Here is a 102,884-nt window from a genome sequence, read left to right as displayed (position 1 = left end):
TTTTTTACGCAAGGGATCAATTTTATTACAAAATTATATATCTGGGTTAAGTTTTTAAAAAATTTAAAAATTATCAGAAAAGTCAAGTCGTGCTCATGAAACACGATTTTGTTAGGAAGAAATCTTCATATTTTGAGATGACTTTCGTCATATAAACTAAGTTGTGTGAGTAAAACAATATTTCAAATTGTGAGTGGGATGCGAGTTTTGCAATACCGAAGTTGTGTCTATGTATGATCACTTGAGTTGAATGTATATTAAAAATAAAACATTATAATATATTGTGACTTTCATATTAAATAAGTTTGCATTAAAGTTGTCATCGACAATTTTAGCTTATTTATGATTGTTATGAAATTGTGGTATTATTGCATATTGGATGTGAGAGTGTTTCTTTTTTTTATTTTTCTTCAAAAAAATTGGAAAATTTAATGGGTAGTTGTGAATTGTTGAAAAACAACAAACATAAAGTTGATTAAAGAAATTATAATAAGTAAAAAGTTAAAATTCACAGAGGCAATGTGTTACTGAATAAACTCTAAATTCTAAAAATAATTACAATGAAAACTATATATATATATATATATATATATATATATATATATATAAGGATAATTTCAACTTAAAATCAATTTAACTAAAGTTACTATTCCAATGAAGTTCAGTTCAACTTAGTTAGACAAAAGTTACTATACACATTTGCAATTTCAATTATTTTTCAAAGAATTTGTTGCAAGCGTTTTTAGTTATAATCATTTTTAGAAGTTCTCACATCCAATAATGATTTAAGTTATAATTATTTTTAACAGGGGATGGCTTCGCTCAATAAGAAATTAAGTACATGATTAATTGAAAGTAATGCTTTGGAAGTCATCTTTAACTCTTATGACTTTATTTTTCACAAAGAAAACGTGTTTTTTTTCACGATTTCATCTTCAAAGGTCATATCTCATCTCTTATCACAACTTTTTTGAAACTTTAAAACGAAATCATGCTTATGAAACACTACTTAACCATGTCTTTATCTTTTACTATTTTTTTTATTCAAAAACAAAATTATTTATTTATTTTCAAAATTTTAAATGAATAATCAAATGTTCTATAATTTTAATGGTTTGCTAATTCTTCTCAATGCAATATTTAGACTTAAAAAACCATTTTATTAGTGTAAAGTTGGTACAATTGTCAAAATTAAGTGCTTTTATTACTCGTTTTGTTAATTGATTTCCTTTCTCTTTTATTCGATTTCTTTTCCTCTTTTACATTGATCTTCTCTTGGCTAGCCTTTCTCTTAGATGTTAAAGTGATGGAAAATCTATATAACAATGGAGGAACACAAGACACACCACCACCAATTCTTCTCACACAGTAACAGAGGACCCTTGCAGATTATTATGCAGGAAATGGATCAATCTATTTCAAACTTTGTTTAGTACACACTCTTGGACGTAGAAACAGAGACCAAATCCCGCTTTGTTGGGATATCTGACACAACATCAATTCACGAGACTTGATCATGAAACCCTTATGTTCCTGTTGGAGATTTTCTAGGGATTTGTAACACAGTAAAAATGCATCAAGTGACAAATAGATAGTAAAACAACTACTGCATGACTCCAATATTTTCCACATTAGAGTCTTCACAATCTAAAATTACCATTTCCATATTTCATCAAGGAGCATCTTAATTCCTATATGATGCTTGAGAGATGTAAAAGGTTTTGCTTAAGAGACGTGAAGTTAATGAATTTACTCAAACAAGCCTGTTTTTAAAATGTGTGAAGCCATACAAACATACTTTTTAATGTCGCAGCTGGTGATTACATTATGAATCAAACTTCTGATGAAGTGGCTAACCTTATGCATATCACCATGAAAAGTTATTATAAAATGCAATATGTCATAACCTCAATGACTAGAGAAGGAAGTTTTTAAGCTAAATTCCCAATATGCAATGTTAGTTCAACAAAAGTTTCTCACCCAACAAACTAAAGATTTGGAGAAGCAAACAACTCAAGAGTTCCAATTACTACAAATCATTAGATATGTTAGAAAATTTGTTTACTCCAATAGCACATTTAAATTATATTCTAAATATAATAGTACATCACCCTTGAAATCGAAGGACGCACCAAGAAAAAAATGGGAGCAAAAGCGTTTGATGTGATCAATTGGGATCTCAGAGCTGGTCCATTCTAGAGATACGTGAATGAAGGTATAGATATATACTTTTTTTGTTAAAAGAAAAAGGCGCCATTTTATCCGCAGAAAGGTTAGGTTCATTGGTATCTGCTAGTAACCTAACCAAGAAGATGGTATATGCGGAAACCTGCTTTTGGCACATGCCAACATATCATAATAATCTGATTGGTTGAAGCAATCACGAAAATCAGTAAAAAGCTTCTCAAACACCCTCCACTGTACTTCTAATGATCTGGTATAAGGGAATGGAAGAAAAACCTGCTCAAAATAACAACTAAAACGATTCAAAGGAAATGACCATAACATTTGAACAAACTAATGACTGGTGAATTACATAACAAATAGCCAGCAAGAGAACATACACATTTGAAATTGCTACCTGTGATTTCAATTTAGATGATGACATGTACAATCACGCTATACATTTGAATGGTATAAGCATAAGATGGAAACAAGATGTAAGATAAGTTGAGAGGTGAACAAAGAGGTAACAGATGTGGAGAAGTGTAGAAACATGTGTTGCAGAAAACATTTGAAGGGGAAATGAACAAGAAGTTAATTACATTACATCAGTAAGGAATTCATAAGGAAAAAACAAGTTAGGTTTGAGTGAAAAGAAAAGAAAAGCATGTGTTGGTTGGTTGCATCTTCTGCCAATCAGATTTTTTTTTTATCAGAGCAACAGAAAGAAAGACAGAGACTTACATCCCCTTCATGGGCAAGGCGTTTAAGCATGGAAAATGTGTGGTGGTTGTCGTCCAAATTGTGGAGGACAGCAAGCCAAATCCGAGAAGCAAGTTGGTGGGCGATTTCTCGGGACTTGCCGCAGGCAATGAACTGATCTGATAAATAGAAGAGTTGAGATGTGACGAAAAGATAGAACAAGTATGAAGAAGAAGAGTGAAGTGTGATTAGCACATACCAATGATGGTTCCATGAAGAATTCCACTGTGGGGAGGCATAATGAAAAGTTGAAGTTGGTGTTTCAAGAAGAGATAAGTGTGGCCCACGATCTCGTGAAAGTGATGGTGTAGTTGCAAATTGTGAGGATGAGAAGCAAAGATGCGTTGAGCAATGTATAAAGCCGTGAATCTGGTCTTGGAGTTGTTGGGTAGAGGAATGGGGCCTGGCCATGGGAGAGGGAGAGGGAGAGAAGGGACTGCCATGAGTGGATAATGGTAGGAAAGTGCAGCTTGCCAGAAGCATTCACAATTAGAGCTGAGAAGACTGGCCCAGTGCTTATTAACGCATGCTATCTGCTCCCACTCTCCTATTCCCCCTCTCACCAATATCTCTATCAACACATCATCAGGAATCTTCCCAATCTCACCTACCTCTTCTTCTTCTTCATCCCTCTTATTCTGCTCCCTTCCCTCATCCCCTTCTTCCATCAGTTCAACTTTTCACACCGTCGCTCTTTCTTTCAATCAGTCAGACCCCAAACTGATAACACAACCACTCTACTATTCTATTATTTAATTCTCCACAAGTTCCAGCGAATGGACTGAATGGGTTCCCATATTCGTGCCCATCTCCATCTTCCCTATTCCATTGGCCGTCTGCAGGCTTAATCATACTCTACAAGGGTAATAGTTAGGAGGGCTAACTGGGGCCCATGGTGATGAAATCATTTCTCCGTCTGATTTATGTTTTGTTTACAATTTTTGTTTAAATGATGCTTTCATTGACTTGTTCAAATGCGTAATTGGAATTTGAAAAGCTATCAGCTACCAATCTGATTGATACACGTACACACTCAGTAGTCCCAACAACTGATACAATTTTTTTAATTTTCTGGTCCCCATGACATACCAACAATGATCTATAGATATTACTACCTAGAATTTACAAATAAACCTGATAAGATAATAACAGATAAAACTAACAAGATATAATACTATCCATCTTATGCAGCGTAAAATGATTACAAGACACAATAGTATATAGCAGGATAGGGCTCCTTATCTTCCCACAAATTGTACAACTTATATTAACATTTCCACTTTCTCACCATCTGACTTTGCCAATATAATACTATCCATCTCATGAAGCGTAAAATGATTACAAGACTCCTGCACAGTACATAGCAGGATCAGGCTCGTTATCCTCTTCCCAGAAGTCGTATAACGTATATTAACATCTCCAATTCTACAACTAACACTCACCTCTTACTTTGCCAATATATAACGAATTCAATAGAAACAGTGCAAATATACATAAAGAAAAAGAAATTCAAATAAAGTCAACACAACAACTGGATATAATAGCCTTCTTTAGTAGCCAGAACTCCTTCTGTACTATATGACTCTGGTCAATTTCTCGCTCTAAATGAGTCCACTCCCATCCACAAAAGGTCATTAAGTGTTATGGCCGGCAAACAGTATAAGTTTTGAGAACTTCCCAATGCTCATCAGTAGAGAGATTGCGCTCTGGTAAAAACAAATACCCCCCCTCCACCAACTGCACGACCCAAAAGCATATTATCATCCAAATAACTGAGGTAATATAGTCCTCCCACCGATTCCCTACAATTAAAAAAATCATCATATATGTTTTTATCAAAAAAAAAACAAAAAAAAACACAGTATCTCAATAAAGTAGCCCGTATGACATACCTTCCTGGATCTCTCACAGGGATTTGAGCTTTGAAAGTGCGGAGAAATTGCAAAATCTGCAGGAGAAAGACACAATTATGTGTAATCTATAAACATTGTCTGTCTCACTGTATAAACAAAATATGTTAGCAAACAATTTTGACTTATGCACTAGTTCTCATGCAGATCACAATCATATTGGATCATTCCCATAAAGTATGGCACCAAAGATTGGAGCAAAGAACAGGCTTTGTGACATAAGTTACCGGTGTCAATGATATCCACATCCTATGCCATGAATAGCCACATTAAAATTAACATCCAAATACAACCATAACCTAAGGTTGACTTACCTGAAGACTTATAAAAGATCGAGGTAGTATTGCTGGAGCTATTACAGCCTGCAGCTCTTCACTAATATTTATATCTTGAACTGTGATCTGCCAGGTATAAATTGCATATTTCGACCAATGTTATAACAGCATCAGACCAATTAAAGAAAAAACATTATATTCATACCCAAATACCAATAGTAAGTGGCCTTTCTTTATATTAGTTCAGAAATAGCCTGGCATTTCCATTGAACTCTTTACACTTTCTTTAGAAATAAATACTGACTCAAACCGCATGATAAAATTCAGAAATAGAACACGGAAAAAATGTTATAACATAAAATGAAAACCAAAACTAATGTGGATGATCATTCCATAAGTTTCAAACCAGTTACGTAGAAGAGAAATTACGTATATTCTAAAAAACCCAGCATCTATTTAGACAGATATTGCACCTCAACTGTAGTATAAAGAATGCTCAAGAAAGTGAAAATGATTACCTCTTGAAACTGCAGGTATATATCACGGACACATACAAAATTAAACTTGGCGGATACAAGCAGTGAAAATTATTACCTCTTGAAACTGAAGGTATATATTACGGACAGATACTACGTTAAACTTGGCGGATACAAGCAGTGTAGCACCTTCTTGTTCCTATATGAAGAAGAACAAGAACTTATTAATTTTGGGTTCATGGAGAGAGCACCAAAGCTCAAGCTCAAGTATTTCGTCTAATTTCATTTTTCCAACAAATTAGCAAGAGAGGTTCACATTTGAACAAACCCTTTAAAACAAACACTATTGAAGTTAGAGTTTTCAACCAAAACAGAGATCTTGAACTTATCCATTGGGCCTATTGTAACAAAGGTTAAAACCATAAAGTATAACTTATGTTCCAAGAGAACGAGAAAAAACAAAGGGGAAGTCCAAATGTTCTTATCCAATTTTAATTTTAATTTTTCTTTTTCACCTAGGATGTAAGTATACTCATCTCTCATTAAAAGCAATCCTTTATGCAATGCATCTTCAAGGAGTAGACAGTAAAAATTTCAATTAGATAAAAGAAAATATAAGTGACAGAAATACAAAAGACAGTTTGTATTTCCACCCAGAATTCCAACAGAACATATTCAATATCCAACTGAGTTTAATATAACCTCTTCATAATATTGTAGAAATAGAAAGGAAGTAAATAATTGACTAGCGAAGTGTGATGCTAGTAAAAATAAAAGTCACAATCCAGTACCGGAACACTGAACTTTAGGACTTTGTCATGTATTATGAAGTTGCAGCCTCCCTAGCAGAAAACATGACAGGAGAAAGTAAAAGAAGGCATAGTTTCACCTCTAACAAATTTGGAATACTCCAACGAACAACATTGCGGATAATACCTCCATTAGATTGATCACGACATTCAAATTTTTGAAAGATCTGTCCAACCTATCTCAACATGAAAGCAAATGAAGAAACAAAACGGTAAGCAGGGTGTTAGAGATTCATTTTTACCTCTAAACCTTGCATTAATTACAGAATGGTGAGTGCAAAGATAAGTTGAATAAAGAAAGCATAGACAATAGATTTGAGATGGTGAAATTGAAAGTGCATTGGTATGTACTTGAAAGAAAGGAAGTGTAGCAGCAGCTTGGAGAAGAATGAGAACATCGGGGGCAGAAGTGTACTGGAGGCGCCATGTTCCATCCAACTTAGCCAGATTGATGGGGTCGCCCATGTTACGGCTTTCCACATTCACCAGAGCCTCCTCAATAGAGGAGCGTTGATCAGGAGTTGTTAAGAGACCCCTTTGCGTGTCTTGGACAGAGGTCAGAAGTAGATGCTTTTTGCTCTCTAATTCAGAATCATATGCCTTAAAATAAACCCAAAAACAAAAACAAACAAACAAAAAAGTGGCTTGTAATGCCTTGCCATGCCATGGTAAACTTAACCGGTGGAAAGGAAGAGTGAGAAACACGAACCAGAGCAGAAGGCACGGAGAAGTTCCTAACAGTGAAAGGTTTGTTCAAAATCAAAAGCCGGGAATTGAAATTAGGTCTTCTGGTTGTGAAAGTGGAAGACAGAGACGGTGGGTACAAGGCTGAATGAAAAGCCAGCTCCATTGCAGCAGAAACAGGACAACCTATACTATGTTTCACACAACATGACACAACACAAAGAATCCATAGCCGAATGAAGAATGAATTAGATTCATTACCTTTCCCTTGTTTTTGTTAATTGAGTGGCTGCTTCTCCTTGGCTACCACATCCACTCTCATTTATGCATTAACTCAGAAATCAGAGAGATAAGATGGATGATACAATACAACCAACACAATAAATTTTTATTCAAATTACTCGTGATGTTTGATCTATTATTAGTATTTTCCTTTTCTTATAACGGTATAATTTGAGAGACTGATGATTAATTTTATGTTAACGTTCTACAATGATTAAATAGGTTGCTAAAATTCTGTAATTATTAATTTTAGCCATTTAAACTAACAAAAATGAAAATGTGACTCACGGTCCCAGAACCACACCATGCCAAAAAATAATCAAAATAATTAAAATATGTTTATTGAGAAAGGAAAATAAAAGAATTTCGTGAAAAATATTTGAGGGACATATAATTTGCTTACACCTAAAGTGATGGAAAAAATTTAGAATTATACAATATATATAGTGATAGAAAATAAAACAGTTATGATGTATTTACAAAAAAGAATCGATTTGTATTCTCCAATTTTCATATCTATAACATTTCTGAGAAAGAGTCCAAACCATACTTTTAGTGAATATAAATTTTGCCTTATAATATTATCATTGATTCTATATGTAATTTGGCCTTAAAACGTATTTAAGTTTCTTATGTTATAGAAAGAACTGTAGAGAAAATAACTAATTCTTAAAAATCACGTAAGTTGTTCTTTACATTCCAAAAATTAATTTAAAAATAATAATAAAAATTTACCAAACAATAAATCGTTATATTTTAAATAGACGAACACATTGAATATACGTAGTTTCCCATATAAAACAGTGATACCCTTATCTTCTTCAACCACTGTGCTCTTAACAACAAAATATAATCTTCCTCAAAATTAACAAATTAATCTTCAAAATCATTTTAATCAATTAGTAAAAATTTACAACTAAATTAATTTAAAATTTCCCAAATAATATGACATTTAAGTTTTATTAATTTGAATTTGATAAATTAATATTAATTTAAAAAATTATTAGAATTGCAAACCTGGAAGGAACCATAAAAATATATCGTTACTAATTATAACTTATTATATAACAAACTTATTAACTTTCATAATAATTATCTTAAAAAAATTATATTTAAATAATGGTATAAAACTTAATATCATATCATCTTCATTACCAAATTTATTAATATATCAGTTATTTTCACTGGTTTAGACTACATAGTGGTCTTTAATGAGAATTTTTGTAAAATACTCTATAAATGTTGTGTGCAGTACGAAGACACAGAATGAAGAAACTCAGCTGGAAAGAATCATTTGGTACATAACATGGTAAACTTAAATCAAAAGGAAAAAACCAATGCCACCGTAAATTGAAACCCTAAGGTGATTTTGTTGTCCGACTTCACAAGATAAGTGCACCAGAAACATAAAATAAAAATCACTTCCACAACTTCCGCAATGACATATTTTTTTCAGTCTCCTTTTTCATCACCTTGGCCACAGCCATCTCAAAATCCTCCTGAGTCACGTGTACCCTCCTCTCCCTCAAAGCAAACATACCGGCTTCAGTGCATACAGCCTGAATACGAGACATAATTTGAGTATTAGACAGGCTCAGATACTGAAATAATTCATTGATTTAAACACTGACAAACTAAATTGCTCTGCGCTTGCGTTATTATAAATACTTAAATTCATTATGATGTATGACCGATTTCGTTTCACATTCTGTAACAAAAACACTACATTCGGGCTTACTTGTTTTATTTCCTCATCAATTCTAGCAGCATTGCTGATTTTTTTGGATATTATAATGGGTTCTCTTGTCAAATCGTAATAAAATCTCACTATTATATACAAGGCTCAGCATCCTGTGTAATGCTAATCGATGTCAAATATCTCAACTTGTTACTAACCCATTATAAAATCTCCCAATCACAAAACAGTGGTTTATTCTTGCTACTGTTTCCCTGTATTCATACGCCCACTAAGCATACCATACTCATTCTGTATCGTCTGTCTTGGTGGCTCAATATTCTGCAATAAACACTCTCATGTGATAATGGACCACTATTTTTAATGTATTCCATTTGATCAAAGTCGTTTCTAACATTTTGACCATTTTCACGGTATCTAGGCACAAACGAACTCACATTTTATTTATTCTAACTCTTGAGCAATAAATATACGAGATCAGCAACACCATCACAAATTGCTTCAAGAAGGACATATAGCAGATGGGGAAAAATGCAAATGAACAAAATACCTTAAGTTCAGCACCAGATGCTCCATTCATCTTCTCAGCAATCTTCTTTAAATCAATGCCACGCATTAAATTCATTCTCCTTGAATGGATTTTCAAAATATCCAGCCGAGACTGCATAAACAAATACAGTTATTTTCAGGAATAATAGTTATGAATGCACCAGGTGCACCTTTTATCCCATTACAAATATATTAACAAGTAAGATGTAGGAAAAAAGGAACACCTCTTCATTAGGGTTAGGAAATTCAATCTTCCTATCAATCCGTCCAGGTCTAAGGAGAGCTTGATCCAAGATATCAATCCTATTTGTTGCCATCAAAACCTACAATTTGAAAAATTATCTTCAGAACCTCCACAAAGAATTGTGAAGTTATCTCAAATGCACTACATACAGTAAATAATATTTGAAATGTTCAACTGGTTCAAGTTTCTATTTATAACAGTGGACATCAGACTAGTTTTAAAATCCCCCATTTTCCCTTAATAGTACAGTATAACAGATACAACTCCCTTTACCTTGATCTTGTTTGAAGCTTCAAATCCATCCAACTGGTTGAGAAGTTCCAGCATAGTACGTTGTACCTCACTATCACCATTGCCACTTCCAGATTCCATCCGAGCAGATCCAATGCTGTCGATTTCGTCCATGAAGATAATTGATGGAGCATGTTCCCTGTCAAGAAGACAAGAGTTGCATAATAACAAAATTGAAAGTTTATGAATAAAATGTGTTAATCATAACTTCTTAAGGAGAATAAAAATGTCCTTACTTCCCTCTTTACAAATGCACTTATTAGTGGAAATTGTAAAAAAGACAATACTCACACCGAATCCCATCAGCACCTGATACATTGTATGCATCTAAGACCAAATTTGACAATCAAAACCTAAGAAACTATGCTTCAATCTTTGCTCTGGGTCAAGTTAACCCATCCCATCTTAAAACTATCCCCAACTAACAGTCATAAAGCCAATGAGACTTCATATTTAGAAGAATGCTAGAAACACACACTGCCGCATTAGTTAAAGTTTATTGAAAGCTACAAAACAAAGAGAGGCTCATCAAATGATTGGGAAACCCCACAATTATTTTTTTTTTTTGCGGTTTTCAATCAATTAGAACGAGAGAGTCTATTGCTAGCATTTCTCTTGTTTTTATCCTTTTTACTTTGGTATAAACAGATAAGAAGAACAAAGGAACCTAAACAATGAGTACAAACCTGGCCATAACGAAAAGTTCCCTGACCATTCTAGAACCTTCTCCAATGTACTTCTGAACCAATTCAGAACCAGACACCCTTATGAACGTACAGTCAGTATGATGCGCCACTGCCCTAGCCAACAACGTTTTACCTGTACCAGGTGGCCCATACAGCAGGACACCCTTTGATGTGTTCAAGAGATTCAGCAAATAGAAAATTAACATCCAAAGTTTGCTGATTGAATGGCATAGAATTTAAAATCAACTACAAATTGAGGGACTACCTTTGGTTGTGCAATTCCAAGACTCTCAAAGAGCTCAGGATGCTTAATTGGTAGCTCGATAACCTACATAGTTAACCACGTATATGAGGCCCAAAAAAATTACTGATCTTTTCTAATGTATAATGTATATATACGCAGAAAAATATGTCCATACAGAAAATAACACAAGTGATGCATGGACAAACACAGATGGATTGATAGAAACATCAGGTCCTACCCGTGAGAGATTTTGAACATTAAATGCTAATAAAATTGAAAAGCTCTATGCAGTGTACCTCCTTGATTTCTTTGATTTGCTGGTCTAAACCACCAATCATGTCATACGTAGAATCAGGAACTTTCTCAACTTTCATCAGATTGACCAACGGATCAACTTTACTGGGCAGAACTAAATGAAGAACATAGCTATCATTGCGAAGTGCAACTCTAGTGGATGGAGTGATCTTTGTAATGTCAATATTTTTGTCAATGTCGACAACATATTTTCCTTCTGGGTGGACCTGAGAAAAAGTAAAGGAAAATCAGCACTTTATCTTGGTTCTGATCCTGCATTTTACTAATTTCACAAATAAACATGCAGTACCAACCATCCGATGAAGTCAAACGTTTGTGACTAACAGATGAAAATAAATGATGCAGTGTCGTTTGGTAGATCTTTTCAGAACTAAACATTGCTTTAAATAATCCAACAACAGTCAGTGATACTTGAGGATGGAAAAAGTTTGCAACCAAGCAAACGCAAATGTTGTAGAGTTGAAAAGCAGGAGATCATAAATATAAACATAGATCTATAAAAGAATTAGCAAAATAGTATTTAAGTGTACACTCATACACCAAAAGGAGATTCATATTTATAAATATAATTGGAGAGTGCTAAAGAAAGATGACCAAAAATGAAAGAAAAGAGAGAAATGAGGATGTGACCTTGACAAGGACTTTGTTCTTGCCCATCACTTTGACAACTTCACCAACATAGGAGCCAGGCTCCTGAAGAAGCTGCAACTCTTCGCGTAGCATCCTCACTGCCGGAATTGAAATGAAAAAGAAAGATGAATAGAATTAGATAAGGGAAACCGAAAGAATAAAGTAGGGCTAGGGTTAGGGTTAGCGGACCCCTGGAATTGAGCTCGTTACGCTGAGCCTCAAGACGGTTGAGGTTATGCGTCTTTTGACGGAGAAGGAGCTGATGCTCGTGGATGTTGAGAGAATAGTAGTGGCGGAGACCCTCGCCCTGCTTGGTGGGCTTGGCGGAGCAATTCTCCTCCGGCACACCCTCCACATGCTTCACTTCAACTCCCGCAAGAGCCATAGATACAAAGATAGATCTCTCTCTGCCTTTCGGCGATGAAAATCAGAGCAAAACCCAAACCACCACCTTCCTGATCCTCTCTCTTCTTCTCTTCTCTTCTCTTCTCTCTTCCCGGCTTATGTCGGTCTGTACAAAGAAAATACCAAAAACAAACCGGATCAAGTACTGCTACTTGCCTTGCCGAACAATACAACCAATTTCACTCCCATTCTTCTATTGGGCCCTTCTGCTTTTCATGGGCTCTATAGCCCACCAATATTTCTTGGAGTGTTTCATCCTACACCTCTAACATCTCATCCTGCACCTCCAAAGATTCCATTTTTAACCTTCTGACATATGCACCTCCAACTTTTCAAAAAATTTTATTTTTTAATAAATATATTTTTAACTTTTTCTCTCTCTTATTAAAGACACTTTAATAAATACATTTTTATTTTTTTCTCTTTCTTATTAAAGTTCCTCTGTACCATTTTAATAATAATCTAATTTAATTTAAAATTTAAATATTATTTAATATAATTTTATATTTTAATAATTATTAAAATATGATTTATATCATAATAATAGTTATATTAAATATATAAAAATCAAATAACTAAAATAAAAGTAATAATGATAAAAATAAAAAATAAAATAATAATAAAAATAATATAAAATTTGCTTTAATATATTCAAATATATTAAATTATATTAAAATATATTAAAATATTACAATAAATTAAACAGTTATTAAATTTTGAATAAAAACAAAATTTTTAAAAACTTATTTATTGGATACCTAAAATATGTTAATAGTTTTTTTTTAAAATTTACTAAATATTTAATTTAATTAAAAATAATAATATTATTTATCATATTTTTCTAATTTAATATTATTAAAATATTATTTATATTTTATAATAATTTTATTAAAAAAGTAAAATAAAATAACTAAAATAAAGTTAATAATAATGAAAATAAAAATAGTATTGAAAATCAATAAAAGATATTTAAATATATTATATTATATTAAAATGTTAATTTAATTAAATAATTATTAAAGTTTAAATAGAAAATAAATTTAAAATTTGTTAATCGGATATAGAAATCCGATAACGTATGAATCGGATATGGGTATCCGATTAAGAAGTTTTCAAAATTTTGTTTTTTATTTAATTTTAATAATTATTTAATTTAATTTAATAATTTAATATAATTTAACATATTTATTTAAATATGATTTTAAATATTATTATTATTATTATTTTTATTATTATTTTTAGTAATTTTAATAAAACTATTATAAAAATATATATTATATTTTAAATAAAAAACTATCCAATAAATAAGTTTTTAAAATTTTTTATTTAAAATTTAATACCTCTTTAATTTATTATAATATTTTAATATAATTTGATATATTTGAATATATTAAAGCAAATATTATATTATTGTTATTATTATTTTATTTTTTATTTTTATCATTATTACTTTTATTTTAGTTATTTGATTTTTATATATTTAATATAACTATTATTATGATATAAATCATATTTTAATAATTATTAAAATATAAAATTATATTAAATAATATTTAAATTTTAAATTAAATTAGATTATTATTAAAATGGTGCAGAAGAACTTTAATAAGAAAGAGAAAAATATAAAAATGTATTTATTAAAGTGTCTTTAATAAGAGAGAGAAGAAAATAAAAATATATTTATTAAAAAATAAAATTTTTTGAAAAGTTGGAGGTGTATATGTCAGAAGGTTAAAAATGGAATTTTTGGAGGTGCAGGATGAGATGTTGGAGGTGTAGGATGAAACACTCTATTTCTTGTCACCAAAAAAGGCCCTTGTTAACCCAATATCCACTGTTTTGGGCCCATTCAGTTAATATAAACTAAGGACAAAAAGGTCAAATCCAATCTGGGAAAATAATTCATTATTTAGCATTTATTAATTAATTGATTGAAAAGAAAGAGAATGAGTGAAAAGTAATGTGCGGACAGGAGCGACGTGGGAGGAAGGAAAGAGCATACGTGGTGCGATAGTGTGTGCATCTCCGCAGCAGATCAAATAAAACAAACCACATACATACATCACTGTCATCTTCGTCATCTTCATCTTCATCACTCTCTCACATTCCCAATCTCACGCAGTTTCGTTCAGTTCTCCTTTCCAATCATTAGGGTTTTGATCGTTTCTCGCATCGGATCTTCAAACTCATCTCCGATCTCAAAATGCCCGCCGTTTATGGAGCTCGCTTGACCACCTTCGAAGACTCCGAGAAGGAGAGTGAATACGGTTACGTTCGCAAGGTTCGTTCCTTCTTTTCTCCACTTCTCAATTCCTAACCCTTTTTTTGTTATCTTCGTTCACTTCCCTTATTTTATCAATTCCTCGCTGCCATCTACGTTTCCACCATCCGATCCAAACCCAATCGCCTACTGTGTTCTCATTTTATTCGTTTTGCGTGTTGATCTCCGCCTTCACTCCATGCTCGATCGCGGTTCAGCGCACCACTTCAATTTCACACCTTCGCTCTGTTACTTATTTCTGATTATATCACCGTTTTCTTCTACCACCGTCCCTTTGCATCTTCAATCTCTTCAATTACTACCCGATCTAACTTTTTTTCTTCTTTTAGCTTCTTCCTTTCTTATTTTTTTTTTACCGTTTTACCTTACATTCTACAATTTTTCCGTCTTTCTATGCTGTTATCATAATTCCTTGATGTTAGGAGGATGTGATCCACTTATTTCCACTTGTTAATAACTCGTCATTCTCCTTAATATTTTTTTTATTTGGCCTCTGGAAGTTCAACACAGGGGTAATGGATGCTAAATTGTGTTTTCCCAATGGAAACAGGTATCGGGACCAGTCGTGGTTGCAGATGGCATGGCTGGGGCTGCTATGTATGAACTGGTGCGTGTTGGCCATGATAATCTCATTGGAGAAATCATTCGTCTCGAAGGGGATTCTGCTACCATCCAAGGTGCAATTATGAAACTGCATACTTCGTTGAGGATACCGCATTTTCTTCTTTTTATCGTTATGTTGCCTTTTGTTAGTGTTTAATGAAAACCTCTTTGGTTCTCTGCAATTTTAGTTTATGAGGAAACTGCTGGTTTGATGGTTAATGATCCAGTGTTACGGACACACAAGGTTAGATTCCGTATACCTTTTTCTTATGTTTAAATTCTTACTGCGAACTTCAGCTGATAAGCAGTATTTTTTATAACAGCCCTTGTCCGTGGAGTTGGGGCCTGGAATATTGGGGAATATTTTTGATGGAATTCAGGTGTGCTTTTTCCCCTAAGCAAAACATTTAAGGATTATCTCACTTCAATTGCTATATTTTGACCAATTGATGATTTACGTTTTCCTTTTTTTGCGTGTTCTTTCTAACTTAAATGTTTCTTTATTGTGACAGAGGCCTTTGAAAACTATTGCTAAAAGATCTGGCGATGTCTATATTCCTCGGGGTGTGTCTGTTCCAGCACTTGACAAAGATACACTTTGGGAATTTCAGCCTAAGAAAATAGGTACCAAAGAAATAAAATTATTTTTCTTTTTATTATTAATTTCTATACTGAACAGAACTATTACATGGACCATTTTTTTCTGATATTCTACCTGCTTCACTGATGACAGGTGAAGGTGACCTATTAACTGGTGGAGATTTATATGCGGTATGTTTCTGTTGCCTTTAGGTTGGCTTGCAAGTTGTTCCTGTTTTGTGCATCTGGTTTTTCTAAATCTTGTGAATTATTTACCGTTGCAGACTGTTTTTGAGAACACTCTAATGCAACACCATATTGCACTGCCTCCTGATGCCATGGGAAAGATTACCTACATTGCACCCCCTGGCCAATATTCTATAACGGTTAGTTTTTTTTTTTTTTTTTTAACTCCTTTCCTTTAATGTATTGTGCTATTTTTCTGTGAGATATTCACGGCCTCTCTTTCTCTTTTCTTCATATTTTCCTGATGATGGCAGAATTGCCAAACTTACATACTTATTCAAAATTTCTATTCTCGCATTCAGTTGCTTCTCATATTCTCTGCAATCTATGATTTTAATCCTTCCATTATTTTCAGGATACTGTATTGGAACTTGAGTTTCAAGGTGTTAAAAAGAAATTCACCATGCTTCAGGTTTTTAGTTATTTTTTTGTTGATTGTAGTAACTTAATTGAAGTGTTGCTCTTCCTTATCAATATCCTACATTACAACTTCCTTTTTTGTACTTTACCCATTTTCAGACCTGGCCTGTACGTACCCCAAGGCCTGTTGCATCAAAACTTGCAGCTGATACTCCTCTTCTTACTGGTCAGGTAAACTCAGTTGTTATCAATTGTCTTATCCATGATGTAATAATTGTGATATTTTCATGCCTAATGACTTCTGTTTTGTGCAGCGTGTTCTTGATGCCCTTTTCCCTTCAGTTCTTGGTGGGACTTGTGCCATACCTGGAGCTTTTGGCTGTGGGAAAACAGTCATCAGTCAGGCTCTTTCTAAGGTAAACTTAATACACCCTTTTTGGAGGAATTTTGGGAGGGTTGGGGGTGTATGCAGCCATATGCAAGAAGTTCGAATTGAGATTAAAACTCATGAACTAGTCACCGAGGTGAAACTGTATTGTTGTGCTTGGGTTAACTCTCGACCTAATACACCCCATTAAGACATTAAGGTTTTTTATTTATAAATATTATCTAATTTTTTCTTTCCCCTTTTTTGGCAGTATTCCAATTCTGATGCGGTTGTTTACGTTGGTTGTGGGGAACGTGGAAATGAAATGGCAGAGGTATGTGTTTTTTTTTCAGTTACCTGTATCAAATTACTGTGTTTCTTATTTTGCAGTTGGCAAACTAATTGAATAATTGTTCAGGTCCTCATGGATTTTCCCCAACTTACAATGACATTACCTGATGGTCGGGAAGAATCTGTCATGAAGCGTACAACACTGGTGGCTAACACTTCAAACATGCCTGTGGCTGCTCGTGAGGCTTCAATTTATACAGGTGACTTTGTAGCTCTTATACTCTGGAACATCCATTTATTGTTGAGAATTAATATATACTAATTCTCTCGAATTGCCAAGTATAATTTATTTGACTTGTGAAAGTCTTGTAGGATTTCAATTCAGTTGCATATCTCAGCCACTGCTCTGAAATAAACTTTGTTGTAGATCTGTGCTTGTCAAAAACATTCTGCATATTGGTTAATTTTCATTTGGCTTTATTGTTGTTATATTTTCCCTTATAATGGACTAGTTTGACATCTGTACTGCATTTTTTATTTAATTTCAGGAATCACATTAGCTGAGTACTTTAGAGATATGGGTTACAATGTCAGTATGATGGCTGATTCTACATCTAGATGGGCAGAAGCATTGCGTGAAATCTCTGGACGACTGGTATAAACTAGACCATTTATATACAATTATGATTGAAACATGAGGAATGGACCTTGGTCAGTGTATTTGATGATACTGTTGTCTTTCACAGGCAGAGATGCCTGCAGATAGTGGATATCCTGCTTATCTTGCTGCTCGTTTGGCCTCTTTCTATGAACGTGCTGGGAAAGTAAAATGTCTTGGAGGCCCTGAGCGTACCGGTAGTGTAACAATTGTTGGTGCTGTTTCACCACCTGGAGGTGACTTCTCAGATCCTGTGACATCTGCAACCCTCAGCATAGTTCAGGTAAAACTATACCTTCAAATATGGTTGAAAGGGGTAACTGTAAGTCAGCAATAAGCTTCAGGTTGTTTTGACTAATGTCTGCCAATATATTACTATGAATATCCATCTAGTTCGTTCCTCTTTTACCTATCCTTCAATTCAATGACTTCCAATTCATTGTATAAGTTTATATTTGCTGATTGACAGGTTTTCTGGGGTTTGGACAAAAAGCTTGCTCAGAGGAAGCACTTTCCTTCGGTGAACTGGCTTATTTCTTATTCAAAATACTCAACGGTATGTCCTGAAATTGGTTACTTAGTAACTCATTCTCCTGCTGTCTACACCTGTATGCATATATTTCGTGTCTTTGTTCCTTAATTTTTCAATTAATAATTAGTTTTTGGTATCTTTAGGCGCTCGAATCCTTTTACGATCAATTTGATCCAGATTTTATAAACATTAGGACTAAAGCTCGTGAAGTTCTGCAAAGAGAAGATGACCTGAATGAAATTGTCCAGGTATGTTTTTGTTGGTTCTATTATGTTTGATTGTTTGTTACATCCGTGCTTAGGATGTAATCAAAACTTGGGTATCAATGTGATGCATAATCTCATGAGTGGAGCACTAAATGCTACTAAATTATGGTGTTTGTAGTTCAGAAAATTTGTTAGGATGTATACCCCTTTTGTTCTATAACTGGATAATTTATTTCCTGCGTTTTACTCCAGCTTGTGGGCAAGGATGCTTTAGCTGAAGGAGATAAGATCACCTTGGAAACTGCAAAGCTTTTGAGAGAGGATTATCTTGCTCAAAATGCCTTTACACCGTAAGTTTCTTTGTAATTGGTTAACTTATTTAGTATGTATTATATTATCTTTTATTTGCTGTTCTTATATTGCGACCTTTTGTGTGGCTATGACAGATATGACAAATTCTGTCCCTTCTACAAGTCTGTTTGGATGATGCGTAACATTATCCATTTCTACAATTTGGCCAATCAGGTATGGATGGTCTAAGGAGTCCTCCGACAATGGTTTAGTTTTGTTTATATTATAAAAAAAATCCATGTAAACATAAAGATGGATTTTGTGTTTAGTTCGTTGCATTATTACTCTTGCCTGAAGAAATTTCAGTAAAGATGGGTAAATCGCGTTCAAAGTTTAGAAATTTAATCTAGGCTGGCTACATGTGCAGGCAGTAGAGAGGGGAGCTGGTTCAGATGGTCAGAGGATAACTTACTCCCTCATCAAACATCGTGTGGGAGATCTCTTCTACCGATTAGTGTGAGTAGTTGTACTGCTATACATGATGACTTATTTTGACATACTAAGTAGCTCTTATTCTATTGATCTGTTGCCATTGCAGGTCTCAGAAATTTGAGGATCCGGCAGAAGGTGAAGCTGCTTTGGTCGCCAAATTTCAGAAGTTACACGAGGACCTATCTACTGGTTTCCGCAACCTTGAGGATGAAACCCGATGAACGAAGATGATGTCGGTAGTTTGCGCAAATATTGTGTTAATCCTATTTAAGAGGCAATCTAGCGTACCAGGTTGCAACGTCCCCAGCGTTCTCGTATTTCACTGTTTGATTCATTCATATCACATTTATTTCCTTTCTTGGTGCTGGTTTGGCTTTTGATCTAGTTTCATGTCTAGCTGTAATCATGTGTTTTAAGTCAATCCCCAGTTTGTTTATTGAGAATAAGAAACGAAACGTTGCTCTTTCAATGTATTTAGGAGAATAAAGTTATTTTAGAACATTAAATGCCTGAGGGCATGTGGATTCTGGATTCACAGGGTTGGAATTTTTGGAGGATGTGGATCATGTTGAATCCTGTATTTCATAGATGAACTTTTTGTAGCAATGAGTATTTATTCGAATTATTTTGCTTCCCAAATTTAGAGATACTAATAATAATATTTAAAAGAACGTCTTTTCTTACTCCCTCACCCTTCCGAACATTAGCGCCACATTCTGGAACCATGATGATTACGTTTGGGCATGTTATTAGGAACTACAAATTATAAATTAACTAAGTATCATTCTTATACATCATGATATTGTAACAATTGTCAATGGTCATGATATGGAGTTTATTAATTAAACGATCTACTTATTATAACATTGGTTATCATCATACATTTATTTATGTTTTCGTTTATACTTTTAACGCCCATAAGCACGTATTCTCTTGTCACAATATTATTACTTTACTACTAAAACTCAATTAAACTTCGCTATATTTACAAGTAATTAACACGCTCTGAAAGCTCTTCATTCTCAACCTCGAAACCCACCTATGTGAGAAACCACTTCAACACAAAACAATGACGTATTATTGATGCTCAAGTGTGTAACAACCAGAAAGTATTGTTCTATCCGCTCCTTCTATTTCTTGTCACAAACAAAGATCCGATCCCCTTATTTATTTAACGTAGAATGATTATTCTGTACTTTTAATAAAGAAATGCTCCAATGTAATATGTACTAAAACTATTTGACATACTATGATTTAAACATTTCCAGCCTTATCAGCAGCTTATGTGCATCATGCATTTTCCCTTGCACAATAAATAAAAAAAGACAAATTTCGTTGAAGGCAACAACATAACTCTCCATGGACAGGAAGAGAAAAGAAATACACATATTATAGGAAATACAATTTGGTCCAAAACAAAGTATGAAGGTAAAGTGACAATAACCATTGTGAGTGCACACTGCCATTGAAATTAACCAACAAGTACAAGTGATAAGGATTTGGCTTCATACTCGCAAAGCGCACTGAACCAATCATCCAGGACCAACTTTAGGAATATCATAATGCTCGCTCATGTTTGCAAGATACTGGTTGAAATCTTGAATTCTATCACGGTGAGATTTATTAGAAATCTTGGCCAATCTGTGAACATCAAGTTGCTCCCTCTGCTCAATGTATCTCCTCTCTGCCGGGGTAAGATGATCATCATAATGGGCAACCTTCCCTTTCCCACTGCTCATTTCCCTCTCCGTATTTGTATCCTCCTCATTAGAATCTTTACCTTGTTCTGCGCTTCCACCTAAATCAAATACCATTACATATATATACACCATAATGTATGGTCAATTAAACACAGCCATCAAAGAAAATGGACGAAGACAGAACACTTGTCTACTTACTCAAAGATCAGATAAAAGTTTTGATATCTAAGTGTTATCGTTCATATTCAAAGTTTTCATTAAACATTGCCACTTATCATACTTAAGGGCAACAAAAAATATATATACGTTACCTCAAGGAAGTACACATAAATTGAAGGGTTTGACACGATTAAGATTATTGTTGCTATCGCTTACCTTGACCACAAAACACATACAAATTTTTTATGTTTTAGTAAGCCATAACCAAAAGAACAAAGATAATCAACCTGCTGAAATTTCATCTTCGGTAACTTGCAGAAGTTGATCTTGGTTTCTCTTGTTCTTCCTTTTCTTCTTCTTCACCCCACCCGCCACATCCAGCGCTTTCCCCTTCAGCTTCAATTTCCCACCAACAACGTTGTCATACGATGACATCTCTGTCCCAAAAATAAAACACGATTGAAGACAATCTTTTTCCAAAGAAAATCTCTACAAAGTAAGGAACGAAATGACCGGCGGTGAGGTAGATGAATATTTAGGGGTACTGACAAAAACCCTAATCTGTGGATTTGCACGGAAAGAGCTATAACAGTTAAAGAATGACATAATTTGAATTTGAACAAACATTGAAATCATTAAATCGAAAAGGTTGAGAAAGTGATAGGAATTAGAATCGCACCAATAACATAAACGCAGAAACCTGTGAAACTTTCCGATCTCTAGACTCAAATAGATTTCAAATTCTTAATCTTACACGCCTTTCTAAAGAGGTGAGCACCATTTATATTATCATGGTTTATATATACACACACCCTATTTAAAATTTACAAAATAAAACCGGATTATTAAAATAAAAGTTAAATTTTAATTAAAAAAAAATTCTACATAACTTTTGTTTATATAAAAAAAAAGTGTATGCTTCTCGGAAATACATTAGATCAAATTTATTTATTAGATAAATTAAATTTAAAATTCCAAAAAATCATTTTTTTTCAAAACTATTTTAAAGAAGAAAAACAACTGTGCAAAAATAGGTAGCTTAATGTTTATGTTTCTACCTTTGACCATCGCTCACCCTATTTTATAATCATTATTTGAAAGATATACCAACTATAATGTCTAATTACTTAACTTTTATCATTTTTAATTGTTTTTTTTTGCTGCTGTATTATTTTTTTAACATTGTAGTTTTTTGTTTTTTATTTTATTTCCAAAGTCACAGATGTTATAAGGACAAAAAATTGCAGCAAAACAACTTGAGAATGGGTGTTTTATAAGAGTAAACAACTTTTAAAATGAAAGATGAAATGAAACAAAAATTGTGTTCCTCCTCACCTAACCTTGATCACAAATGAAACAAACTTTGCAATGTATAAAGACACGATAATTAAAATTAAGTGCCAATTCAATATCTGTCCCTTCATATATATATATATATAATTTTCATTTTAAGTTCGGGAAGGGATAATACTTTCATGTGGTTTTAATGAATTTTCATTTTTTAAGGAATTGGATGCTTTTTGTATATTTTTGGAGTATCCAAAAGTATAAATTTTGATTGAAGAGGTTAAAAAAGTGAACAGACTAAATTGCAAGCTTCTAGCCTAAAGGTTGGTTTACCAATGTTGTGTTACTGTCTAGAATATTGTGCATTTTGGTCGTTGTGATTGGTTATTCTGATGATTTTAGATTATGTGAAGGAAGAAAACAGATATTGAAAGTATGGTAACCAACATAATAAAACATAAAATTGCACTAAGCATCCCTTATCATGCAACCTTTCTCACAAGTATTGCCAGCAAAGAACATGATAGATAAACAAATTAACACAGACCCCAAAATCAAGTTCCGGCATTAGATTAAAATTTGTTTTTCAATAATTAATATTCCTCAGAGAAAGTCTACTCTAACATGCGTCTCAAGGAGACACCAAAACAAAGGCTGTAAACAATATAAGGCAACAGATGGTTTCCTTAGTTTTCACAGTTTTCGCATGGCATAAAAGCCAACTGTGACCAGAGACAAGCTTTCATCAATAATCATTCTTCTTCAGTATATTCCTGGAATTATTCTGTAGGGTACCTTGTCGCAATATAGTTTCCAGTACTTGCCATACCTGCATGACATGAAAACAATGGTCATGATCCACAAGAACGACAGACTGTTCCAATTTCAGACAATCTAAATGATTTCATCATTAATAAAATAATGGTTTTGAAGAACCATTCATTTTATTCTTTATAATTGAGCTGCTTTCATGGAAAACAAATTGTTGGCAATATGGATAGAAACGATTTTATAAATTTGCTTATTTTGCCAGAACTACCACTTTATGTTGAGATGTGCTCAAGATTATTTTTCTTTTTAATACTGTTATTTGCATGCACACTTACGAAACAGTATAATTCCACAGGGCTACCGTCGTGTTGATTTCATAATGCTAAACAAATCATGCCTATGTATCCCAGCATTAAGTTGCAACTAAAAAACAACGTAGTTCAGGCTAAAGAGGGTTTGGGAAACAAAATCATACAAGAGGTATCATCAACAGATAGAATAATTGAACTGAACGCTTACTTGGATCTGCATCGATCATCATCTCGTTTTGCTCGATCAAAGAGAAGGATGGTAAGAAAGATCACGTAGAAGTAAGGCAAAAACTGCAATGGAAAAAAAACTGAGCTCAACATTCTCTCCAAACTTCGACTTGTACAAAGAAAAAAGATACCCTTACATGATTAAAAAGAGCTGGGACTGTCCAGAAGAAAGCTGCCAGTATTTCAGGGACATAATGAAAATGACGAGATAATCCCCACCTGCAGGTACCAACGTAAAAAGAGAATTGAGAATTGGCATTTCTTCCAAGACAAAGGTGTATTTATTTTTAAACACAGGCATTTTTTTATTCTGAAAAAAAAAGAGTACTCTACGCAAACAGCATTACGTCAGATATAAAAAACAAGAGTTACAGAAATTAAAAGCACCCAACGGTTAACAAATAAAATTCATTCTGAATGTAAACTATCAACATCCACCTTTTGTAGGAATTAGAACCTATTAAATCAATTGCCATCTCCTAAAAAAATCCTCAAAAATCAGAGAGAGGATGCAGGTATGGTCTCATTTCTTAGTAAGCAAATTTAAGTAAAAACTTACCATCCAGAGGTTAAAAGAAGACTTCTTTTAGTTTCCCCAGTAGTAGTGGTATACGAGGCCTCTATCTGCAAAAGTATTCATTATGTCTACCTTATATAAAAGACTATTGGCAAATATCTGTGTAAGCCTTCTCTGACATACATTCTAAAGAAAATAGAGCCCAAATGAAATTTAGACAGCAAATACAAGGTACTACACCTTTGACGGAGCTTTTCCCCAGACGGTGCTTTTTCCATTTGTCCTACGAAATTCTTGCCTTTGCCTGTCACAGTCATAGTTGATGAATATGCAAAGAATGCCAGCCAATAAAATTGAGATCGCTAGCTGGAAGACAAAAATGAAAATTTTCAGAAAAGTCAGAAATTAAAAAGAATAAAAATAAGAAAAACTTTGAAGGCAACTCCACTAACTTCACTTCTTGTTCCCCGTTGCCATTGGACTACAACAGATAAGCATCACAAACAGAATGCAGATGGTACCTGAATGCCGAGATTTAGGGGATGGTTGACAAGGTACATTCCAGGAGATGTATACACAGATGGAACCCACACCAAGCAACCCCAGCAAATATAAAATCCAGCTGCAAGATATAAGTGCTATGAGATTAAGCAACGCGCATAATGAATTTAGCAAAACAGCAATATAAGTTTAATAACCTATGACATCTAATAATAACAATTCTTTTCTAATCAGAAAAAGGCTTCAAATCGATACAGTTACAGCACCCTCCTCCCCCAAAAAACTGTTCTTTCTCCTTTAATAACCTTGCTTCAAAAGTACAAAAATAGTAACACAAAACAATAGAGCAGGTATGTCCAACAGAAACAAGAATAGGACACATGTAAACCTCGATCGTGTGCAATATCCATTGTGTTCCAATATCCAGCCTCCCACCAGAAAAACTTGGTAACATATACTAGCATTAATGCAGTATTTACAAGCATTGAGTCTGATACTTTTCCATTTTCTTCATACTGTCAATACAAGAATACAAAATTATACAATTAACGAAGGCAGGAAACATCTAAAGATATGTTTATGAAACAAATTCATGTTCTGGATTCATCTAGTACTGTATCCATCTCACATCCTACTCACGGTGGTGATAAGTTGGTGCCACCAGGGCAACTAAGGAAGTTCAACGGGATAGCACAATCAACAAACCAGCAGCTCATATAAGCAGCTGACACAGTTTGGTATTTAATTAACTTCAATATTTATGCAAAGAAGAAACATTATGAGACCCAACCTGTTTTATACAGTAGGTCAACGCAAGAACTGCCCATGACATCATTCCAAATCTGCAGTTGGTGAAAACTTTTATGTCAAAATATTTTCCAATGCGCGGATAGAGTTCCATCCCCTGCAAGAATGACAAGACATTAGAATGCTATTATTTACAAAAAGGGTGAACATGATTCTTAATGTAAAACAGCCCAAGTGAACCGATTTTTACTTAAGCAATTTATCCTTATGTAACAAAAGTGGGAATTACAATCACAAAAACATCAAGACATTCCTACAACAAGAGTTTCAAAAGATCAATTGTAGCGTCACGCACGAGTGCACTTTCAGTGAGACTAGAGGAAAAAGGTTGTGATTTTCTGTAAGAACTTAAGAATGCAAGATGCATTCTCAGGTAATTTCAAAGAAAGACTCCTTCAATCATACTCACATCTGATACCAACAAATCATATAAACCAGTTTACCCAGATTCATCATGCAACCAATCACTTTTCTTTTTGCAATCTTGGCTATTTTCAATCGAAATAAACAGACATCAAAGAAGATAATTGGTATAAAACTGTTTAGCCAAAGTAAAAAGGTTTACCCAGTAAAAATCAATGATTATGTTTCCAGATGAGCCAGAATCTGTTGAAGATGGTGCCAAATGACCCTAGCATACATAACAAAAACCAGAAAATTCATTTCAAATTAATAGGTAACAGATAGTTCGTAATTTCTGATATTTTTGCCTCACTTTTATGTACAACAAAATACAGAAGACCAAGCTCCCGAAGATGAGTGCTGAATATATTTCTCCCAAATGATCATAAACAACTGTTGGGTTGAATATCCCAAACCTGAAAAATGTATAAAAAAAAAAAAGACATGCGGTTCGTCACAAAAAAAGTAAGAGACAAAAACACTCTGCTCTAAATAAAAATCTTGTCAAGCAAGAAAGTAACAACAGCCATCTTATAGAAGAACAAAGGGAAATTCAACTTAATCTGTAATGGTCTGCATTACCCTACAACAGCTGAGAAACAAACCTTCCTTGACGAAGCTGATAAATTCAAAAGGAAAGTACCATTTTTTTTTATTAGTAATTCCAGGTCAAGACAAGTTCCATTCCTAGCGAATCTGAACAGCGTGACTTCAAATTTCTATTATCGGTTACTGACTACTAGTTTTTGTGCAAAAATTGAATGTGACTACAAATAAGATGCACTTGTGAAAGATAACAGAGAATATTGAAGATGGAGTGAATGACTGTTAGAAGAAAGAGAATGCGGAGGCGTAAAAGGCTCACCACCAAAGGGCCATATAAGTAATCAAGGTGACTAAATACGCCGCCACACCGTTTGCCTGAAGAATGGAAAACGGAGATTGGTCAGTGAAGTGAAGTAAGTAAGGATTTGACATGATTTCGAGAGAGGTGTGAGGTGTGTTGACCTTGTAGACAGGTTGATGTCCAGTTGGAGAAATAGGGCCGTAAACGGTTTTGGCGGGCAGAAGGAGCTGAAGCGCTGCTTCAAACACACCATAGACCACAATGATTTTGTAAGCCGTAGCAGTTGGTCTAGGCCATATATCTAGGAAGCCCTGCACCCCATTCTGCTTCAAATAATTCCACGTCTCAGAAACAGATCCGTCAGTAGCAGTCATGGTGTACCACCTGCATACATTCAGTTCCATATCCGAATTCATTCAGATCAGATTTGATCATAGCAGGTTGAAATCAACAATAATAACAACAATGGAAAAGGGAAAACGATTAGGGTTTAACTCACAGCAGAATGACAAATGGAGGACATAGCGTGAGAAGAGAAATCATGGAAGCATAAGTGACAAGCGGTGAATGCACGGTGTCACCGTCGCCGGACTTCGGCTGCGCCACCGTCTTCTTCTTCATCTTCTCCGATTAAGTCTTCTTCTTCTTCTTCTTCTCTCTCTCTCTCTCTCTCTCTCTGCAAACTCTCACAGATCACACGTTCGTTCGGACCGAGAGACGACCATGCCATATATCACTCAGAGTCCACTCTCATGCGGACTCCACTTTCCACTCTCAATCCATCCTATCCGTTCAATCCCATCTCCGCTCTAATCCCAACCGTTCATTTTTTGTTTTTTGCGCCAATTAAATCTCCTTCCAATTTTCCATTTTTAAGGTATAGTTCTTTCTTTCTCCATTTAATTTTTAAGTACAAAAATCATTAAAAATTAATGATTTTTTTTCTATAATTAATTTAATTCTTAAGTGTGAAGCTCACTTCTGAGAGAAATTCATGCATCGTATTTTGTAGTTTTCTGCTAAACTCACGTAAACAGCAGTGTCATAAATAACACGAAACAGTATATCATTAATAACACGACAGAGTGGTTACAAATATTTATAAGGTAACACAGAAAACAAACGAGATCAAGATCAAAGTTCTTCGTGTGTTTTGGTTTCAGCATCAGACTGAGAGAAGGAGTTTTTGACATTGACTACGGTTTCAGCTGCTGATTTTGCTGTTCCTTTCTCCTTTGTTCTAAAACTTTTTCAAACATTACAACATTAATAATCGATTCATGGTCACACAAATTAATGAAGAAAGAATCATCTGAGTGCAGTCTTACTCTATATCTGGAGGAAACAAACGGACATATGCGTGATTGAGAAGGTTTTTAAGCGTGTTGTACCAATCCGTAGGATAAAAAAGTCCCACATAGGAAGAATAAGCGCTTCTTAGTCTCTGCCACTCCACAAAAGATGGTTTCATCTTCTGTGTTTCATCATCTGCATTACCATTACCACTGCAGATACAGAACAACACCATAATCAACAACACCAACAGGAACACTCTCACCGACGTGTGCTCTTTATCCATGACTGCAAAATTCATTCTTGATCTTCTCCTTCATCCGCGGTAGCTTATGTACAAGTCTGTCACTCGGTTATTGCTGTGTTACTGTGTACGTGTCACACCATGATCTACCACCACTCAACACGTTGCTTCTTTTCTTTCTCACTCACCCTTTTCTGCACTACACGTTTCACTCACTTAAATATTTGTATTTGTTTCTGAATTTGAATTTATTCGTTTAATTTAAGAAATCTTTTCTACCGCTAAGTTCTTTATATGCATATATGATATTGAATTCTTTCGTTTTATATATGGCAACACATGCTTTATAAAAAGCATTTTCATGATTAGATTGGATGCCCATTACATTTAAAGATCAAAACAAACATTTTGGAGTCTCTAAACCGTGTGACAGACCAAATATACAATGAAAATTATCAATACCGTGCGAAAGATATATAAATCATAATAGGTACAAGGTACATTCTTCAATTACTTTTTCTGGTAAATTCATTTGGAATCAATGATAAAATTGAGATGGCAAACCATGAATGTCCCCTATAATTCCTTATGTTTTAACTCTCGTTATTCACATTCGAATGGAGGAAAATGAAAGAAAAATGTGATATGATATGCAGCAGGATAAGTCATATGATTCCAGCAAATTGGCTATGGCTATATTCAATATTTTATCCGTAGTTCAGCATCAGGTAATTCACAAATCGTGTGTGATAGATTCCCTTCACAGTTTCAAACAACAGAGTCTTTTCTGAATACACAACTTCTCACTATATGAAACCACGTCCATTAAAAAGTATAAAATCCTTCGGAAAAATAGACGAATAAGAATTTCCATTAGCTATACAACAAACTAGGAGTTGAGTGTGGAGGAAAAACGAAATCACCATATCAATGGCAGAATCATCACACTTACCAACATCGCGTATATGCTTACAAAATACAAACAACCACCACCACCACCATCATTTTGGACATGGGAAGACATATTTCATTAAAGAGGAATACCTACGAGGTTACCAGAGAGGATGACTACACTGGAATGACATCAATCTTTGACGTATCTTCACATCTCAAAACAATACCCTCAAGGCTAGCTGGAAATATACATTTGGCCCATTGGCATCCGGTAGTCAAAGGCTCAGGTGGAGGGACAATCATAAGCACATTGTCATTTCTTTGAACAACCCCCATTACACTAACCGTGCTACCTTCTTTGATGTACCTACAAAAAATATCAGTGACAATTACATAAGAACATATTTCCATCTTAAGTTTTCTGAACTTTATTTTCTAGAAGCATTTTTGCAATGTTACCCTTCTTTTAATTGCATTATACGATCATCGCTAGAAAGTTTTCTCTCCCCCAACCATCGAAGAAATTCAGGGGACATGTCTTTATTGGCTGGATTAACATCAATAACAATGGAATCATCAACATAAGGAGTCACCCTTGCACCATAGCCTGTTTTAACCAATGCTCTCAAGCCAGATTGGAAATCAGAGATGTAGAAGTCCACCACATGCCTCTGCATTGAATAAAATGCAAGGCAAGTGAATATAAAGTGTTTTTCACATGCTATCCTGCAAAATTCAAAAGACACGAAGAGCATCCTAGTGCAATCTAGGGGGGCTGCAAAGATAAAAGCTTTTCAAAAACATACTTGCATATATTTTTATTTCTGAAAAAGAACATACAGTTTTAAAGTTTGGTCTTCTCAAGAATATAATTAGTATTTGCCATCCAACATGAAATTTTAGTTACCCCAACATATGAAAACATTACAAATAAGGTGATAGTGGAAAGCTTAAATCAGCTAGATTAGACTCAAATCCACACAACACACACACAATGCGAGTATCACACGACCGTGAAGATATACCTATGATAATAAGAATATTCTTAGTAGTCAAAGAGCAGAATGTCATTATCAAAAGCCCACACCACCATATTCCTCGATTAGGAGCAAGAAGTACATTCAGTGTCAGAAGTGAAACTACCGGAGGAACTTCTTTTTATGCACTTACGGGTAATATTTACATTTTTCTGGCTTCAAAAGAAGGCCGGATAGAACTATAGAAAAATAATAAACATAACAAAGCCTTTTACTCTCAATAACTTCAAATAGATTGTGCAAGAAGCTCCTACAAACCAAAATTTTCAGTATCCTTTCAGTTAGAGCTCAATGGAAGAGCTGTGTATCTCATTGGATTCACCAATATTTGGTGACTATAATGGAACATTAATTTGTTAGCACTCTATGTTGATAATTTTATTACAATGTAAATAAGTTAGGGTCAAACCTCAGGTAATTTTCTTTAGGTGCTCGTTGTGTTGTTCCCTTGTTAGAATATAACATGTACACTATTTTCACTCATCAATGCTCATCTCCTCTTCCCTCTTCTTTCCCATTGCTTCCATTTCAACTCTTTTTGAAAGTGCTTTAGAGTTTGAGACCAAGCCCAACACCATAATCTTAAGGCTTAACCTGGTCCACCTGCTCTCAGGCACTTGAAAAACCTGGCTGATTCCCTTCCCAATAATTGAAGTCATAGGCTTTAATCATTCCTGTGTTGGAGAACTAGTCAAAGACTATCATTTGTGTTATTGACTTCATCAATCATTAGTTGCATCTCCATCCTTTTCTGGTTCCTAGTTAGAATGTACCATTGTCATTGTTGCTAGAATAAATGGCCATACTCATCATAGTCATCAATCCCAGATATTGGCAGGAAGTGGTCAACTCCAAAAATGCTATAGCAAAATGGTGGAAAGCAAGAGGGCCTCTATTTTAAATAGTATACTATGAAGTAAATAATATATACCACATATATAAATACTAAAAACCAAAAAAGAAATCCATGATAAATAAGTCATCGATTACACGCAATCATCATCAATCTAAGAGTAATAAATAAGAAGATAGGAATGAAGTCAAAAAGAAGAAAAAAGATGACAGTGAAATTAATAAAAAACACAAACAGAACACATTAAAAAAGTAAGAGACTATAAAGATTGGAATCTGAACGAAAAAGAAGCAGGATACCAACACAAAAAGGGAACACAGACCTGATAAGTGTGAATGACCAGATGTCAAAACAAAAGTGACTTTTGAGTGAATGAATGGAGAAGAACTAGGAAGGGTTTCGAACTCTATGATGTTTCTGAATCAAAAAACGCATTGGAAAATCTTAGGGGGAGAGGGTGAAGGTCACAATTTTACCCCAAAACAAAAGCCCTAAAATTTCTAAAGGGTAAAAAAAATGGTTTGAATTGAAGGCCATCTTAGTAACGTTGCCATAGTGCGAGAAAAGACACTATTTTGGCCACAATGATTATTGCAAGTGAAGTCCCTATGCCAATCGAATTCTATGGTCAGTCCCCATCACTACTTTGCTATAGCAATGCCATATCCCACTATCGACTACTATGCTCTGATCAATCTAAGAACTAACATTTTTCTTTATTGAGGGCATTACTCTCCGAATGATTTTATATTACATAACAGTTAATATAAAAGATTGGTCAAAAAGTGTTGGAGTGTCGATTGATTGCAGTAAATCCGAACCAGCATCGATTGCGAACTCTTTGGTCTGCTTTGATTGCAGCCTCACGAAGGTGTGTTTAGTCCCACATCTCCTAAAGATATGCCTTGGATAGTGTTTACAAAGCTTAGACAATTCTTATCTTATAAGCTGATTTTATGATATTAAATAGGGTTTAAATGATGGTATCCTGGATTCATTAGTGGGTCATTTGCACTGCCACACTCCAAACCCATAGCCCTGAGCATGAGGGGTCTCGGAAAGCTGACTTATCAAAGTTATCCCTAGTCCACCTTAATTGCAGCCACTGTGTGGCATTAATTGCAGTCTAGAAAAGGTATGTTTAGTTTCACATTGCTTTGAGACATGCAACTAGGGAAATTGTGATCCATGTATTACAATAATATACATTCACTATATTTTGCAAAACCTTCCTTATTAAAGTAATCCATTCAGTATTTTTGTTGTGATTCTACAATCAACAGAGTTCAGTAAATGACTCTGTTTCTCTCTCAACAGTTCCTGTATATTCAATTGGAAAACACACCATCTAACTCACTTCCATGGTAAATGTATATCAAGAAATCCTGAATATTTTATCAAATTTGAAATTTTGGCAATCTGAAGACTGAACAGATTAATGCAATTACCTCAGCTGATCGAAGTCCCCATGTAAAGCGACGATGTTTTGGGTTTGCTGCTTTGGAATCCCATCCTCTGTATTCATACAAGCTTGTGGATGTATAAACACATCTAGGAACTTTTTGAAAGGAGGACTCTAGAGGAACATTACCGCAGGTAACCACCTTCAAAAGGTAGAATTAATTACAAATCTATTTCTCTCATTCAGGCATATATAAACAATATAGACAAGATGACAGCTAACCATTCAATTCATCAATGTGAATCGCATAAAAGCAATATACACCAATCAACAGATGAATTAAATAATTAAAGCGTGGGTGCTTAGGTGTGCATGTGCGTGTTTGCAGGACTGTTTTTCTCGCGATCATTCACTTAATTAACTGTATTATACATGTATGTGTGGTTCAAAGTTACATACCCCAGAAACCTTCACAAATTGCCCATTCTTGGCAGTTCTAAGCTCTGCATCAGGATAACGGGAAATGAAACCAACAATGGCTTTCCTTCCAAAACAACTATTCCAAGTGAATAGTGCAGCAACCGCAGCAAAAAGAACTACGACAACAATGAGGAGAATGGCATTGCGAACAGCTCCAAGAATAAAACCACCAGCAATGAATCCCATTACAAAAATCAGAATCACGGACCACAATATTGGCTTTGGGAAGTTCCTCCTGAAGGAAAATTCGTCATCTAGACTGAGAGTGGTTACAGCAGGATTGTGTGCTGCAAAAGAAGTATGTGATTTCATTGATCCTGTAGAATCTAATGGACCAGACACTTTCCTCGGAGCCCCAGATGAATTTAATGGGCCAGATGTGATAAGACCAGTTGTAGGAAGAACTGGAGGAATTGGACCAGAGTTTTGGCGTGTAACTCCACCAGATTGGGGGCCAGAAGACTTCTTGACTGGTTCCCCATGTTTGTTCAATGGACCCGAGTTGGTCTTTTTCATTGAGGCTGAAGCAGACATCCCTCCAGCAGATACATTACCAGATGTAATATAAACAGAACGAGCTGCAGCGTTTTGCATTATAGGTCCAGAGTGTGAAGCACCTGCAAATGATCCTGTCCTCGAAGGAGCATTATTTATTGGACCAGACTTTCTAGATTTAGAACCATCCATGGGGATATCAAACATTTTCCCTAATTCTCCTGACTTCTTGATGTCACCACCAGTATAAGGCATTGCAACTGAGCTCATTGTCGGAGGCTTTTCTTTTGGCTGTTCAGGCCGGCCTGATACATACAGGCCATTACTGAGCTGATGAGATGGGAATCTTGAACCCATCAGACTTTTTCAAAGCAGCGCAAAAGAGGCGCTATTGAGAAACAGTACTAGTTCCTTGAAGCGGTACTCAAAGCAATACTGCAAAACAGTGGAATCGAAAAGAATACTGAAATGGAATTTTAGCCAGAATTCAACACTCATTATGGATAGATCATCCATATTTATCTAAGAGAAAGCAGCCAAAAAATATATATTGGGAAAGCTCAATGAAGTAATTGAGAACATTCATATTCAGTTAGAGAAACCATATTAAAAGTGCAAACAAAGGGAAAGGAAATGCAATGCTGTGTTTTCTGGAAAAGAATGATCGAATAAAAACAAAAAGAGTTAACAGGTGTTAATTCATTCCGAAAAAAGAAACATATTGAAGAGAAGGATATTAATGAAATTAGAAAATGCAAAAAGACAAGAGTGAGTGAAATGAGCATGTGGACAAATCAAAGCGAGTGAATCAAGGATGATGAGACGAAGTAAGTGTAGGTAGGCAACATAAGAAACGTGAATATTACATATATTTGCTTGATCCATTGGAAGCAAAAGCAAACTAAAAACATAGAGCTGGGCCAGTGAAAAGTGGGTACATCTGGTTCTTCATAATGGGAATTCCAACAAATTCCAGTGATGAGGTTAGTGGAAGTAAACAGGAGCAGTTACTTTATGAAGTAGGTTGCGTGAAGTAGAAATGGTGAAAAGGGAAAATTGAAGATGGGGTTAGTGGATCTAGAGGAAGGAGAAACAGAGGGTGATGGATCTCCCTCAGAATGCAAACATTGGGAGATCCATCCATACATAAGGACTGGAGTTGGAGAAGAAAAAGTAAGGTTTTTTACAAAAAGAAAGATGAAAAAGAGGCTCTGAGAAGCTGAGAGACGGAATGAAGAAGAAAAAGGGGAGATGGGTATTGAAGGCAAACCCCCATTGAAGAGTAGCTGTAATGCAATGGAAGAAGATCTGTGTAGAAAATGAGAAAAGTGTATACCTGAAAGATGGAAGATGGAAGATGAAGGATTGAAAAGATTGAAGATTTCGCAGAATCAAAGAGAGTGGTGATGAGGGTGAGGCTGAGATCCCATCTTCATAGCATTGCAGTATCCATCTCTCTCACTTCACACTTCAAAATCTTAACTTTCTCTCTCTTTCTTTCTCTGTTGTTACTGTTATTATTGAAAGTTAAAAACTCTCTCTTCAACCACTGGTAGGTTGTCTCGTCCCGCAAAAACCACCAAACAAAGCAACGTATAATTTATTTATTTCCAAAATATCATTGTTATTATTATTATTATTATTATTATTATTAACTCATCAAACACACACATGCCTACCCTACTCTTTTGTTATTCTAATATTATTAATTGATGTTTGTCACAAACCAAACCAAAGCTACACTTTTCTCTATTTTGTGTCACTCATCAATACCCTAAAACTATTTTTCCTTGCATTAATTTAAACCAAATTAGACAATGATTAAGGAACAATTAAGAAAATTTTACACTCCTACCCAGCTCCAGCTTTATTCTATAAAGGCTATGTGGAATAAACAATTCAATTTGGCAAATATTTGTTTGGAAATCCATTTTAACCTTTATTTGTTCTGACATTACAAAATAAAGTTCCAATTTTTATGATTACAATAGAGAATTTAAAGAATGAGATTTTCACTTTTTGATATTTTCGATTAAACATCAACATTTTCTGTATTTGGGTATGTATCTCTTACAATATATTGCAATCCATAAAAGGAAAATACATCTCAATCATTTAAAGCATCATTCTTTTAAATTTATATATGTGTTTTATCTTCTTTACCACTCGTTGCCTTCTTTTATGTCTGTTTGTAAATTGAAATTTTAAATAACCATAATTAAAAAAAAACAATATTGTTTCATAATATGAATTATTTTATTATAGATATAAAATATAACGTATATATTTAAAAATAATTTCATAAATAAGTATTGATATGTGAAATGTATCGATAAAACAATTACAATTTGTAATATAAACGAAATTAATAAATAAATTGGAAAGGCCAATAAGAAATTGTTACTCTTGTATTGAAGCAAGCAACCGTAGTAATGGTGCCAAGTGTATATGAGATTATGAGGCTTTGTCTGGTTATCGACAATCACAAATTTTTCTCATTTTTGCAATTCTCCAACATGCAAATAAATTAATATATATGGTCAGATGCATATCTTTTTTAATATATATTAACATATAAATGCAACTTTTGCTTAAACCGTAGGAAAAACATTTTCTCATGACGTGTGCATGTCTGTGTACGCATGAATAAAAATAATTTCAAAATATATCTTATAAAGAAAACTTCCTATTCTAAAACTTAACCGAAAATCTTATTTAGAATAATTTCAACAAAAAACATTTTTTAGGTTCAAAACAATTATTTAACACATAATCATACGAATATTTATTTAAAATTATATTAACTGTTGTTTTATGGTAATTTTAGATCATCCAACATGAATCCAAAATTTCATTTCAATTGCTCGCTATTTAGATATTAACGTACGAGGTTGTTTGTCATTTGTTCTTCATATCAGTTTAGTAAATGAAATTGCGAATTTCTGTCACTTATTCTTAAAATTATTATTCTTATTTATAAAATCCTTAGCTCTCTTCAAACTCGATAGATTTGATGTAACCCATTAATTTTGTAATAATGAAGAGCTTGAATTATTTGTGTAAGATCTTGATTTATAGAAACAATTATAAGAAAATTTGGCTTAGTTGGAATATATTATTAATTTAATATTATGTGCACTTCTTGGTAGTTCATACCAACTATAATATAATTATACAAATAGCTATTATCTGTATGGCATTACATGTGCACAAATTGTAAACATTAATGCCTATAACTTTACTTGGTTTAACACAAGGTCAGTAACTTCCAGAATCAAAATTCTCCTTTTCCCCTTTTACATTTCTTGTAATATAATGTAGGGTTTCCATAGTCCAAAGTAGTAGTAATAATAATGAGTTATGGTAGTTCAGTTGAGCCTAGAAATTAGTTGTTTGCTGAAACTGTTAGCACTAGATACAGGTTTGCGTATCTCCAAAGATACCAGTTCTTTTATTCTCAAGACATATCATTTGGTTTGCTGTAAACAGCAGCAGCCAATGCTTTTACTAGTTTAAATTAAATTTACTTGCTTGCAAGTTGCCACTGAAAAATTGAATTTTAATTACAAACATGGTTACAACATTGTCCCATCATTAAGCAAAATGAAGAAGCATTGCTTGTAGTATGGTTTTCTGAAATTTAAAGGTAGATGCCATTTCACACTCATTAAACAGACGATACTAATACTCAAACAAGTAAACAAAGTATCTTACGAAAAACATACTCATCACTGGTAGAGAAACATTCATTTATTTGAAAAGACTTCGAAGGAAACTAACGAAATATATTGGCATGCACCCAACAATTAATAAAGATTTTGAAATCTTGTTGGCTTGTCGCTTGTCATACGTAATTTCAAGAGTCATGAAATTTCAATACAAAGGCAGATTTAAATCTAAGTGGCCCCTGTAAAGAATTGGCTTCCGACAAAACGCAAGGACCTCATTTGATGTATAGCACAATCTTACCCAATGAGAAATCACTTCAGCTGTTGTCACTACTGCAATATCTAAATGTGTCACTATGGTGATATCCAAATATTATATGTTGAAAATTTATAAAAGAGATAATATCATAAATATCCCCGATTGAAGACTTACATATTTAAAAAAAAATCAATATACAGTAACGAAAAAAAAAAGAAAAAAAAAAAATATATATATATATATATATATATATATAATGATTTTTCAAAGGTTTACTTATTACCCTGACCTTTGCACAATTTACTTATAAACTGTCCTAGTCCCTAATTCCACTTTGATTTGACCTGTTATAAACATTCTAACTCCCATTAGGTAAAACCACAAATTTATCGCTAGAGTGATGATTTTAGTAATTTAACAACCATAAAAAAATTTGACACTTCTACACACAAATTAAATTTTGTGGCAGTTTTACTTTAATAGATTGAAGACACATTTAATCACTCATAAGCAGAGTATCAAAACAGAACTAAAAATACATCTGGAAGGAAACAAAATCATTCAGTTTCTACACAAATGGACCGAAATGTAAGATAATATGAAAAGGCACCTTATCTTGTTTGATATACAGAAAGAGGAATGAAGTTACCATAATCTTGAAGAGCATACTACACGAGGTGAGAGAAACTTTAGCAAGAATCAAAGTACACAAAAAATACATACAGAACAAGATGTGTCAAACTTTTTAAAATAACACAATTAATTCGTAATTGTATCTGCCTTACAAATGCATGTATCTGCTTATTCCCACGTCCAAAACAGCAAACACTGAAGCTACTCTGTATAGCTTCTGCTTGATCCAAACACAGTTAATAAAATTAAATTTTACGAATCCAAACATTTTGTAGGAAATTCAGATAAAATAGATAAGTTGTAATGATTTTTTAAAACTTTAATAAGATTAATGTAGTGATACTTTTCTGAAAAACTAATATGTTGGGTAACCGATCACCAAAATCAGGAAACTAAGCGCCTCGTTGCATTTGCAAACTAAAGAACCAAATTTCAGAACTATAGGAGAAAAGAAAATCAGAAGTTATTCTATTTTGTACTTTCAATCTGTACCCAAAGGAAAGAAATTGACAGTGTACCTGAAAGCTTTGACAAATAAAGCTATGAAATGATGAAGACGAAGTAGTTCGTGAAAGCATATCAGATAGTTGTTATCTGGTTAGTTAGAGAGTGTTATCGGATTAGTTGGGGCGTGCATAAATAAATAGGAATGATTGATGCAGGGTGAACAGGAAATTTTCCGCGAAGGCAATATTGAAATAATTTCAATAAAGGTAGAAGTCGGTAACTCAAAACAGAGTACATTTGAAAATGAAAAGCAACAACCTTAACCACATAAACGAAACAAAGTATAAACTGTAAGTAACCTAATAGCAATGGTTTGGTTCATATGAAGAAGATGCGCAGCGGAAGCGAAGCATGTCCTGTAAGACGAGACAGTGAGATTTGTATAGAAAGTAAAATACAGAAAATGAGGTGAGAGTGAGAATACCTGTGGTGAAGAGAAGGGACTGATTGTGAAGATCAGATGGCAGTTTGGAGAATAGAGCCGAGGGTGCCCAAAACGGCGAAAGCGAGAAGAGGACTAACGTCGAGGGTGTCAAAAACGGGGGGAATAATGTTACGGAAGAGGTTGAGGTAGGGATCGCAGAGGTCTCGGATTGCGGACAGAGGCTGCCGTTCCCACGGGATGTTCGGGAACCAACTCAGCAAAACCCTAACCATCAAAACCCCGCTGTATATGTCCAGCCACTTCCCAAGCCCAGCCGCAACCACCGTGAGCGGCGTGTTCAGCGCCCCGCTCGGCTGGTTCCGCACAGCGGCGAAGAACAGCGGTCCCATCGTGGAAACGGTGTTGGCACTTATAGCCGACCAATTCCCAAGCGGAACTGACTTGGCCAACAACACGGCCAATCCCATGAGCGTGGTGAGCGTGCGAGTGCATCCCCGGAGACAATCGGTGAGGGTTTCTCTGGGGGCGATAACAGGTGGCGGTGGTTGATTGCAATGGCACTTGACGCAGAGCGGTTGAGGTTGAGATCGGAGGTTGAAGGCAGTAGAAGAAGGTGTTGGGCTGCGCGAGAAGAAAGGGTGGAAACGAAAGGCGTGCGAATGCACAGCCACTGACGCCATGGCCATCTCCAGATAGAGCTCAGAGACACAGAAGTTAGGGATTTGGTTAACGAATTTATTCCCAATATACAATTTTTTTATATAAACTAATATTTCCAAAACTAACTCATTTCTCTTCATTCATATTATTCAAAATTTATATTTATATTTTATTTTTATCCTTCCTTTAGTTACTCGTAGACTTAAATAGGTTTATAAAAGAAAAATCTCATTCTTATAAAAAAAAATTAGTTTCTAATATTTATCTTCAAATTATTGGAGAAACAACATTTTATATTTCAAATGACACGTGTCAATATTATGTGACAACTTAGTAAAACAATAATTTAAGTAACACATAAATAGTTCAGTTAATTAGTCTCTTGTAATACTGGAATTGAAAGTGATCATTTCAATTTTAAAAAACCAAAAGGAAAATAATTAAGAAAGTAGAAAATGTAAAAATGTGTATTAATGATTGAGAAAGAAAACATGAAACCTGGAAACACCTTAATTAGTATTGGATTCTGCTTCTCTGATTGATAATTCCTCAGTGCAATCTCAATTTTAAATCCATTGAAACAAGTCATATGGAATAATCTTAAAAACTGTAACTTTTGTCCCACATTTGTTTTGCCAAATACACCAAATACGAATAATTCGTATATAAATAATAGCAATTAATTTTATAATTAATCATTATTATGTTTTATCCAAAATTATGTATTTTTCAGCTCCAAAATGTACTTCTTACATTAAAAGAGGTGAAACCCATAATTTTTTACAAAATATTCTGAGATATTAAGTTAATTTGTTTTACATTTTGAAATACTATGATTGAAATTTTGCTAATAATTTAAGATAAACCAAATGATAAACAATAAAAAATAGCGAGACAACTCGTCAACGTAGGTTTGTTAGAAGAAAAAACTTCATAAGAATCTTTATTAGACTCCATTCCGTATCCAAATAGAATCACAAACGTGATTGATTACTTAGTCTCTTAGATAAATCATCTGAAGTTTGAAATTTGCAAGAAACCTGATTTACATTTTTTTAAGAACAACATGTAAGTTAAAGAGAAATGGTTAGTTCTACGTTAGTGACGTAAAAATGAAAGTGAAGGTGCATAAACTCTACCCCATATATTATCCAAGTCAAATTTAAGTTAATATTTTATAAAAAAAGAAAAGAAAAAAGGGGAAAAGAAAGCTATGAATCAATGTGAGTAATGTAGATTAGCGACTTTTTTTGGCACATAAAAAAGAAAGAATTAAAGCCGCAGCAGAGTTACCCCGAATGGCATCGAGGGAATCCATTATAGAGAGGTTGAGTTCCTACGTCCAAGCTTAGCGAGGCAATCAGCAGTTATTTTCCTTCACAGAGAATGTAGAATTGTGATTTAATCTTCAAAGTCTCCAGCATTCTCCAATAAGTAGTTCGCTGCCAATTGCTCGTCACGGTCACATGCCAAAAATGCTTCTATCACCGAAGCTCTATCAAATCCCATTGCCTCAAGCTACCAATGGTAAGTAAATAATATCGATCAGCACAGAATAAGAACTTATCAGATAACAATGGAAATGACATGTATTAGACTACAAAAAGGAGAGGCATACCCTTCCAATTGCCTCCTGCTCAGCTGGAGTCACATTGATGGCATGAGGCATGTCTTGCTCAGGTTGGTCAAATATATCTCTGACAAAGAAAGATGGATTCGTTTCTACTTCAAAATCTACGTCAATATAAATTATGCAAGTAAACTCCTAATTCAAGTACAAACGTTCCTCTCATATTGTCAATATAAATTATGCAAGTAAACTCCTAATTCAAGTAGAAACGTTCCTCTCATATTGCATGTACGGGGAAAATTGACAACCAATAATTTGAACAGCATATGATGAATTCTAGTAAACCATAAATTTTATTGCCGAACTATTATTCTCTCTCCTAAATGGTTCCTAAAGTAAAACAAACTATGCAAGAGGTCCTAAAAGTAATTGAAATCAAATTAAGCAGTCCTCCAACTATTAAAAAAATCCTTCAATTTGATCCCTAAACTAATTAAATACATTAATGGGGGGCTAAAGTAACATATATTCAATACTTCAGAGATTACTCAAACAAATTAATTACTTTACCGACCAACTAGGAGAGAGTAGAGTAGTAGTTTGGGAATTGATGGAATTGAACCATTGTGTAATTGTTGTGAAATCTAAAACAGACTTAATATGCCACTTATAGCAAGAAATAAACTCACCCTTCAGAACCATCAACAGGTTCATTTATCAACTGGAGAAACTCCCCGTGATGCTCTTGAATCAGTCTTAAAAGACCAGGATTCTGCTTACCCAGTTCTTGAAGCACAGGCTGCAATGGAAAGTGATAAACATTACACATCAATAACTGTCAAGTAGTCAGGAAATTAATTGACAAAACGAAATACCTGGAGAATTTGTGGATTGGATTGCACCATTGAACGCAAAGCTTGAAACTGTAAGAGCAGACAGACAAATGGTCACTTAAAAACTAAAAAAATTAAGATTGAAGCTAGATACAACAATAACAAGAAGACTTATCCCAATAGCTAACGTTGGCTACAGGTAAAAGCTTGAAACCAGACTAGTCAATATCATGCATTTGAAGTGAGTCACAGGGTAACCCTAATCCTGGAGAAGTCATTGCAGCATGACTCAAGTCACAGCCATCATGTCACAAATCACACCCTCGCTCCAAGTGTGATGATGGCCATAGGACTTTTTCCCCCTACCCCCCTAGTGTCATTTTATGTTTCTTTTAGTGGGGGTAATGTTGGAAAACCCCTACTCCTTTATATTATGAACCTCTTCTTTTTGGTTCCACACTTTCTTCTTTCTTCTTTGATGCCCTAGCCAAAGCTTCCACACTTCCCATTGCACTCTGTCTGTGTTCCCATGGCTGTTGTAGCTCCAATCAGCACTGCCCACCACAGCCCAGTGCTGACAGAAATCTCTTCTGCCCAACCTCAGTCATCACTGTTGCAGCTCCAATCAGCACTGCCCACCACCTCAAACATCCACAACATGGTTTGTGATTTCCTAGACACCCATTTTTTCCGGGTGAGATTTCCAGCCAATAGCATTTATGACCCATCTTTTTCATATAGACCTATTAAGGATCTAAAATAGCAGTCATCGCGCTATCTGCCATAGCATTAGGTTGGGGGGCGAGAGCGATCATTCTGCACCCCTATTTGGTATTGACTACTATGCTTCAAACACAAAAAGAACAACAACCATTTTTCAGTCTACTGACTAGACACAGCTGTCAATTAAAGTGTATATGGAATCACAATGCGTTAGAGATACAAAGGTAGGACATGCTCCACAAAATCAACTTTACTTATGGAACATATGTAACATAAAGGATTGGAAGGAAGCTTCAGATTCACGGTCCTTTTATGCAGAGGAACAAAGTACATCATAAGTCAGTTAAAGAAGACCCACCTAGCCTTGGATGATAAAATTAGAGACCATCCATATCATGTCACAAGTTTAGGTATCTGTGACAAACTGAGTGGAAGTGGATGAATGTTTTAAGGTTATCTATGATAGAAAGGTTACATACTAGTTATGTTTTAAGGTGGCAATGAGAATGAGATGATAGAGGACATGAAGATCACAAGTGTTGTTGAGCATGAAACATTACATTGAACATGCGGTGAGGTCACACAAGAAAATAAAATATTAGCAATGTTTGAGTTAGGGAAGTAACTCCTCTTCAAGAAAAGATAGTTTGGACATGTGATTGAAGAGAGAAGCCTAACTTTGAACAGCAAATAAAATAGAGGATAACCCTATACTTAATTATGGAAGACAACCAAGAGAAGTGAGAAACCATTAGAAAAAATGGTCTCTCCGAAATATTGGCTTTTGACAAATACAATGATGCTATTCATTAATGTAGCCGATCCTACTACAGGAGAAACAGGTTTTGGTTACAAGACAAAAAGGGAAAAAGGGTTAATGTCAAACATAATACATGACGTTAAATTATTGATGGTTTATTCAATGTTATTCCTTATTCAGTCCTTTCCTAACATATTATATAAGAGAAATAAGATAACTTCCAAATTCACGTTTCATGCTCTTTCTTTGAATTGTTAATGTTATTTATAGCATAACACAATGTATATGATTTAAATAATCAAGGCACAAACATTGCCTATGTGTCTAGTTTCATAATACAAAAATTAAACATACTAAATCTAAAACTGTCTCTAGAGTTTTACTGAATTTTCAAATATGTTCCAATAGTTGAAATGTTTTCAAGGTCCCCTGTACAAAACAAACTTAAAAAGGCCTCTATAGTCTAAATAAGTTTCCAATTAGGAGTTAAGCCTATTAAATGTCAATTTTGCAAGTACTTGGTATTTCTAATGCCGACATGAATGGCAAGCAGAACACTGTTGAATTTAGACGGGGAAATTTAGAAAGAAAGAACAGAATCTTTCAAAAAGAATTTACATAAAATGGAAAGATTTTTGTTGAGGTATGATTATAGTACATAGGCTTTGCTCATCAATATACTTAATTTTTGTAAACCTAGTAGTGGGGACTAATTCTGAGTATTATAACATGTTATGCTATTATTTAGACACTAACCCAATGAACATTAAATGTATCTGCATGTGATACATGAACCACGTATACTTTTGACAGACTGCAAGCATACGTTTACAGTTGAAATCAGTAAGTCCATTAGGGACTTTATCAAAAATTTCAACATATATGAGAACTCTAACATTTTGCACTAAAAGTACCTATCTAATGGAATTTATTGTATTATAGGAACCTATAGACTAATTTAACCAAAATCCTTCTTACAACTTGGATAGTCAAGAATAAGTCTTCTGACTTAAAGAGAATAACAATTGATGGAGCAGCAAGCTCACCTGGGGATTATTTCTAAGGAAGTCCAGAGATCCAAGTCCGGCCCCAGTACTTGAAATTGTCTCCTGAGAGAATATCAGCTTGATGTAAAGCACAAAAATAACAGAAATAGATGCAAATATCAAGATGAAATTATTTTTGATCCATTTAGTACCATAAGCTTTACCTGAGGAAACATATTTAAGGGAGATGAATTAGGTCCTACAGGAACTGCTCCAGAAGGAATCCCAGCTGTTTCAGTTGTTTGACTACCTGGGTAGTTAGGAACTGGCACAGCAACTTCTGCTGGTTCAGGGATTCCCTTTTGAAATACAGGCACACAAAAGAACAAAGATTTCTCAATCCAGACATGTACGACAGAAAATTTAAGCTGACAAAAACTATAAGCAGTTAAGAGACATACAGAATACAAGTAATCAATCGCCCGCTCTGGGTTATTATAAGCTGCCCGAAGAGCACGACTAACAGTGTCTCTGTCCCAATTGCCACCGCCCATGTCCATGATTTGTTGAATAGTCTGCTCAAGATTATTACCAGCAACTAAATTCGATGCAGCCTGACCATAAGTGTCTGCAGAAACACTGAAAAAATGACGAAGAGACAATATTTAGAAGGCTTTTTGATGATAGGAAAGGGAACAATGTAAATAAAAAAAACAACTCATCCCAACAATGTTTACAGGCCAAAAGAAAAAGAAAGATAACACCATGGTTATGATAAAAGCAGCGACAAAACATCTTACATTACATAATAACTAGGATCAGCAAATATCAAATTTTACTTAAATGATTACTACAATAACCAAATGAACCCCCTAAAGATTCACTAAAATTATTTGAATAAAAAAATAGACTGCTTCAAGTATCATAATGTCCCGATCAAACCAATACCTTTGATTAAACAGTTGCAGCAATCGCAAAGCCCATGAGAAAAAGAAAAACCATAACACTAAATATTAAAATTCAAAGTATGACAAATTGTTCCTATTGAACTAAAGATCCAAACCATAATTCATTGTTATTCACTCATTAACTATTTTATGGGAGTACATTATGGCATCCGGAATTAAAAATTCAGTAGAATTTATTAACAGTATCTTAAGAAAAATGTAGAGACAAAAACCATACTTGGTAATTGGGGCATCCGTGCTAGATGTGCTGTTGTTCGCAGCCCTGCAAAACCGGATAAAATAAATAAAAAAAAATGTGGCTGGCTAGTATAGAAATCAACCTCCTCAAAGATAGACTCACTGAGTCTGCACTGGAGGATCAGGAGCTGGGTTGGAATTGGATGTTGATACAGTTGTAGCAGGACTGCTGGCAGGCTGACATAATTTCACCATATTTAATACAGATAAAGAAAACTAGAAAAGAAAGAAAACTTCCACAATTGAGCGATTAATTACATACCTGAACAGATGGAGCTGCAGAAGAGCCTGATGCTTTACTCTGAAAATAGAGAAGTAAAATGGCAAATTGTGGTAAAAAAAGGTAAACTGTGCTTCTTACCATATAAATGCTAAAGCTTATTGAAAGAAAAATGTCTTAATTGAGTTTATCGAATTGAAACAGCGTAAAAGATACTATATGACAAGATCTAATACCTCTCATAATGTCAAAACAAAAATATCAGAGAGTGAGAGAATCCAAGCAAAAGATTGCTATCAATTAAATTTGTTAAATCAATAAATCTCAGTATCTAAAAATTAAACAAATAAATTTCACTATCAACAATTAAAGTGCTACATCTTGTTTCTATTTTATATCGATAAATTGGAAACACTTAGTAGTTGATGATTGTGGATTTGAGGCCTTTGGATTAGATACAACAATGTATAATGACTAATACAGGGTAAAAATATGAGAGCTGAAATGACAGCCAGTAAGCAAGTACCTTGCCTATGCATTTGTTTGACAAAGCATTTTTAAGGAAGAAATATACCTTGCTAAGCATAACAACAAGAAAGCCATCTTCAGAGACTTTGTTCTCAACTAATGTAGTTTCATCTTTCAAAACCTTGCCATTGTGAATCAACAATTGCTGACCACACGGGTAATTATCTTTGCCCTGTACATCTTCAATATTCTTCTTGACAGCCATAACCTGATGTGAAGGAAGCAGGAAAACTTTATCTAAATAAATAACAACAATTTCAGCTGATAAACAACAGAATTGGAAAATACCACGACTAAAATTTACTGAATATCACATAAAGCCCAGTGACACATTCATATTATAACCATAAATTCACATTAAAACAAAATATAGAGCACAGAATCCGGATTATAATCAGTGTAATACATATTCAAGGGGGCAAAAAACATGAAACCAGTCAATACAGTACCAGCAGTCTTCAATAATACCCAAAATAACATCGGCATTTGGAGGCTAAGTATCACGCCAGGAACATACAAAATCCTTCAATACTAATGAAATAATAAAAGCAATACTAGCATCAACGAAACACTAAATGAATTTGTAAGATGTTGGTGGGAAATAAAATAAAAGTATGTGATACAAATACAAACAGAATCAATGGCGGGTAAGTTTGAACAATAACAAATAGGCAGTGACTGGAAAAACAATGGAGACAAAGTTGGCTTCCGAAATTTGAAAATGAACCACATCAATCGGCACAGTACAGATGTTTTACTCAGTGGAAATGAAATGATGGAGGATAACTATAGATACTTATACCGAAGAGGCAAGGAAAGGGGAGAGAGTGCGTGGAAAGGGGGAGAGGGGGAGAGAGCTGGATTGAGAAGGAGATTACTGACAGTGTCGGAGGGCTGAACCCTAATTTCGAAATGGCTGCCTTTCAAAGTCTTCACCGTGAGCTTCATGTCGCCGAATTATCGGAATGGCGCCGGAAACGGCAGCGATCCGATGAAGGTACAGTAGTAGAGGGAGAAACCCTAGACTAGAGAGAGAAACAATATAGTCTGTTGCAGTTGTATGTAGAGATGAACACGTCAACCACGCATGTAAAATATAATGTTGTTTTTTTACTAAATTAACTATTATATATTGGTTATAATTTATTAAAACCTTTATTTTATAATCACTTATGTTTTTATCTTATTTAAATTTAGGTTTAATAGGTTCGGAGGTCCCTATATTTGTGGGTTCGTTTCAATTGGGTCCTCCAATTTTGAAAGTGATCAATTTGGTCCCTAATTTAACAAAATTGAGTCAATAATACTCTTTCCGTTAAATGCAATGGACGACATTAACGTTTTAAACATGTGGTATGTTGAAGCATCCTTCAAATAAAACTGTGCAACCTGCAAATAAAAGGATGTCTCAACATGCTACATGTTTAAAAAGTTAACGTCGTCCATTGCATTTAACGGAAAGAGTATTATTGACTCAATTTTGTTAAATTAGGGACCAAATTGATCACTTTCAAAATTGGAGGACCCAATTGAAACGAACCCACAAATATAGGGACCTCCGAACGTATTAAATCTTAAATTTATAAGCAAATTCTACCGTAAATATTAACTTTATTTTATGTGTATAAATTTATAGTTTATTCTCTGATTTGTCTAATCATTTATTTATGATTACAAACTCTCTTTGTCTAATCTTTAAAATACCATGACACCTCCTTCTGTTTATATTTTTTCATTTAATTTACACAAAAACTTAATTTATTTGAAAACCTCATAATATTTAATAAAAAAATATTAGACACACGAACCTAGATTGTCAAAGAATGTGGTGAGAGAAAAGATATTGCAAATGAATTTAAAGCAAGGTGCGGAATTCAACTACCATTTTAATTATGGATAATGATAGAAAACATTTTTTTATAACATTTTAATATCATATATGTGTCAATTGGTTTGTATTAGCGTTTGTAATTATTATTATTGATTATGAAATAATTTTAGACCAATCACATAATGACACATAGATGTTAAAATGTTGTCAAAGTATCATTATCCTTTTATTATACGTAAGACATCTTGTTAAATATAAATTTAATTAGTTTTGCATTTACTACTTTGATATAATAGAGGCAAACAAACTCTTTATGTAAAATTGATGAGGCTAAATTGATTTCTATATGTAAAGCCTACAAATTTAATTGTTATTTTCATTAAAAGATTGGGAAAACTCTATGTAATGTTTGGTGTAATTAGTCATGTTTTGTAATTCTTGTAAAAGGATAATCATCTTTTCTACCGTTATTTAATCCAAATTTATTAACTTTATTTTATGCGTAATCTTCATAGTTATTGTAACTAATTTCAAATCAATAACATATTAAACCAGTTATTTGCAAACTTAATGACTAGATTGTAAAATGGTTGCCTCCAAATGAAGTGTTCCCATGTGGTTTCTTATAATTAATTACGTAGGACAATTATGATTATTAACTCTTTTGTCCATTCTTTAAAATACCAAGACACATCCTTGTGCTTTTATTTCTTTTTTCTAATTCAATTTGCATAATAATTTGTTTTATTTGAAAATCTCATAATATTCCATAAAATATAATAAATAAACATATGGTGGAGAGACGATCTTTCGAGCCTAGTTTTTCTAAAGGGGCCTTCTTTTTGCACAATTAATTTTTCTTTCTGCATCGTTAAACTGTCAAATAAACCCTGGATATATATAAAATGTTAAATTAATTAGGTAAACAATAATTACTTTATCAAGTGTATTTACTAAAAAAGGTGTTATATTGATTGATTTTCGTATTCGTAAGTCACTTTCACTTTTATATACAACTCTAATCTTCAATGTGTATATCTTTCTTCATTTTTGTTCATTCTTATTTAAAATTTTCTTTATCTTTGTTTATCTCCTGTTATTATTATTGCACAAGTGAGACATTTTATAGTTATGTTATATGGTAGGTGATTATGGTCTAAAATAAAATATTATCCTTTGAGTTTTATAGAATCACAAATAGTTTCATGTTAGTTTTTTTTATTATTTTAAAAATGAAATGTACAAGGAAGATTACATATATAACATTACAAGTGATCATACTTTTTCCTTACATGATGAGTTAATTTAGTGGGTTTGAATATTGCTTTTGATATTGGTTTTATTCTCATCGTTATAAGATCTGATAAAACTAATGATTAATATGGAAGAAATATGTATGCATTGTTAGGATGTGAAAAGGATGAAAAGTACCAGAAATACAAATATAATGTTCAATCTAGTGTATACGATACAAAAAATGTCCTTTTAAATTGAGAGACAAACAAATTTCTATTGAAAACGAGCATTGAAGGTAGTGTATAAATATCATAACCATGATTTGTTATAGACTTTAGTTGGTCATCATTTTATGGACAGTCATTGTTTGTTGATATGACCAAGAGTCAAGTGATGCCTGCAAAGATCATTATTATTCAGAAAGAAAATAATGATTGTAATATGACAACAATCAAACAAGCATACAATGTAAGGTAAGTTATAAATTGTCATTAAGAGGTTTGAGAACCAAATTGCAACAATTATTTTCTATCTCTCACCACAAGTGCCTATGAGCTGCATATATTTCAATAAATGAAGTATCCAAGTTCTTTCTTGTCTTTTGGCATGACTCAACATGCATTCTTTGTTTTCATTATCTTGTTTATTTCTTCCATTTTAACTTTGTGATGTAGAGATATAAAAGAATAATGGTGAGGAGGGGATGGGCTTTTTGCAACGAAAACCAAGATAGCCAACAAGGAGGGGAGGGCCACCTACTTATCGCTCATCTCGTGTAAGAATCCAATTTTTTTCTCCCTTTCCTTTTTTTTCCATGTTGTTTAAAGTCTTCCAATTTTTTCTATTTTCAATTTTGACACCTTCATTACTATATTTATTTCCTCTTTTTGTTTGTTTTTGTTTTACATTAAAAAACACCGGGTAGGGTTGATACAAAATTAAAAGATTGAAAAGTGGGCCAAAAGAAACTACAGAAAAAAAAGAGAGCAGGCCAACCTGCCCAATTGTAGGAAAAGTTTAATTTTTCAATATGTTTTCTCCATACGCTCAAACCGACCTAAATTTGGTGGGTCAGTAATGGGATGGGTCAAAACGAACCAAACTGACCCATTTAAAACTAGGTATTTGAGTCACATTATTTTGTGTTACAATTATGTTTACATTTATGTAATGAGTTATAAACCTACTCTGATACTATATGGTATTCCTCAAAGCTTTTGACCTCAGTCATGGAGGATTTCTCGGAAAATTGCTGAGAAGAGAATAATGATCAGACAAAAAGTTAAGGTAAGTTGATAATCATTATTAATATGCAAAATTTGATACAAAAACTTCTTCTAAAATAGAGAAATCCTATATTGAATAGGTATCACAAAACATAACTAACAAAACAGCAAAATTATTGATAAAACCTAAAATATTTTGCTTGTTTTTCTTTATGAATTTGCTGATCTTTTGTTATTATTATTATTGAACAATTGAGGTGTTTTTGGTTATGTCATGTTGCAAGTGAATAGAGTCTAAGATGGAATATTACCTTTAAGTTTTATAGAATCGCAAAAGTTCCATGTTTGATTTCTATTTTTTTAAAAATGAAATGTGCGAGAAAGATTACATTAATAACTAATCATATTTTTTCCTCACATTATGAGTTAATTTAGTGGGTTTGAATATTGCTTTTGATTTTAGCTTTGTTGTTATCATTATAAGATTTGATAAAACTAATGGTATATGAGATAATACCCACGTATTGTTAAGATGTAAAAATGATACAAAGTACGAGAAATACAGATATGATGTTCAACCCAGTATATCCAACACAAGAAAATGTGATTGTTCTTTTAAATTAAGAGACAAACAAAATTCTATTGTATATGGGTGGGTATTGAAGACAATGTGTGGATATAACAACCATGATTTGTTATAGACTTTAGTTGGTCATTATTTTACTGTAAGGTTTAAAACACATTGAACAATCATTGCTTGATGATATTGGTATTACTCTGAAAGAAAATAATGAGTATAATGTGACAACAATCAAGCAAGTACATAATGATGCGCTTATAAAATGTCATTTAGAGGTTTGAGAACTGAGAATTACAATAACTCTCTTTCCTCTTTCACCCAGAAGTATCTATGTGCTTTGAATATTCTTATCAGTGAAGTATCGAAGTTTTTTCTCATCTTTTGACATGATTTCACATGCATTTTTCATTCCGTTCTTTTGCTTATTTCTTCCGGTTTAACTTTGCAATGTAGAGGTATAAAAGAATAATGGCAAGGAGGGAAAAGACTTTTTGCAACGAAAACCATGACAACCAATAAGGTAAAAGACAAAAAGCGATCTATTTCTCGCTCATATTTGCATAAATCCATTTTTCTTCTCCTTTTCCTTCTATGTGTTTTAAAGTCTTCCACTTTTTCTATTTTCAATTTTGAAACCTTCATTGTTCTATTTATTTTCTCTTTGTTTGTTTTTGTTTTGCTTTAAAAAACAATGAATGAGTAGGAGACAAACTTAACTTTTAACTTAACTTTATTTCGTTCCTTAGGAGAGTTAACATTTTATTTATAGAAAAAACAATTATAAATTGCCCATGGTATGAAATACTAAAGAATATTTCAATTACAAAAAATCATAACAAAATACAAAAATATTAACAAAAATATAAATCCTTTATCTTTTACTAAAATATCTCTTAAATTATGGTAATTAAATCAAAACTTCTTTAGACCCAATTCCTAAACCTATAAACTTTAATTATATCGACCTTTAAGCATTCAATCCATATTAGAGTATCACATCAAGTACTAAACAACCAAAACGAAGTACCTATATATCTTTGTTATCACATTTTTAAGAATCACGAGTTGAAGGAAAATGCTAATGAAAGTTGATTTATTTTATTTCTATTTTCAAAACATTTATTGGCGAACATCATTCCAATTAAAAATATTATTTTTTTTGTGTGATAGTTAATTAATTAAATTTAAATTCAGTTTTGCAATCCGATTCATATTTATGTAAATATACATATATGCATGTAGTTTTTCTATTATCTTTCAAAGTCTATAAAAAGTTAGTTTTATCTTGTCTCGAATAACAATTTTTTTTACGTTGAAAACCGAGATTTATTATAACTGTGTGGAGAGAAGGAAATAAAACGAGGTATTTTTTAGAATAATATAAAGTAATTTATAACAAAAAATCATAAATCAGAATGCAACTATGATGATAGAAAATGTTTTTTTTTAACAACTTTTGATAACAACTCGTGTGATTCGTCTGTTTCAAATATTCAGATTAATGAATTAAATAAAATAGTAACACATAATTTAATGTAAAAGTTGTTAAAATATTGGGACCCTACTGTATATTAATCAGATACATACTCAGTAATTTACGGATGGAACGTATTTTCGTTAACGTAGCTTTATTATACCTGCTAAGTTTTTTGTTACTGTTAAAAATAAATAAGCGAATAAAATAATTAGTTGTAAATAATGTTTATTGTTTAATTAGATGTAAATAATGCTTATTGTTTAATTAAATATAAACAATGTCTATTGTTTAAGAACATAAAATAAAAGAAAATAAAAAGAGGGAGGGAGAGTTGGTTGCAGAAGAAAAATGGCGGGAGATATGAGTTGGTTTGGATTGGAAAGGCGAATACTGGCTTTCCGATAAGGCCGCGAGAAAACTGAAAAAAAATATATATATAAAAAGAGAGAGAGAAAAGAAAGCCCATTAGTTTCAATTTCACGAGAAAGCTGCGGAAGGAGACAGACCCAATTACGCTTACCCTTACCACAATTCATTCATTCATTCGTTCTCTTCCATCTTCACGTGATTTTTCTCTCTGCCTTTCTCATCTGAATCTAACGATTTCTCTGGAATTTCGTCGCCACAAAGATCGATCAGCATGAAGGAGAAGGGCAAAGAGAAGGAGACAGAGAAGAAGAAGTATCCGATCGGAGCTGAACATTACCTTCTCTACGAAGAGATTGGTCAGGGCGTCAGCGCTTCTGTTCACCGTGCGCTCTGCGTTCCCTTCAACGAGGTCGTCGCGATCAAAATCCTCGACTTCGAACGTGACAATTGCGATCTGGTAATTCTATCATTTATTCATCGCTTTCAGCAATTTATCTTTCAGTTCGATTAATTCGTTACAGATTACAAATAAAATTAAATAAAAACCAATGCAATGCACGCAGAACAACGTGTCTCGTGAGGCGCAGACAATGATCCTGGTGGACCACCCTAACGTGCTCAAATCACACTGCTCCTTCGTGAGCGAGCACAATCTGTGGGTGGTCATGCCGTATATGTCGGGCGGCTCGTGCCTCCACATACTCAAAGCCGCTCACCCCGACGGGTTTGAGGAGGTTGTGATTGCGACCGTTCTCAAAGAGGTGCTGAAGGGTTTGGAGTACCTTCACCATCACGGCCACATCCACCGCGACGTCAAGGCTGGCAACATTCTCATCGATTCACGCGGCGCCGTCAAGCTTGGCGACTTTGGTGTTTCCGCTTGCCTTTTTGATTCTGGTGACCGCCAACGCACCAGGAATACATTTGTTGGAACTCCTTGCTGGTATATTCATACGTTACTATTGCCGCATTGCAATAACTCTTCTGCATTACATTCGTTCTTCGTCTCATCAACCTTTTGTGGCTTCGTTACAGGATGGCACCCGAGGTCATGGAGCAACTCCACGGCTACAACTTCAAGTTTGTTCTCATCTCTCTCATAGTTAATTATTTAATACTATTACTGATAATAATATTAAAATAATAATAATAATTCAATCTACTTCCTATCCTGTGCATTCCATATCAAGTTAATATTATTCTTTTCCAGAGCTGACATCTGGTCATTTGGTATTACCGCCTTGGAGCTTGCTCATGGTCATGCTCCTTTCTCAAAGTATCCACCAATGAAGGTGGGTATACTGTTAACTAGCTAGTAATATAATTAGTAAAGACCAGAAACACATCATGCTTTTTATTTACCACCTGGTTTCATTACAGGTACTGCTCATGACTTTGCAAAACGCACCCCCTAGCCTTGACTACGAAAGGGATAAGAAGTTCTCTAAGGTTATTTTACCTAATTATCTCATCTCTCAATGATTTTAATTAAGTTTCAACGTTCACTCTTTTCTTCTTTCTTCTTTCTCTCCAGTCGTTTAAGCAGATGATTGCTAGCTGCTTGGTAAAAGATCCTTCAAAACGACCCTCTGCAAGCAAGTTGTTAAAGCATTCCTTCTTTAAGCAGGCTCGCTCCAATGATCATATTCGAAGGCTCTTGGAGGGGCTGCCTGCGTTAGGTGATCGAATGGAGGCCCTAAAGGTTCCTTATCATCACCATAACTCTCCTCCTTCCCTAGCCCATGTAATCATGTATAGTATTTTTATAAGCTGTTTTTCTTTCATAGAGAAAAGAAGAAGATATGCTCGCACAAAAGAAAATGCCTGATGGTAAGATGGAGGAATTATCACAGGTAACAACTATTGTGTCTAATTGCTTAGAGTAACTGCTGTCAGTTGAGTGCCAGAGTTATGCCATTTGCTTTCAAAATATCTTATTCTATTGTCTAATTATATTCTTTGATAGCAAGCCAATGACATAACTGTGTTAATCCTGTGTAGAATGAATACAAACGAGGAATTAGTGGCTGGAACTTCAATCTCGAAGATATGAAGGCTCAGGCTTCCTTGGTACACACATATGGTCCAATCTTTTTGCACTTACAACCAGCACGAGGCCCCAGCAGTTATAGAGTTCCTAATTAAAGTTTTTTTCCCCCTTGTAGATCCATGATTTCGACGATGCTATTACCGATATGAATCATGCAGCAAGTTCAAGTTCTTTAGCTACACTTGATTCACAAGAGAAACCATTACCGAGTGCATTTCACAACCCTTCTCGATCTGTTGATATGGTATTTATAAATTAATTTTATACTCGTTTGGATTACATGCAGTATACGTATATGTATTTGTGTGTGTATTTATATTGTTTTTCTTCTGTTTCTTGTTAGCAATTTCTTAAATGGTAATGCCTTTGGTTCACAGGAAGAAAATGATGAGATGCGAAATCAATCAGCTTCTGTTTCTGCAATTGATGCCAAGTATGGTTCTAATATATTATGCATCTGATGTCAGATCTAGTAGATTACACCTTTTTGTGATTTTCAAATTGTGAGAACTTATGAGATTATGAGTTTACAACATCACAGGCCAACGCTTCTGTTTGGCTTGGGATCTTATATTCTGAAATAAATTATATCTGTATGTACAGTTCGGAAAAAGGATCAATTAAGTTAATCCAATTATTATCATGTGTTGCCATTTCCAGAACTAGGCTTGAAAAATCCAACGATGACTCTTGCATCACCAGTTCGAGCCATGAACCACAAATTAATTCATCCTGTATCGATAATCACGTGGACAATAATTTGGGTGAGAAATCTGACATCGAAAACGGTGGAAGATTGGTGGACGGGATGTCCACCCATCTTCATCATAGAAGAGGATGTTCATCGAGCATCTTACCAGAAGTTGTCTTTCCACCAATTCGACCAGAAAGGTGAATATTACAATTATTCATTAAGTCAGTTTAATTTTGTGAAATCTTTTTCTGGTTTAGTGCATTGAGTTTACTTTTTAAAATTGCACTTGCATTTGTTTAGTTGCTAAATGCTACCTACCAACATAATCTTTATTACTAACCAAAATTTATTGAAATTCTGAAATTTTGTCGGTTCCATTTCTTATTTAATGAGTTTTTCTCGTGCATTTGTAGTTCAGTAAATTTTAATCAATTGTAAAGAGTGTGTTGTGTACTCCTCTCGCTTTGTTTGTCCTATTAATTAATTTTTCCTGGCTGAGCTTGCCATTTGTGCTGTGTTGTGAATCCTGCCCTGACTGATGTGGATGTCCCTTTTCAACACCTCAATCTGTCCGATGGGCCTTGGTAGGTTTGGTGATCCTAAATCCCAATATACGGGCTTTCTTCTGTATTCCATCATCTGGGATCTCAGGTCATTAAACATTCTTATCTCAAGAGGATAGCCCACTGCATCTCTTTTACACATTTACACGGACCATTTTACTCCGTGTCATGTATAGAACTACTTTATTGATCCATATTGAATATTTGTGACAGACATGCGTAAATCAACATTCATCAAACAATATACTCACTCGTTGCTGTATACTGTTCAAGTTTTAGGTGCCTTATCGACGGAGTGAATATAAACCAAACAGTAATGTATAAGTACATTTCCCCCCTGGTTTTTTTCCCTCTACAAGAATGTAGAATGTATAAGTACAGTTTTTTCTATTTTTCATCACCGAAGGTGGTAGTTACGGTGTTTTTTTTCCCCAACATCTTTCCTAAAGAACTTGATCAAATGTTTTTGAAATCTGATGTTAATAAGCTACTGTTTATTATTACAAAAAGGGAGTCAGTTATCGACTCATGACTGATACTCTGTATCCCGCAAGTTAAATTTCACATTCACAGCTAGAGTACAAATCCTAATTCGTCTTCAGTCAGTCTTTTATGAATTTTGAAAAAATGTCATAATGTTCTTATAAGTTGCTTCTTTTTTAAAGAGGACAAAGTAGGTTTACACCTTTTGTGTATATACCATACCGTTTTTCTCCTCTATAAAGTAGACATTAGACAATGGCATTAATGGGATTGTATTTGCATTCAAGAATCTTAGAACTCTGAAATTTGAAAGAGTGTCCTAAGCTTTTCAAGTTGCTTGTTTTCAAAAGAGGATAAAATAGGTTTGCACCTTTTTGTTTATAAACCGTACCACTTTCCTCCTCCAAAGAGTAGACATTAGGCAATAACATTTGGTTGACTTTTCCATTAATCAATAATAGGAATTGCAATGTAGAAGTTAAAAGGTGTTCCAAATAACTTAACTAAGAGCAAGGACTTGTAATCTTATCATTAGTAGAGGATTAAGTATAATACTTAACTATATTTTTAGTATTTTTCCATAAAATTCAATTTTGTGAATTAACTATTGTATATTATAGCATTTTACTTTCATTGTTGTGTAAAATTTGGTAAAAAGGTAAAAAACGATAAGAATACAATCAAATATTTTATATTTGAATTGATTTTAATGCATATTTTAATGAATCACTAAATAATTGGTTTGATATAAAAATTTATATTTACATGCTTGATTTATATAATAAGTACCGAATTTTAATATATGTGGTGAAAAATTGTATAGTCATTTGAACTTACCTTAATATCCCCAATCTCTCTCATTTTGGTTGAGGAGGAACCAATATAGGAGAGATCGGTTTACATTAGTATCACACATAACATTCTTTTAATACTATTTGATAACTGCATATAATGTATGTTTTTTTATTATTCTGACTTTTAAATGTAACTATCAATATATTTGTTTGTTTGTACCAAATATAATTATCCTTTTGAGTATATACTATTGTCTCTAATGATTCCTTATTTCCTTTTAATCCTTTGAGTATTATAGTTTATCTGTCATCATCATTAATACTTAGCAATATAAATGGCAGTGATAAACCGCAAAATCTGCTCCAGAACGGTTCAAGTTGCAATGCAACTTCAGTTCCACAGACAGGAGAGGACGTACTTACTGAACTTCCATCAAAAGTCTCAAAATCACCAGGTAACTGCTTATATTCATTCGTCCCATCAAATGCTTTGTTGTCTAGTGTCAACATCATGGATGTATCGCTGTTTTAAAATACACACAAGAGCTAATTCTTGAAGCCCGATGATGGATTACTAAGCATTTCGGTCTAATTAATCATTCTTTGACAGCTAATTCTGAAGACCCTGATGAGAAATCGAAAGTGCCAGTTGTACAGCAGAGAGGACGTTTTAAGGTTACATCTGAAAATGTTGACCCAGAAAAGGTAAGAAATAATTCTACTACTGATTATTCTCCTTTTTTGAACACTGAAATACAATGTGAAGTTTTTTTCAGGTGGGCCCTTCTCCTGTACTGCAAAAGAGTCATAGCATGCAGGTTTGTGGTTTTGAAGTTTGTATAACTGTCCCTTTTCTTCCCTTGGCTACAAGAGAACCCCATATATATGTTTCGATCCAAAACTGCATTTAGTATGCCATTTGTAATTTCTAGTGATCCATAGGTTTGGAAGATGTTTTGACCGTATATTGCATGGGCATTAATGGTGTTAGATTTGCTGCCAGCAACTAACCTTGCCGGACACTGATGCTACCATTTCTTTTATAGAAAATGAAAGAGTCAAAATGTGTTTAGTTTATTTGGTTTGAAGAATGCGTCTATAAAATAATAGGATGGTGGTTTGAAATCATACACCTATAGTAGGCAGCTATAACTCCCAATTTACTGCACATCTCATTGGAATGGCACGGGTTATGCAGGTTTTTAGCCAGCATAATGTTGCATCTGTACAACAACCAACTTTGCCATTATTACCAGCATATGAAGCCACATCATCAAATCTTTCGGGTCACGCCGTGTTTCCCATATTGCACTCTGTACTGCAGACAAATATTCTTCAACAGGTATGTTCTGCTTTATGGCCTTATGGGTTATGGCTGGTCTCCTTCAGCTAATCTTCACGAGTAACTGTTTCTTAAATGACTTTTTTTAACAGGAAAGCATTTTATGTTTAATGAGGCTTATTACTGCCGGTGACTCTACAGGTTCTACCAAGAACACTCCGTTTGAATATTTTCTTTAACTTTTTTTGCTGTTTTTTTAATACGCATACTTTTCAATTCTTTCTCGTCTACTTGCCCAGCTGATGGCTCATGTACCCTAGCTCAAATAGCAGGAACTGAAAAATCTTTGGTATGTATGTATGTATGGGACTTATTTTTTAATCATGGATTTGAATATATTTAAGGATGTGCCATCTGAAAAAAAAATTATATTTGGCCTCCGTACAAGAATGTTGGATAATACATTAATACTAATGTCAATTGACTTTGGAGGTGCTGAAAATTTAGAATTACAATAGCAATAAATTTGAAAGTGATAAGACTAATAATGAATACAGTTAAAGTTTACTAAATAATGTTTGTATAATTATTTAACTTGACTTTGTATTTGCCTTTTCTTTTGTATTGTTTTACGAGTAATGTTTGTTATGCATTACTGCAGCTTGAAGCTGCTCAGGAAAGGGAGAAGGAGTTACTTAGTGAGATAACTGATTTGCAATGGAGGTATTGTATTGTAAAATATAGTTGGAATATTACGTACTGAATTATCGATGTATCTTAATCCATTCATCTGTAACATGTAGGCTTATCTGTGCTCAGGAGGAGCTTCAAAAATTGAAAACAGAAAACGCCCAGGTTAGTATTATAAAGCATGGCTGTCATAAGTATCAGTTCAGTTGTGAAATTTTTCAGAAAACTCATCAAATTGGTAAAACCAGTCAAACAAAAAGATTAATAATAAATTACGATTGGTAAAAGTCAGCTTAAAATATTAGTTAATTTTTGCTATAGACTTGTTATTATTGATAAATATGTATGTCTTAATTTGAATATGATACATAATTTATTTAAACTTATATATATATATATATATTATATTACGAGCTTATAAAGGTATGTTTTATTTTAGTTTTTAGCATCATAAAGTTGTTACATTTTATATATTTTGTATTTTTGCCTAGTAAAATAAATTAAGTTGAATTATTAAATTCTGAGAGGAGTTCAAATTTTAAAAATATTTGCATTAGCTTATTTGAATTGTGTTTTAATTTGTGAATGTAAATCTTAAATCATAGGTGTGATTGCAGTATGGTGGATGGAGGCGGGATTAAACTTTAAGCTAAGGAAAAAAATAGATCCATACAAAAAAAAGTTGGTAGAGTAGATATGAAGTGGTATACTATTTGTAGGTTTTTTTTCAATCATTTAGATGATACAAATTTTATCAATAGTTTTTTCTTGTTTATAATTACTCTTGTAAATTCTTTTAGCATTATTTGCTGGATATAAATTTCATTTCCATTGTCGTATGATTTCCTAATATTATTTCTTCTTTTTTCGGCGTAATAACTAAAATATAAAATGTATTTCAAGAAAAGGACAGATAAAACTTACTTTTTTATTATATAATTTCAAGGTTTGTGTTTGTATTTTTTGATTTATAATTAATGCATTTTATTATTCTGAATTTCCGTAATAAATTGAAATTAATGCATTTTATTTTTCTGAATTTCCCTAATTGAAATTTATAATTAAATGTTTTCCAAATCGCAAGGTATTTTCTCCGAACACTTTCAAAATCCACATTACATTATTTTTAGTATTTTTACTTTTATCTTAACAAATTACTAAATACAATATTTTTAGAATAGAGTTTAAATTTCAAGTAGTTAAACAAAAAAGTAGCATAAATTAAGTCTTACAAAGGGTAAGATAAAATTTTCTAAAACAACAGCTACAAAGAAAAAGAACAAAACCCTATTTGTAAACAATAAATAACAACAGATAACCTAATCCTTTATTTTAAAACAAAAAAGTAACTCTAAACGAAAATAAATAATTAACAGCAAAACCCTAATATTTTATATTTTAAACAACAAACTAATTCTAAACAAAAAATAACTAATAAAAAGATTATTATTAACAAGTTGGCGGACAACAGCTGAAAAATAATTTTTAATATTTTGTATGGTTCAAACCTATCACAAGAGGGAACCGTATTTAATTACTCAAGGGACGATCGTTTCACGCTTCCATTTTGCGTTATAGGGAATCGTATGTTTTCAAATGTTACACTAAAATGATATTTTCAAAATTATGATTAGATGGTATTTCATCATTACAAAAGATAAGAATAAAATTTAAAAATAAAGAAAGAGAAACATGTATTCGAATAGGTGGATATTGCGGACAATAATATTCCTTTCCATCAAAACATCATACACGCACTTTTAATGGGAAAATAAATAATTTAGAATATAAGAGGTAAAATAAATAATGTTACTATTTTAACATATATTAACGTTATATAGAAATGAAAAATCACTAGGAATCGTTCGAATAATAATATATTAATTTTACAGATCCTATTCTGTTTCATTTAATACTATTTTACAAGGGATAAAAAAATTATATTTTCTTATCTATTCTTCAACCTTTTATCTCTTTCAGAAAATAAAACAAAAAATAAAACGTCATAGTGATATGAACCTAATCGAAATCTTGAGTTAAGTGTTTTTGTTTGAATGATGTGTTTTGTTCCCATCTTTCAAACCAAGAAGGTCTATTGTAATATCTTGTGTTGATGTTGGAGTTATGACTTAAACCTAACTACTGATTTTAGATGGTTGAATAAACGTGGTATTTTAGAATAATTCATTTTTAAAATGTTGTCGTTTAATGATGAATAAATTTTAGTTTAATGATAAGTAGAAAAAGATGAATGAGCAATAAAAAATAAGATAAAGATTTTATAACATTATTTATTACTATTGATCATAAATATTTTTCATTATAATATTTTTATTTTTCAAAAAATCAATAATAACGAATTTAATTTCAAATTATATTTCAAAAAATTTATAAAATATTTTTTCCTTCTATTAAAATCATTAAAATTTAAACTCATTATTTTTAGTTAACTATTTTAAATTACTTTTCCATAGTTTTATTTTTTAATATTATTTTTATTTTTCCTACCCACATTTCAATATGTCTATTTAAAGAATTTTTTCAAAAAAATCAGAAAGTAAGTGACCGATAATGATAGTTTTTAGAGAGATATGAATGTATGAATTAGGATTGTAACAGAGAGGTTTGGATAGCCCTGTGGGCCTTTTTCTGCATTTTTCAATCTTCAAAAGGTTATTACTTCCTGCATCTACAGAATTACTAAGTGCATCCCCAATTTAATAGAAAAAGATTAAAAAAAATTCAATCCTTGCATTACATCACTGTTCTCATTCTCCTTACTAACCATATTGCTTTAAGTGATTCCTTTTTCTTCATTTTCGCTTTTTCTTCTTTTCGAAAATGTTCAGAATTGTCCACACCAAACTCATCTTCTCCTTTTTCCATGGGTAAAGGTTTTCATATTCTTTTAATATCAGATGAATAATTTCAGCATTGTGTACATTCTCATCTCCATGCATATTTTATTCTAAAGATTTAGATATTCTTAATAAATAACTTATTTCTTTGTTTCTTATAGGGTTTAAACTAATAATTTATTATCTCCTTTTTTTTTAAAAAAAAAAGCCTTAATTTGTCATTTGTGATACGTGAATTCACTGCCAACACCATTAGCGCAATAAAGGTGCGTACAAGAAATATGCTTAACTATACTAAATTTGATTCGATAAGAACTGGCTATTTTTCTTTTCTTCCTGTGAATATTATGAATGGACATATTCACTAAAATAAATCAATGATTTTTTTTATCTATTAAAAGAATGAGTATGGTCGTCTAAAGAGCATTTGATGTGCATAAAACTTGTTTTCATAAAATAGGTATTTAGTTTTAAAAAATTAGTTCGTCAAAGCATAACATTCTTGATACTAGTGCAACATGTAACAAATCAACAAATTTGACATTGATGACTACCTGTAAAAATATTAGTTATTTCATTGTTCATACGAAGGGTTTCATCTGCCTAGAGGTGACTTATATCATTAAGTAGCTTATATTTTATTATTAAATTTCATTGATGGAATAAAATTTACACCTTATTTTGTAATCAATAAAGATTTAGTGAATTACCTTTACAAAGATGCATTGGAACTCATTCTCCTAATAAGTAAAAAGTACTTTTCGTGGGTCAAGTTGACCACTACAATAACTTGAAGGAACTGGAGATATCTCTTGTCTTCCTTTCCACTCTTCACCAGGTTTAAGGGTAATTGGATTTTCTACGCAAGCAGCTTGAACACAAAGCATATTTTTGTACTCATCATCCCCTAGATCAGATATGGTTTTCGCTTTCTTGTCCCATGGATTCCATACCACTACAAAAAATAAAATAAAAAAAGGTTGCACAACACTTGATTAGTTTTTTTTTTACCCTTTTTCATTCATAATTATCATCAATTTATCTCACATTTCATCATGATCCTTATGCATACAAGGAAGGGTATCAAGACTAGCAAACTCACCAGCATCTGGAAGCCCATCTTTTCGCAATACAAAAGTTCTCTTCCTTTCATGGTCTATGATTGCGATTTTTGTAGGAGTGCTTAGGTAAACTTTGTCCACCTATCAAATAGACCAAAATAAAATAGTTATGCAGTTGAAGCAAAAAAATATAAACAAGACAACAAAAACTATTCCATCGAAAACAAATATTAACTTCAGACTCAAACGTAATAGCATCCCCTTGTTCAGTAAATCGTTCTCTATTCTTCAAGTTGTCCAGATAATCTAGTGTCTCCAATCCTTCAATTCGCACTTCACTGCCCATACGAACGGTGACAATTATCTTACTTACGACACAAGTCATAAATCCCAAAGCAATGTAATTCTACATTAGACAAGGTCATGGCCAAAAGCAAATACATGTTAACTTAAAGTAAAACAGTAATAAAACAATTTGTTAGTCCAAAAGACGGTGCTCGGAGCCATTGTACACTTTTTGAGATTTGAAGTTTCCAAAACTTTACAAAAAGTAAAATATACGCACGTCTCACTGGTGGTGAAAATTTGAATTATGAGAAAAAGATTCATCCAAAATACAAGACCGATATAGACCTGATGTCAGTAACATAGAAGTATGTATTATAGGCAAATGTGAAGGTGAAGGATTTTCCATCAGTATTTGTGTTTCGAATGCGAGACGTCATCAACAGATCGCCGGCAGGTCCCAAAGCTATCCTCAACCGGAACTCATATCTATAACCAATTATTAAAAAATTCTCTTAATCCAACTCGTTAAATTGAAAAATATCATAATTATTTAAGGTAAAACTGTATACCTATGTGGCCAATGTTTTGCATCATCCTCAGAGTGCTTAAGAATCAAGTCAATGAAAGCTCTGTTGGTGGTAGCAGTGGGAAACGGCGGAGGATTAGGATCTAATGACCAAAACCTGTTCCTCGCAAATCCGTGTTGCTGAAGAGAGCCATGATTTGAAAACTGCAGAACACAGATTAGAAGTACTCAAAACAAAGAAACAGAATGCACGAAAATGATACACATACACATAGACACACATACTTGAGGAAAACATATAGGAATGCCTCCGCGTATGGATTTTGGAGGCTTGAAATTATTCTGCAACAATTGTTGTGAAAAAAGAAAGATGAAATTGCGCGAAAATTCAAAAAAAAAAAAATCATGTTAAGATCCGTGCATGTGGAAATGAAACTTGAACCTTACTACTGACAAAGAGCAATTCCTCCCCGAGATCGTTCTTCCATGACGTTACTTGACCACCGTACAGATAAATCTACAGAGAATGCAATTGAATTGATCGTAACTACGAATTGAATTGAATTAAAGTAAATTGCGAACGATGAAAATGATGAAAACGATGAAAATGGTGAAAACGATTGAACCTCCGCAGAGAAACCGCGAACTTCTCTGAGAACGATTTTCTCGAGGCCATTGATTCCCGTACACTGCTGCACGTACACCGTTTGTCGTGACATTTTCAGATTCAGAATTCAAAATTATTCAGAATTCACGCAATTCACATTTCTCCATTCTCCTCTTTCTCTAATCCTATTTATATTCATCATCATCATCAAGGAGAGAGAATGAGAGACTTAAGCCATGGACCATATTTTATTCATCTTTTATTTATGGTTTCATATACATCTCCTATTCTATTAATATAACCTATTCAATTTTCTTTTTCAAAACTCACACTGTAAAAACATTTTCTATTTTTAACCATTTAATATCTTTGCGTTTATTAATATTTCAAATTTCTCATTACTTTATTTATATAAGAATACAACCCGTTATAATTTATATTTTTAAAACTAATCCTTGTCACCCTCATTTTCACATATAGTTAATATTAACATTTTATCAAGTCAATTAAATGTAATCGTAAAACTGTTTTTTTAATGTGTAATAATTTTTAATTAATACATTATAAATAAAGTCTATTAAATAATTTATATATTTATAAACTTGTACTCTAACGATATACAGTTACTTACATTTTAAAAATATATCCTTGTCCTTAATATTTTTTATGAAATTCAACCGTTAAATTATGTTAAATTATTTTTTACATAACGCGTATGAAGTTTTAATTGAATTATATATATATACACACGTGTGTGTATGTATGTAATCCTATCATCATGCATCTGAACAATATACTATACATTGAAATAAACTCAAGTCATGAAAAGAATAAGTTTTCAGATGTATAAAATAAAATAAATTATGATATTAATATTGATTTGTTAAAATCTATGATTAATAAAATTTGTTTTTAATAATTTTATTAATCAGCAATTATTTTAAAATAAAATTTTCAGATTTTCTTTCATTCTTTATTTACTGGATATAACTCTAATTTTGAAAATGTTCAAAGGAAGTTTTTCAATTTTATTTAATTATTTCTTTTCATCTGTTATTATTTTTACACAGTGTCAGTTTTGTTACTTCTTCCATTATATCTAACGAAGATAAATAAATAAATTTAACGTTGTTTTTTCCTTTTTTTTTTAATATAAAAACTTGATTTTTCATCTCTATGAAATCAATGTTAACATTCGTAAACATACTTTTAGAAGATGTCTTATTTTTTTATATCAAATTTTAAAAAGTAATATAAAAAATGGTAATTTATAATTAAATTTGAACAAAATTATTTCAAGTCATTAACTTATTAAAAATAAACTTTAATGCATTGGTTTATTTTAATAACTGAATTACAATAGCAGTCAGTAGAATTTGACTCCAAATCCCAAAAAGAGATTTAGGAAGTATGGCTTTTAACAAACAAAATTAAATTACTAAACATGTTAAAGATTTATTATAATTCACAGAAGTATTTACTCATTGAAAAACTTATAAGATAAATGCTTAACACCATCCGAATGATCAATATTTAATAAATGGTTTTATATCTTATAAGAAATTGTTATAATCACATTACAAAAACACCAATTAAAAATACACTAGTTGAAACCATAAATAATTAAGGTTAAAGTATTTTTAGTCTCATGATAATAAATTATTTTATTTGCTTCAAGTATTATCTATAAAACCATCAAATATACATAACTATTTAAGTCAATAAAAATTATCAATAATTTTCTAAAAATACGATACTCTTTTAAAATATACTCCTAAACTTTAATATACTTGTCAAATAAAAAATATATATTTACAGTATGTTTTCCTTACATAGTTGTAGAAAGGCTCATCTCCAACATGATTGTAAATTTTTTAGTTTTGAATGTGTGTCTCAATATTGTTTATATGTTATGCATTGATGTAATGCTGTTTTTTAACAATGTGTTCGTATATGTTTGGTGGAAATTTATTTTCATTTAAAAATATTGTTGATAGATAAATTGGATAGGATTTTAATAAAAGAAAATAATGAAAGTTGAAGCTTTTAATTTTATGGATCGAACTTTATCGATAGTTTTTTTTTATGTGATCCATTTTAATATAATTCATCCAGTTTTCCCCGTCCAAAACATTACATCTAAATATTAAAATAATTGTACTCTGTGAACGTATTCGAATATTAAATTATCTTATAATTAATTTGAACCAAACACAGATAAAAGAGAAGATCACATTGTGCCAAACTTATACATTATGTTTTTAATGAATATTTTTCAATTTAGAAACCTATGTGTTCACTTTGATGCTTATGTTAATTTAATATTTTATTATCTATTTCCTTCGATTTTAAAATGTGTTTATAATTGAAATATAATTGAAAGAAAACATTTAAAAACGTGACTTTTCTTATAACCAAATACAAAATGTTATTTCAAAATCAATTTTATAAAATTATGTTGATAACAAAAATCATGAGAACAGAAAGATGGTTGGTGGAACGATGAGTGGTATTGCTATGTAATAACATTTGTGTCTAGTTCGAGCTCAGCACATCCACTTGTTGCATACTTTGAATGAAAATTTCAAACGTGGTGCCTTTTCAAAGGGTTTTGCTCGTAATATTCAACTCTCTGACCTATGGGAAATAATTGAATATAGATCTCAGTTTGAAATCGGAAGAAAATTATTAATGCAATCTTTTATTTAGGACGACTTTTAAAGTAGAATTGGGAATTTTAAGCCAACCAACTGCGGCATTAAATTTAGTTTCATTCTTTTTGGCAGAGGAGATCTTTGTCCTATGTTGAGACAAGTTTGACCTTATAGGACAAGAAGCAAGAAGGCGAACCTTGCACTTGACTTAGGACCATAGTTCATAATCGTGTTTCAGATTCTTACATTTGTCTCTGCCTTTACAGCTCTACCCTTAGATTCATAGTAATGATGATGCCATTTATTCATTGCCATTGCCATTGGCAGGTACTACCAAATGGTAACTCCATTTCGATTAATTCCAGGATTTTGAAAATACTGTATTCTTTTCCTGTAGAATTCACGAAACCCATAACTCACAGCAATGCAACCAAACCAAATGGACGAACACCACCAAATCCGACAGAATGTAATTTGCAGAAGCAGATAGAAAAATATAGGGTCTCAAATCAAGGTAAACCGACTCCCTAATCTAAAACTTGTAGCAGAGACAACAGAATAAGCAATTAACCTGAGTTCAAGCATTTCAAAGGGCGAAAATCGGGTACAATCTTTGATATGTTTTTGTACTGTTATGTGATTAAAGTAAAATGAATGTTCGCTTATTGATCTTTGAAACATTTCTTATCATATAATTAAGCAGAATAAAATACCTTCTTTTCATTAAACATTAATAACAAAATAAAGATGTACGTATATCAAAGTTCTGTTCAATTCAAAATGAGAATAATTTGATTTATCGATTTAGTCCTGCCCCCCCATATTTACATTCTGGCTCTTAGACCTACAAATTGAAATGTCAATGGTAAGAACTTAATTTAAGAGACCAAAACCTTTGATAAGAGACCAGCTTCATGTTACTCACCTAAAAAAGATACATTCTAGTCATGTATATGTCACTTTAATTTAACTCTGTTTTGACCTCTGCCGTGAATTTTGACTTAATTTTATCAACAAGCATAAGTAAACGATGTTAAATCGCTCTACCAACAAATGTTGAGAAACTTTTAGATAGTTACACACCAAGAATTTCTATTCTGTGGGAGTATTACTTAACAACGGTAAGACACAGTTAACAAGGAATCAAAACAAAATTACTAGTTTCTGGATACAGGGACCAAATAATAAAACGATGGAAGGCATGAAGAAGAAATGAGAAAATTAAACTACCTACCTGAAATAGGGATGCGTAACGACAACAATGGATGTTCAAATTTCATATCCGGGTAACAAGGTGAGAAATGAGAAGTCTCAATTACTCAACCAATAGCATCAGACTGACAAGGATACAGAAGGAACCTAACCAAAAGTGTCACAACACAACAAGATGATGTCCCTTTTTTCATTTGTATGCAAGCAAAGTGACAGGTAAACTACCGTAAAATCTATGTTCCAGCGCCCTACCAATCCAGCTACGACCAATTTTCAGAAATTGCTACCCAGATTTCCTCATTAAATAAAAAATAATGCAATAAAATATTCGATTACGTAGAGAGACAAAAGTGATGTTTTTTTTAAAGGAAAATGGCAATGCCCAGAAGAGTAGACCAATCCAAAATTGAAAAGGGAAGCGAGGTGAACGAAAAAAGGGGAAATATTGGCGACTCCACATCAAGCACATACATACAATACATACATATATTACCTATGTAAGAGAGGAGGCTGAGGCTGACGCTGAGTCCCACTCAGGTTCTGAAATAATCATACATAGATGAGCAGTATCTATTAGCACCAGTCTCAACCAGACTCATTCATTCGGTTGGCTCCAACAAGCCGTACTCAATGGCGGCTATTGAGAGGGCTTAAAAAAGATACGATACGATAAGAAAAAAGAAAAAGATGCGAAACAAAGCAAAGCAAAGCAAAGCAAGCAGGGCATGTTATGGTAAGTAGAAAGAAAACATTGTAATGTATGGCTGAAAATGGAATATTGAAATTTGATTTGTATGAAAATGAAAATGAAAACGAAAACAAAGCAGCAGAGCGGATAGGGGTAGCTAAGCAAGTGGCGGTGGGGCATCCATGTGGTTCATCGATCGATCCATTCTCCGGTGAGGAGGCATGTAGCATTGATTTGTAATAAATAAAAAATTACAGGCAAGAAGTAAGAGAGTAAGTTTAGTACGGGTTGCTAGGAGGGAAGAGGCCTGGGAGGAGGAGGAGGTAGGAGCTGGTGGAGATTGGGAGGAAGCTGATTGTGGTTGGAGTGGGGAGGGGCAATGAAAGGGTGTTCCAGCAACCTTGAGGCAGACCATCGGCGAGAGGGATCCCGCTGGAGGCACCTAGAGATGAAATCCCTGAAGTGGAGGGAGGCAGAGGGAGGAGCCTCGGGTGGCTGAGACATACAGATAGCGCACATGAGGCTGGCCCAATCGCCCTGCCTCCCAACCGCGAAGGGAAATCTGCCCATGTAGAACTCCAATATGCTAACCCCAAAGCTCCATATGTCCCCCGCGTAAGCGTCGTATTGGCCGTCGTTTATGTCCGTGTTGATCCTCTCCGGACTCATGTAGGCGATCGTCCCCACCGAAGAATTGCACGGATCCATGGTCTGGTTCAGAATCCGACCCACCCCGAAGTCCGCGATCTTCACCTGCTTCCGCGAGTTTATCAGCAGATTCGAGGGTTTGATGTCCCTGTGCACGATGTGCCGCCGGTGCAGGTACGCCAGCCCCCGAAGAATCTGCCTGGACAGATCTGCCAGCTGCTGCTCGTGCGGGATGTGCTTCCCCTCCAGAGATCCCCCGTCCATGAACTCCAGAAGCACCTGGATTTCGCTGTTCTGATCGTACATCTCGTGACACTTCACCACGTTCGGATCGTCCACGTCCCGCAGGATCTGGATTTCCCGGTGGATCTGCCGCCTCACGGACTCCTCGTGGTGCCCGTATATCACCTTCAGCGCGTACACGCGCCTGCTAGTTCGGTGCACAACCTTGTACACAGTCCCCCCGCTCCCGCTCCCGATGCGGTTCAGTCTCTCCAGCTCTGCGAACGGGATCACCAGCTGTTGCTGCTGCTGCTGCTGGCTGGCTCCTCCGCTGGCCGCGGGCGGAGCCGTGGATGGCGGAAGAGGAAGCGGCACCGCCAAATTAGTGTCACGCTGCGGCAGCGGCAGCGTGAGGTCCTTGCGGCGTCGCTGGGGACGGTGATCCTTGTTGTTGGTAGGCGGCGGAGCGGAGGCGGAGCCAGAGCCAGAGGCAGAAGGCGGTGGGAGTTGCATCGGCCTCATCTCATGTCTCGAATCCAGTGTGAAAAAAAGAATATATACGAATAATTTATGTTTAGATTATAATATTAATAAGAAAAGGAAAGAAAGAGAAGAGCCAAAGGAAGTTCATATAATGTCCATGAGGGAAGTGCAGAGAAGGTTCGAGGAAGTTTGAGAGAGATGAAGAAGAAGATGAAGAAGAAGAAGCAGAAGCGACCCAAACGAAAATCGATTTGATATGATTTGATTTCTTCCCTTTACTTCTTCTGCACCATATCAGAGGGCAAAATTAAAAACAACTTTTTTAACTTATTTTCTAAATTCATAAAAAAGTAAATGGAGAGGTAGCTATCAAAAGAGGGAATCCAGATTTAAAAGGCATGGGGTCCACGCGCCTCCAGGGCCCGTGTGGGGAACGTGGACCAATTACCTTCCTATGTGCCAAGACCATCTCCGTGGTTGGATCACACCGCACTTCCACACTACACTCTCTCAACAAACACACTTTTTCTTTTTTTATTTTTATTTATTTATTTATTATTATTATTATTTACACCAATCCAATCTTCTCCCATTCGCAACACGCAACAGCTACAAATCCACGCTCTGCGCACATCTGTCAACTTCAAATTCCTCTATTCTTTCATTTCTTCCTTTTATTTTTCTCCTCCACTCATTCTCCCTCCAACTTTTTCATCATAAAAACCCATTCTTTATTTATCTTAATCCTCCACTTAATCACACTCTCATTCTTCTAAACTATTCTTAGCTCACCGTACCTTCTTTTTTCTTTTCTAAAGCACATTTCAAACCCATCTTTAATACAAATATACACCTCTTTTACAACATAATTTTACTCAACTTCTTCACTCTCTCTAATTCATCTTCTAAAAGACACTTCAACTGCTTCATTTTGTTGCCCTATTGATGAATGAAGTCACACAGATATAATGATTACCTTTATTTATAGTTTTTAGGTGTACTTTTTACGATAATAATGTTCAAAATAAATAAAAAACAATTTTAAATGTATTCTTAAAATAAAATATATAATTTAAAATACAAAATTTTTTATAGATATTTGTAAAAAAAAATGTCAATGACGATCTTAACATAATAAGTCTACTAAGATGTTAATGTATAGATAACAAGTTTACCGGTGTATTTCAATTTTAGAAAATTAGTGTAAAAAGATATTTTTTTAACAATTTTTTTAGAAACGCTCAAATATTTTACTCATGTGGTAGTTTTTGATTGATCCGTTTCAAATATTTCTTTTAAAATTTAAATAGACTAATAAAATAATGACATATGACATTCTTTTTAAGTGTACCTTTCACTGTGATAATGGTTAAAAGTAAAAAAAGACAATTTTAAACGTATTCTTAAAATAAAATATAATTTAAAATACAAATTTTTTTATAGATATTTGTAGAGTAAAGAATGTCAATGACACATCGATCTTAATATAACAAGTCTATCAAGATGTTAATGTACAAAAAGATAGCAGGTTTGTCGGTATATCTCAATTTTGGAAAATTAGTGTAAGAAAATATTTATTTAATAGTTTTTTTGACAATTTTTTTTATAATAGATTGGGCTCTTAATTAGTTTGTTTTGAATATTTTTTTAAATAAATTTAAATAGATGGATAAAATAGTGATTAAAACTTATTATCAAAAGGAAAATGTTATTTTAATATATTTTTTTTATAACCTTTTTATAACACTTGTGTAATAGTTTATGTAATAATTTGTGATTGATTAATTTTAAATATACAAACCCAATAAAATAGTGACACAAAAAAGTCATTAGTTTATAACAAGGAAATCAAAATATCTGTGGCAAATACTAAAGAAGTCAATCACACCTGGGGCTGAATAATGTAAGTCTACAAAATTAAGATACGGGAAGAGGTTTAAGATATCTTAACCTAAACAAAGATGAAAAAGTTATCTCATACACTGAAGACTCAATATGAATCAGATATCTGTACTACAAACTTGTAATAAGAATTCACATAAATAATAGAACAAATAAAAAAATAAATTAAGAAACTCTAAAACAAATAATCTTACGAATCCTATTCCTAATAAATAATAGTTATATATATATATATATATATATATATATATATATATATATATATATATATATATATATATATATATATTCGTTATTTATGAAGTATTGTTAATAAAATCATTTATTAAAACCTTTACTAATTATAAAAACTGATTTGGACGTTGACTATTTTTGTAAACTATATCACTTTGTCTCCACTAAAACTGAAAAAAGACACATCAGCACCAAAAAAATAAATAACACCTTCACATCCATGGTGAAATAAACCATTATTTAAATAAAAAAAAAATAGATATGAAAACTACTTGATATATTTATTGGTAAGAGATTTTTTAGAATAGTATCAAAAATAAATCTGTGAAAGTTTGATCTCTGTGTATGATTTTCTAAAATCATAACCACTAACTTTTATATTATGTCTTTTCTGTAATTCGTTTTTAACTCAACTTATCGTTAAAAAGGACTTTATTTATAATTTGTGGAAAAAAAAGTCATTTTTATCCCATCATCGACAAATTTGGACTCTGACTAAGTTTTTAATTCCCTGAACCACGTATGATTATGATAAATTTAAAGTTTAGCAATGTTTTAATTTAATACCTTCTTCTAAATGACAAATTTCTCTTTATTTATAGTCTTACAAGCAATATTGGGCTGTCTTTTTATTAACCTTCCTTTCGAGAATGATTTACATGTACGTTGTTATAAAAATATATTAAATAAACTAAGCATTAATTAAAATGATAATATTTAAAAAATATCAGTGTTCAATAATCATTTTTAAAATAGAAGATTATGCACTCAAATACAATTCACCACTCAAATAGAATATATATATTGCTCTAATTAGGAATCGAAAAAAGCTTAATTATTTTAGAAGAACATTATTAGAAGAACATCTGTATATCAGCTATATAATTATTTTAGAATTAGTTATCGTTTATAAGATGAAAATATTTTTTGTATGTATACATTTAGCGCTAATAAAGTGAACGCATATTAATAACTATTGAATAAATTTATTCAAATATTTTTAATAAGTATACTTTCTAATCAAGAACTCCGTTGGGTGGTGAAAGATATAAATTGTACTTACATTATTTTCTTTTTTGGATTATGGGGAAATTCCTTTATTCGTAAAATAGTCGAAACACCTAAAAAAATATATAAGATATCCTTTATGTAAATTTGTAAGAGAACTGGTACAATTCAAAATTTTCCAAATAGTTTTAAAATCATTAGACAATTCTAGTTTGAATAACTCTTGAAAGCGAAGAAGATGGAAGGAAAAGGGAAAATGTGATTGAAATACTATGCTTTTGTTTCTTTTTGTTGGTTTTGTTTTGGTTTGACGTTGAAATGTATTGTTGTTTATAAGTGAAGTCAGAAATGGGGTTTGAAGCATCGTATGTTATTGTCCTTAAACTCAAGGATGCTTTCATCCCATCTATTCAACGTTCCCACCATAATTACATCTTTATTATTTCAGATTATTTTAATTAATTTCTCCCTTACCCCTTTAATTGCATAGCTTAATGTCACATTAATTGGAATGAGTGAAAGTAATGAGAAAAATATTGAAACAAGTAAGGAAAAATCATAGAATAGAAATGAACAGAAAATTAAAGAATGAAAGAGTGTTATATAAGGATTGATTTACAGGGTTATATAAGGGTTTACTTACAGTGGGAAAAGAAGCAAGAAGACATATCTTTTGGACATTATAGCAGAAACATGGAGCAGTTGGAGTGTGTGGCGTTCTTCGTATTGTGCACCACACTATTTGCTTCCGCTACTGCTTCTCCACACCAAGGTGAATTACCGTTTCTCTCTACCCAGTTAAATTCCGTTGCTTTGCTTTGCTTTGATGCGATGCCATGTCATCAGGGGCGAGTTACCTCAAGATGGTGGTCAACGCCACCGAGTTGCCACCGGAAGACTACTACGACTACATCGTCGTGGGTGGCGGCACTGCGGGGTGCCCACTGGCGGCGACGCTCTCGCAGTCGTTTCGGGTGCTTGTGCTGGAAAGAGGAGGCGTTGGGAGCGGGAACCCCGACCTCATCAACCAAGAAGGGTTCTTGAGCAACCTCTTGAACGCCGAGAATGAGGACTCGCCGGCCCAGGCTTTCATTTCCGAAGAGGGAGTGCCCAACGCCCGCGGGCGGGTTCTTGGCGGCAGCAGCGCCATCAACGCGGGCTTCTACAGCCGAGCCCACCGAGATTTCTTCGTTAAGTCGGGCTTGCCCTGGGACCTGGCGCTGGTGAACCACTCGTACCGGTGGGTGGAGAAGGAAATCGTGTTCAGACCCAACCTCAAGACGTGGCAATCCGCGGTTCGCGATGGGTTGCTGGAAGCAGGGGTCACTCCCTACAACGGTTTCACTCTGGACCACGCCGAGGGGACCAAGATTGGGGGCTCCACCTTCGACGGCTCTGGCACCAGACACACCTCTGCGGATCTTCTCAGGCACGCTCGTTCATCAAACATCAAGGTCGCCGTTCACGCCACCGTAGAGAGGCTGCTTCTGGCGGGCTCCAGCGCTATCGGAGCCCTGTACCGCGACCAGATGGGGGGGCACCACCACGCATTCTTGCGGGAACACGGAGAGGTGATTCTGTCTGCCGGTGCCATTGGAAGCCCTCAGCTTCTTCTTCTTAGCGGGATCGGTCCCAGGCCCTATCTCTCTTCATGGGGGATCCCTGTGGCACATCACCTCCCCTACGTGGGTCACTTCCTCTACGATAATCCCAGGAACGGAATCACCATTCTCCCTTCCCTTCCACTCGATCATTCTCTCATCCAAGTCGTCGGGATCACCGACTCCGGCGCTTACATCGAGGCCGCATCCAACGTCATCCCTTTCACCTCCCCTCGCCACACCACCTTCGTCCGCTCCCCCCTCTACCTCACCGTGGCCACCATCATTTCCAAGATTTCCGGCCCTCTCTCCGCCGGCTTTCTGAGACTCGCTTCCACCAACGTCGACGCAAATCCCCGAGTGAGGTTCAATTACTTCCACAACCCCGTCGACCTCGAGCGCTGCGTCAACGGGACCAGAAAGATAGCCCAAATCCTAGGGAGCAGGGCCTTGAAGGACTTCAAATTCTCCAACTGGTTGGGAGAGCCAGACTTCAGGTTCATAGGCCCCGCATTGCCGCTTCACCAAACGGACTATCCTCGCATGGCCGATTTCTGCCGCCGGACTGTGAGCACCATCTGGCACTACCACGGTGGTTGCGTGGTTAGCAGGGTGGTTGATCCCAATCTGAAGGTCATCGGAATGGATTCCCTTCGTATTGTTGACGGATCCGTCTTTAGCGTATCGCCTGGAACCAATCCTCAGGCCACCCTCATGATGCTCGGACGGTATATATGCCTCGTCTTTCTCTCTCTCTCTCTCACTGTTTCACTGTTTCATTATTTCCATATCCAAAATCATACATTAATCATCATGATCTTATTCTTGCAGGTATTTTGGGTTGAAGATTATCAGAGAAAGGAACGCATCCAAATGATGCTCACAGCCTTTCACTTTCTTCTCCATCGTCAGACTCTCTATTCATTCATTCTTCCTGTACATTTTGAATTACAACGGCTAAGATAAGAAGCAATTTTGACCACCATGTCGTTCGATTTTATACTTTTTTTTAATTACCCAACTCAGCTGTTTGTTTCACGTCCCCACCATGCATCGTGCCACCAATGTAAAGCTAACCATTATGTTAATTCACGTTCCTCCTTTTCTTATTTTCTATCAAATGCATGTCTTACGATGTCAAAATACAAAATTAAAATTACAAAATTATTAAATAGCTGATTGAATTATAAATTGTGGACGGAACTTGGGAATCAAAATACAACTTGTTGTTTTGGATTCACATATTAAAAATAGTACAAAAATCTCAGAAAACACAGTATGTAACTGTATAATGCATTGCAATACGAGGACAACTTGAGTGGATTTTCACAATTCAGTCAACTTCTTCGATCTTAGGTCCAGCACCAGCACCAGCAGTGGATGACTTTCCATAGCCAGCACCATTAGGAATGTCATCTGCACCTCCCATTGGCACATCTGCAGCAGTCCCTTGATACATCTTTGAGATAATTGGGTTGCACAGTCCCTCCAAATCCTTTAATCTGTCTTCAAATTCCTCCACCTCAGCCAGTTGGTTCCCGTCAAGCCATTCAATCGTCTCATCAACAGCCTTCTCTATCTTCTGCTTATCAGCAGGGTTCAGTTTTCCTGCAAACTTCTCATCCTTCACAGTATTCCTCATGTTGTAAGCATAGTTCTCCAACGAGTTCTTGGCCTCCACCTTCTTCTTCACATCCTCATCCTCTGCCTTGTATCTCTCAGCCTCCTCCACCATTCTCTCAATATCCTCCTTGCTCAGCCTTCCCTTATCATTGGTGATCGTGATCTTGTTCTTCACCCCTGCAGTCTTGTCCTCAGCCGAAACATTCAAAATCCCATTTGCGTCAATGTCAAAACATACATTGATTTGCGGAACTCCTCTGGGGGCTGGAGGGATGCCAGCGAGTTCAAACTTCCCCAACAGGTTGTTGTCTTTGGTCCTCGCCCTCTCACCTTCATACACCTGTATGAGCACTCCCGCTTGATTATCAGCGTAAGTAGAGAAAATCTGCTCCTTCTTGGTGGGAATCGTCGTGTTCCTCGGAATCAACACTGCCATCACACCCCCGGCAGTTTCAATCCCGAGGCTAAGAGGAGTAACGTCAAGAAGAAGCAAGTCCTGGACCTTCTCGTTCCCTTCGCCGCTCAAAATAGCAGCCTGCACTGCAGCACCGTATGCCACAGCCTCGTCGGGGTTAATGCTCTTGCAAAGCTCTTTTCCGTTGAAGAAATCCTGCAACAGTTGTTGCACTTTGGGAATCCTCGTGGATCCACCAACAAGGACAACGTCGTGGACGTGACTCTTGTCGATCTTGGAGTCCCTCAAACACTTCTCAACAGGTTCCATGCACTTGCGGAACAAGTCCATGTTGAGTTCCTCAAACCTGGCTCTGGTGATGGTGGAATAGAAGTCAATACCTTCGTAGAGAGAGTCAATCTCGATGGTTGTTTGGGAAGTCGATGACAGAGTCCTCTTAGCTCTCTCACACGCAGTCCTTAACCTCCTTAGAGCTCTCGCACTGCTGCTGATATCCTTCTTGTGTTTCCTCTTGAACTCAGCCACAAAGTGGTTCACAAGCCTGTTTGTTGTTCATAAAACAGGGCAAGTCAGACTTCAACTGAATTATCTTTGAAACAAATCAAACCAAACTCTACTGATACAAAGAAAAAAAGTTTGAAAAGAAACAGTAAAGATTAAATCTTAACACAGTTGGGGTTGGTGTAAAGGGTCACGCACCTGTTGTCAAAATCTTCACCTCCCAAATGAGTATCTCCGGCAGTGGCCTTGACTTCGAAAATGCCTTCCTCAATAGTGAGGAGCGACACATCGAATGTTCCTCCACCAAGGTCGAAGATAAGCACATTCTTTTCGCCACTCCTCGAACCCTTCTTGTCTAATCCATAGGCAATGGCAGCAGCGGTTGGCTCGTTGATGATTCTCATCACGTTAAGCCCGGCAATGGTACCGGCGTCTTTCGTCGCTTGCCTCTGAGAGTCGTTGAAGTAGGCAGGGACAGTGATGACGGCGTTCTTCACGCTCTGTCCAAGGTAAGCCTCCGCTATCTCCTTCATCTTCGTCAACACCATCGATGAAATCTCCTCCGCCGCGAATTGTTTCTCTTCGCCTCTGTAGCTCACCACGATCATGGGCTTCTCGGCGGGACCGGGGACAACCTTAAAGGGCCAGTGCTTCATGTCGGCCTGCACCGCAGGGTCCGAAAACCTGCGCCCGATGAGTCGCTTGGCGTCGAACACGGTGTTCTGCGGGTTCATGGCAACCTGGTTCTTGGCAGCATCTCCGATGAGACGCTCCGTCTCGGTGAATGCAACGTAGGATGGTGTGGTTCTGTTGCCCTGGTCATTGGCTATGATCTCAACGCGGTCGTTTTGCCAGACGCCCACGCAACTGTAGGTGGTTCCAAGGTCTATGCCAATGCTCTTTCCTTCTACCTTGGAAGCCATAAGAGTGTCTTGTGCACAGAGTAAAGTGAATGGAAAACGGTTTTGTGAGTGTAGTTGGTGATCGTTTTTCTGAGTGAGTTCGCAAATTGCAATGCAGAGAATAGTTGAGAATGCGAGGTATAAAAGGAACAGAGGAATGCTGAAGAATGTTCCAGACAATGGCAAACGTGGAAGAAACTGTTCCTTCCTTTTCAAGAAACTTCGTCGACTAACCAGACACTTCTGCACAACACAAGACCTAAATATCAGTTTTTTTTTACCATTTCCTCGCTTTTTTATTTATAAAAATTCTAATTACCTTTTAAGAATAATGTAGAATTTATAAATAAATAGACACACCACATACTAGTTTTAAATATTATATAGTTATTATAAAATCTAATGATTTAAAACATTCTGATTAATATCTCTTAAAAAATTTGAGTACACTTGTTTTTTTAATAAATACTAGACTTGTATATAAATAAATTACTTAACTCGCATTTAGTAAGAATATTTATTAAGTTAAGTTATTTATTTTGTGACAAAATAAAGAATCATGTTTTTTAATTACTATAAGAAACATTAATATATATATATTTGTTTTTGAATAATTTTATCTAATTCTTTTTCATAATTTGATTCAAATAGTGTGATTGTAATCAATACTAATACTTTATAATGAAAGAGTTGCTATAATTTAAAATGTCTTTTAAAATAAATTTCACCATGGTTTGTTGTTTTAATGATTTTAATTAAGTTGCAAATTTAATACGTTTCCTTTTCTTTTTATGTTTGCAATTAATTGTTTTACTTTCATTATTTGTAAAAATTGGCAAAAAGGTGAAAAAGTATAAGATCAAGATAAGAAAAAGTAATTTATTCATAAAGAGTATTTATTATACACAAAAGAAACTTACAATTTTATTTTATTTTTTTGAAATATTTTCTTGCTGGCTGCCTAGGTGTCTGGCAGCTTCTCTTAAGTTCTCATTTCTAAACCCAATTTAGAATCCTTACTTTATAACGTTGACACGTGTCACCTTACCCTATTTTATAGTATTTTCTATCACACATTCTTCTTCAATCTATTGAAATAATATAATTTTGCTTTCACTTGGTGACTTTTTCTCTCAGAAACTTCTCTTTCAATGAACTCCAACTCTGACTTAAGAACATTATGAAAAAGGTATATGTGATGACATGGGGAAGTTCTAAACTTATACCCATATCTATGACCTCCCATACAATAATTTATAAAGCTATATATAATTACAAGTTACATATGCATATGCATAGGTTTAAGTGGGATATGGTCAACAAAGAAAAATACTTGTATTTATACTAATTAGTTTGTTCGTTAGATATTCATTCAAGTTCGGAACTGTCAAGGTTTCCATGGAATTGAATTATTAATTCAATTCTTACGAAAAATAAAGTAAAAATAAAAGTTTAATGATAGGTTAGAACAACAATATTATAAACATAATTAAAAAAAACTAAAATACTACGGAGTAATTTGAAATAAAATATAGTTTCATATCCATATATGTTTTTTGTATTATTTTATCGAACTAGATTCAATTAAATTGGTTGGTTGATTAGTTGTTTTGTCCTTGTTTTTTATTGAATATGTTTTGATTTTTTTTAGGAATTTGAAGAAGTTATTTTCACCAACTTATTTTTGTAGGTTTTTTTTGGCATTATTTGTAGTATCAAATTTAGTTTAATGTAAGTCAGATATTTAGATATGAAATATTTTAAATGTTTGATTAATTATTAGATTAATTGAAAGTTTATTTTAAGATTTATTACGTGATTGATTAAATTGTATTTATAGTTTATATTGTATTTTTGATTAATTTTATATTTATTAGATGTTGTGTGTTTAAATAATTTTAAATTTATTAAACTTTTAGTTCAATAAGGTACTTTAGTTTTGATTTTAGATTTAGTATAAATAAAATTTTTAATTGTCTGATAATACAGTTGGTATAACTTGTCCAATCTTGATTTATTTTAAAAATTACATCATTTTAGTAATTTAAAAAACAGTAAAAAAACTGAAAAATAAATATAAGAATGTATAAAAGTTTTTTTTTAATTTATTATTATACTTATTCCCTGGGCAATTTTCCACTTTTTTGCCCACCATTTTACCTTAAACTTCAACTTAAGAAATCAATCCACATAGAATATATTGTCCCAACCTTGGAAATAAAAGGAACAGAGTGGTACTAAAGGCATTGTAATGCGTGTAATTGGTCTCGTATCTTCCATGATTACACTTTAAGCCATGCTTGACAGCTTCAGACTTTTCCACTGTCTCTCAATCGGCATGGACATGGCACCTCACTTTTTCTTATTCTGTCTCCACAAAATGCTTCTCTTCCTAATTCCCACTTCTTCATTTTTGTTGTCGTTAGGAATCATTACCACCGAGAATCTCGAAAAAAGAAAGGTTTTGCTTCAAACATTTAATTAAATTGTTTTTCTTTTAAATAATTTGTCTTCAATAATTTACCCAATAATTAGAAATCCGTCACCCTCACTTTTGCTAGGCTTTGCTTGGACATTGTTCAACAAAATTCCAGAACACCAACTGTTAAGTACAAATAATCACCCTTGCCTTTCCCTAACATGGTGATGAGATTCCTTGCTTTTTTCCTACTCATTTCAGGCATTCATGCCATATCAATTTCAGAGTTCAACATGGAATTCAGTTCAGAAGGTAAAGGCCTAATCCAGAGCAATGGACAAGCACAACAACTTGGTACGTCGCTTCTTTCGCCTATCAAGCTAAAGCTTTTCTTAAGCTAATGTTATATGCTGATTCACAGGGAAATTGTTATATGGAAGCATGGAAGAGGCAACAAATCTTAAAGACAAAGCTGATGAAATTGAAAATGGGTACAAAGAAGAAGTGCTCAGTACTACAAGAACATCACACGGTGGAAGTTCAGGTGGCGGAGGAAAGAAAGGGAAGACAGGAACTGCGGGCAGTTCAGATGTTAATCGCCGGCCACGTCAGAATTCTGCGCCCTCAAAGCCTCGTTTTTGGATCTCAACTTTTAATCTATGCGTAAGCTTTGCTTTAGTCACATTATTTCCTTTCCACTGGTTCTGATGTAATCCACGCAGAAAAGAATGGCTACTACCACACGGTTGCGGTTTTTTATTGCTTGCTATATGATGCCTACTTTCTTTTTCAATACATATCTTGGTCTTTGTTTGCAGATATGTTTGTGTCGTCCATTTGAATTCTCCTAGGTTGTCATCCATTACATCAATGAATACGAATGTAATATGAATGAATTTGATATTTTAATCTGTCAGATAGTTTAGAAGGGGTAATGGAAACTGTATGGTGATAAAGATTTGACTTGTGTTGGCTTTGTTTACTACTTATAAGTGATAACAGAGAAGCAGAAATGCAGTCTGTTTTACCTTGTTCTGTATTCATTGATGTTAAATAATTCTATGAACGACCTCGTTAAGGAAGAAATTCCCTCATCGGAGTAGTCAGAACGACCGATATCTTGGTAGAAAACCAGCTTATCAAATTACCTTTGAAATTTCCTCCGATTAGAATGCTATGTATAGGTTACATCATAAAATGGACCCGACAGAAACCTCTCATTTAACATATTTAAAAACAGAGACGTGAGAGAATTCTCAAACAAGTCTTAAGTGTAACGTTAAATTAATGGTTGCTAAAGTTCATGTATTCTTACAAAATAAAACATTTATAATAAGAGAAATGTAGTGTAATGATAACTCAAGTGGAAGTGGATGCCACTAACAGTTGCATACCGACAAACATCGTGGCGTTCCTCAAATGTCATACAAGTATTCCTTAAACAGCTTCATATGGTCGGGCTGAAGAGATATTGCGACAGATAAGCTACCATCATTGGTGGAGTTTGGGATTATGAAAGATAAACCCTCGAATGCAATTCCACCAGGACCCATGAATATGGGCCTTCCCCAACCAAAGTCAGCATCATGGATTGGAAGCCTGGTCCAGCTGGTGATGCCAAGATTTGGACATTTGAAAGTGTGTGCACCACGAACCAGAGCTTTGAGATCAGGTTGCAGCTCTAGATAGTCAAGAGCGGATCTCAAATATTCGTTGTCCATTCGTAGCAATGCGTTGTGGATTCTGCTTGCAGCATACCATGTTGGTTTTGAGACGAGATCACCTGCCACAGCCATGGGTGTGGTTGTGAATATGACATTGCCAAAGTAACCTGGTGGAGGAGAAGGTTGAAGCCTTGATCTTCCGTCAGTTGCAATGTACAATTTGGTCTCTTGATCTTCAGGAAGTGCTCTTGCTTTGCAGACACTTCTCCAAACGTGTCCAGCCAACATCTCATAAGAGCTGTAGTTGATTGTGTTGCCATCTTCTTTGGACTTGGCTTTAAGGGTGGAGAGCTGGTCTCGTGTGAGTTTGAAAATAGAGACAGCTGCAGTATCAGATTCTGTGGCTGGTTGAGTTTTCATGGCTGGTGGGGGCTTGTATTCAATGTGATCAAAAACTGGTCGAGGTGGATCTCTCGCACGAAGTATTGTTCTATCAATGAATGGTGGAATGGATACATCCAAGCCACGAGCCACATCAGACCATGTATTGATGAAATGAAGACCAGAGGCTCCATCTGCTACATGATGCTGCATACCAACTCCAAGTGATGCCCCTCCACATTTGAAGTGTGTTACCTAATACAAATAAATAACATTAATAAAAAAAATTGTCAATTTTTAAATTATTATAACCACAATAATTTTATTATTTTTATTATAAAAGTAATAATATACATGTACATGTATTCTCAGTAGTCTCTAAATTCCATGACTTATATGTGGTCAATATAAGTCCTCGTTTGGTAAGTTAACTTTTGACTTAAATTTGGCAAATAGCTAATCAAAGTATGCAAGAAAAACCAAACAACCAAAAGTAGCACCTAACATAGGAAAAAAAGAGAAGTACAGTAAGAGAAGAAACAAAACGCAAAACGCACCTGTAACACCAAGAGGGGATAGGTTTCGATCCCTTGCGAATAATCCACGGCGGGGATGAGCTGCCGGAGCTCAAGGGTCGGTGCAAAGTCCCCGAAGTCGTCGATGACGGCGCCGGTGTCGGCCTCCACGAAGAGAACCCCCTGACCGTCGCAGTCAATCTCCACGCGACCGTCTTCGTCTCGCCGGAGCCTCCCAGCCATTGGGTAGAAGGGCACCAGCACCTTGCTCAGTGCCTCCTTCAGAACCTTCCCCTCGAAAAAGTTGGACACGCCGTTCGCTCTGTAGAAGTAGACGCTGGGCGTGTGGAAATTCGGCACCACCAGGTCCACGTTCGAGTTCCACACCACCCGCCGCTCCCCCTCTTCCGCCGGCCGCACCATCGTCGATTCCTTCACGTTGATGATCATCTCTCTTATCCAAAATGCTCTCACTATCAATCATAAAATCATTAACGATAATTTTACGTAAATTCTCAATATAATACTCAACTCTAGTTATCAATTGCTATCATTCTTACACTGCGGCCAACTTTTGAATTTAGCATTCTTAAATATTTACACTTTTTCTTTGCAACAGTACCATACTAAATACAAAAATGCTTACAAAGAGTAGCTAGAATTTTGTTCATGAATAAATTGTAGGTTACGATTAAGTGGCATTTGGTTCAGTGAAGCAGCAGAAACAAGAGAAATAAGCATGGAGGAAGAAATCGAAGAAGACGAAGAAGAAGAAGAAGAAAATGATGATGATGATGAGAGTACCTGATGTTGTGCGATGTTGGTCGCTGGTTTGCGAGAGGAAGGTGTCGTAGTTTTTAAGCAACGCGAAGAGAGGTTGAGTCACTCACCAACCACGCCCACTCGCTCCACCAATACTAACGCGCCACCTCACCCACACCACCATGCTACTTTCGCATCAGAAGTTGGTGAGACGGAGACCTCCCTTTTCAATTTTTTTTTTAAATTAAATTCCTTTATTGTAAAAATAAATAAAATACATAAAAAGTGATTGAGTTGAGTTGAGTTGAGAATGGTGTGGTATGGAGTGAGTCACCAACTCCTAACGATAGAGAGAAGAAGAGTGGTGTGGTGGGTCCGTGTCGCCTCGACACTCAAATCAGTGCCGTGTTCCATCCTTTCTGACGTCAGCGAGTCGCCACCTCTCACGCGTCTCCACGCTCCGTTCTAACATCATTTTAATTATTTAATTAATAATAATCAAAACCAAATCCAAAACTGAGATTCGATTTGTAATTATCTTAACTGGTTTAATCATTTAAAATATCTATTTTTGTAGAGTTTTTTCAATTAGGTTCTTGTATTGTAAAAGCTCTCAATTAAGTCCTGAATGTGAAAAATTGAATCAATTAAGGGCTTGCCGTTAATTTGGATGGACGGCGTTAAAATTGAGCGTGCGTGGCAGGATGACATTACTGACGTGCGTGCGTGGCAGGATGACATTACTGACGTGGTAGTGTACGGTTTACTGAGTTGGATTTGTTTGATTTGTTTGATTTACAAATTAAATTTTATTGAAATAAATTGATTCAAAACACAACGTTTAAATAAAAAACAATTAACAAATGATTAAACCTTTCCTAAATCAGAATCCATTTAGAATCCTAATTTAAAATTTGCAGAGAACCCTAAATTAGTTATCTTTGTATCGCATATGGTTTCTGCCAACATTCTTGGTTTTTATCATAATTAGAATCCTTTTGAAACCCTAAATTTGAGAAATAACACCTTTTTTTTGAACCGTAAGAAAATTCTCAATTTTCAAGGTTTCCTTCTTCTATGTGTGGGAGAATCACATCGAGAAGCTTCTTCTTTTTCCAGGTTCAGCTCGTGCAGATGCAGGCAATGGCAAAACTCTTTCACTCGCAGATCTGGTATCGCGTTCACGCTGCAAAAACCATTTGTACATGCATCTTTCCCCTCACCAGCTTGCCAAATTAATTATGGTGGACAACTATACGTTTCAAATTCAAATTCAACTATACATTTCAAATTCAAATTGTTATTTTCTATCAAACAATTCAAATTAAATATTCTGTTTCCTTTTTTTGACTAATATCTCTTCAAAATCAAGCACGTCAGTCAAATTCAAACCGTCATGCTCTTCAGAGTTCATAAGTGGTGCTCCATGAAATTTCTTTTTCTGGTTGCTTTCTTTCTTCTCCGTTGCTTCCATGGAGGAGCGACTTCCTTTGGTTCTCGCTGGTGGAGATGTGAAAGCTTCTTTCGTTCTTCCTCTCCTTTGGCAGACGTTTCATTTCTGGGATTTCAGTCTTCCAATTTAGGGTTTTATTCAAATCCCTTTTAATTTTCCAAATTCCCCCAAATAATTAAAACGTTCTTCACTCAATTAAAAAATACGTTTTTTTGTAGACAAAACGTTGCGTTTTGATTAAAGTTAATTTTTTTAAATGAATAAATAAAAAAAAAAGCTAACTCAGATAACGAATATGTGCCACATCAACCACACTCAGTCAAGTCACTAAGCCACGAATCAATTTTTTTGACCCCGTCTACTTAATTTAACATCAAGGTTTAATTTGATTCAAATTTTAACAATTAAGGACCTAACAGATAAACTTTAAAATACGAAGACCTGTTTGAGACGATCCTACAAAAGTAGGGATATAAAAATGATTAAACCATCTTAATATTATGATTTAATCTGATATTATTGTAACATTATTTTATTTTTGCGGAAAAACAAAAAGTAAGCTTTCTAGAATATCACGATGTACATGTTTCTGTTTCTGTAGGGTCAATAATTTAAGCAGCCGAGTCCATAAAACGCATGATGATTCTGCGTTACGAGCTATTGTAAGTGTATTATAAGTGTGGTCTTATCTTATTTTTTTTAATGGATTTCATCTTATCTGTATTTTATTTATCTATTATTGATGTGTATTTAATAAGTAGATTTCGATATTATCGTTAAAATATTTCGATTCTTTTTAATGATATTAAAAGAGTATCTTCAATAATAAATATAATAAATTCAGATAATGAATAAAAAATATTAGAGCAATCTCAAAATATTAGGTTAAATAAAAAATAATGATATTAAGTATTATATCTGAAAGATCTTTATATCCGATAAAATTGTTTCGTTTATTTATATTTGAAGATAATGTGAATTTAATTAACACAAACAATAAAACAAAATAAAATTATACCCATATTAAATTAAACGGTAAAAAAATTAATCTTATTGTTAAATGATGTTAATCGAGTATAAGGCCTTCCTATAGTAATTTTGTTTTTTCTTTTAGTCACTAGTTATGCTGGATATTGAATGGTAAAAATTCAAAATAAGTACCAAACAAATGAAAAAGCAAGGTAAAAGAAATTAAATTAACGATTCAAATTAATTATATACCCAAAAAATACTATCGTTATTCCACTCGTATCCACCTACTAGAGTGGTGTAACTTTGATTTTCGTAACAATATAATTTAATTATGTAGAAGTACTCATGGATTGAATTTCTATCTAGATTTAATTCAAATTCTCAAAAGTAGAATGAATATAAAATTAAATTTATTTTAAGTTAACGTAATTATATTAGATTTTTTCAAACTCAATTTAAATTAGATTAAATATAATATACATAATTCTTAAATTATATTTTAATTAAATTGATTTGGGTTTGATTTAGCCATACTGAAGTAACCTAACATGAGTTTGATCATGCCAATTTTGGTGTCAGCTCAGAAGAGGATTTTGTAACTTTAAGGTGAAGAGAGAAAGTTATTGCTATTACAACAACATTGTTTGCTAAGTTTATCCTACTTTTTGTTGTTGTTTGTACTCCAGCATTAAGCCCAAAAAACAACTATAAACTAAACTATTCCTGCTTTTTACACCCCTCGACACATACTATTTTCACCCTCCTTTTTAAGTTAGCCATCATCATTTCACAAAACTAAAACTAATTAAAGAAAACGCTCATATACATACCTTAAACACAAATCATCATTAAAAACTAAACACATGTTAAGTGACTAATAGTTCTTTTTAGAATCTCTTTTTTGTCTAACATAGATATTAATATTTAGATAACATTATCTGTTTTTGAAAACTGAAGTTTCATTATGATTTTTGATTTTAAAAGACATTTCAGAAAATAAAAGGAAAAAATTATTTAAATATTTTAATCTCAACTATTAAATAATGTGATATAACACATCAAACAAATTGATTCTAAAAGTTTATGGTATGGTAGCAACCTTAACTGCATATCATGTAATTAAAATCAAAATTCGTGATTAATTGTTACTTTAATTTATAAAATAAGGAAAAAAACTATAGTAAACAGATATAATATTACATCAGGAAAAGTAGGGTTTTGATGGTATGAAAATGATGGCTACATTCGCGCCACGTGTATGTTAGTTAGCACTCTCTATGCACTTTTCAGAGATCCCATCCTTTTCCTCTTAATATTGTTTATGAGGTTTTTCGATATTTATGGAAAATAATTTAAAAAATGGGTTAAATATGTTTTTAAGTCCCTAAATTATTTGTTCATTCTGGTTTTCGTCCTGTTTCAAAGTAAGGTACAATTTGATCCTTATTTTTTTCGAAACTTTTGTTTTAGTCCTCGAAAGCTAAACATTGTTTAAAAATTTGGTCCTCATTTAGTAACAAATGAGGACTAAAACCAAAATTCTGAAGAGTAAAACGAACGTTTCGAAAAGAATGAGGACCAAATTATACCTTACTTTGAAAGAGGGACGAAAACCAGAAACGACCAATAATTTAGGGACTAAAAACATATTTAACTCTTAAAAAATTAAATCATGTTTCCTTCCATAGCACAACCGAATATTAAAAACGTTTTTTCATTATAAATCGTTATCTATGGTAGGTTTTTTTTATTATAAGTATTTAAAATAATTTCAGATTAATATATCATCTAATTATGGAGCCTATATAACAGATTTTTCAAATATTTACAAAAAGCTTATTATTGAATACATCAAATTTAATCTCAAATTAAGAATATAAATATTCAGACTTTTAATCAGTCATATTATAATTTTATAAATAATATTTATATATTCTAAGTTCTAATAAATTGTATGGTCTTCGTGCCTCCAAATTGATAGTCATTGCAACTTGCATTGGTAATTATTATTGAATACGTCAATTCAATCAATCCGATTACAAACTATAAAAAAATAATACAATCGAGATTTTAATTGGATTATCTGTTGTCTAAATTCTGTAATAGTGCAATTTTAGTCTTTCTATTTTTTTATATTATGGATTTTATTAAATGATTACGGTCAAACATAAAAATATTATAAGATTTAAGTAATTGTAATGCTTTGAACTTTAATCCCACGTTTCTAGCTATATACTAAAATATAAGATTAAAAGATTAAAAGATTAAAAGATTAAAAGATTAAAAGATTAAAAGATCTAATATGAACAAGACTAGTTCCTTAACCTTGAAAGTCTAAGCTACTAAGTACAAAACGTTTATTTTTTAATTAACATATATATCCATTAATGATAAGAACTGCGACATATATAAAAAAAGTCAAAGAAGGCAATACGCTAACATATTAGTTTTTTTAAGGTAACATTTTATATATTAATTATTAATATCTAAGTGAGATATTTAATACATGTGCGAGGGATTTTAAGAATATTTTGGTGTTTTTAATATTTAAAAGATAGGAAAATTTGTTTATCTTCGTCTGAAAAAGATTCCCAATTTGAAAAACCTAAAAAATAATAATAATAATAATAGAAAAGAAGAGTGACGTGAGTGACGTGTCACGAAACGAAAATAAGAGGGTTGAAAGGATATCCACTCGCATATGCCTTGATCGAAGATAAGCTAATATATTTTTAGGTTAAATATTTCTTTATGTAAAAATTAAAATTAAATTTTTAATTTTGGTTTAATATAATATTTTATTTTTATAAATGTGTGAATTTAATTTTTTTTATTAAATTTTGTTAAATTTATTTAATATTTTAAACATATTTTATAATAGTATCCGAATTGTAATAGGATTTGATATAAATTTGATTAAAATGATTAGATTTACGTTATTATCTGTTATAAATATATGAAATAAAAATATTCGAAGTTTAAAGAAATTAATATTAATTTTCAATAAAAATTAAGAAAAAATATTTAATCCATATTTTATATTTATTTAAGCGGATAAATTGTATGATTTTTCGGAATAACGGTATCTAAAATTGGGAAGGGGAAGAATTGAAAAGAGCAGTCTTGAAAGGAGATAAGGTAAAAACTAAAAATAAAAATAATAATAATAAATAGTTGTGAAAATGAAGGTAGAGTTTAAAAAAAGGAGTAAAATAGCGAAGAAACGAAAGGAGGAGTCTTGAATTAGGACCAAGTAAAAACTAAAACACCAAGATAAGATAAGCGCAACAACAACGTTGTGTGTCTCTGTCAGATTGTTTTGGCGCTCTCATTTTCTGTCTCCTAACCCTAAATGTGTGTATCCACGTCACCCTTGACCCAATGGATAAGAACTCTGAATTTTCACCATTAATTTCTTTTTCTATATAAATCCCTTTCACCCCTTTCATCTCCTCAATAATTATTCAAATAACAATCAAATATTTTAGCTTTCGACAGATTCCCCGTCAATTCTGCTTGCCGTGTTCATTGATCCATTCTCAACAATATCTCCCTTCATCAAAACATCAAAAAGCTTTGTTATTTATAGCCAGACCCTTTCTGGGTGCTTCTGAGATTTTCTCTTCGGTATTTCGTTTTGGGAGATTAAGCCCTTTTCTGCAAAAATGGCTGCTGCGACGTCTGCTGGGGTTGTTGGTGGTAATGCTTCGTCTGCTTCCTGGATGCAATTCAAAGGCAAGGAAAGGAAGCATGCCAAGATGAACAGATCTAGGGTTTGTTGCTCTTATTCTTCTTCTGTGATGGATCCTTACAAGACCTTGAGAATACAACGAGGTGCCTCTGAATCTGAAGTCAGGAAGGCTTTCCGACAGCTCGCTCTGCAGGTTTCAATCCCTACCTTAAATTTTATTTTATCTCATTGGATTGGGTTGATATCTGGTTTACCTGTTTTGATCTTGATTTTCAATAGCCCTGTGGTGTCTGGACAATTGTTTTTCTTAATTTTACAAGTATTGATTAGTTTCTGTTGTTCTGTGTTTGGTTCAGTACCATCCAGATGTATGCAGAGGGAGCAATTGCGGGGTGCAATTTCACGAAATCAACGAGGCATATGATGTAAGTTATTTATCCTATTTCTTCTCCTTCTCCAGATTTCAGCTGCATAGATACTTTTATCATGTAATGGAAACTTGTTTATCTCAGTAGTTGCAGCTGTTCAATGATTGTTATTTTTTCCCCTCCCCAACAAAAGTAATATACACAGTTCAGGTGCAATTGTTTTGGACTGCTAAAAGTGTGACCAATAATTGAAATTGCATCCACAATTGCATCAAAAGCAATATTTTTTTGATTGTGTTGGGCCATACCAAAGTTTTGAACTTTATTGCAAAGATAGCTAATTGGGATTATTGGAATGCAGACTGTGATGGCTAGGTTGAGAGGAGAATCAACTGCGACAGAAACTTACGAGAGTATTTATGACAATGACACAGATGAGTCACTGAGAGAAACGAACGGCCCAGATTATGACATGTGGGAGGAGTGGATGGGGTGGGAAGGAGCAGGAATTCGTGACTACACTTCACATATTAATCCATACATATGAATATTTTGACTTATTCTCTGTTCATAATTATTAGCCTTCTGAATAATCATCATCCACACCAAATGGTGTGACTGGTGTGCTGTGTATATAATCCAAGTTGAAGCGAATGTAAATTCCTCTATGTATAATTGAAGTTGAGGAAATCTCGCTTTAATCCCCAATACTAATGACCTTAATATGACAAGTGACAAAAATGGTCATTATTTAAGCTTTCAAATAAATACAAATGTATGTATTATTGCATATAAACTGATGTATCAGTACACTACATTTGAGCATATCGCTTCAAAATTAGGGGGGCCAACTTTGTTGTCCTATGTTTGTATGTATTAAAAAACGTTTCCGATAAGTTGTTGAATGCGTGAACAATGTGCAGTGTATCCATAAGAGAGGTCATAAATGCTAGCCCTTCAACACTACATTGTTCTTTCTTTGAAGGGTAGTTTCCCGTCGCAATCTGTCAATACTCTGTTTTTGTTTTATTCTAATAAAATGGAATTGCTTTTATAATATATAAATCAGAATAATCTTATCTCGTGTTTGGATTTATGGTATTAAATTTGATGCCCTTAAGAAAAATAAGGTTCTTCTAATAGTAGATTTTACATCATTCTTTGTTTTACACACGTATTCAATTACTTTTTAAACACATTATTTTAAGTATGCTCGTATACGCACTTACTCAAAAAGGGTTCGAGTTTGTCAGGTCACAAATGTTATTATCCTATTTTAAGGAATCAAAATATAAACTAAATAATTATCAATATTTAAACTATATCTTCTATCTAAGAAAAAATATCTCTTATAAAATCTTCTAATGATTTAATCTTCTATCTTCTGGATCTGATCCATGCTATCATGCTGTTGTAGAGAGTTTCAGTAAAATTTTCCTACTATTAAAACAAGAAACCGAGCTTTACCAATTTTTCACATAGCATCGTTTCCGTGGTTTCTTATTTGCTGCAATCTTCATTCTTTCGAGGTCAACAACGTGTACTGTTTTTCACAAAGAAAGTAGTTGAATTAAACATGTTACCACAACACGATAAAAGTAGGTTACCACAGACACTGCACTGAAATAATTGCCGATGCTTATATTCTGCATACCTAACCAATTTTATTATATAAGGAAAATTTCTTATACACCATTAGTTCTTTTTTCCAAATCAAAAGACCGATTTATCAGAGCAGGATAGTGGCAAAAGGAAAATGGATCTCCATCCCAAAGAATAAAACTAGAGAGAAAAGGACATCCAACAAACATGTAATGCCTTTTAATTTAGTGTTACTGGAAAAGAATGGTCTTTAACAGCATGCTGGCGACGATCATTTAGCAGAAGCTGAACTGGATGAAAGTCTTTCGCTCCTTGCTTTATCAGCTTTTTCCAAGTAATCTTGGTGAGACTGGTGTTTACTCCCTGCAAGGAAACAAGAAGTTCAAAAGATTAACTATTTTAATGGCTGCAATGAAATGAAGTATATATCAAAATTCTAAATCTAAAACCCATTTAAACTATCTAAATGTGACAATCGAAAGCAACAAATCAAAAAGAAAAACATCATTGAAGGCACTACAGTAATTTCTTATGAAATCTAATTTTGTTTCTGGATTTCAAACAATAAACCATGCACTAAATAACAGCCTAGGTGCAATGCATTTATGTCAGGATCGTTTTAATTGTATGGTCATGCCATGTCATAGCATGCACATGAACAGAATAGATCTACCAAATTGTTTTGGCATTTGACCAGGATATCCTCGCATGCATTGATATGATGCTAATCCCTCAGAAGCTCAGACAATGGAGCAATTTTAGAGAACCCTTTTAGCAATTGCCTTTCTCAGGATCTGAACAATCCCACTACACATCCAGTTTTTGTTCAATAGACCAATTACTGGCAACTAAAAGGCGATGGAGAAGAAAGAGAGAAGAGCTAATTACATGAAGAACAATAGTTTCATTCATGCATTTCCCTCCACTTTACATATACTGTTTTTCTCAGGGCAGGTCTTGGACTTTCTTTTGAATACAGAGGAAGAAGGAAAGAAGGGCTGAGAGTTAAGACTAAGTACACGAGAAGAATACAACCGCAGTCCTAAACGCTTAAGTACCATACCAAAAAAATGATTTATATTACTTGATGAGTGACTTCCAAGACCTTCCTCCAAGAATTGATATCCATGGCCGCTTTCACTCTATCAATATCAATATTGACCCGATGATACGAAGTGACCTTTTTTTTTCTTTGACAGGCTCACTTACCTATCAATAATCGGTTTCCACCTTCATGTATAACTTATAAGCAGTCCTTCTATAACCCAACTCTCAATGAAAGTATCAATTATTATGATTTAAGCATATGAAAAGAATCTAACACAAAAGACTAATGTATTAGGTAGGAGAGTCTCAAAAATTAAGTATCAGAGGATCATATCAAGTAAGTTTATTCTACTGACTGTGGAACTCCGAACATTGAGCAATTTCATCAAAACCTCAGGTTAAAAACCAACATGTGAAAGTTTGCTGGTACGAAATGTCAAACCACCATTGACAGAATTTTATATGTTCGTGAATCCTATAAAAGGTGCTAGCAATACTCTCTGAGATAAATTTACTTTATTCCATCAAGTGTTTGCCAAAAGCCCCCCTTCTTAAACAAAGTCTAAATTAATTTCACCGAGTTTCAATTCTAATTTAAGTAGCCAAAGGGCACATCTAATATTAGAACATCAATAAGAACATACACAACCACTTTGGTGAAGCAAAATATCTAAGACACCCAGCTAATATGTGAGTACCACACCATTCAATCAACACAGAAAATCAAACGCAAGCCACCAGCTCCACAAGGTTTAATTGAACTAATCATATTTCCCTTTTCAATTTTGAACAATCAATTGAACAGGTCAAAGTTTTTTGTTCATTGCAAATGCTATCCAAGAGGGTTACAATGTTCAAATCCTAAGAAAATCAATAGCACCAAGATTCCAGCTTTACACATAACAGCGCTGCCAGAATGAACTCATTGATAATGTCAAGAAAAGTTCAGAACTTTGAAAGCGATAACAAATTTAAACTGAAGGGCAATTGATAATATTTATAAAAGAAATCAATTAGAATAAAAAAAGAGAGGAAGGTGTACCTCGATTCATAAAGAACCATGGGACGCTAAAGACAGCGGTGATGAGAGTTAAACCAACGAAAACATGTCTCTTGTCGCCGCTATGGAGATAGAAATTGACCTTTGACCTGAATCCTCCTCCGGCGTTGCCACCGCTATTGGGTTTTGCGTCGCTGCTCATCTTCCCTTCGAAGCTTACCCTCTCAGCTCAGACCACTCAAAGAGCCCTAATTTCCTTTCATTAAAAAAACCTAAATCTTTCCTTTTTAGTTCATTCACTATAAATTATCCATTAAACTTTTCAAATATAATTTTTTCTTTTCTTGATTGTAGACTTAATTTGAATAAGTTAAAAAATATTTTAATAAATTTTATTAAAATGAAATATAATAAAGGATGAATTATATCATAACATATGAATTTAAATAAACTCTTTTAAATGCTTTTTTAAGTTTATTGTTGCACCAAGAAAAACATTTTTCTTAAATATTTTGTGTAAATGGGTAATCAACCTTGTTATGAATGCTTAAAATTTAAGAATTAAAGAAAATCATGGAAAAGATTTAATTCAAATGAAATAACATGATATTTTAGCATGGCTATTTCTTTTTCAGAAAAAAGAAATGAAATTACAATAACTAAAACTTTACTATTTTTTTAATAATGATTAGTACATACAATGTCATTGTAAACATAAATGTACATCATCAATTAACTATAAACTATTACATACAATGCATTTATTAGTTTTATGATAATCATTTTAAAGTTTATAATACTAATAATAAATTTTACGTACTTTACAATATAATTTTTTTTTATCACACTATTTTTTTAATCTAGAAAATATATGATACTTTTACTTACCACTCAACTTGTTTTATTTTTATAATGTTTTATCCAATGAATAAATTTATATCACTTTACCGTTACCCGAAGTTAGTAATACAGCGAAGCAGAATTGTCCAACTTGTTTGGCCCAAACGCAATAATTGCTGTCCTTTACCCTTCACCTCTGTTTCTAATACTACACAGAGCACAGAACAGAGCACAACAGAGATGAAAGGCTCATGGAAACTCCGATGTGCCCTCTTGCTACTCATCTCCGCCGTAGCCACCGCCACCGACCACATTGTCGGTGCCAATCGTGGGTGGAACCCTGGCCTCAACTACACTCTCTGGGCCAACAACCACACTTTCTACGTCGGCGACCTTATCTGTTCGTCAAAATCTCTCTTTCTCTATTCTACCTTTCTACAAACACTCTGCTCATACAGTCATTCCAGATCCTTCACTTAACCTCACAGATCTGAAAAACTTTTCTTCGTTTATACATTTTCACTAAACCTTACAGATCTAAACATACTTTCTATTTTCTACTTTCATTACGGTTGCTCTGTTTTTCCTTACTGAAAGAGTAGCAAATAGTAAAAGGTCCATTTTTTTTTATGGTTCTTCTTTTTGGTATTGTTTTCTGACTTTCCATGTTTTCTTAACAGCATTCAGGTACCAGAAAAACCAATACAATGTGTTTGAGGTGAACCAAACTGGGTATGACAACTGCACCACTGAAGGGGCGGTCGGAAATTGGAGCAGTGGAAAGGATTTCATACCCCTGAACAAGGCCAAGAGATATTACTTCATTTGTGGAAATGGCCAATGCTTCAGTGGAATGAAGGTGTCTGTTATTGTGCATCCTCTTCCTCCACCTCCCACCTCTGCAATTTCTGCTGAACATTCAACGTCACATTCTGCTTCTCCTCTGCTTTTCAAACGCTCTCTGTTACTGTCTTCTCTTTTCGCTTGCTTTGGATTTCTCTTGATGTAGCAGCTGTTGCTCATTCTTTTCTCTTTCTTCTCCATCGTTGTATCTTCCTTGTTTCTTTCTGATTCATCCCTTTCTTTCTGATTCTCCTATGCTTGTTTTGTTAGTGCTGAAATTGAACATTTCCAATTCTGGCTATGGCAGTCTTCTCTGTAGTTTCGTTACAAACAAGGAGAATACGATTATCTAGAAAACATTCTCTTTTGGATTTAAAGTTCCTGCACAAATTTAAATTGTTTATAACTGAAAGTAATCTTATTTCATAATTTAATTTATTCAACAAAATCCAAACTATGGTTTAATAATTAAATATATCTACTTATTTACTATAAACTTTAGTTATAGTGTAATTTCGACATTTAAATATTTATTCATTCATTATTATTATTTTAACTTCATAAAATAAATATAATTTATAACTTTGTAACAACCATTATCAGTTTTTTCATTGTTACAAAATTTTTTCCAACACTTTTGCTATTATCATACATTATTATTTATATTATCATTTTCGTCATTATTATGATTAATACCATTTATTATAAGAACAATTATTTTCATTATAATTATAGTTACAAATAGTCATTAGTCGCTTGTTATCATTCTCACATTATTATTATCAGTATAACATCATCACTATTTTCAGTATCTTTGTTTTAATATTATCATAATATCTTGTTCTATTGTATAGTGAAAATCAAACACGCCCTATCTTTGATATACGAGTGAGTTTCTTGCAAACCACTCCATAAATTAAAAAGCAGAGGAAGCAGAGCTAATGTGGAGGAATGAAGCTTGTAAGAACCAGGAATCGATTCGCTCATTCTTTCATTCTCCAGCATCAACAGTGCATCGTAACATCTGGATTCTGTGAAAAGCCATTGCAATTCAATTAACTGTGTATTCCGATGGATCAGACCTCATTCTCCTCATTTGCAAAGCACTCATGCTCGATTTCTTCCCCAAAGATTTCATCTTGAACTTCAAAACCCACAACATCCAACTGTTGTGTTGTTTGTAAACTGGAAGCAGAAATTCCAATGGAAAGCAAGAAAACTAAGAAAAGACACGCACCATCTGATCCTGATGTTACAACTGGCAAGGTGGATTTATGTAAGAACCGTATTATTTTCAATTTGTTACTCTGCATGAGTAACATGTTCTTGGATCTCATTTTCTAGGTTGTGTATCCTTTGAAATTGAGAACACATTTTTATACACAGCTGTTTTTTTCTCAAATTTTTGCAAGTATTTTTGTCTGTCCTTGAATATCAATCATCTAGTCTGAAAGTAGCAATTAAAGTTCCCTGTTAATATTTGTGTCAGTAAATAATTCAGCTTGAGAAATTTACAACCAAGGGAAATATACTACTGTGGGGGATGTGACATTTCTTTTACTGCTTGAGCTTTTTCATACTTTGTTGCTATCTAAACAATTTGTATTGTGTTGTATGAAAAGCAGAAAACTTGCTTATGCACCATACTAAAAATGACTTTTAATTGTTTGACAGTGTAAATATTGCTAGGATACAAGAACAACACTCGTGAATGTGACTATAGAAATTGCCTTTACACAGACAACTGCTCCAGCAGGCTAGCACAGTACAGATTGAAAGCTTTACAACAGTGTTGTGCATTACAGATCCAGTTACCTTCTTTCCTGGCCATGTAACGGCAACTTTCAACTTTGTAGTTTACTTAAGCTGTGGAGAAATGCAGATGTTAGAAATATTAAACTTTGATAGTGATATTTTAGTCTTAGTTAAAACTTGTTCCTGCAAATGTCAGTCATATGTTTCCATCTTGTATGAATTTTGAACTATTCCAAGTGAGATAACAAGTTTGGTTCTGTCAAAATGTTTAAAGCTGCAAATAAAATGCTGTAGTTGGATTGGCCCAAGTTTCTTGGTGATATATATATATATTGCTTGAAGAACTAGCTATGCATCCTAAACTAACCATATTCATCTTTTAAATAAATGAACATTTAAAAAAATAGTTATTAATTTTGGATTCTATAAAATCAAAGCATCTAAACTTAACAATTTTAATTAATTCAATTTTAAGAAAAAATCAGATTACCGACTTGATATGATAAAACAAAATTGACTTGACCGCTGAAGCACAGTTAAACAGACAACAGCCATGAAAATAAATTAGGCTAATTCACAGACGCAGGGGAAGACCCCATTTGAAAAATATTTTGACAAACAATTTAAAAGAGCAATGATAAAAATGGACGAATAAATGCATTAATCTCACACGTAAATTGAGAAATTATACTTATCTTTCCTAAAAAAATCCTGGAAAACTTACATAAAAGAAACAAGACACATTTCAGACAAGTTGGTTTGAAAAAAATAAAATATGATATGAACTTAGGTTATGTCCCTTATCTGACAATTACACCGTCTATGGCCAAGCCACCGAAAAAAAAAGGTTGGACAGATGAACTGATTCAACACTGAAATAGTAAAAGAATGTTAAAGCAAGCGATTTGTAAGTATTGCCACTACTGCCTGCAAAATTACCATCTTATGATTCTTTCAATAAACAAACCATCAGGGGTTGCAAATTAACAAAACATAAATGGGAGAAGGAAAAACAAAATACACTACGAGAACAAAACCAAAGATTCCAGAAAATACTATATCAAGATAACAAAAAGCTTTGGTTCATTCTGTCATGTTGTCTTCTTCATCTTCATCTTCACTCAGATCAAGATCAGCCAATAATTCATCCAATGGAACAGAAGGTAGCTCATCGCCATCAGTCACCGATGCCATCTCTGATGGCTGGTACTCCTTGTTTCGGTACAATGATATGTTGAACCTCATATCAGGGTTTTCTTCCAAATCTTTCAAGAATTGTTCATATTCTGAGACCATTTTGTCTTGATCAAGTCTCCTATCATCAACCTCCATTTCAAGTGATTTAAGCTTCCATGACCGAGGCTTCCCACGTTTCTTTTGGCGCTTCTCTTCATAACTCTTCTTTATTAAAATTGCTTCAGGAATGTGCCCTTTGAACTTGTCCAACTCCATGTCATTACTATTAGCCCCATACAGATCATAACCAAGAGCATAATCACCAGGATTTAAAAGATGGCCCAGATGAGTCCTGATGTTAAATATTGTGTCGTTCTTGCCAAAATCCGACACACGAGCAACTTGAGCATCTGCTAAGCGATATTTTGTGCCACCAATAGTAACCTCCGATGAAACAACCTCCACATCCAGCACTATATATTCCACTAACTGTCTGCTAGTAAGTAATGACTTGAAGGATGTTCTCCAATATTGATCAGCATCTAAGAAACAGTGCCTCAGGGTAAATGGATCAAGCAAAGCAATGCTGTTGGTAACCTTGGTGCAAATCACAATAGGACCAATATTTCCCAAACTAACAGCAACTTTTGGAGGCAGACAGATTAAATCCTCGCGGCAAATGGAGCTGATTTCAACAGAAAATGTATATTTGTAGTTGTAGTTATTACTCTTTGGATCATGGGAAACTAGTTGCTTATCACTGCGGCTCCTTACGGGAGCAACTTTCCCAACAAACTCCACAAATTTAACTGCATGACTTCGATTGGAGAAGAAGAAGTCAATACCTTGTTCCATCTGCTTGATTCTTATGGCACTGGCAGCAGCACCATGCTTCAGAATTAGCTGCTCTAGATAAAAGAAAGTACGCCTATGAGAAACATGTTGTCTAAGTTGCACAGCAGCAACCCACTGGTCAGGATTAGCCTGAACCCTAGAACAAGATTCACACATATGCTCTTGTTGAACATACTCCACGGTATAAGACTGTTCAAGAATTGCTCCATTGATAACCTCTTTCTGAACCTTGACCTTGACTTTTACCCTCCTGGAATGGGGTTCAGTCCAAATAAACTCGGCATGTACCAACCTCACTTTACTGGAATTAAAATTTTTCTGCAATTTCTTCAAGCAAAATGTCAGCAACTCCTTTGATTCTAGCTGTAGCTTGACCCAACTTCTTGGTGGCTGCAAGTAACTCTCACACTCAGGGCAATGCACCAGCACTAGCTTTTTCAGTAATCCTTCGGTAATGTCAACTTCCGAGCTCAAACACTTCACACACATATTAGCAGCATTTGGCTGCATTGGAATTCCACACTTGCAGCACAAAACACTGCCAATTGTTTGATGAACCTTGAACATACCAGATCCATCTGCCACGCCTGATGAACTAAACATACTGATGAATTGAAGATATTATTCCCCTGTTCAAAAAAGCCTGTGTAAGCAAAAAGATTAAAGGAAAACTTTCAATTGTAAAAATACTAATAAACCAAAAGAAAAGTAAACAACTTGTAGGAATCGAAAACTCATTATGGAAATTATTAGGTAAAATAAAGACACACAAATATGAATATAGTCTTGAGAACAAAATTGTAAGAACAATCATTAAAAAAAATCAGCATAAACAATAAAAGATAAGAAAAAAATAGAATTCAACAACGCACATACAAAGATCGCAAACAAAGAACTGAAAGGAAAAACATATCATTTGAAGGAAAATAATTCCACCCATAATCATAAAGTCAATGATAAATTCAAAAAAGAAGAAATCTTAACAGAAAAATGACATTGGGAAATTAAGAACATGAAACCCGAAAAAGCAGAAGACAAGGGCTTCACACAAAGTACCATTAAATCACAAAAATATGATGAAAAAAGAATTAAAAAACTTACTTTGTAACAAAGGGTTGTAGAGAGATAGATCAGTGGTCTCTGCTGAAACTCAAGGTGAGGGTGGACACAGCGGCGTAGTAACACCTTATATGAGAGAAACCATACCCTTCAACACCAAAACACAACAAAACAAAGTTGATTACATATTCTAAGTCGGTGTCGTAACATAGTTTTCTAGTTTTGTGCTAAAGTACATGGGCTTGAGCCCAACTACTCTTAAGCCCAACACTTTCAGATAATAAATTATTATATAACAATATCTTAAAAATATTAAATAATAAATTATTATATCATAAAATATTAACTATAAATATTTTAATATATATTATAACATAAAAATATAATAAAATATTATTTATAAATATCTTGAAGATTTTTATAATATTTTGAATATATGAATAATAAATTCATAAAAAAATTTAAATTATACATAAATTATTCTAAATTAAAAAAATATAGAAATATATATGGAGTAGTTGTGCTAGTTTAATATTTTTTAAACAATAAAAATGTGAAAAAATAAATTATAAATTCTCTTTTATAATAATATCAATTAATTATTTTTATTTGATGGACGATGAAAAAAAAACGATAAATATGTTTTTTTGTAAATATTATTATTTTCCTTTATTTTTCATTATTTTTATTTATTTTTTATTCTTATAAAATTTGAATAATTGATTTTAGTTTATTTAAAATATCAATTTTAGTTTAGTTTTGGTAAAATATTTTTCTTCTATTTCCTCAAAACATTTTAAATTACTTTTTTAGTTTCTAATATTTATTAACAATATTTCTTTTACAGAGTAATTTAAAAAACATTTTATTTATTTATTTGATGAATTTGAATTTTTCAATGATACAAAGCGATCTTCATTAATAATTTATTATGATTGTTATAATTAATTTAGTAAGTCACAGACATCATTATAAATATATAAGATTTATTTATAAATTAAATTAAAATAAAGAAAAATACAAACTTACAACTTCCTATTTTTTCTTACATTTTTAAGATATAATAGAAAATCAATATTATACTATTCTACTTGATTCCTGTGCCACCATCCCTGTCTCTTGCTTTCAAATCATGTACCTATACTTTTAAATTTTAATATTATATATTACATTTGTGATCAAAATTATCATAAAAATGTTTTAAAAATATATTACACTTATCCACTAAAATAAACCTTGTATCTTAAGCATAGGAGAGAAGAGAAAGAAAATAAAACAGAAG

General features: G+C 33.7%; 20 protein-coding genes across 28 annotated transcripts; 6 read left to right on the top strand and 14 right to left on the bottom strand.

Annotated features, from left to right (window-relative positions):
* Window positions 1-2,046: 2,046 nt before the first annotated feature.
* On the bottom strand, window positions 2,047-3,941 carry LOC124835876 (uncharacterized). 2 transcript variants are annotated; one of them, XM_047310894.2, is made up of 3 exons: window positions 3,125-3,941; window positions 2,908-3,044; window positions 2,047-2,460 (listed from the first exon to the last, which is right to left on the bottom strand). In XM_047310894.2, the coding sequence occupies exons 1-3, from the start codon at window positions 3,591-3,593 to the stop codon at window positions 2,293-2,295; spliced, it is 774 nt and encodes a 257-aa protein (XP_047166850.1). In that variant the 5' UTR covers window positions 3,594-3,941; the 3' UTR covers window positions 2,047-2,292. The 2 variants fall into 2 exon arrangements, with proteins under 2 accessions (XP_047166850.1, XP_047166851.1); XM_047310895.2 differs by having other exon boundaries at window positions 2,293-2,434.
* A 137-nt stretch (window positions 3,942-4,078) lies between these two features.
* Window positions 4,079-7,496, bottom strand: LOC124835875 (Plastid-lipid associated protein PAP / fibrillin family protein). 2 transcript variants are annotated; one of them, XM_047310893.2, is made up of 8 exons: window positions 7,341-7,496; window positions 7,105-7,265; window positions 6,747-6,995; window positions 6,476-6,571; window positions 5,705-5,785; window positions 5,150-5,236; window positions 4,818-4,873; window positions 4,079-4,727 (listed from the first exon to the last, which is right to left on the bottom strand). In XM_047310893.2, the coding sequence occupies exons 2-8, from the start codon at window positions 7,243-7,245 to the stop codon at window positions 4,613-4,615; spliced, it is 825 nt and encodes a 274-aa protein (XP_047166849.1). In that variant the 5' UTR covers window positions 7,246-7,265; window positions 7,341-7,496; the 3' UTR covers window positions 4,079-4,612. The 2 variants fall into 2 exon arrangements, with proteins under 2 accessions (XP_047166849.1, XP_047166848.1); XM_047310892.2 differs by having other exon boundaries at window positions 7,105-7,444.
* A 1,132-nt stretch (window positions 7,497-8,628) lies between these two features.
* On the bottom strand, window positions 8,629-12,565 carry LOC124835878 (26S proteasome regulatory subunit 8 homolog A). The gene is made up of 9 exons (XM_047310896.2): window positions 12,206-12,565; window positions 12,017-12,114; window positions 11,368-11,592; window positions 11,093-11,155; window positions 10,828-10,991; window positions 10,124-10,280; window positions 9,831-9,929; window positions 9,608-9,718; window positions 8,629-8,920 (listed from the first exon to the last, which is right to left on the bottom strand). Exons 1-9 carry the CDS (start codon window positions 12,399-12,401, stop codon window positions 8,780-8,782), a joined length of 1,254 nt encoding a protein of 417 aa, XP_047166852.2. The 5' UTR covers window positions 12,402-12,565; the 3' UTR covers window positions 8,629-8,779.
* A 1,836-nt stretch (window positions 12,566-14,401) lies between these two features.
* On the top strand, window positions 14,402-19,952 carry VHA-A (vacuolar ATP synthase subunit A). The gene is made up of 20 exons (XM_047310947.2): window positions 14,402-14,702; window positions 15,253-15,379; window positions 15,494-15,549; window positions 15,629-15,685; window positions 15,818-15,929; window positions 16,039-16,076; window positions 16,169-16,270; window positions 16,486-16,542; window positions 16,650-16,721; window positions 16,805-16,906; window positions 17,129-17,191; window positions 17,276-17,408; window positions 17,697-17,803; window positions 17,895-18,089; window positions 18,276-18,362; window positions 18,482-18,586; window positions 18,797-18,894; window positions 18,991-19,069; window positions 19,263-19,351; window positions 19,434-19,952. Exons 1-20 carry the CDS (start codon window positions 14,625-14,627, stop codon window positions 19,546-19,548), a joined length of 1,872 nt encoding a protein of 623 aa, XP_047166903.2. The 5' UTR covers window positions 14,402-14,624; the 3' UTR covers window positions 19,549-19,952.
* A 737-nt stretch (window positions 19,953-20,689) lies between these two features.
* Window positions 20,690-22,023, bottom strand: LOC124835920 (7-dehydrocholesterol reductase-like protein). Of its 2 annotated transcripts, none has more exons than XM_047310950.2 (3): window positions 21,866-22,023; window positions 21,474-21,623; window positions 20,690-21,125 (listed from the first exon to the last, which is right to left on the bottom strand). In XM_047310950.2, the coding sequence occupies exons 2-3, from the start codon at window positions 21,619-21,621 to the stop codon at window positions 20,860-20,862; spliced, it is 414 nt and encodes a 137-aa protein (XP_047166906.1). In that variant the 5' UTR covers window positions 21,622-21,623; window positions 21,866-22,023; the 3' UTR covers window positions 20,690-20,859. The 2 variants fall into 2 exon arrangements, with proteins under 2 accessions (XP_047166906.1, XP_087958280.1); XM_088102154.1 differs by having other exon boundaries at window positions 21,474-21,747; window positions 21,866-21,972.
* An 889-nt stretch (window positions 22,024-22,912) lies between these two features.
* On the bottom strand, window positions 22,913-27,612 carry DWF5 (Ergosterol biosynthesis ERG4/ERG24 family). Its single transcript, XM_047310949.2, has 13 exons — window positions 27,357-27,612; window positions 27,019-27,241; window positions 26,876-26,931; window positions 26,324-26,426; window positions 26,174-26,239; window positions 25,592-25,705; window positions 25,190-25,316; window positions 24,822-24,922; window positions 24,541-24,666; window positions 24,343-24,407; window positions 23,921-24,002; window positions 23,764-23,846; window positions 22,913-23,302 (listed from the first exon to the last, which is right to left on the bottom strand). Exons 1-13 carry the CDS (start codon window positions 27,476-27,478, stop codon window positions 23,236-23,238), a joined length of 1,335 nt encoding a protein of 444 aa, XP_047166905.1. The 5' UTR covers window positions 27,479-27,612; the 3' UTR covers window positions 22,913-23,235.
* A 287-nt stretch (window positions 27,613-27,899) lies between these two features.
* On the bottom strand, window positions 27,900-35,107 carry LOC124835917 (protein SHOU4-like). 3 transcript variants are annotated; one of them, XM_088102153.1, is made up of 6 exons: window positions 34,892-35,107; window positions 33,040-34,018; window positions 32,627-32,782; window positions 29,748-29,959; window positions 28,186-29,655; window positions 27,900-28,103 (listed from the first exon to the last, which is right to left on the bottom strand). In XM_088102153.1, exons 2-5 carry the CDS (start codon window positions 33,910-33,912, stop codon window positions 29,463-29,465), a joined length of 1,434 nt encoding a protein of 477 aa, XP_087958279.1. In that variant the 5' UTR covers window positions 33,913-34,018; window positions 34,892-35,107; the 3' UTR covers window positions 27,900-28,103; window positions 28,186-29,462. The 3 variants fall into 3 exon arrangements, with proteins under 3 accessions (XP_087958279.1, XP_047166904.1, XP_087958278.1); XM_047310948.2 differs by having other exon boundaries at window positions 33,040-33,990; XM_088102152.1 differs by having other exon boundaries at window positions 27,900-28,097; window positions 33,040-33,990.
* A 3,672-nt stretch (window positions 35,108-38,779) lies between these two features.
* On the bottom strand, window positions 38,780-39,749 carry LOC124835903 (ylmG homolog protein 1-1, chloroplastic-like). The gene is made up of 2 exons (XM_047310934.2): window positions 39,047-39,749; window positions 38,780-38,978 (listed from the first exon to the last, which is right to left on the bottom strand). The coding sequence occupies exon 1, from the start codon at window positions 39,691-39,693 to the stop codon at window positions 39,079-39,081; it is 615 nt and encodes a 204-aa protein (XP_047166890.1). The 5' UTR covers window positions 39,694-39,749; the 3' UTR covers window positions 38,780-38,978; window positions 39,047-39,078.
* A 1,043-nt stretch (window positions 39,750-40,792) lies between these two features.
* Window positions 40,793-47,571, bottom strand: LOC124835880 (ubiquitin receptor RAD23b-like). 2 transcript variants are annotated; one of them, XM_047310901.2, is made up of 12 exons: window positions 47,375-47,569; window positions 46,539-46,700; window positions 46,007-46,045; window positions 45,848-45,921; window positions 45,725-45,769; window positions 45,001-45,178; window positions 44,764-44,898; window positions 44,600-44,662; window positions 42,113-42,160; window positions 41,927-42,036; window positions 41,286-41,364; window positions 40,793-41,185 (listed from the first exon to the last, which is right to left on the bottom strand). In XM_047310901.2, exons 1-12 carry the CDS (start codon window positions 47,438-47,440, stop codon window positions 41,069-41,071), a joined length of 1,116 nt encoding a protein of 371 aa, XP_047166857.2. In that variant the 5' UTR covers window positions 47,441-47,569; the 3' UTR covers window positions 40,793-41,068. The 2 variants fall into 2 exon arrangements, with proteins under 2 accessions (XP_047166857.2, XP_047166858.2); XM_047310902.2 differs by lacking the exon at window positions 40,793-41,185 and having other exon boundaries at window positions 41,290-41,401; window positions 47,375-47,571.
* A 5,532-nt stretch (window positions 47,572-53,103) lies between these two features.
* LOC124835913 (Protein kinase superfamily protein) lies at window positions 53,104-60,606 on the top strand. 2 transcript variants are annotated; one of them, XM_088101413.1, is made up of 20 exons: window positions 53,104-53,668; window positions 53,775-54,154; window positions 54,247-54,291; window positions 54,422-54,503; window positions 54,592-54,660; window positions 54,746-54,913; window positions 54,999-55,064; window positions 55,213-55,281; window positions 55,377-55,505; window positions 55,639-55,694; window positions 55,922-56,152; window positions 58,138-58,250; window positions 58,406-58,500; window positions 58,572-58,613; window positions 58,994-59,137; window positions 59,230-59,278; window positions 59,410-59,426; window positions 59,739-59,800; window positions 59,881-59,932; window positions 60,373-60,606. In XM_088101413.1, the coding sequence occupies exons 1-20, from the start codon at window positions 53,483-53,485 to the stop codon at window positions 60,376-60,378; spliced, it is 2,061 nt and encodes a 686-aa protein (XP_087957539.1). In that variant the 5' UTR covers window positions 53,104-53,482; the 3' UTR covers window positions 60,379-60,606. The 2 variants fall into 2 exon arrangements, with proteins under 2 accessions (XP_087957539.1, XP_047166900.1); XM_047310944.2 differs by having other exon boundaries at window positions 53,107-53,668; window positions 59,377-59,426.
* Window positions 60,607-63,269: 2,663 nt separating this feature from the next.
* Window positions 63,270-65,344, bottom strand: LOC124835914 (putative glucose-6-phosphate 1-epimerase). Its single transcript, XM_047310945.2, has 8 exons — window positions 65,127-65,344; window positions 64,943-65,017; window positions 64,786-64,842; window positions 64,544-64,704; window positions 64,320-64,460; window positions 63,922-64,024; window positions 63,728-63,827; window positions 63,270-63,580 (listed from the first exon to the last, which is right to left on the bottom strand). The coding sequence occupies exons 1-8, from the start codon at window positions 65,217-65,219 to the stop codon at window positions 63,366-63,368; spliced, it is 945 nt and encodes a 314-aa protein (XP_047166901.2). The 5' UTR covers window positions 65,220-65,344; the 3' UTR covers window positions 63,270-63,365.
* A 4,335-nt stretch (window positions 65,345-69,679) lies between these two features.
* Window positions 69,680-71,306, bottom strand: LOC124835868 (mitogen-activated protein kinase kinase 5-like). Its single transcript, XM_047310877.2, has one exon. The coding sequence runs from the start codon at window positions 71,051-71,053 to the stop codon at window positions 69,953-69,955; it is 1,101 nt and encodes a 366-aa protein (XP_047166833.2). The 5' UTR covers window positions 71,054-71,306; the 3' UTR covers window positions 69,680-69,952.
* Window positions 71,307-74,731: 3,425 nt separating this feature from the next.
* On the top strand, window positions 74,732-76,868 carry LOC124835873 (Glucose-methanol-choline (GMC) oxidoreductase family protein). The gene is made up of 3 exons (XM_047310890.2): window positions 74,732-74,930; window positions 75,005-76,487; window positions 76,591-76,868. Exons 1-3 carry the CDS (start codon window positions 74,747-74,749, stop codon window positions 76,634-76,636), a joined length of 1,713 nt encoding a protein of 570 aa, XP_047166846.2. The 5' UTR covers window positions 74,732-74,746; the 3' UTR covers window positions 76,637-76,868.
* Window positions 76,869-76,909: 41 nt separating this feature from the next.
* LOC124835872 (heat shock 70 kDa protein-like) lies at window positions 76,910-79,491 on the bottom strand. The gene is made up of 2 exons (XM_047310888.2): window positions 78,497-79,491; window positions 76,910-78,338 (listed from the first exon to the last, which is right to left on the bottom strand). The coding sequence occupies exons 1-2, from the start codon at window positions 79,219-79,221 to the stop codon at window positions 77,093-77,095; spliced, it is 1,971 nt and encodes a 656-aa protein (XP_047166844.2). The 5' UTR covers window positions 79,222-79,491; the 3' UTR covers window positions 76,910-77,092.
* Window positions 79,492-81,649: 2,158 nt separating this feature from the next.
* LOC124835902 (uncharacterized) lies at window positions 81,650-82,658 on the top strand. Its single transcript, XM_047310933.2, has 2 exons — window positions 81,650-81,973; window positions 82,041-82,658. Exons 1-2 carry the CDS (start codon window positions 81,841-81,843, stop codon window positions 82,325-82,327), a joined length of 420 nt encoding a protein of 139 aa, XP_047166889.1. The 5' UTR covers window positions 81,650-81,840; the 3' UTR covers window positions 82,328-82,658.
* A 214-nt stretch (window positions 82,659-82,872) lies between these two features.
* Window positions 82,873-85,131, bottom strand: LOC124835901 (shikimate O-hydroxycinnamoyltransferase-like). The gene is made up of 3 exons (XM_047310931.2): window positions 84,984-85,131; window positions 84,222-84,652; window positions 82,873-83,919 (listed from the first exon to the last, which is right to left on the bottom strand). The coding sequence occupies exons 2-3, from the start codon at window positions 84,627-84,629 to the stop codon at window positions 83,035-83,037; spliced, it is 1,293 nt and encodes a 430-aa protein (XP_047166887.1). The 5' UTR covers window positions 84,630-84,652; window positions 84,984-85,131; the 3' UTR covers window positions 82,873-83,034.
* A 5,694-nt stretch (window positions 85,132-90,825) lies between these two features.
* J8 (Chaperone DnaJ-domain superfamily protein) lies at window positions 90,826-92,321 on the top strand. Its single transcript, XM_047310961.2, has 3 exons — window positions 90,826-91,250; window positions 91,414-91,482; window positions 91,787-92,321. The coding sequence occupies exons 1-3, from the start codon at window positions 91,032-91,034 to the stop codon at window positions 91,970-91,972; spliced, it is 474 nt and encodes a 157-aa protein (XP_047166917.1). The 5' UTR covers window positions 90,826-91,031; the 3' UTR covers window positions 91,973-92,321.
* Window positions 92,322-93,046: 725 nt separating this feature from the next.
* Window positions 93,047-95,355, bottom strand: LOC124835948 (uncharacterized). Its single transcript, XM_047310988.2, has 2 exons — window positions 95,117-95,355; window positions 93,047-93,390 (listed from the first exon to the last, which is right to left on the bottom strand). The coding sequence occupies exons 1-2, from the start codon at window positions 95,274-95,276 to the stop codon at window positions 93,299-93,301; spliced, it is 252 nt and encodes an 83-aa protein (XP_047166944.1). The 5' UTR covers window positions 95,277-95,355; the 3' UTR covers window positions 93,047-93,298.
* Window positions 95,356-96,055: 700 nt separating this feature from the next.
* On the top strand, window positions 96,056-97,128 carry LOC124835852 (early nodulin-like protein 17). Its single transcript, XM_047310864.2, has 2 exons — window positions 96,056-96,314; window positions 96,595-97,128. Exons 1-2 carry the CDS (start codon window positions 96,155-96,157, stop codon window positions 96,921-96,923), a joined length of 489 nt encoding a protein of 162 aa, XP_047166820.2. The 5' UTR covers window positions 96,056-96,154; the 3' UTR covers window positions 96,924-97,128.
* Window positions 97,129-99,436: 2,308 nt separating this feature from the next.
* On the bottom strand, window positions 99,437-101,784 carry NMD3 (nonsense-mediated mRNA decay NMD3 family protein). Of its 2 annotated transcripts, none has more exons than XM_047310908.2 (2): window positions 101,645-101,784; window positions 99,437-101,186 (listed from the first exon to the last, which is right to left on the bottom strand). In XM_047310908.2, the coding sequence occupies exon 2, from the start codon at window positions 101,144-101,146 to the stop codon at window positions 99,596-99,598; it is 1,551 nt and encodes a 516-aa protein (XP_047166864.1). In that variant the 5' UTR covers window positions 101,147-101,186; window positions 101,645-101,784; the 3' UTR covers window positions 99,437-99,595. The 2 variants fall into 2 exon arrangements, with proteins under 2 accessions (XP_047166864.1, XP_047166863.1); XM_047310907.2 differs by having other exon boundaries at window positions 99,437-101,172.
* Window positions 101,785-102,884: the final 1,100 nt, after the last annotated feature.

Source organism: Vigna umbellata, chromosome 11, assembly GCF_029865625.1.
Source record: "Vigna umbellata cultivar VRB3 chromosome 11, Vumbellata_1.0, whole genome shotgun sequence".
NCBI lineage: Eukaryota > Viridiplantae > Streptophyta > Magnoliopsida > Fabales > Fabaceae > Vigna > Vigna umbellata.
Note: the sequence above shows the minus strand (reverse complement) of the source record. Positions and strands in the feature narration are given on the sequence as shown.

Excerpts from the sequence above, each read along its gene's own strand:
- LOC124835917 (XM_088102153.1), bottom strand. The coding sequence starts at position 33,912 with ATGGGTTCAAGATTCCCATCTCATCAGCTCAGTAATGGCCTGTATGTA. Across the intron at positions 29,960-32,626 it reads GGGGACTTCGATCAGCTGAG|AGGCATGTGGTGGACTTCTA; the intron begins GTAATTGCATTA and ends TATTCAATGCAG. Across the intron at positions 29,656-29,747 it reads ATAATGCAATTAAAAGAAGG|GTACATCAAAGAAGGTAGCA; the intron begins GTAACATTGCAA and ends TATTTTTTGTAG.
- LOC124835868 (XM_047310877.2), bottom strand. The coding sequence starts at position 71,053 with ATGAGGCCGATGCAACTCCCACCGCCTTCTGCCTCTGGCTCTGGCTCC.
- J8 (XM_047310961.2), top strand. The coding sequence starts at position 91,032 with ATGGCTGCTGCGACGTCTGCTGGGGTTGTTGGTGGTAATGCTTCGTCT. Across the intron at positions 91,251-91,413 it reads TCCGACAGCTCGCTCTGCAG|TACCATCCAGATGTATGCAG; the intron begins GTTTCAATCCCT and ends TGTTTGGTTCAG. Across the intron at positions 91,483-91,786 it reads AAATCAACGAGGCATATGAT|ACTGTGATGGCTAGGTTGAG; the intron begins GTAAGTTATTTA and ends ATTGGAATGCAG.
- LOC124835880 (XM_047310901.2), bottom strand. The coding sequence starts at position 47,440 with ATGAAGCTCACGGTGAAGACTTTGAAAGGCAGCCATTTCGAAATTAGG. Across the intron at positions 42,161-44,599 it reads TCCTTAGAAATAATCCCCAG|TTTCAAGCTTTGCGTTCAAT; the intron begins GTGAGCTTGCTG and ends CTGCTCTTACAG. Across the intron at positions 41,186-41,285 it reads AGCAGGAGGCAATTGGAAGG|CTTGAGGCAATGGGATTTGA; the intron begins GTATGCCTCTCC and ends TACCATTGGTAG.
- LOC124835903 (XM_047310934.2), bottom strand. The coding sequence starts at position 39,693 with ATGGCCATGGCGTCAGTGGCTGTGCATTCGCACGCCTTTCGTTTCCAC.
- LOC124835913 (XM_047310944.2), top strand. The coding sequence starts at position 53,483 with ATGAAGGAGAAGGGCAAAGAGAAGGAGACAGAGAAGAAGAAGTATCCG. Across the intron at positions 54,292-54,421 it reads CTCCACGGCTACAACTTCAA|AGCTGACATCTGGTCATTTG; the intron begins GTTTGTTCTCAT and ends ATTCTTTTCCAG. Across the intron at positions 54,504-54,591 it reads CAAAGTATCCACCAATGAAG|GTACTGCTCATGACTTTGCA; the intron begins GTGGGTATACTG and ends GTTTCATTACAG.
- LOC124835875 (XM_047310893.2), bottom strand. The coding sequence starts at position 7,245 with ATGGAGCTGGCTTTTCATTCAGCCTTGTACCCACCGTCTCTGTCTTCC. Across the intron at positions 5,786-6,475 it reads GTATTCCAAATTTGTTAGAG|GAACAAGAAGGTGCTACACT; the intron begins GTGAAACTATGC and ends TTCTTCATATAG. Across the intron at positions 4,728-4,817 it reads CCTGTGAGAGATCCAGGAAG|GGAATCGGTGGGAGGACTAT; the intron begins GTATGTCATACG and ends TTTTAATTGTAG.
- NMD3 (XM_047310908.2), bottom strand. The coding sequence starts at position 101,146 with ATGTTTAGTTCATCAGGCGTGGCAGATGGATCTGGTATGTTCAAGGTT.
- LOC124835920 (XM_047310950.2), bottom strand. The coding sequence starts at position 21,621 with ATGTCATCGTATGACAACGTTGTTGGTGGGAAATTGAAGCTGAAGGGG. Across the intron at positions 21,126-21,473 it reads CGAAGATGAAATTTCAGCAG|GTGGAAGCGCAGAACAAGGT; the intron begins GTTGATTATCTT and ends TATTTGATTTAG.
- LOC124835901 (XM_047310931.2), bottom strand. The coding sequence starts at position 84,629 with ATGATCATCAACGTGAAGGAATCGACGATGGTGCGGCCGGCGGAAGAG. Across the intron at positions 83,920-84,221 it reads ATCCCCTCTTGGTGTTACAG|GTAACACACTTCAAATGTGG; the intron begins GTGCGTTTTGCG and ends TATTTGTATTAG.
- LOC124835902 (XM_047310933.2), top strand. The coding sequence starts at position 81,841 with ATGGTGATGAGATTCCTTGCTTTTTTCCTACTCATTTCAGGCATTCAT. Across the intron at positions 81,974-82,040 it reads TGGACAAGCACAACAACTTG|GGAAATTGTTATATGGAAGC; the intron begins GTACGTCGCTTC and ends GCTGATTCACAG.
- LOC124835876 (XM_047310894.2), bottom strand. The coding sequence starts at position 3,593 with ATGGAAGAAGGGGATGAGGGAAGGGAGCAGAATAAGAGGGATGAAGAA. Across the intron at positions 3,045-3,124 it reads TCTTCATGGAACCATCATTG|ATCAGTTCATTGCCTGCGGC; the intron begins GTATGTGCTAAT and ends TCTATTTATCAG. Across the intron at positions 2,461-2,907 it reads GCCTTGCCCATGAAGGGGAT|GTTTTTCTTCCATTCCCTTA; the intron begins GTAAGTCTCTGT and ends TATTTTGAGCAG.
- LOC124835872 (XM_047310888.2), bottom strand. The coding sequence starts at position 79,221 with ATGGCTTCCAAGGTAGAAGGAAAGAGCATTGGCATAGACCTTGGAACC. Across the intron at positions 78,339-78,496 it reads GGTGAAGATTTTGACAACAG|GCTTGTGAACCACTTTGTGG; the intron begins GTGCGTGACCCT and ends AACAACAAACAG.
- LOC124835873 (XM_047310890.2), top strand. The coding sequence starts at position 74,747 with ATGAAAGAGTGTTATATAAGGATTGATTTACAGGGTTATATAAGGGTT. Across the intron at positions 74,931-75,004 it reads TACTGCTTCTCCACACCAAG|GGGCGAGTTACCTCAAGATG; the intron begins GTGAATTACCGT and ends CCATGTCATCAG. Across the intron at positions 76,488-76,590 it reads ACCCTCATGATGCTCGGACG|GTATTTTGGGTTGAAGATTA; the intron begins GTATATATGCCT and ends TTATTCTTGCAG.
- LOC124835878 (XM_047310896.2), bottom strand. The coding sequence starts at position 12,401 with ATGGCTCTTGCGGGAGTTGAAGTGAAGCATGTGGAGGGTGTGCCGGAG. Across the intron at positions 12,115-12,205 it reads TAACGAGCTCAATTCCAGGG|TGAGGATGCTACGCGAAGAG; the intron begins GTCCGCTAACCC and ends CAATTCCGGCAG. Across the intron at positions 10,992-11,092 it reads TTGGAATTGCACAACCAAAG|GGTGTCCTGCTGTATGGGCC; the intron begins GTAGTCCCTCAA and ends AACACATCAAAG.
- VHA-A (XM_047310947.2), top strand. The coding sequence starts at position 14,625 with ATGCCCGCCGTTTATGGAGCTCGCTTGACCACCTTCGAAGACTCCGAG. Across the intron at positions 16,543-16,649 it reads AGAAATTCACCATGCTTCAG|ACCTGGCCTGTACGTACCCC; the intron begins GTTTTTAGTTAT and ends ACCCATTTTCAG. Across the intron at positions 18,895-18,990 it reads GCTCAAAATGCCTTTACACC|ATATGACAAATTCTGTCCCT; the intron begins GTAAGTTTCTTT and ends TGGCTATGACAG.
- LOC124835852 (XM_047310864.2), top strand. The coding sequence starts at position 96,155 with ATGAAAGGCTCATGGAAACTCCGATGTGCCCTCTTGCTACTCATCTCC. Across the intron at positions 96,315-96,594 it reads CTACGTCGGCGACCTTATCT|CATTCAGGTACCAGAAAAAC; the intron begins GTTCGTCAAAAT and ends TTTTCTTAACAG.
- LOC124835914 (XM_047310945.2), bottom strand. The coding sequence starts at position 65,219 with ATGTCACGACAAACGGTGTACGTGCAGCAGTGTACGGGAATCAATGGC. Across the intron at positions 64,843-64,942 it reads TGCTCTTTGTCAGTAGTAAG|AATAATTTCAAGCCTCCAAA; the intron begins GTTCAAGTTTCA and ends CAATTGTTGCAG. Across the intron at positions 64,025-64,319 it reads TTCTATGTTACTGACATCAG|TGAAGTGCGAATTGAAGGAT; the intron begins GTCTATATCGGT and ends TCGTATGGGCAG.
- LOC124835948 (XM_047310988.2), bottom strand. The coding sequence starts at position 95,276 with ATGAGCAGCGACGCAAAACCCAATAGCGGTGGCAACGCCGGAGGAGGA. Across the intron at positions 93,391-95,116 it reads ATGGTTCTTTATGAATCGAG|GGAGTAAACACCAGTCTCAC; the intron begins GTACACCTTCCT and ends GTTTCCTTGCAG.
- DWF5 (XM_047310949.2), bottom strand. The coding sequence starts at position 27,478 with ATGAAGAAGAAGACGGTGGCGCAGCCGAAGTCCGGCGACGGTGACACC. Across the intron at positions 26,240-26,323 it reads GTATTTTGTTGTACATAAAA|GGTCATTTGGCACCATCTTC; the intron begins GTGAGGCAAAAA and ends TATGTATGCTAG. Across the intron at positions 25,706-26,173 it reads TAATCATTGATTTTTACTGG|GGGATGGAACTCTATCCGCG; the intron begins GTAAACCTTTTT and ends TCATTCTTGCAG.